At 40.8% G+C, this 123,357-nt stretch overlaps 4 protein-coding genes across 11 annotated transcripts; all 4 read left to right on the forward strand.

Annotated features, from left to right (window-relative positions):
• Window positions 1-3,786: 3,786 nt before the first annotated feature.
• On the forward strand, window positions 3,787-58,880 carry cpt1a2b (carnitine palmitoyltransferase 1A2b). The gene is made up of 19 exons (XM_047572365.1): window positions 3,787-3,923; window positions 8,697-8,839; window positions 10,550-10,689; window positions 16,059-16,236; window positions 18,453-18,554; window positions 18,659-18,796; window positions 23,305-23,382; window positions 23,693-23,800; window positions 25,344-25,431; window positions 25,913-26,108; window positions 28,483-28,671; window positions 29,927-30,032; window positions 31,211-31,327; window positions 48,269-48,433; window positions 50,166-50,294; window positions 50,933-51,088; window positions 52,180-52,293; window positions 53,969-54,061; window positions 55,839-58,880. The coding sequence occupies exons 2-19, from the start codon at window positions 8,699-8,701 to the stop codon at window positions 55,959-55,961; spliced, it is 2,361 nt and encodes a 786-aa protein (XP_047428321.1). The 5' UTR covers window positions 3,787-3,923; window positions 8,697-8,698; the 3' UTR covers window positions 55,962-58,880.
• A 2,196-nt stretch (window positions 58,881-61,076) lies between these two features.
• LOC124998157 (cell wall protein DAN4-like) lies at window positions 61,077-82,184 on the forward strand. Of its 6 annotated transcripts, none has more exons than XM_047572375.1 (13): window positions 61,077-61,133; window positions 64,293-64,344; window positions 64,564-64,641; window positions 65,085-65,135; window positions 65,231-65,311; window positions 65,395-65,506; window positions 65,617-65,637; window positions 65,760-65,813; window positions 69,832-70,365; window positions 70,687-70,737; window positions 71,481-71,587; window positions 72,033-72,077; window positions 73,462-76,075. In XM_047572375.1, the coding sequence occupies exons 2-13, from the start codon at window positions 64,312-64,314 to the stop codon at window positions 73,540-73,542; spliced, it is 1,248 nt and encodes a 415-aa protein (XP_047428331.1). In that variant the 5' UTR covers window positions 61,077-61,133; window positions 64,293-64,311; the 3' UTR covers window positions 73,543-76,075. The 6 variants fall into 6 exon arrangements, with proteins under 6 accessions (XP_047428331.1, XP_047428334.1, XP_047428333.1 ...); XM_047572377.1 differs by lacking the exons at window positions 61,077-61,133; window positions 73,462-76,075 and adding exons at window positions 62,114-62,267; window positions 81,546-82,184; XM_047572373.1 differs by lacking the exon at window positions 61,077-61,133 and adding an exon at window positions 62,115-62,267.
• A 4,224-nt stretch (window positions 82,185-86,408) lies between these two features.
• On the forward strand, window positions 86,409-105,137 carry pih1d1 (PIH1 domain containing 1). 2 transcript variants are annotated; one of them, XM_047572384.1, is made up of 11 exons: window positions 86,409-86,545; window positions 87,788-87,870; window positions 91,082-91,139; window positions 91,259-91,447; window positions 97,107-97,168; window positions 97,265-97,346; window positions 97,441-97,537; window positions 98,454-98,480; window positions 98,574-98,652; window positions 99,448-99,591; window positions 105,020-105,137. In XM_047572384.1, the coding sequence occupies exons 2-11, from the start codon at window positions 87,793-87,795 to the stop codon at window positions 105,053-105,055; spliced, it is 852 nt and encodes a 283-aa protein (XP_047428340.1). In that variant the 5' UTR covers window positions 86,409-86,545; window positions 87,788-87,792; the 3' UTR covers window positions 105,056-105,137. The 2 variants fall into 2 exon arrangements, with proteins under 2 accessions (XP_047428340.1, XP_047428338.1); XM_047572382.1 differs by lacking the exon at window positions 105,020-105,137 and adding an exon at window positions 99,738-99,961 and having other exon boundaries at window positions 86,445-86,544; window positions 87,786-87,870.
• Window positions 105,138-113,175: 8,038 nt separating this feature from the next.
• Window positions 113,176-120,882, forward strand: tnnt1 (troponin T type 1 (skeletal, slow)). Of its 2 annotated transcripts, XM_047572385.1 has the most exons (14): window positions 113,176-113,216; window positions 113,316-113,329; window positions 113,433-113,510; window positions 113,654-113,671; window positions 115,014-115,034; window positions 115,350-115,371; window positions 115,481-115,541; window positions 116,466-116,582; window positions 116,703-116,780; window positions 116,956-117,069; window positions 119,474-119,583; window positions 120,314-120,404; window positions 120,529-120,569; window positions 120,658-120,882. In XM_047572385.1, exons 1-14 carry the CDS (start codon window positions 113,191-113,193, stop codon window positions 120,701-120,703), a joined length of 837 nt encoding a protein of 278 aa, XP_047428341.1. In that variant the 5' UTR covers window positions 113,176-113,190; the 3' UTR covers window positions 120,704-120,882. The 2 variants fall into 2 exon arrangements, with proteins under 2 accessions (XP_047428341.1, XP_047428342.1); XM_047572386.1 differs by lacking the exon at window positions 115,014-115,034 and having other exon boundaries at window positions 113,189-113,216.
• Window positions 120,883-123,357: the final 2,475 nt, after the last annotated feature.

A 123,357-nucleotide genomic window follows, 5' to 3' on the forward strand; every position in this document is an offset into this window, starting at 1 on the left:
AGGAAGTTCATTTACTCTTTCTTTCTTTTTTTATTGACACCTAAGGCAGAAGACAGCAGGATGCTAAGCTACTGGAATGTTACATGACTACTTCAAAGATGTCTGGGTTTGTGTCTTTTACGGTCCTGATAGGTCTCTGCAAATTGATCTTTGTCGGTCGCTTTGCAACTTGTGGTTTTGATGGAAATATGAAACTTTACCGACATGCATGGTCCCCGCTGAATGCACCCTGATGAGTTTTTGATCCTCATGTAGCACCTTCATTTAAATTGTCTTTTATCTCAGTGTTTACCACATGGGTTAGCCTCAAATTCGGTTTGTTCAGGTAGTTAGCTTAAATTTATAGGGAAATGCTAGCACGCTATCATGCTTGAATAAGAAGGGGATCACAGCTAATATTACACCCACAAAACATGAATAATAATAATGTTTTGTGAACATTTTAACATACAAGCTTTAACATTTAGCTTTTTGATTAGCACCACCTACAGGTTAATATGCTCATTTATGTCCGGTACAAAATTCAGTTTCTTTAAGCAATTAGCTGAACTTAAGAGCTAATTAAGAAATGTTAGCATGCTATCATGCAAGAAAGGGAACATTACACCCATAAACCTTAGCCTGTTAGCATTATCCTTTTACCAAGCATGTTAGCAAAGGTCACATTTTGCTCAAAGAGGTTTTTGATTCTCTATTTTCATCGACTATCTGCAGCAGTTGATCATTGCCATTTATTTCAGTGTTTACCAGATGGATTAGCCTCAAGCTAACTTTCCTTAAATGGTTCTTCAAAATGCTCAACCAAGAGAGCACAGCTAACACCCACAATTCGTTAGTGTGTTAGCGTTATCTTTTCGCAAGCATTTTAGCATGGTAAAGTTAACATTAAGCTATTTTAGGTTTTGATCCTCATCTAGCGCCACCGACCTGTGAGGTAACTGGGAAATGCTAGCATGCTATCATCCTTTAGAAGTGGAGCATAGGTAACATTACACCCACAAAACAATTTAGTGTGTTAGCATTATCTTTTAGCGAGCTTGTTAGCATGCTAAAGTTAAGATTTAGCTCGAGGTACAGCATTAACCCAAATGATTTTTTGTTGATGCTCTCTTCTCATCTGTTACCACCAGCAGGTGAAAATGGCCATTTATGTCAGTATTTACCAGATGAATCAGCATCAAACTCACTTTTATGAGCTCGTTGGGAGAACTTTAGCGCTAAGTAGGAGATGTATAGCATGATGTAATGCTATCATGCTATACATATACTATGAATAAGAACATAGGTAACATTACACCTGCAAAACATTAGCGTGTTAGCATGCTAAAGATAATATTTAGGTCAAGGCACTACTGAAAACGCTAACAGCTCCCCTATTTTGTCTTACAAATTGTGTTATTCGTTCTGTTTTGGTTCTTTTGAACATTTTTCCACTCAACTTTTTTGCAGTAGATGAATGTGCGTGTATTATTTCATTAGTTAGAGGCTTTCCTGTCCCATCCCAGTGCTCACAGTCGACACCTGTAGGAGAATCCAGAAGCGAAACGCTCACAAATGAAAGGTCGGGGAGGTTAAACATTACACACCAGAGAAGGGGTTACATCTTTATTTTGTTTTATTTATTTATTTTTTAAACATGAGGTCAAAGCTCCATTCACATTACATCCACTTTTAGAAAGAAAATAAAAACTAGTTAAAGAACAGGACGGCAAAGCTAGGGAGAATCAAAGAGGCTACTACTCATCTCTGAGCGAAGTCTCAGCTGAAACCCGTCCAGACACACAACAGGACGCTCGGCTCGTTCGCGCAAAGCTCTGCTATTGAAAGAAATCTCACCCCTCCCTCCCTCCCTCCCTCCCTCCATTTCACCCTAACGCCCTATCCACCTATTTACGTGACATTTTCTACACCCACTCCCGTTCTTCCTCTTTGTATTTCTCGAATCCTGCTCCACGTCCACCCTTGACCCAAATGCACATACCCCCCCCCCTCCCTCAACTCATATAACCATTTCCCCCCTTGTACACATTTTATACACCGTATACTTCGTCGCAGATGCTGTATACATTTGTATACCCTGTGTCTCCATTGTATGCTGTCCATATCTATGTAGCGTTTACTATGTTTTATCGACACTGTAGTCACCATACAACTCTTCCTCTCATCATTATTGCTCATTCTTCTTCTGCAGTTATTGCGATTGTACGACTATAGCCTCCTGTCTGCCACACACGTCCCCCTCCCACCCCGTCTCCACCACACAACGCCCGACTCCTCATCCTCCCCCATCCACCATCCATCTCGTCCCCGTCCACTCCACTCCACTCGGTAGACAGAGATTTTTTTTTTCCACTCTGGAGAAATTTGTGAAAATCTTAGGAGGAGGAGGAGGAGGAGGAGGAGGAGGAAGAGGAGGAGGTACGAAAGGGTGGGGGAGGGTGGGTCGAGAAAAACTGCTCACACGATTAATGATGATGACAAACGACGAAGAGAAATGTCTGTAGTATAATTACAAAAAAAAGGAAAAGTGCACTATTATGACAATGATTATTATTATTGCCTGTGAGAAATACTGACCAATAAACAACAATGGAAATAAATGCGTCGCTGTGTTCTGTTTCATAGCATTTATTCACCTTTAGCCCGGTGAGAATAAAATCTTGGTTGAATTTATTGGTTAAATGATCAAAATTAAACATGTTTTGAAATCTCAGTTTAAGTTTAGATACTGAAAGTTTTTTTTCTACACATAATTATATTATGTGCACATATATTTAGATGAAGGGCTCCATTTTTGTTTGTTTTATTAGTGGAAATGTGGTGGAAATGGGTTAATATTCAAAGACAGAGAAGACTGCAGCACCATAATGAGAGTGTGATTTAAAATAAACGTGTTGTTATAGGTAAAATTTACATTTTTGTGTGTTCACCAGGTTAGAGTATTATTGGTAAGTATAATTTGTAACCTAAATCAAACAATAATAATGATAATAAATATATAAATACAAATTGTTGGGGGGTGGGTCACTGGTAGCGTCATCGGTGGTTAAAAGAAAGAACAAGAGATCTCACTCTGACACTAATAGCGTGTCTAAATCAAAGACAGCACCAGACAGCCTCGATAAACTACCCTGCTGCACAGTAACGTTTCTGTCTTTAATATTTTGACTTATATTTGTTATATTACACTCTGGTGCTTTATTTTATTAATTATATATCATTATATATTCTCTATTATATAATTTTTGACCCAGATTTAAATTGTTTTGATTTTTAAGCACTTGTGCTTTCATGTATAGTGTAAAGGAAATGCTTTAGATACTTTAAAAAAAAAAAACTACAGCAGTGGCAATGTAGTTTTCAGTCAAAGCACACTAAAACACACGAAACACACTAATGGGGCACCAATTAAAAATAAAAACATATAACTAAAATGAAGAAAATAAGTAGTGGTAGTGATTAATTAAGACATAAAACATTGTTTATTTATAGTTTATTTAAAAAAAAAACAACAGCACTCTGAAAAATATAAATAAATATAATTATATAAATAGAAATATAAAGACATTCTGTACATACAATGTGGAATGGGAATTAAAATGTCAAAAAATTGAAACAATTCTGAATAAAACTCAAATTAAGTTCCAGTGGTTTTATAATCCACATTAGTTAACTTTTAACCGGGTTTATTTATTTCTTTATTCCTATTAGGGCCCCCATAGACTCTAGAAACGCCCCTGCGCCCAAGCCCACAAAGCTGCGCTGCTTTCTTTCAAACGAGCGGCTCATCCGTCGTCAGACACGATCTCTGCAGCCGGACTACTTTCTCAGAAGGAGAAGACTTGTAAAAGGAGGGGCGCATAACCAACAGGCGCTTCTTTATCAACCTTCTCATCGCGAAAGATCCTCCAAAGACGCTCCAGGTAAGTTTCCACCGGCGTTTTGGATCAACTTCCATCGAGCTGCCGCCTCGGCTCAGCTCTTCCTCACTTTTCTTTTTTTTTTTTGTTCACTGTAATTATTTCTGGTTTCTTTCCTTTTCTGTTTCCTTGTGTGTGCAACGCGCGGGGAGTAGGGAGTTGGTCATGAATGGACCACACAGACACTGCAACAAAAATGCAAGCTGCCCAGTGCACGACGTAAATGTAACGATTATGTGTGCGCAGCATTTGCGGTTGTTGTTGAGCGCGTTGTTGTTGTTGTTGTTGTGTAGTTGTGTAGCCACCCACCCAGGGACGTGGTGATGTAAGTCAGTGATGGAGAGAAGCATGGCCGCGGCACAACACTGATGATTTATGATGACCAAAAATAACTAAAGAAAGAAGCCAGCCCAGCTTTTTAGTTTATTAGTTCGTAAGTTAATTTAAATTGTCGATAAAGTCGCAAAGAAGTCGATAAAAGGAAAAAAAAATGTGTGAGTTGTTATTTAACCCGACCATTTATAAATACATTAAATAATTAAATAAATACATTTTGGCGTGCGTAGGAGCCAGCGTGACATCTCCAGTACCCGGAAGTCACCGGACGTAAAAGCTAATAAAAACACTACCTATATAATTAACAATATCACACTCAAACAGTGTATTTAATATAAACATTTTTCCATTTATAGCCAGTAAGAGGAAGCAGCCTTTGGGCGTGTGTGCTTTCTTTGCAAGACTAAACTGCCGCAAACTGCAAAATTTGTCATTAATGAAGTAACGTGCAAGCGTGTCATTTAGCAGGGGCGTGACCCGCTCATACTCTTCCCTAACCGCTCACGTGTATGACCCCCCCCCCCCCCCCCCCCACATAACGTTTTTCCACACCCTCAAGTATAACCAGTTTACTACTGTAGCTTAACTCTTGCGTAGTTTCACTCACATGCCAAAACATTAGGTACGCTAGTTATTATTATTATTTTGATTATAGTATTAACAATATCTAAGATTCAAAGAGTTTTATTGTTGGCTGTCTTTTCTTCAGGACATCATGGAGAATCGAAATGCTATTTTTGTTTTTCTCGGCTTAAAATAAGCAATGCATATGTGAAATAAACTCTCCAGAAAAATAAAATAACACTCGGAAGTATGATGAGGTAGTGGCCTCCTTTACTATATGTTTGAGCTAATACAACAACAGAAGAAAAAAAACAAACGGAGGACATAATCATACAAAATCTGTGAAAATGTTGTTTCAAACACTGAAAAAATAAAAAAATAAAGTAAAATAATAAGTCCTCCTCATCATAAATGCCTCGTATTCTGTGTTGTGGTTTAACTTGAGGTGTTTCACAGCTCAATAGTTCAGTTACTTTGACGATTATACATTTCCACGAGCGACTGAAGTATCGAAAGTATCGATATTTTGATTTGAGAATCGCTTTTAGAGCATAACAACCTGGTATCGGAAGTATCGATATTCCAATATCGATCTGCACATCACTAATAGATATTTCTTTTTTTTTTTTTTAACCAGGAAGTGGAGCAACTGTTGGGTATATTCCTTATCATCGCTTGCTATTTAATACACTAGTTTGACCTTTTGTAATATCTGGTCTGTACAAGTCAGTTTTGTTGGGTTTTGTTAATCAGACACATCCTCTTTGCATATCTAACAAAAAGCATAGTCAGCAGGACTTGTTTGAGTTTCCTTGAAGACATCTCATCTGAGTTGCTTCTTCACTTCTAAATGACCAATGGGGAGTTTATTTGGAAACATCTGTGGGTGTTGATCACCCAAATTAGTGGATGTAGTTCAGATTGACTCATTAAACTCACGAGATTCGATGTGTGCAGAGATTTTGTGAAGAGGCCACTTGGACGAGAGGCGAGACGTTTCTAAGAAACTCAAACCAGTCCTTTTGTTTGAGCTGTGTTTTAGATAAGCCATGTCCGGCATGACTGAGGTCCTTCACAAACTTCCGCCCCGGAGACAAAACACTGGCAGTGTTGAGTAATCAACTGGTAATACACAACAAGGGCATTTGGATTAGCTCCCATTAGTGAGACTCATAGAACGACAAAGCAACCTAAAATCCAACACTTGTCATGATTATATAGAAGTTATTGACGACTCACTGCTGCTCTGATGTCTTCTACCACTGGCTAGCATCAAAAATAATGAAATGAAGTCAGACAGAAAGAAATTAGTAACTACTTTTAGGTGTCTAACCTATTTAAATTATATAAAGGCTTAAAAGTTTACATAATCAAGATCATGTCTGTGTTAAATGATGGGTGGATGCCCTCATACATAATTGTCAGTTCCTCCGCTTCAGCATTTTCTTAATTAGGCAAAAAAATTAGGCAGAAAAATATCAACCAGTAAAATCCTTGGATCATCTTTCTAGATACACACCATTTTCTGCACATGCTTACTGGAAATGTCCCAATCTCCAACGATAGTAATCGAAAATATGACTCTAGAGAGGGCACCGTCAGCATTTTTCCACATACGTATGTTGAAATGCTGTTGCAGTGTAATTTAACTACAAGTCCATGTTGCTAGCAACACGGGCCTCGTGTGGTCACTGTAAATAATTCTCATAAAAAACTCATGAGTTGGTTCAAGTTATTTGTTCCATTTACAATTTCTGTATCTTAAGTAGCCTAAATATAGTTTAACTTTATGGCAATAATATTAGTTAATATTGAGATTTTTCTTTAAAAAAATAAAAAAATAATTCACTCTGCACTCAAAAAATGTAAATATTGAACACACTAGCAATAGACGCCGCGTTGACTGCTGCCAATCACTGGAGCGATGTGCTTACAGGGCGGCCATCTTGGTACAGTGCCGCTCTCTCCTGAGTGACCAACGATGCGTCTACACAATTAAAGTTATAGATATATATATGGCTCAGTTGTCGAGCAGTAGTGGTCAGTGTCAAGTTCTGCTAACATTAGCGGTGCCCTGATCCGATACTGATATCCAATATCGGATTATATCGGCCTGCATCGAAGATCTCCGACACAAGCAGTCCGTTGCAGACTCCGCTCCAACACTTTTATCCAGCAGCACCATGTGATCACAACAACACTGTGTGTGCTAAGGTGCTAACAAAGTAGCAAGGAGTGGGAGTAATGTCAGCAGTGCAGCAGTATGTAGCAGTTTAAGTCCGAAAAAGACGTTGCAGCCGAGTGCATTTTTAGTTTTTATTGGACTTAGAGGTTATATTTCAGGGTCTTCTCACATGTTATGTTTAAGGTTAAAAGCCAAGATGGCGGCGGCCGGAGCAACAACACTGAGCTTCAGAGCAACTGTTTTCCGTGTTGTGGAGGGTTTGTCCTGTTCTGTTTTCAGTCAGTGATCTATATGTAGTTGGCATGTAGTTGGCTCGTAAATGACAAACCTAGAACACAGTTGTTGCTTCACAGGACACAGACATTTTTCCACACCCCTGTGGATCAGCCAGAAGTGCGTCGTTGCAGCTCGACAAGACTGGATTGTTGTGCGACCTCACAAGAATCAAACCACCTCACAAGGCCAAGGGCATCTTGTTATTTCCTTCCACCCCCCTGTTTCAAACCATTGCATTTTCTTTGGCCTGGTGAGAGTTCAGACTTTTTTATTTTTTGTTTTGTTTTTGGTCCAAGGATAGAGATAAAGGCGTCTGTGTGGGCTGTGAGTGAATCGTTAAATGAGGGATTATCATCCTCGCTCGTCGCGCCCAACAACTAATCACTCTCCCTTTTCCTCCCACATTCACACAAGAGTGAATCAGCTGCGGGAAGCGAGAAATATGCAGCAATCAGTCGCTCGGCTGACCAAACAGAAGGAGAAGAGGGGATCGAGGTGATCATGACCTCAACCGGTTTATATGTTAACCCACTTCTCGCCAGCCTTTAACCGCAACCATCCTCATGTCACCGTTTAGCACCAGCAGCTTCGTTTATCATCAGCTGTACGGGACTGCGCGGCCTTCTTTCTCCCACCGTCATCACAGAGTGCTGATTGTCAAAGCTTCTTGGAGGAATTCGGACACAACAAATCTGTTTTTGTCTGACTAGAATGGAGCGGTGCAGCAGTGTCAAACACTCTGGTTCCAACATATCAAATCCTGGTCTCAGATTAAAAGACAAACCATAATTGCAGCTTCCTCCCAAACCAAATAAACCTTTAATTTTTTTTCCCCAACTGATTGAATAACTCGCTGTATAATGATCAACTGTAGTTAGGGCCTGTAAAATTCTAAAATATACCACTTCGCTACCTTTGAGTTAATGTTTAGTGCATCCTGTTTGCTGTTTAATTGCCAGGGGTTGAAGCTCAGCTATGGGTTCATATTGTCAAACAGACTCTGATTGTCGGTCAAAACCTGGTCTGCAAGGGGAAGGGCATAAACTGTGGATGAAATCTGGGCTGGCACCCAGGAAGCTGTTTGCATCAACTTTGCCACTAAGATTTAAGATAAGATAACACTTTACTGATCCCCTTTGGGGAAATCCAAATTAACACCGCTTCAGTAGGCAAATGTGGATGAGTGTCTAAAGTAATAGAACATTTGCTCTGTGTTCCTGGTGCTGCAGCAAGGTTTGTCGAGACAACAACATTCCTTCAACACATTCAATTAAAGTGTCGTCACATGGAGCTGGGAGCATGCTGGCTCAAAAAAAGCGACTGTTGTGGATGCTTATTAAACCAGACAAATCCCATTGAGTCATATTTGGTTGTTTTTTTTATTTATTTTTGTGTGTGTATGTGTGTTTCTACAGCGATGGCGGAGGCCCACCAGGCTGTGGCATTCCAGTTCACCATAACACCGGAAGGTATAGACCTGCAGCTGTCCTATCAGGCCCTGAACCAGATCTACCTGTCCGGAGTACGATCCTGGAAGAAACGAGTCAGCCGCATGCGGGTGAGAATGATTAAAAAAAAAAAAAAAAAAAAATCAGATAATATTGCATTTCTCTTGTGTGTTTCATTTGTGCTTTTAGTGCGTTAAAGTCCACACCTCTCTGTTATCAGAGCAGTCTGGTAACTCAACATTTGGATTTCATTATCGGTGTGGTTTAAACTCGTATAGATAATCTGAGCACGTAACTGGGCAGTCCTACGAAACAGTCAGAGCCATTTTTGTTGTGCATGACTGTGTTGCTTTTACTCCTCTGACTGAGTTACCAGAATCAGTTCTCAACAGACTGACTTAAGACTCTTTACTGTGGAACGTAGACGCAGTAACCTACGTACATACAGTAGATACTTGTGCACTCGTTAGTCTGGCTCGCTCTGTATAACAACACCTCCCAAACACTAGTCGGCGCTGTGTCTTTTTTTGCCAGTCGGGTTCATTTCTGTTTCTAGTTCCTGCTTCTTTCAACAATGGAGACTTTTGCCAAAATTTCACCCAAGATGAGTTGTACAAGTGTTTGTGTCTCCAAACCTCCGTTAACCATAGTTGAATCTTTATCGATCCAAAATAATCATCTGGTGAAATCGCGGAGATGGTGAAGTAGCTGGAAATATTAAAGTGGAAACATATCAGTGATTCTGGGGAAGTCCACGTCAGATGAAATAATGTAATTAGCCATATGTTAATGTAGATGTGGTGGAGAAAAGATAGGGCTGGGCAGCGTATCGGTTCATAGTGGTATTTTTTTCCCGTTTCTAATGTAGCGGCATAGCGGTATATTTGATTACACAATGTCCGGAACCATTCGCCTCGAGACACTGTTTCAGACCAGACCATTTTCAATGTAGCGCTTCTAAACACACATGGTGCAACTGTCACTTTTTTTTTTATCTTCGAGCTGTAAAAAAACTCCCAGATTTCCACATCAGCAGGCAGTACAAACCTGTTTTACTAGTAGTGTGGGATTATTCTATAATAGTTACTCATCATCACAGTAAAATAGTCCATCCTTAGTGCTTTAATTCCTCTCTCCATTTGTAGAAAATGTTGTGCACACGTGATTGTGCATGGAAAAAAAAAATAATATTGTGATATACATTTTTGGTCATACCGCCCAGCCCTAAGTAAAGATACTGAAATTTCCTCAGTAATGATGATTTAAAGATGATGATGCCTGAACATTTTACAACAAACATATATGTTTAATTTTTAATTTAGACCTCTAGATAAGTAGGAGCCAGACGTCCGATTGTCAAGTCGAGACAGAAAAACACAAGTTGGATAATATGACGCTTGTTTTCTTTTAAAAAGCCTTGTAGGAGCCCTTGTTGTTAAGGATAAGAATAGGGACAGACTGTGTCAACAGTACGGTTTGAATGTGTGGAGGAGGAGGAGGAGGTATGTGAGGCTGTGATTTGTATCCAGGTAAGAGTTGAAAACAGACGGCTTTATTACAGGGTTTGAATTCCCACCTGTGTACGTTAGATTTGATGAGTTTTTCCCAACATGTACCGACATGCACGGTTGGCAAGCTGACTGTAACACAGCTGGAAATATGTGCAATCAGCCACTGTGAGTAGTTGTTGTGGTGCGTAATGTTTAACTTCGGAGAAATGTGCGTAAAACGTAGTGTATTTAACCCTCGAGTGGAACTAAAATAAGAGACTTTAAAAGGAATCGGCTGATGAATAATCGTGTCTTCTTCTGTGGTTACAGAACAGCGTGATTAAGGGAGTGTACCCCGCCAGCCCTTCCTCCTGGCTCATCGTTGCCATAGGAATCTTGGCCACAATGTACATGCAATCGGATCCCAGCATGGGGCTCATCGCCAAGATACAGCAGCACCTCCCACTAAGGTATACATGCACAACATGAAGACTGTTTTCTACCTCGTGCAATTTGGATGCCTTTCTTATCTCACCCAATAATAGGAGAGAAAAAGGTTTAAGCTTTAGTGATATAAGACTTTTAAATAACAGTGAACAAAAAGTTCACACAACGCTGAATCATACCCTAGTAAATATGTATGTATTTTGCAGGACACCAGGGTTTTAAAGCTATTGTCTATGGTGATAAGCCCATTCTAGCATTATTGATGCATTACACCAACCAGCAAGGATTTGGGAGGCAAGAAAAGGGATTAATTGTATACATAACATAGGCTACAGCAAGTAAGAAATATGGTAAAGCTCATAAAGGTTACAAATGTAACCTTGGTTCCATGAGTTCACCAAAATAATGTAGCCTTGTGGAGTAAAGGTACCAAATACCCCAAGTATTAATCTTTGTCTTTGTTTAAATTTATTTCCAGACATTTTTAATTTCATCACGGTTGGAGCTATAGCCCGAGCTCTGTTTGGGTTTCTGAAACGGCTAACATCAGGTCGGGGATGGATATATACAAAACTCAGAAATTTCACATTTTATCATTTTTAATTAATACCTATGTTTATTTTATCTGTAGATTTGTAGAAGCTGATGTAAAATTGGCTATAGCCTGTAAAAAATATGGTAGAGCTCATGAAGGTTACAAATGTAACCTGGGTTCTATGAGTTCACCAAAATAATTTAGCCTTGTGGAGTTACGGTACCAAAAATCCAGAGTAATGATCATGGTCTTTATTTGAATTTATTTCCAGATAATTTTAGCTTCATTACGATTAGATTTATAACCCAAACTCGTTTGGGTTTGGATTTGTACAAACTGATGTAAAATAGGCTATAGCCAGTAAAAATATGGTCGAGCTCATGTAGGTTATAAATGTAACGTGAGTTCTATGAGTTCACCGTCTTTCAAAGAGACTCTTTTTTTTATATGAAGTTAGTGACACAATTTTTTACTTTCCTACAGTGGAAGCATTGACCTTCGGTAATGTCTTAACCTCAATTTAGAGTTTAATTTGCCTTTATTTTACTAGGTTAGTCCCATTCAGATCAATTATCTAATTTTCAAGAGAGACCTGAAGAGAGACCAAAACAGCAGCAAAATAAAACGTTACAGACAGGACACAACAAATACATTAAAAGTAATATTAAAGTCCCTACAGACAAAGACAACCACCAACTAATGTATTTGTCACTGAGGTTATGGGAACTTTAAAGTTGGGCTAAGGCTCCCAAGATGCTTTTTGAAGGCTGTTCCGGGTAAGAGGAGCTGAGCACGTAAAGGCTTTTTACCCAATTCAGTCCTCACACTTGGTGCAGACAATAGGACAATACAATGTCAACAATGTTTGTATGTAGAAACTACAGCTTTATACTATACTTTGAGATGAAGATACATATGAAATGTGAATGAAATGAAAGCATAATAGGCAGTAGGTGGGAAAAAAACAAAACTAGTTGAACTAATTTGCACTTTACTACAAGGCCTTGCCCACAACTTTGGTTCCTGGTCATTGTGCTGAGCTGGAGCATGGGTGTAGCCATGTGGTTGGCAGCAGCAATTACAGTATTTTCCATTTTCAAACCATTTACACTCACGCCTACGGCCAATTTAGAATCACCAATTAACCTAACGAGCATGTCTTTGGATGATGGGTGGAGGAAGCTGGATGCCAACATGCAAACTCCACTCAGAAAGGCCCCAGTCGGCCTTAAAAATACATCCATCTGACATGTGCTAACCTTGACAGTGATATTTACTCTTTGAATGTCAGTCCGACATGTACTAACCGCGGTAGACCTGACATTTGACTAATCCAAACAAACGGCAAATCCTCCGCATGCGAAGCGGATGAGTCGACATAAAACAGTGTGGGTGTGTCACCTGCATTTGAACTTTCCCCTACTTCCCTGCCGGTCTGGTTACTCACCGTGGCTTTGGATAAATACCAAACCGCTGATTCACCGTCGACACACAACTGGCATATTCCACCCTGACAGTTTTAATTGTGACACTGAGTGATTTGCAATGTGTGAGCAACGAGGTGTGAGATGCAGTGCAGCCTAAAAGGTTTTTTGCAGCTTAAAAACTCAAAACATCAGCGTGAGTCATCTGTGACTGAAGTTATAGTTCCAATCGATGATGTAATGAGATTCAGGTGTTGTTCAGTGCCAGGTTGTGTTTGTATAAGTGTATGAATCCACGGATAGAGAGTTTTTCCGAGAGCCAAAGGAAAAGACTTGATGTTGCTCATCAGAGTGGAAAAAATGACTAAACCGTCTCCTTGTTCCGTTGGCAGCCGAGGCTAAAGTCGAGTTGTTTGGTTTAAGTGAGAGACATTATGTTTGGAGCCGGGAATACAAAACAAAACACTGAATTCCAGCATCAGAACCACTTCCTGTCTTTGATTCATGTGGGTTTTAATAACTCCTACACTGCGACCTCTTGTGATGCATCCGAGTCAGGACGACTTAAGGAATATTTCTGAGAGTATTTCTGAGAAGTCATTAAATTTACTTTGCTTAGATACAAGCCGAGGGAACCACTAGTCCAAGGGTGGGCAAACTTTTTGACTCCTGGGCCACAGAGGGTCCTACTATTTGACAGAAGGGCCGGACCAGGAGCAGATGGATGGAGTGTTTTGGTAATTCACCTGATAAGAGAAAAAATAACATGGGATATGTAGAAAACGTGCTTTAATTACATCGGAAAATTAACAAAAGCATTACAACAAAATATCTCTTCCAAGTCCCACAGTAGTTCTTACTGAAATGACTTTTAAAACACTGAAAATTCAATGAACAAAATACCAGCCCATCAAAGTCTGGAGTCAGTTTTGTCGTGGCGATTCTCAGGATGGATCTGAGGTGTTGGTCAGTCAGCTTGGATCTGTGTCTGGCTTTGTTGAAGTTCACGACGCTGAACGTCCGTTCGCACACGTAGGTCGAGCTGAACAACGGCAGCATCTTCTGCACCGTCCTCCGGAGTTTTGGAAACACCGCTTCATTAAGTGACGCATAAAAGTCATTCAGTTTAAGAGACTTGAACTTGTACTTCTGGTGCTGTTTCGGGGTCCTGTGACAGGGGACAGGCCACCGACCGAAGTGACTTGTTAATTTTCTCAAAATCAACAAAGCGATGGCAGAATTCATTGTGGAGCGCATCCAGTGACTCGCTGTATTTCTTCACCTTTGCGCCAGCCTCCTCTTTCAGTGTGGCTAGTGTCTGCAAATGAGTGAATGACACATTTAAGATTTGCTTGGAAAATAAAGCCAGCTTGGCTTTGAAGGCTTTCACACTTGTGTACAGGTCGTGCACAAACCGATCCTTCCCCTGTATGTTCACGTTCAGCTCATTCATGTGTGAAAATATATCCACAGCAAACGCAAAGTCACAAAGCCAATTCTCGTTTCTCAGCTCGGGAAATTCGTCGGCCTTCCCCAGCAGCTCCAAAAATGCACCGATCTCCTCTTTGAGGTCCCACGCTCATTGAAACACTTTGCCCAAGCTTAACCAGCGGACGTGGGAGTGATAAAGTAGGTCCTGGTGCGCGGCATCAGTTTCCTCCAAGAACGCGATGGACTGACGGTGCTGAAGTCGCCATGCACGTATAAAGTTGACAAGTTTTACGACAGGATTCACAACATGAGTCGGCTGTGATACAGATTTACATGGAGATTCCTGGTGGATGATGCCGTGAAGGAAAATAACATCCTGGTCAGGGTTTTCTTCTTTCACTTTATCCTGGATTCTCCCCAGCAGGCCAGAGTTTTTCCCTGTTACATTTGGAGATCCATCTGTGGTGACGTTGATGAGGTTACTCCAAGGCAGCTTCATATTTTCAATGACAGCAGACACCCGGTTATACAAGTCCTCCCCCCATGTTTTTCCTTTCAGAGACTCCATTGTTAAAAACTCCTCTGTTATTTCAAAAGTATCGTTAATTCCTCGGATAAAAATGAGGAGCTGAGCAGTTGAATTTACATCGTTGCTTTCATCCAGCGCTGAACGACTCCGCCGTTTTATTTAAGTTAGTTAGATCTTCGTCTATCAGTTCCACGCGGCGAGTGACTGTCTTCGCGTGATAGACGGATTTTCTCAAACTTGTCTTTGGCCTCTGGACACAAGACACCTGCTGTCTCCACCATACATTCCTTTAAAAACTCTTGGATGGCACTTTGACGATGAAAAAAATTTTGTTGAGCTTGTAAATTAGCCACCAACCTCTGAGCAGTAGCTTCCCGGTCTTTCTCTGACTGCTTGCCAGCATAGTTAGCATGTTTTGTGGTAAAGTGACGGCTGATGTTATACTCTTTAAAAAACCGCCACAGTCTCTTTGCATATCAGGCATACAGCAGTAGATCTGTGTTAGGTAAAGAAATATTTAGTTGTCCACTCCTTATTAAACACTCGACATTCTCCGTCCACTTTTCTTTTTTTAGCTCCGCTCATCCTTACAGAAGGGTTGAGCTGTCAAAGAGGGAAAATACGGGCCGTAGTTTGCCCGTCCCTGCGCTAGTCTATGGGATTTACTTCTCCTGTCAGTGGTTCTAATGTTGTGGCTGATCGGTATGTACGTGCAAATGATGAACATAGTTTGAATAAGTTAATGCACAAGTGTAATATTTACGTTTCATTTAGTTGATTGGAATAATCAGTGCAATACTTTTTATTCCTTCCAGGAATTCTTTGAACATCATAATGAACAGGATGGAGATGGTGGCGTCCGTATAGACTAGACGATGGCTAATAATAATAATAATAATAATAATAATAATAATAATAATAATAAAACTGATTCTGAAGGTATCGTACGTGCACTATATAGCATCTCCTTTTATGTTATTTTCTTTCTTCATGAATCTCCATTGAAGTTTCCTCCTTGATCCAGAAGATGTCGCTGTTGCACTTTGGTACGATCTTCTTGCCCTTAACGTGTTGATTCCCTTGAGAGAGTCTGTTCTCTTCTAGCTGCTTTGGCATTTGAAAGACGTTTTGCAGGAAGCCCTTAAGGTTTCCCCTTTGATAGTTCGGTCTAATAGTGATATTTCCTAACCCAAGATGCAGAATCAAGAAATATGTTTAAAAAAACAATCCGCAATTGACAACTACATGTGTAATTGGACAATTTTTTTTTCTCTGTTTAGGTTTCTTTGTTGTTTTTTTTTTTTTTTTTTTGTGGGGGGGCGCCTCTTGTGCACAAGAGCAGCTGAAACTGATTAACAACCTGATCTGATGCCATACTCCAATCCTTCCTCACCACGTTTTTGCTGTACATGTGTTTTCTTTTAAGTTTTTATTCATTTTTTCTATTTTTTTTATTTCTGTCCCTCTACCCAGTCTCCACGTGTCCCTGAGCGCCCAGGGCCAGACCATGGTGTCGGCGCTGGTTTTCAGCACGTTGCTGTGGCTCTCCCTGATCCTCGCTCTCAGATTCTGCCTGAAGCTGCTGCTCTCCTACCACCAGTGGATGTTCGAGCAGCACGGACGGATCTCCAACACGACCAAAGTCTGGGTGGTGAGTCAGCTCTGCTTCTTATCACAGGCCTCCACCCGCCTCCACACTTTGTTTTTACAGCCTCAACAAAGGTTGGATCAAACAGTCAGTAAATGATAAAGCACTAACAGTGTATAACAGTGGATTCCTGTTAGTGATACGGCTCCAGGTGGACATATGCTGAGAGAAAAGGATGCGAAGAACATCGTAGTTAAGTTCACCTTGTGTGAGAAGCCAAAAGATCTGCGCACCTCGCAAAATGGCACAAGTAATTTGAGGAAACGGTTCTCAAACCTGAGCCATAGCTGGGGGGGGGTTTGTAAATTATTTGTAATAAATTCCTAAAATTATGCTGTATCATTAAAAAAAATATATTAATCAAACCAATCACTCCCTCCCACATTAACTGGTATGATTGTGACACGTAACACTCTCTGTACCTGTCGCTTTCCTCCTGCGCTGCTTGGCATTGCTCCAAACCAGTTAACCTGATAAAATATTACGTGTTTGGCCCTGAAGCCCTAAACCCACAACGTAAGGACACGACGGAACGGCGAGGATCGCCGTTCTTCAGTTCCTTGCCAATAAACTGAATAAGGGGCAATAAATTCTGCTAAATCTGGAGCACTTAAGTGTGCTTTGAAACAGCCGAAGTGGTTAATTTTGACTTTGTCATTAATTTTCTTAACAAGCTTCGAGAGTCGAAAGGATGTTGGTTTCTGGGGAACGGGTGGTATTTACTTGAAAAGGTCAGTGGCATCTGAAGTAACCTAAACACTGAATGATTGATTGATTGAAATCAGTGTTACTAACATCTGTCTACATCATTGCCCTATTTAAGTGGGAATAGTTCTGTGTCACCACCTATGTCTGCGTTTAGTTAGAGCACTCACGAGGGGAAAAACAAACGCTACGTTTTACTCCCCAAATCTGTGTTTCTGTTTCTGTTTCATCCACTTCACTCCGCTGTGAGTCCAAGGACAACTTTTTATTTTTTGAGGCTGCCATTGAGCCTTCGCCAGCACTGGGACGTGAATGCGCAGAGGTTCCTGGGTTCAAACATTCAATTTTTATTTTTTTTTTTTTTTTTAAGTTCCAATCCAATATGAAATTACAAGATGAAGAAAATAAAACAGAGCGATCCAGTTTGGTCTCAGTTATGGACTGATGGGAGCACATGCAGAGCACATACTGCTGACCGTGCAGTATTTGGCCTTGTGCTGGCTCAGCAGCGATGGGGGCGGGGATTGACGTCTTGTTTAGTTTATGGAGGATGTCATCTCTGCTTTTTGTGGAATATGAGGGGGGGATTGCCCATAGTAGGTCCGGGAGGGAGGTGTTCAAGTATAGGATCTAGTTCATGAGTGAAGGTAGGATGGGTCTGGAGATCGATAAACAGATAAGTCAAGTCAACTTTATTGTCAATTCTGACATGTGCAACAGTTACCTTCCTCAAATGCCTACGATGCAGCAGCTGAAAAAAAGATGTGAACAAGAATGTACAGATTATATATATATACACACATATATACTGTACACATGTACACAGTCTTTTGAGCCATAGGCATAAATGTCCAGTGAGTTTTGACCAGTAATGTAGTTTCCAGTAGCAGTGTGTGATGTAGTCTGTCGTGGTGAATTTACCGGTCGATCCACATTCCAACCTTCACATTCCAGCCTTCACATTCCAACCTCCACATTCCAACCTTCACCAATGGCCATGAATTTTGGGCAATGAACGAAAGAGCAAGAGGCCGAAATTAGTTCACTTTGGAGGGTGGCCGGGCTCAGCCTTAGGGTGAGGAGCTCAGAGTAGAACATCCATTCAGGAGAAGTCGGGCATCTAATAAGGATTCCTCCGGTCAGAAGTGTGTCAGGCCGGAGGGGGCCTTGGAGTCGGTCCAGGATGCGACTGAGAGATTACGTTTCCTATCTGGCCCAGGAAACGCCTGGGGATTCCCCCCCAGAGGAGCTGGTGATAGTGGCAGGGGAGAGAGTTGTCTGGACCCCCCTACAGAAGCAGAAGATAAGGCTTGCTCCGGTGTCAATGACGCCAACTACTACTTCCCATGGGAACCGCTCCGTGAAGTGGTCCTGTGAGAGTTGTAAAAAAAAAAAAATAAGTAACTAAAGAAATGGTAAACCTAGTCCCCATGCAAACAGGACTGTTGTGTGTGTGTTTGTGTGTGACATTTGCTATATTTAAATAAGATGCCTTGTCTCTTTGTTTCCGTCAGACTCTGGTGAGGTTACTCTCGAGCAGGAAGCCGCTGCTGTACAGCTATCAAACCTCTTTGCCTCACCTGCCTGTCCCCGCCATCAAAGACACGATGAGCAGGGTGAGTGGACACGCATGCACAACCACATAAACACACGCATATATAATATTGACAGGAATAAAATAATCGTAGAGTGACACTGATTTTTTCTCTCTCCCTCTCAGTACTTGGAGTCGGTGCGCCCTCTGCTGACCGATCCCGAGTTCAAACGGATGACCGACCTGGCCAGTCAGTTCGAGTCTAACCTGGGGAACCGGCTCCAGCGCTACCTGAAGCTCAAAGCTCTGTGGGCCACCAACTATGTGAGTGGATTTATTCACACAAGTCACTGTTTGCACTTTGAGCACAACCTTGAACAGTTGGACATCAAACGCCTAATTCTAACTGTTTCAATGCAAAGGTATTTGGGATTAGTAGAACCATCATCTTTGACCTGGAAGTCGTTTTTGAAAATAAATTTAGTGAACACAGGGATTATTTCACTGTATATTACAATTTCAGTCACTGATGTGTAACCAAACTATAAAACTGTTTATTTTTAATGCAAAAGCAGAATTGGAAACGATGAAATCCCAACGTCCTCAAACGTTCACTTGTAAATATGTTAAATTTTCATGTTATATCAAACTTGAAAAGTTAATAAGAATAAATAAACAAGAGTGTTGCCCATTCGCTACCAGTGCATGGCAGACAAAAGTGTCTCCTTATGAGGACAACGGGTCTAAATGAAGCAGAATAAGAAGCTGCAACAAACCTAAAACATAATGTCCACCTATGAGGACGCCAGGTCTCAGGACGTTAAGCTGCAAAATGTCTAGTGGACTTTTTTTGTTGCTTAGTTCAGTTAAAAAAAAAAAGGTCAGAAACGTAAAATAACGTGCAGTTATTTACAATTTACAATTACCATTGTAAATTATGACACCACATGGGCTGTAAAGCGCAGCCACTTTTCAGAGATCATTGGAATTTTTCCGAGTGCAAACTGTGATGCCAGCAACACTTTCATTTCATTATGTAATAGCATAATTAGTGATTCAGTAAGTAAGTTTTTCAGTAATTTTAGCAATAAAACCTGTGGCTATGTTCGAGTACATTATACATTCCTGGATTTTCTAGTAGTTACATGTGACCAAAATGTATGAATCATTTTTGTCAGGTTTGGAATTGGCGGCCTTGTTAATTGCATTGAGAATTTTCTTTATTTTTTATTTAATGTCAATGTCAATTCATCTATATAGCACATTTAAAAAAGAAACAACAAATGTTACTCAAAGTGCTATACAGACAGAGTAGTCAAAGCTTGCATGGATGTATAAAATGTATATAACACACAGTCGAGAACAAACAAACAAACAAAAAAATGCTAGATTAAAAATTGAATAAAAAGTCTCAATAGAAAGTTGTCAAACTGAATTAAATATGAAATAATATTTAAATTAAATATAATTTCAATTAAACACAGACAGTTTAGACAACAGATTAGGCTTTTAATAGACTCCTTCTATTTAAAAACAAAAAACCCAAAGAGGATTGTACAGATGGAGTAAAACACCGGAACGACAGCTGCACTCTGTAAACCACCCAAATCAACCTACATCTCGTCTATATCGCCTCCTGATTTCAGCCTCCAAAGTGTTTGTCTTAGACAAGCACAGTTTGTCCAAACAGTAACAGGGACGATTGATGGTGATCGTTGGGGAACTATTATCTTTTTGGACTCTATTCATGCACTGGGTTTCAGTCAGTGGGTCACTGATAATGTGCTGATTCATGTGGGAGTAACGTGTGGAAAATGATGTGTGCAGCTGCTGACACTTCAAGGAAGGAACAAGACTTTGGCTGCCAGCTGCAGCAAATGTAAAACTTGGCTCATTATCAAGCAGCTGTAACTCGGTGTGCATATTGAGTTAGTTAATGTAGTGTGCATTCCTTCCTTTTCTCTTGCATTCAAATGTCTGGTCTAACAAATGCATTTCATTATTATGTAAGCCTCTAGTGATATTTTTAGACCTTGAAAAAAAACGGGAACATTAAAATCTGGGTTCATTACTTGAGACTGTTGCAGTCCCTCGGTAAAGGGAGTTTAAGGACACGCAACAACCAAGGGAGTTGAAGGAAGTAGAAGGCAACATTAAATGGGATCAAATGGGTTCAATAGGTTGCCACAAACATTGCGTCAGAATAAATGAATCCCTCTAAATGTTCTGATCTTATCTAAGAAAATGCCACGTTAAGTTACATCAACCATATGTGACAACACAACGTTCTACTGGGAAACCTCTGGACCTGGTGTTACATGTAGCATTGAAAGTTTGTGAACCCTTTAGAATTTTCTATATTTCTGCATAAATATGGCCTAAAACACCATCAGATTTTCACACATGTCCTTAAAGTTGATAAAGAGAATCTAGTTAAACAAATGAGACAAAAATATTATACTTGGTCATTTGTTTATTGAGGAAAATTATCCAATATTACATATTGGTGAGTGGCAAAAGTATGTGAACCTCTAGGATTACTAGTTAATTTGATAGTGAAATTAGAGTCATGTGTGTTTTCAATCAATGGGATGAGAATCAGGTGTGAGTGGGCACCTTGTTTCATTCAAAGAACAGGGATCCATCAAAGTCTGCTCTTCACAACACGTTGGCGGAAGTGTATCATGGCACAAACAAAGGAGATTTCTGAAGACCTCTGAAAAAGAGTTGTTGATGCTCATCAGGCTGGAAAATGTTACAAAGAGTTTGAACTCCACCAATACACAGTCAGACAGATGATACACACATGGCGGAAATTAAAGGCCATTATTACCCTTCCCAGGAGTGGTCGACCAACAAAGATCACTCCAAGAGCAAGGCACGTAATACTTAGCGAGGTCCCAAAGGACCCATGGGTAACTTCTAATCAACTAAAGGCATCGCTCACATTGGCTAATGTTAATGTTCACGAGTCCATCTTCAGAAAAACACTGAACGACAATGGTGCGTATGGCGGGGTTGCAAGGAGAAAGCCACTGCTCTCCAAAAAGAACATTGCTGCTCGTCTGCGGTTTGCTAAAGATCATTTGGACAAGCCAGAAGTCTATCGGAAGAATGTTTTATGGATGGATGAGACCAAAATAGAACTTTTTGGTATAACGCATTATGTTTAGAGAAAGAAAAACACTGCATTCCAGCATAAGAACTTTATCACGTCTGTGAAATATGGTGGGGGTAGTGTCATGGTTTAAGCCTGTTTTGCTGCATCTGGGCCAGGACGGCTTGTCATCATTGATGGAACCATGAATTTGGAATTTTATCAGAGAATTCTAAAGTGTTAGTCAGGAAGGAAATGTCAGGAAGTCTGTAAATAAACTGAATCTCAAGAGAAGGTGGGTTATGTAACAAGACAATGACCCTAAGCACACAAGCTATTCTACCAGGGACTGGTTAAAGAAGATGTTTTGGGATGGCCAAGTCAAAGTCCTGACTTTAATCCAATCGAAATGTCCAATCGAAGGGACCTGAAACGAGCAGATAATAAGGGGAAACCTGCCGACATCCCAGAATTTGAGGTGTTCTGTACACAGGAATGGGAAAAAATTCTTCCAAGCCGGTTTGCAGGAATTATCAGCAGTTACTGGAAACGTTAAGTTGCGGTTATTGCTGCAAAGGAGAGTCACACCAAATACTGAAAGCTAAGGTTCACATACTTTTGCCACTTACTAATATGTAATATTGGATTGTTTTCCTCAATAAATAAATGACCAAGTATGGACAAAGTATTTTGTCCCATTTGTTTAACTAGGTTCTCTTTATCCTACTTTTAGGACTTGTGTGAAGATCTGATGATGTTTTGGGCCAAATTTATGCATTTAACACAGAAAATTGGAAAGTTTCACAAACTTTCAAGCACCACTGTTGACCAGATGTAACGTCCACTTGGTAAGACCAGGCGACCGACAATAACACGATGACCAGTAAAACAAACAAGTCTCAGTGGAAGTGAACAAGCCTGATTTATTGTTCCAAGGAAAAATATGCCAGGGTGGGGAAAGATGGGACAAATGGGTTGTGGTGAACAAAATGAAAGTAATATAACTAAGTCAACAAAAAATCCCTGAAACAATACAGCGGTGGCACAACCAATAAACCTGGTGGGATAACAATAATCATCTACGTGAGTGCAAAAATGTAAAGGGTTCCCCATCTTACCTAGTCCCAAAATCCTCCTGAACATCATAATGTTATACCTGATCGATGTAACACTTAAAATGCCATTTGTGCCAGCTAATATCATCAGATTTTCACACCGAAATCAAACAGTTTATACAGAAGTATTACACTTGTGCATTTATTTATTCTTTTTATCCGTGGTGTATTTAGTTATTTATTGGATTTTTACCACTTGACGAGCTCGATGATGGTTTTTCCGGTTGATTATTATGTGGCCGTGGCCTGGTTGGGTGAGTGTGTGGGATGCATGTGGAAAAGCTGCCAATGAATTGCCCTGTTGTCGGAATGATTCATTTAAATGTTCTATGTCAGCTGTGAGGCCGTGAACCCGCGTTTTCGCGGTTGATTAGTTGTCAGCTTATTTACTGTAAAACGTTATCTGAAACAGTTTGAAATGTCGCCCGTCTCTGGCGCGTAATGCCTCAACCCGTCCTTAGGCTTGAAATAAACCATGCTGCACTGGACGTAATCAGAACCCTTTTTGCTGATCCTTATGAGGTCAGCCCATGAGCCCGTGTGGTTGCAACTGAACCTTGTTTAGCTTTCCAGAACTTTCTTCTTCAATCTCAAACTCTCATTTTCTGTCTGGGTTCCAGGTGAGCGACTGGTGGGAGGAGTACATCTATCTGAGAGGCAGAGGTCCCATAATGGTCAACAGCAACTACTATGGCATGGTAACCCGCCGCCTTATCTTTCATCTTCCAAGCATACCTGGTGACTTTAATGTGTTTTACCTCTGCACAGCGAAGGAAATGGTTCGAATGTTGTGCCAAAAAGGATGCAAGCTCTTCTTATTGCGCACTGTTTGTTCATTTTCTCAATTACATCTTTCCTGACCCCATTGGTGTCGTATTGTTTCATATGTTTACAGACAGATGAGCAAATTATGTAACAGTTTGTTCTAAATCCGTTTCAACTTATGTCCTCAAAATCCTCCACATTGTTCATGAATTCATTCGTTATGTGTGTCTGTGTCTCTTCCAGGACTTTCTGTATGTGACGCCAACGCCAGTGCAGGCGGCCAGGGCGGGAAACACAATTACTGCTCTGCTGCTTTACCGACGCAAAGTCAACCGGGAGGAACTTAAACCGGTGAGACCACACTCGCTGCTGGCTTTACACTTCCTTCAGCAGACATTCATTGCGTTCCATTGTTCTCAGTAGTGGTGAGATCCGTCGCTGTCTTCGAGGCGCTGTTCAAGCCTCTAAGTTACGCAGTTCCCTGGCAGGTTCTTAAGCCTGTTTTCATTAATGACTGCGACACCGCATGTCGACAGAATGTCGTCTGCTGACCTCCAATTTTCCGCAACTTATGACTTGTTACGATGATTCACTTTCCCATTAATGCAGATGCAATGCTGCTGTGCTGTACTTTTTTTTTATTTTTATTTTTCCTCATGAAAACAGCAGATCTACAACATCAACACATTTCAACACATTATGAGGCTATTTTTTTACCAATAATTACTAAAATAGCGGGATGATTTTAGACATACCATGTTTCCACACAACAGCAATTACTTGTTCATCTACTGAGGATTATACATTACACCAAGATAAAGTGATAACAGTGGAATCAATGATCATAACTCCAGAACAGAAAAGAACAAAAACAAAGTCTTACTTTGGCAATTGGGACTTTATTTCTGAGAATTAAAGTGAAAATAAACATACACGTGCCCCAAAATAAGAGCAATGGATGAGGAACACATGCTCAACTTGACCTCGTCTACCAGACCAACGTGTCTAAACATGCCGCTAACGTTACATTAGCTACAGAAGGGTGCTGTTCATTTAGACACACGGGGAACAGCGACAGGCCTGAAATGCTACGTTTTACCAAAAAGCCTTGCATGTTCTACACATTACAGTAACGCACACATAATCTAATGAGTGACGTTAGCGCAGCCAAGCTAACTTTGATGTTAGCAGGCCAACTATACAATTTATCACAAGCTGATTGTCGAGTGAACACAAAAACACTTGAGTTGTGCAATCACACGGCTCCACCAGATTTCATCAGTCGTACAACTTCCTGGAGACTGTTAATCTCTGGTGAAGCTGTGTGATTGCACAACTCATGATAGAGCAACAGTGTTGTGCAGAGCATGTGTGGCACGGTGATACAAACCAACTAAATTAGATGCAGCAGCACTGCTGACAATTATTAGCTTTTTATACGCACGTGCCAAGCATTTCGAAAATCCAGCAGACCACTCCAACGAAAACTCGCACACTTCTCGGATCGTCTCGCTATCGTCATGGTAAAAAGAGCCGTCAGTGAAACAGTTTCATTATCGTTGATGAAAACAACACTGTAGTGCTGCTGACACATCATCTTTGGGGTGTCTTCAAGTGCAGACTTTAATTTCACACACTTGAGAGTAAAGCAAGCTCACAGTCCATCTGGGTCATAGTAGGTCTTTGATAACGGTTTGTTCTTTCAAGCCACCAATGAGAACTTTTATTATAAGGATAATCTCATTGATATCTTCTGTGCGTGGACTTTCATCCTTACATGTAACATTTTATTGGGATTTTTATAGTTTATTTTATTGTTTAGACGCTTCAGTACCAATCAGTAGGTTAATGCAATACGAGATAAAAACCAATGACTGCGTTGTTTGTGTTTCAGACTCGTGTTCCAGGCACCGTCATTCCTCTGTGTGCTGCTCAGTGTGAGAGGATGTTCAATACAACACGAACGCCGGGAGAGGAAACTGGTAACGCCGGCCACAATGTCCTCACTGTGCCAAATGTCCTCACAAACCAGTCCTCAGAACGATGGCTGTACACAGACACTTTTATATGACTACCTTTGTGGGGACATTCTTTAATGCAGTGCATTCCTGGACGCCATAAAGAAGACAAAATGTCCTCATTTTAGAGTAAATCTTCTCACCTACTTTTCCCTCGTGTAACTGAATTCGAAATCAAATACACTTCACTTCAACACCCAGTGTTGATGTCATTCCATGTGCTCTGAAAAACGCTGAACTAGTTATGTTCCCAGTTTGTCTGCCAGCTGGCTGGAGCTCATGTTATTTTCCCACTGTTGTTTGTCCTCACGGTGTTATCAAGTCAAATTGCTCATTGCATTTGTAGTAGTTCTGCTACACGCATAACAAGTGAATGATGAAAAACTGTTTTTAAACTGCATTTATTAAAGCAGATATAAGGGAATGGTCTGCCTTTCTTCCACAGATGTGCTCCAGCACTGGCAGGACAGCGAGTTCGTGGCAGTCTACCACAAGGGGCGCTTTTTCCGCCTGTGGGTGTACCAGGCCGGAAGGCTGCTGACTCCCAGGGAGATCGAGTTCCAGATCCAGAAGATCCTCGATGACACTTCGCCTCCATTTCCTGGAGAGGAAAAGCTGGGAGCGCTCACAGCTGGAGACCGGTGGGAACAATACTGCACAGTTGAAGTGTCCAAGAGAGCTTCAGTTCTCTAGATTTGAATTCTCACACAAAATATCTTTACAAATTATCACTGGTAATGATGGTGATGCAGATGATGGAGATATTAGAGGAAGGCATGGACTGTATATAAAGATGGATGAAGCCTGTCTAACATCACCCACAGGATCTTTGAGGAGCAGTTTTTAAAGCTCGGTGTGGTGACTCTGGCCGCCGCCATCTTGGATCTGGAATAGATCAATGGACTTTTTCATAGAGGATATTAAAATTATACAAAAAAGTAAACAAATGATCAAAGAAATAGTACAAGTAAAAAAAGGGGCCTGTGGGCCTTGAACTGTAACCAATGAAGAACTAATTCTCAGCGTTCTTTAGCAGACAGAGGAGAGTGACTGATGAGATTTGTAATGGAAAAACAGTCTATGGGGATTTCACTCGCTTTTAGAGGCAGTCTCAAGTCTGCAGAAGTACTCAGTACTAGTAAATAAAGGATGTAAAAGAAAGAGGAAATGAGTGTGCAATATTAGTGAGGTTAGTGAGTGATGGAAAAACAAAGACGCTGATTCTTTTTTTTTTATGTGCCTCAAGGGCACTTGGAGTGGTGCAACTCTCTGGTCACGTCTCCTTCCCTTTATTGCCGCTCTCATGTGTTAAACAGAAACGGGTTAGACCGATTGGCTTTTGCAGGCGCCTGCTTGCTGCCCTTTTCACCTCGTCCTTATTAGTGATGTGATGACGTAAACGTCGTTTGAACTGTGATTAATACTCAGGACAAAGGTTATTTTTAGTGGTTCAGGGGTGTTGATATTTCATTTTAGGGGCCACAAACTGACTGAATCTGATCTGAAGCAGCCAGACCAGTAACATGACATCCTATGAATATCTCCAAATGCTCTCTTTGTTTTAAGTACAGTAGGGATGACACATGAATTGGCTCAAATTCACTTGACGGGAAATCAAATGCTGCCATTCATCAGACAATGAACTAGTTTGATGTAAACTAATTAAGTAAAAGGGGGTTCAAAATGAGTTCATTGCTAACTTCCCTTTTAAGAATTTCTATATGAGCTTGACAGAAAATGACTTTGTTTTTTCTCTTTGCATCACTGCATTTTCCCATGAACTAGTTTTGTCCTTTCAGCTTGTGAAACATCTGCAGTTTCCTCCGTCAAGAACATACTGTCTTCTTAATACTTCCTGGATGTACATTGTGACCAGTTAACACGCGAGTTTAGTCAAGCGTTTATTTCTGGGGTGTCATTGGGAGGACATCAATGCATCACGTGGGCACTATTAACATGTCCCCACATGATGCATTCAAGTTAGCTTACATTGCACCCACACACGCACAATAACATTACACTGGATTTGTTTTCAACACGGAACGTTTCCTCCCCAAAGTTTACCAGGTCTGTGGCAGACTTCCTGTTTGTCCTGATCCACTTGTCTGGGTCAGGGGTTGCAGTAGAAGTAGCTTCAGCGTGGAGGTCCAAGAGACCTCTCCCCAGCCACTTACGCCTACTCTTCCAGAGGAATCCCCATGCGCTGCCAGGCCAGATGGCCTCTAACGGGAGGAATCTAGGTGGCGTCCTTATTAGATCAGTGAATCACTTCAACTGACTCTGGTTCTACTCTGAGCTCCTTAAGTTCTTTCCCAAAGTTCATGACCATAGGCGAGGGCTGGAATGTAGATCGACCGGTAAATTGAGAGCGACGCCCTCCGTCTTAGCTTGATGGACCGGTTAAGCACCCGCATCACTGCAGACGCCGCCCTCATCCATCTATCGATCTCCCGCTCCCGGAGATACTAAAACTCATCTGCTCAAAGCTCCTGCTTACTGTTTTGTTCACGGTTTATTTTAAGGATCCCCATTCGAAGCATATTAGAAGTGAAGCAGAGCTACTGCAGCGCTGGAGCAGAAACGGACCAAACATGCATAATTAAGTGGCAACGTTCGTATGCAGCAGAAACGCATGTTGCTCTTCTGCCGTACGTGTCAACAGCGTGTGTCTTTACGGGAGAAACTTAACTCTCCTTTATTGATGAACTATAGGAAAGTTTGACAGACGAACCAGGACATTCTCCACTATTAACAAGTCCCCACATGGTGCATTAAAGTTAACTTACATTGCGCCCGCTGTGTGGTTGTGGGTGGTGTTCATGGACACGGCTCATCAAAGTGCAGGTGCTTTCCACCGAGTTTTCAGAGGAAACTGCACATGTGCGCCGTCATCTGAGGGAGCTGCTTCCTCTCCAGCCTGTGAATTATTTCGTGTGATGATTTTAATGATAATACATTACCAAAACAGGTAATTGTTCCCTCATTGTTAAGATGCATGCGTTCTCTCCTTCCTAGGGTTCCTTGGTCTCGGATAAGGAAGCAGTATTTCAGCTCCGGCATCAACAAGCGGTCACTCGATGTCATTGAGAGGGCCGCTTTCTTTGTGACTCTGGATGATGAAGAGCAAGGCATGAGAGGAGACGACCCGGTGGGAAACCTGGACCGCTACGCCAAGTCTCTGCTCCATGGGAAATGCTATGACAGGTACGGAAGTCATGGGGGAAAGCGAGTGCAGAAAGAGTGCTGCCTGTTTGGTGGCATTTCAGATAAACTGTCATTCCAGCGAAGCTAGAATGAGAAAGACAAATAAGAAAAAAAGAGAAAGAAAGAAGAAAGAAAGAAAAAGGAAAAAACACGGATAGTGAAGTCCCACAATGGCAGATGTTTTGAAGTGCCAACGGGATTCCTCCTAAAAATCCAACTGCAGCCAGAACAGTGAGATGGAAAATGTTGGTTTCGTTATGATCCTGTCCTGCTGTTTTTCTAGTTAACCCCTCTCTAACTATATCAGCATGTACGTGATCCTAATCAGCCCTAAAGTCCGACGAACATTTTTTTGCAGTTGACGGAACATGAAATAAACTTATTTCCTCCATCTGCAAAAGATGTGTGAATCGTTTGAACCCTGTAACTTAACGCTGCATGGGTTTCCATCAGGAAGTAACACAGTCCAATTTTTGTCCTGCACACCTTCATTGACAGATGAGTTATCTTTGTTTTCTGCTTCTTGCTTCGCTTTCAACAATGGCGACTCAAACGTGGGTCAAAATTTTGGACAGATTCCTCCAAAATTAGGCCGAACACATGTCCGTTAGCCTTTTCCGATTCTTTATTCGTCCATATTAATTCATTCAAAAATCGCGGAAAATGGGGAAGCAGCCAGAAATACAAAAAAGTGGAAACATGCTACAACCACGGGTGCTGCATTAATGCAAGAGCCTCTGCGATACTTTAGCCCCGAAGCATAAATTGTCCATTAACTTGACCCAAAAGCTGGTTTTGCAACTCAGTGTGGTGGCTCTCACTGTCTCAGTGTCGCCATCTTGGCAGGACCCGACTAACTACTGAGCATATTTCTGTTATTAAGGTGGCAAGGATTATCTACCGACATGCTAGCCAAGATTTCGGCTACCCCCTGACTGAATATAGGATTTGATGAACCCTCCAGTGGTTTTGGCTCCTCCTGCCCCCAGATTAATTCAAAAATGGGCAAAAAGAGATCACACCATTAATTATGCATAACTCTAAGCTTGACTCACTTTAGCCTCAAGTGGCCGTTGGTAGAACTGCAGGTTTTTGGCGCTTTCACATTCGCTTCATCTTCCAGAGGCTTACAGCTACAGGGTTGAATTTCTTCCATAGAACAAACATACAAATCACTCATTTACCTGGCTGTGTTTCAGTTAACACATTTTTGCTCATTTCTAATCTTTCCTGTTTTTGCTTTTTCATTGCTCAGGTGGTTTGATAAATCCTTCTCCATTGTGATTTACAAGAACGGGAAGAGCGGGCTGAATGCAGAGCACTCCTGGGCCGATGCACCAACAGTGGCTCATCTCTGGGAGGTGTGTGTTGCTTCCATTTTTTTATTTTAATTAGACTGACTTGTCACGCAGTCTGTAAGAAATACTACCTTTTCCAAGAAGTGGCTGAGGAGGGCAGCTGCAGCAGTTAAAGGAAAGGGCAGCACAGAACATTTATTGTACTCCACACAGCCCCCACGACACTTGGTGCCACAATCTCTATCGCCTGAATTAATAGTGTGGTACTTTCAAGATTTATGTCTTTACACATGACGATGAGTTTCGTTTCGTTTTGATTATAAAACAATTTGACACAGTGTCAGGAAACCAGTTATGAACCAAAAGTTCCATTCTCTGTGTGAGTTGGTGATGCACTGCAAGTGTTAATGGTTGACCAGGAAATTAAACAATGGAAATGTGCTCATCCTTAGCGACATGGGGCGTTCGTAGATGGTTGTAAGGAGATTAGAAATCTCAAGTAACGTCTTACATACTTTCTATCTCTTGCTCGTCACTTGTCTTTGTTCAATACAGAATAACTACAGACCTGAGAGGTGATAAGACCTATAATGCCTTTATTATTTCTAGGGATGCACAAAAATTTATTTATTTATTTATATTTTTTTTAAACCGATACCAATAACCGATAACTTTCTGCTTTTAAAGGCTGATACCGATAACCGATAACATACCTGGAGACAAGAAAGACTAAGGAACAAACAGTTTTGACTCTTAAAATGAAGATATTTATTTCTTCAGATGAAAAACACAAATGTATGCACGTTGTGATTCATTCATGTGGTGACGGAAATTCCCCTTTCCCAGTTTGTGAGTCATTTCCCCGCCTTTTTATGTTCATATTTCTATGATTCATGCGTAAAATCCAGGGCAACGAGTAAAATACTGTGGATAAGGCGTTGATATCAGTCAGCTCCTACCAAAATTATGACAGACTTGACGAGTTGTTTTCTGGCACGAGGGAATAATGCACTTTTTTCAGTCAGAAGATTGTTTTTCCGATTACACTGCCGCCACTTGAACGCAGCATTCACTGCAGGCCGTGCAGGTCGCATGTAGGAGAGGGAGCGCCTGATTAAAGCGACGACTGACAAAAACATATAAGTCAAAATAAATGGGGCTGTCAAAGCTAACGTCCTTCTGATTTGTGGCTTCTTGAGGTTAATGGGTTTATACTAATTCCCCTTCATTTGTTTTCCCAGTTCACATTGGCCACGGACGCATTTCAGCTGGGCTACAATGAGGACGGCCACTGCAAAGGCACGGTGGACCTCTCTCTACCCTACCCCCAGAGGCTTGCCTGGGATATTTCCTCAGAGGTATGAACATTCTGTCGGATTTGTAATCGAGCCCCCAAACACCTAGTTCAGGGGTCGGCAACCTTCAACACTCAAAGAGCCATTTGGACCCGTTTCCCATAGAAAAGAAAACACTGGGAGCCACAAAACCCCTTTGACATCTAAAATGAAGATAACACTGCATAACGGGGATTTATCCGTGGTTGTCTTACCTGGGGCAGAAAAGTCCAATAAATATCGGGCTGGACCTGCCGGCGGGTGTCGCACGTCCCCAGTTGTGACGTATATTTTGAGCGACAAAAAATTCAATCCATTTTATTTTAATGTTAAAAGATCACCATCAATTCAAAGTTAGAACTATATTTAAAAAAACTAACGCACTAAAATAAAAATACATTTGAATTAAATACTCGATGGCAACTAGTAAAATGTGCTGCAATGCACTGTGGGAGTTCAGTGTTCTTTGGTTGTTTGATGTCACAACCGTGAGTGTGGTGTGGCGTTCAGTGTCATTCAGTTGTTGTGTAGCTCTCGCTTGTTCACTGATGAGTGACTAGTTGCCGCTATTCTGAGGCGTAAAAAAAAGTGAACGGCTTTGATCAGTGCTGTTGCGCCACACCGCTCTCCTCAGAGAGCCGCAACAGAGGAACAAAAGAGTTGCATGCGACTCCGGAGCCGTGGGTTTGCCGACCTAGTTATCGCTACTTAATCAGTACAGGTGTGGCCTCAGCACTGGGAGGTACGAATAAAAAATATTATTTTCACTCCTCAACAGTCCCACAGCCAAGAATAATCCCAGGAGTAATTCTGAGGTAATATCCATAGAATTTCTTCAGTTCTTCTTCAGAACATCGCCGGCTTTCCTGGCAGCGCCGAACTCATTTTATCAGAAAAACGTGAGCTGAGTTTGTTTTTTTTTTAAATAAATATTTATACCACCCAGACCAGATTTGTCCCGGACTACAATGTCTCTATCCCTGCCAGAGAAATGAGACATGAGACGCGTTGGTAGTCCGCCCCGATAAGACACATTCTGAGCCAACGTTAAGTCTCGCTGTTAAACAGTGGCGGTCTGATGGAAAAACCGCTGTGAGTTTCCAGAACAGAGTCTACCATATTGAATTCAGCGATTCAGGTCCAAAATAGAGTGATGATTGAATTTTGGGTAGATATTTGGTGGCATCGCTACTCAGAGACGGGACGAACTGCAGTCGTTATGTTATAAACATTGGAAATGATGTATAAAAGGTATGTATATTTTTTATATATATATGTGTGAAGAAGAACAAGAAGAACAATCTTGTAATTTTAAATATCAGGCAATTCGGGCCTTTCTGGGTGGAGTGAGTGTGTTCTCCCTGCGTCTGCGTGGGTTTCCTCCCACCTCCAGAGACATGCTTGTTAATGTTGATTGGTGACTCTAGGCGTGAGTGTGAGTGCGAATGGTTGTTTGTCTCTGGCGACCTGTCCAGGTTTTACGTCACCCAATGACAGCTGGGATGGGGTCCGGCAGCCCCTGGGGCTCCCAGTGAGGATTAAGAAGTGGTAGGAGATGAGGTTGCCTTATCTTCCTTGTTATTGTTATTGCACAGGATTACACAGGATGATAATTCTTGTTGTTATTATTAAGTCAAATAAATAGGGCTGTCAAAGCTAATGTTCTCTGGAGTTCTCCTTGAGGTCACCTACATTTCCTACAGCTTAAGTTTTCTTGCGCAATATCACATGTCCTCATGTGCAATATTACACTGTCACTTTAACTACCATGTTAATTTTATCCGCGCTTCACTTTATTTATTTGTCATACTTTATTTGCTGTTTGTCATTTTTTTTTTTTACACATTGACCTTTATATTATTTTCCACAATTAATCTCACTCTTCTGTTACTGGCCCACCATTGTACATAATACGCTGTTTTTGTGATTTCATTCTTTTTGTTATTCTGTTTTCTTGCTCTTATTTTTATGTACCGCCTGTCTTCGCCCTCCTACTTGCCCTTCCAGGATAAATACATCTTTCTTCTGATTCTGATTCCACACTGTACATACAAAATACTTCTTAATTCTATTCTGCTATATCATAGGGGTGAACCAAACACAAATTGCCCACTCATCAGTGCGAGATAGTCTGACCTCACGTCTAGGACCTAGTGGCCTCCCTCTAAATTCAATGAACACAAAACAGGAGAGTGTGCATGAGGCATTAAATTAGACTTAGCTGTGTGTATCATGTAAAAGTGTGGGCAGGCTGACAAGGCATTGACACTTGGCCCACACTGCTCAAACACATTCTTGTAGCAGCCGACAAAAGACTGTGTTCCTGGGACTGGGAGCCGTCCAGTCTGTGAGAGCCTGGAAATGCTGTATTGTCTTAACCCAGGTCGACCAAGCGAAGCAGGGAGGGCGGGGCCGACCTCACCACTTTTAGGGAGGATTTGTCTTCAATAAAGCAAGAATAAAATCGTAGAATGAAACACAAACTTCTTTTTTTTTTTTTTTTTTCAAAAAATATAATGGTAATATATCGCGATACTTTTTCGTCCAATACAATATGGATTTTTAATGTCTTCATATCGATTTTAGTATAAAAATAAAAAGTCATGTTTTGGGCCGATCTTGAACAACTTCCACGCCTCCACCGCTTTTTCTGTACAAGTGCAATAAATTGGAAATGGATCATTTGGATTAATATTGTTTTTTGACTAAATTCGTCCAATGAATTATCACTGTCATCATTGTATTTTAAGCTGCACTTCTCAGTGAACTATGTAGAATATCGCAAAAATGTATCGTATTGTCACTCGAATATCGTGATACGTATCGTGAAGTCCTTGCCAATAACCACCCCTACTATATCAGGTTCAAATCTTTTGGTTCAGTGAATTTGAGAAGTTAAAAAAAATTGTCTTTGATTTGGGTCCGAAGCCAGACAAGCTAGTTTGTCGCTAATTGCTGATCAGAGCAGCTGTCTTACCTCAAAAGGCCATCCCTTCCACTTCATATGTAATGGTGCATCTGACATCGCTTTTCTCAAGTGTCCACATTTAAATTTCCATCACCATCTGGGCCCTGATGTAGTGGTAGCACGAGGCTTTTATTGAGTGAGGTGCAGATTAATAAGACAAACTAATCTACTTATTATCCTGTAATTTGTGTCGTTTCTTTATCTTCAGATCATTCAGATTGTGCATGCATGGCACTTTTCGTTGAGGTTACAGGGGCAAGTACGTATTCTACTGTCCTCCTCATATCCCCAGTTCAGCTTTGACTTTTACATGGTGAGAACAGAATTTCCCCACTGTGGGACAAATGATGGCAAATTACTGTCGTCAGTCAGAAGGACCCTCAGGAACTTGGAACCCTCTCCACCTCAGAGTTCTTGATGTTCAGAGGGAAATGCTCCTGAAATCTATCATCATCTCCTTTGTTTTGACAACGTTTAAGGCAAGGTTATGTTCCAAGCACCAGGCTGCCAACTGCTCCACTTCCTTCCCGTACGCCTACTAATCACCAATTATTAAAACAGGCGATGAATACAATGATGATAAAATACAAGTACATCTCAAAAAAAGTAGAATGTCGTGAAAAAGTTCAATGTTTCTTGCGAATCACTTCAAAATGTAAAACTCTTATATTATCTAGATCAGATGTCGGCAACCTTCAACACTCGAAGAGCCATTCGGACCCGTTTAATTCAGAACAACTGAGCCTTTAAGTGGTCTCTCAGTCTGGATCAGTAGGCTACACAGTTTATGGGAAAGACTGCTGACTTGACAGATGACAGTCATAGGGCCTCAATTCTGATATGTAAACCGGCTGTTTACACATGCAGTAATGATTCGTGGCACCATGTTGTCTGCTGGTGCTGGTCCACTGCTTCCAAAGTCCACAGTAGCCACAGCCTCCTGCCAGGAACTTTTAGAGCACACCATGCTTATAGCTTTATAAAGCAGCAGCACCACACGCTGATCTCCTCTACCTCCCACTGATGCAGTAATTCATGCAAAAGGAGGCCCATCCAACTACTGAGAGCATAAAAATTAACATACTTCTCAGAAGCTAAGAACATTGAGTTTTGGGTTGTCAAGAAATCACATCAAGAAATATAGACTTGAAATATTTCCCTCTGTGTAATGGATCCAGATACTTTCACTTTCTGAAGTAACTGACAAAAAATATTGACCTTTTTTCATGATATTCAAATTTTTTGAGATGTACCAGTATGTAAAAGAAGTAGGGAAATGAATTAGTTTAAGATTTTAATATATGATTTGAAATGTTTGAAATGCACAGACTTGCACAGACAAAAACGACCAAACAACTCTTACTTTTAGGGGTTCTGCAGTGGTATGGGTTAAATAAAAGTCAGACTGTCCTATTGTTGGGACAACACATATCATGTTTCCAGACAACACATGACAACAATTATGCTTTGATGCGTCACAACTCTTCTGGAGGCACAAGGGAGACTTAGACAATTCTAGGAAGGTGGTCATAATGTTATGCCTGTTCTAGCTCAGTTTCTAATATTAGAAATGTGATGTTGCATCTCTATCTATGTATCTAAATTACCAACCGTGGTGCCAAGGAAAACGAGGACTAGAGGAGTACGGAGGCATGCCAGGCACCATGAACAAATTTCCAACATTAAACTTTGAGGAAGATCAATTTCACTCACAAACCTAAAGAAATCTTGGAGGTAATTTAAGTTGCAGCTTCAAGTAGCTAGGACCTACTACCAAACTACCAAAATGTCAATTGAATGTTAGCGGAAGTTGGAAACAATTGAAGGATTTGAACCCTGTCCAGCCTTCCTCTTTTGCAGAGGTGTGGTAGGGCTTTGTGAGTGTAGTATCAACAACGTTTTTTGAGTGATGCTGACAAGTAGGTCAGGATTGATCAGTAGTCGTGGTCAGCAGATGCAACATGCCGAGTCATTCTCTGAAGTACAACTGTTGGAGATTTGTTTTTCTTTTCTTTATTCCATTATTGGAAACTCCACCATCCACACAGTGAAACACTGCATGTACTTTATACTAATTGCATCAAAATCCTGCTCTTTGTAATCCTTTCATATCGTTGTCTGTCTTTTATACCACTGCCATTTCCTCTGATCCGTTCATCCAACCATTATCTTTTGTCTTTTGTCATCCTGTGCACACATTCCTTTCATTTGCAGCAGGCAATTCCAAAAAACTTGATCGCCTATAACATGAGCTCACCACCCCCTGACATCCTGAAAGAGAGGAAAGAAAAATATTTTCCTTCCTAAACAACTTTGCCAAGCAGTACAAGCTAAGAACATTTCAGGTTTTAGTCACAGCTTGTTGAGGTGTTTTTAAATCTGATGGTCATCCAATGGTGGATTGTTCATAATATACCACCGAAACCATTTAAACGTAACCCGACCTGGAGTTGTGTCGTGGTTGTCGGCAGGCATGTGTGAAAATCTGCAGACGCACAGACTCATGGAAGAGCAACTTGAGACGAGCTGTTCAGTCTGCCAAGTTTTTTGGGAAGCTCATGCAAAAAATCTGGAAGCATCAGTCTCTGGTGCAGTGCAAGAGCATAGTTATTTCTGAACCACGTTTTCAAATGGCATCAGTAGTCACTGGAAAAGTCTGTCAGATTCTGCAGCGGCTATACGTAGGTCTGTCTACTGTCCTCGTCTGTTCAGTGTAGTATCCCTTTAGCCGGATTTGCCATACACGGCCTACCTCTACACCGCTCCACACCGCCCATTTAAAATCGCTGTTTCCATTGCTAGAAGGTGGATGGAACAGGACCAAAAGGATACTTTTCTGGGTACTTAAAAGTTAGACAGTTAAATAATGACGGCCGATTTTCGGGAAGCCAAGGGGCACAACAATACGAGTGGTGCTGACCGAAAGGTCCCGAAATGCTATGAGGAGATGGATATATATATTTAAATACCACCACAGACCGGTAGGGAAGCTTGGCTCGAATCACCGTTGGCGCTAAGTTTCTGTGTTTTATTACCTTTATTGTGTTCTGCTTGAAAGCTCATAACCGCATAACGGTTGTTTTATTTCATTCACTGGCTGTTGGAACATAACTTTGCTGTGTAACCCGCTGTCGCTAGTAGCAAGAAGCGTGGGTGTGGCTAAAGCCTGCAAAAATCAGAGTACTTGCAGTTGAGTCCTTGCCAATACTGAGTGTGTCCTTTAATAATGCCGTTACACTAATTTGACAGCTCTAAATTGATGTAACTCGTGTGAAGTAAGCACGGTCACATCAGGAATGTGAACAGGCAAATTACTTTCGCTTTTTAAATCCTCGAAGGGAAATGCTCACTGGTGACCAGTCATACTGGCAGGGAGTTCATGCCTGGACGAGAATTTTTCAATTGCTCCCCTCTATGACAGGTTGTAACGTGTAGTACATTGCCGTTCCAGATAGTCTTATCCGGTCGGAGCCTTTTTCGTGGTTGCTGGGAATATTATTCTGTTGGCTGAGCTGCTCATCCGTGTCTTCAGGGTGGAGGAACACGCGCACAGTATCGCATTTTTGGACAGAGACCCTATGCTCATGAAAATAAAATAAATAAAAAGCAGATGTTTTTGGATCAAATCTGACATTTGGATTATGAAGCAATAACAAGTTTTCAGGATGAAGACCTTGCAATAAAATGACCACATCGGGTTACTTTTGACCCACTCTTGCATCTTGGGGTTAAAAAAAAACTTTTAGATTCAAATAGATAAACCTTATGATTTTTGATTTATTTTTTATGTATTTATTTATTATTTAATATATGCTAATTACTGCATCCTCTCGTTAGAAATCTTGCTGCGGTCTTAACACGATTAGTCCTTGAAAGAAGCTACACCCTTGAGAACAAAGTCAGGCTTCGTCTGGATTGGATTAAGAAATGATGACGACGAAGAACAAAGAGAAGAGCTGCACAAAAGCCAAGAAGTATATTGTGAGAATACCACAAATCTTTTGTTTTGTGACGGATGAATTTCACCTCAAGTGCAGAACTGTTTTTCCTTCGGATGACATCAACCACCTTCTAGATTATTTATCTGTACAGTATGACTGTGATGTTTATCGCAACATCAACCTCTTGTACCACACCGGATGGGTTTCACACCAGGAGACTAGCAGACCATTTTCCATGACCTGACATTTAAAATGAAAGTAACTACCTACGCATGGCAACAAATAGCCTAACAATGAAATCCCCCCGCCCACAGGCAACATTTATGTCAACAGTGCATCCGTCCATGAATGGTCCATTTCCGGTTGTACTGTAAATAATCTAACACTCTTACGACAACTGTGTGTCTTCAAGCATTGCACTTTTTTCAGGAAATTTAATAAACAGTGACTCATTGCTACCGTTTTTTATTTTTATGTGTCAACACAGTGGTAAATCTCCTCTTAACTCTCACCCCTAAATCAAAGTTGTCTTCCAAGTCTTGTCTTCAGTCACAGTTTCTACTGATAATACAATGAATAAAAGGGATCTTATATATTTGCAACGAGAACATATATAAACATTTTGAGCATCGATGGAGTTACCGCTTCCTGCCATCAGCGCTCTTTAGTGGAAAATAAAATACCATCTACGACCCAACTATTGGTCATAAGTCATTCAGGACATGCACAGATAACCCGGGTATGTGTTGACACAAGAATAATAATACGAATTAAATCCAGTTACATAGTTACATAATATTTCCAGTAGTAGATTAATCTACTATTAATCTTCTAATCTAATCTGAAATAAATCCCTTTTGACAGTTACCTCCCAGTTTTGTTTGTCTTGTAAGATGGAAAGGGGCTGTTTTCCTCAGGACAAAGAGTAACTTGCTTTGTTACCTTGATACAAAGAGACTGAGTGGCACAATATTCTTAAGTGGTAGTGACGAGTTTCATGTTGAGAGAGTAAATCTTGGCTGTTAGGAATCTGATTTATAGGTGTATTCATTGCGTAAGCAAAATAAATCATTTATCAACTCATCAATTAGTGCTCATTATCTGCTCTGAAGGCCGACATGGGAGTGTATGGGAGTGTTTTTAAATCAGCTGTTAGCTGTGTTTTCCACATGCATGAAAGGAACTATTTCTGGGGGTTGGGAGGATTTTATTGTTTCACCATTACCTTTAGTAATTAAAAATATCCCATTATGTTATGGGAAAAAAATAAACTTTCTCATGCACAGTAACAGTCAGTGTCAGTAGGGCACATCTCCAGCTATCAGCATGGTGGAACATTGCGGAAGACTTTCTGGTGGTAGATTAATGTGGGCACTTAGCTGATGTGGATCAACCATCTGTGGGTTTGATATTGCTGTAAAACTTACATTGTACCGGATGTAGCTATTTCTTGAAAGCAGCTGCTGTTTTGCTAAGGTAAGACTAGAGTCCAATCAGTTTTTATTACTAGTACTTTATTACCAATTGTAAAACCAAGTTTTACCATTGCATGCACAAACGTGCTTGCTGCTTGTTATGATCGCTCTTTTTAATTTATTTGTTTTCACTATTTTTGTAAGGTAATTTATACCGCTTTCACATCGAGAATCCCAGGTCGACCCGCCTTTGGTGCACTTTCACATCGGCAAAAGTCCCGGGTCGGACCTCCCGCTGTAAGAGCTGCGCGCCTGTTTTTTCCTCCCTCATACGTCATCGTGTACATTGCAGATGAAGTTGCAGTTTGTTGATGACCTAAAGAATGGACCGATCAACCCCCCACTCTTTCAAAAGGCTGCTGATATTAGAATAAATCGCTGTGTCCTGCACAGAGCCCGATATCTGCCGCCAAATCTCCTCTTTTCCTTGGATGCAGAGCGCTGCCACGATCGCTAAAAAAGTGTGGGAGATCGCTATACAAGATGTGTATAAACACAGTCACTGTTCACCTATGTGCTTCCATTAACAATTGTGTAACAGCACATTCGATTTGTTTGACTGAAAAAAAGGATAAAAATCTCTGCCCTTCAAAGATCAGTCTTTATGGTAGAAGAATAAAACATGTTTTTGAGCTGAAGCTTCTACAGTGATACAGTCTGTCACGCCCGTAGCGGACAGCAACAGACTGAGCCAACTGATCCTCGAGGCCAGTGACGTTGAGGGAATAAAGCTGGACCCTCTGGCGGTGGTGTCAGACAGGCGAATGCTTCACAAAGTGAAAGCCTTCTTGGACATTGAGTCAAACCCTCTCCATGACGAGTGGTCAGACACAGGAGTTCTTTCAGCACCAGACTGATTTCACCACAGAGCACCACAGGAATCCAACTGCCTGTGGCCATCAAACTGTTATGCAATAACTAATTCTTACCCTATATTTTGTTTTACAGTGATGTGTGTATTCTTACTATAATTTCCTACTTACTCTTACTTAATCTTATTGCCTACATTGCTCTTTGCTCTGAACACTGTTAAACTTTGAGTAGGAGCTGCTGTAACAAAAAGTAATTTCTCCCTGGGATCAGTAAAGCAATACTGACTCTGAATAAGTAATAAAGAAGACTGCATCAATTAAACTGAGTTTTTGTGCCAAGTCATGCAGTCGTATGACCATCCAATAAGGAGGAGAATGGTTGGCTTGTAAAAAAAGAAAACAGTAAAAATAAAGAGAAAAACTTAATATAGTGACAGAGCGCTGCATACATGTAGAGAATAAGAACTTTCTGGACGGATTGAATACCTTCTGAAAGTGATTGCTGAGAGTGAGAGCAAGTTTTGAAAGTGTACGACAGATGAAACAATGAAGTAAATGGAGCGTTGGAAATGAACAGACTCGACAGCTTGAAATGCTCCAATGTTGTTATCGAAATGGTTTCATTCACACAAGAACCTTTTTGTGTTTACTTTACTTACAGCACTTACATCCACTTTGTTTTCAACCCAAGTACAACCCATTTAGTCCAAAACTGTTTTCTGTCATAATGCGGTGACATAATTATGTGTGTCGACACTTTCTTATTGTAAATTGCCGCCCATCTTGGCTTAAGGTCATCTTCTACGTGGGATGAGAAACAGTTTAAGAACAAAGAAGATCTCACCTCCAGATAAGATCTAAATCTGTGTGTGTGGAAACATAGGTGGTCCACTGAGTCAGCGGGGACAAAACATTGTAAAGGTCAAACAATGTGCATAGGTGCATAGATAAAAATGGCTTAGGACCAATTCGTGTGATATCTAGTTCCTCTTTTACCGGGAGAAAATGAATTTGTTTATTGTTGTATTTCCAGTTCAATAGTTTAGCAGCAGGACTTTTTGACTCAACATCTCACGTAGCCTGGTCACACTATGGAAGCAGGAACTGGGTTGTGGTCAGGACAAGTAAGCCAGTCAACTTGTCCACAAAAAATAAAAGACTTTATTGCCAAATTATTGTATACAAGGGATTTGCCTTGAGGTTTATTTTTGTACGGGAGGCACATTCAACCAAGGAAGAGGTTCATGAAGAGACAGAGGCTGTTGGGGGTAATTAAAAGACATACGTCACTGCTAGAGATAGTTGTGTATGTAGAGAAGACTTGCTATGCCCTGGTCACATGTTTGAAAAGTGAAAATGAAATCCTTCAGGGGGGGTGTCCTATTTCTTTCTGGGAACACGGTAGTGTTATTGTACTGGTATTTGGGTCCTAAAGGTTGAGGGGATGGCCCTCTGTGGATTTCTCCACAGTGACACTGGAGACCAAGTCAGCACCTTGTGCTGGTCTTAGGTTGTCCCTAACCGCAGGTTAGCCCGGTCAGGTCTAGGTGATGTCTAAGTAACGTCTGCACGAATGAATGCCAGGTCCAGAATTGTCACAAGATGTTATTTTACTTTTCCTGTCAGTGGTTTTAATGTTATGGCTGATCGGTGTATGTACCACCAACTAAAAAAAAATTATGAAGAACAGCACGAGGTGTTGACCTCGCCCCCAAATTCACTAGATCAGGGCTGGCCAACCAGCGGCTCCCGAGCCGCATGCGGCTCTTTGCCCGGTTCCATGCGGCTCTTACGTTCACATCGAAGTTTCGCTTCGTTTGGCTTGAGTTCAATACGGTATTTTCGTCCAACGCGCATGTGCGTTGGACGAAAATACCTCAAACTTTCCCAGTAGGCGCAAGATCATTTGAGTAAACAATTTGCGTCAAGTTCGCTCTCAAAACTGCAGGGAAAAAATGCGCAGCGAAACGAAAACATGAAGATGGACACAGGACGTTTTTAACAAAGTGGGAGAGTTTATATCTTTTTGTTGAACGTAATGGGAAGCGATTCTGCCTTATGTCAGGCGTCATTAACGCATTTCAAAGCTTCAAATCTTCAGCACCACTCCAGCTCACTAAGTAAGTAGTAAGTGTGTGTGTGTGTCTGTGTCTGTGTAAGTGTAAGGGATGGTTCATTTACAATAAATCTGGATGAGCAAATGTTTGATGTGGCTCAAACCCTCAGAAGGCCCATGTCTACTCCCTGATGAGTCACAACTGATTAAGAGACGGACGCAATACTAGAAAGTTGGTTGCAATGTTGCGCCTGTTGTTACTTCTGACCATTGGCTGCAGGTTCACAACGGTATTTTTAGTGTTGTCGGGACAGATAACACAGTGGCAGTGCCCACGTTAGTGACATTAATATCTACCTATCTTTATTGCAACGTTACTGGTATGATTGCTTCCTTGTTGTCATTCCAACCATGCAAGTCATAGTTCTTACATGGTCTTCCGGCCGACCTGTTCAGGGTTGAGAGCCATAATTCCACACTCATTAGTAGTGAAACAGGTTTGCATGGCCCCACAACTTTAGCAACTTTAGCCCAACAACAGTGTCAGATTATATAAAAAAAAATTCATATCATAACAAAAAAAATTTTAGTGCACTTTCTGACACAAAAACCCCACAGTGACCTTGGCCCCCCAGTGAGATTTGAATTATGCTGATTTGAACGTTGCATAACCATACAGTTGTGTCGAGGAATGAGGCTAAAGTTGGCCAAAATGTAATCAGCGGCAAAAGAGGAAGGAAAAGGGCCATTGACGGAGCAAGGTTACCAACATGGTTGCTTTCGATAGGAAATGAATTCCAGACCATTGTCTGTTGTGCAAGAGGTGGCTGAACTTGTACCGATTCTATTTTTTGTCTATTTTGTTTGTCTTGTCGCCAAGAGAAAATAATTAAGGACAAAAGAGTGTGGGTGATTATCGGGTTGTTTCAGACTGGTCTGATCATTTTGTCCCACTTACATCTGTCCCACTGGTAATTAGTGGACATAGTCAGGTGGGTGTGGATGCAATTGCGAAGAGATTTGCATGAGTTTGATGGAAGTGTGGTGGGCAGACTCCGTCTGAGATGATTGACTACTGGGAAGAAATGTTTAGTTGAGGAATGAAATGAAAGGTACTTTTGCTTGGGACACAATATATTGCTTTTGAATCCAAGCTATGTGCTATATTTAGCTTTTAGATAATTTGTCTTGTGAAACTCCTTATGAGAAATGTGGGGGATAGACGACGGCGTGCATGTTTCCTATTATTTCTGGATGACCGCCCACTTCTTTTGACGACCATGTCCGTACAATCATGGCATTCATTCAGCGTGCACCCACACACAGTGCGATCTCTAGCCAGGAGAGATGAGCAGTTCCATGCGGGACTGCCAATAGAGCTCATAGAGGTGCCGCAAGCTTTTACGCTTTTCCACATAAATTACACGCGCCACCTATTAGTGACTAACCACCGGGTGGTTGTTGGACATGACTCGAGAAAAAAGTTCTGGCCGGGTTGACGTGTCGAGAACGAGCTGCGAGAACAAATGTCTCGTTGGGTATGTAACGTTCACAAGGCACAGATCACAGTGTTCAAAAAAAAAAGTAATTTCATGCACCACTATTAGAGCTGCTCAGGCAACTAAAACTCTTCTGAACGTAACAAAAACTTTCCTTTAAGTGTTGGAACTAACAATTAATCGTATCCCATCTTTTTATATTTTGTCTTTGGACCATCAAATGGATTTAGGAGTGAATGAGTAAAATTTTTTTATGGACTTTTTGCATCAATAATTTATAGGCTCTAGTCTCACCTTCGCATGCCATTAACTTGAAGCTTGCCGTGCAAACACTTACCCACAGCTTGTAAAGTGTTTTTTTTTTTACTTTGGCTCAACGTCTCACTAAGGTCACGCTGTGGAAGCAGGAACTGGGTTGTGGTCAGGACAAGGAAGCCAGTGGACTTGCACACAAGGAATAAGGAATTTACCTTGGTGTTTACTTTTGTGAGGGAGGCACATTCAACCAAGGAAGATTGACATGCCTCCCTGCACAGCTACAGCCAGCTAGTTATTTGTTAAAAGTAGGAGTCTCAAAGGGGTGTGTGGGGGTGTGTGTGTGTTGTGGGGGGGCGGGGGGGGGGGTCCTATTGGTTGAGGGGAGGGGCCTCTGTAGACCGCCATATGTATCATCCCACATCTATCATCCCACAGGGGATGGCTGCTACCATCATGGAAAGCCATTGCTACGTGATGAGGTAACCTAGTGTGATCGAGGTCTAATATTGAGGTGATTTCCTTATGTGTTCGAGAAGTCCCCTTCAATCCCACTGGTGCAGAAAAAAAGATTCAAAGTGCTGAGGAGAGAGACTGTGTTTTCCCCCTTGGCTCTTTCTCTCAGCTGAGTTTTTCTTTCTATGCGCTGACTCTATAAATAACTATGTTGGAGGAAATGCACTCCAGAATGTCTCTGCCCTGTATCCTGTCATAACATAGATACTAAAAGAATAAGGATCGGTATCGTTATATCTCAAATCAACATCACAAATATCCTTAACAAAGGAATGAAAATGTACCCATTAACAAATAGACTCCGTTTAAGTCAGGAAGATTCAGACTAAAGTCATGAAAGGATCTCAAACAAAGAAACTGGTTTTGTGTTGAAGGAGATCGTAGAGTTGCATCAGAAATGTCTGTCTTTTCTTCTGGGAAAATTTCGACTACACATGACGGTTGCTAGTGGTTTAATGTGTCAACAAAAGGCAGAGTTAAGTTAATTTCAGCTTTCATCATTTTTAGCATTATAGCATCAGTAACACTCACAGTTGTTTCCGGGCAATTTTTTTCCCCCATAATCCCATGGGAGTTGCACGTGTCTTGAACGTGGGGGGGTAGTTCCTCTGTACTTTAACCAGTGTGGACAAGGTTCCCATCATAGCAATTTCCACAATGAGAGTCCCAGAGAGCATTGGAGATTTGGCACAAATACCAACACCGGGTGTGTCTGGAATAATGCATCACCTTGCCCCAATAAAATAGATGTTGTGTTATTCTAACACATCCTAGCCTTAAAGGTATCAAGATGTCAAGTTAGACGTCAATGATATAGCACGATGCATAGGGGCACATTTGAAATCAGTAGTGGTATCTTCACAGTTTAATCTCTTGTTAAACAACTGGCTTCCTTCCTCGAGAATTTTCAACAACCCCTCCTTTCCGTGTTTGGAAAACTCCTCACGTGGAGTGGTCGGGCACGTTGGATGCTTTGTTTGAGGGTGTTGATCATATCTTTATTATGTGTTCAATGCTTTCACTTCTTTGCAAATTGCAAAGAAGTGAAAGCATTAGTGGCTGATTCCCTAAACGGCGCTGCCCGTTTCCTTCTGCGGTTTCTTTACTCCACATTCTTCTTTTCGTCACTCTATCCATTGTTTGAATGTCTGCCAGCAGAGGGACATAGTGATGGATATATTATCCAGATGTGGACACAGAAAGTGTCACTGCAACATTTTCTGTTAACTATCGACCGGCTGACCTCCATGTAACAGATTTGCATAGCAGTTGACTAAATATCAGATTGAATTTGTCAGTAAGTTCATTCAGGTGTGAAACATGAGTGATGATCCATTGCTGATCGTCTGCACCTTCGTCCCCTTTTACCAAAGACAATTTACGGCTGGATGAGTCTGACTTCCCCTCTCCTGTCCGTCATGTGTCTTTTCTTTGACTTTTCTTGCCAATTTGAGCTGTATAAGTTTCTTCTTGGAGAAGACTTCATGGCATTTTTAAATGTTCCTCGTAGATAAACACGGACCGACAGTATATCTGGTCACATGATGCTTTCAAACCAATCAGACAGCGTTTTAGACAAAGAGTGATAAGAGACGCTGCAGTAATGGATGGCATGACATGGGTTAAGTGGTACCATCATCACCGCTGCTTAGCCAGCAGCCAGCACCTATTATAAAATTATGAGGAAGGCTTTCAGAAGTGGGTGGAGGGATCTTAAATAGCATTTTAGACAGAGTGAAAACAGGTCCTGCAGAAATGATGGTGTCCAGTAGCTTCAGTACATAGACCCAGGAGGAAATGAGATAAGACAGGAGACGCCCCCAATGAGACTGTCAGGGAGCTGGAAAGCTCCATCACCTCCATCTTCTGACTCAACCAGGTCCACTCCCAGTAGACCCTCAACTACATACATGCAATATCCCATTAATGTGCCATATTCCTCCTAATCACTTGTCCATATACATATATTTTTTTATACCTTTGCACTGTGTGAATACATATACATATTTTTATCTATTTAAGCATACTCATTTACCATAGTTTCTTACTTAGACACTGCCTTGTTTGTAATATATTGCTGAATGTCTCTGCTGCTGTTAACAATGAGAATTTCCCCATTGTGGGATGGATAAGGGTTTATCTCCTCTCGTCTTATCTCATTTCCTCCTGCTCCTGCATGTACTGAAGCTACTGGACACCATCATTTCTGCAGCACCTGTTTTTTAACTCTGTCTAAAATGCTATTTAAGATCAGATCCCTCCACCCACTTCTGAAAGCCTTCCTCATAATTTTATAATAGGTCTGACGAAAAGTTTGTTAACTTAATAAACTGGTGGCTAAGCAGCGGTGATGATGGTACCACTTAACCCATGTCATGCCATCCATTACTGCAGTGTCTCTTATCATTCTTTGTCTAAAACGCTGTCTGTGACCCACAAAATGCTTTAATATTTAGAAAAGACATTATTTCTTTCATACCATCCATTTCTCTAGCGTGTCCTTTCATTCTTTGTCTAAAGAGCTCAGTTTTAGCTCCTGTCTCTTTGAGGCAAAAATGCCATTTTTTTCACGCATTTATCAATTTTGAGATTTGGGAGGCGTTGTCCATGACTGACAACAGCTTAGCCAATATCCTCCTAACAATATTTATTCATCACAGTAAAATATTCTATTCTTAGTCAGTCTACTGCATTAATTCCTCTCTCTACCAGTACAAAGTGTTGTGAACACGTGATTATGCATGGGGAAAAAAAATGCTGTGATATACGTTTTTGGTCTTACCGCCCAGTCCTAGTACCTTCTGCAAACTCAGGCTCAGGTTGAAGCTCCACAATCCCACACAGTTGGCTGGCGCAGGATTTGAGGAGCCCAGAGCTGATTTCACCTGGACTCGTTGCCTTCTTGACCTTGAGCCTGGCTTTCTTGTTGTTTCCTCATGGGTAGACCTTGTAGTTCTCTTTGGTAGTAAATCAAGTCTTTCATTCTGGGTTCCTTGAAGGCATGAGTTTGTGTTTGAGTTGAGCACTAACATCTGCACAGGAAAGATAATGCACTGAATGTTCTCGAAGGTTTTCTCATTACACAACTTGACAGCTGATTTTTCGGAAGTTAGTTACAGGAAAGCATAAGAGCAGTTTACTCTTTGGCTTGAGGAGGTAGATTTCCCATTAGTAGTGACCTAATGAACCCAAACTCTTACTCTTTAGGTGTGAGAACTTATTATGTACGATTACTGTCAACTCAACTCAAGATTGTCGATGCTGTTGTTAACTACAGATAGACAGCGCTGTGACAATGAGACGGTTTGTTATCAAAACTGCCTGTCTTTTAACTGAGCACACTTTATCATCTTATCTTCTAAAAACACTTTGAGATAAATCCAAGCCAAATTTAGCCTTCCTTCTTCCTGTTTATTTAAATGTAATTTTCCTTTGTCTGTCAGGTCCAGACCCAGGCCTGTGCCTCCCTGGCTGTTGCTCAGACGTTGGCAGATGATGTGGACTGCCACGTATTTCCCTTCAGAGAGTTCGGAAAGGGAAGGATCAAGAAGTGTCGCATCAGCCCAGACGCCTTCATACAGATCAGCCTTCAGCTGGCATACTACAGGGTAAAGCCGTCACAGACACACATCAAGCACAAACTGTTGGTGTAATAATTCAGGTCTAAAGCTTGAGGTTTGATGTCTTGGTTTAATATTACATCGACAATTCATACTTGTGGAACTTAAGTTGGAAAATCAATATTGACTCTAAAGTGTTTGCCCGCTTAGTCACATTCCTTCAGACGTATCGTTCCTGTTCATGTCAAAACTCTCTCCATGCTTCTCTTAGGTCATACCTCCTACTTCCAACAATCTAAGGGAACTTATGATTATTAGAGCCAGGTTGGAATTCAGCATGTTAATGCACCATTGCCACGACTGGTTTACTTCAGCGAATATTATATTTTATATTTGTTTATTTGTTACCTCCTAAGGTCTTAGCCAGGGGATGAAGGGAGGAAAACAAAAGTAATAATAAGTAATAATTCTTTATTCAGAAAATCTCACATGGAACCCTGAACTGAAAACACTGAACTGTAAACCAGGCCAGGACAAACAACCACAAACAAACTCCAAGTGAAATTACTGTAGCGACACCACAATGACTGCAAAGTGCAATTATGTACTTTCAGAAATCGTTGGAATCGTTGGAATTGCGAAGCCGTGATGTAATTGCTGTAATCCAAACTGCTCTTCGCCATGACTAAATTACGATATGTTAACTTCTCATTCACCTCTACCCTTTCCGGATACTTTTACTTTTCTAGGTTAAAGTGGTAAAAATGATGTTTGAAATGTTGTTTGGAGGCAAGCACAAACCTCCAGGATCAGGACGAGAGGTCAGGGCTGCGCCCTTCCTGAAGATAAGACCTGAATGGGAAGATGCTCTGGATTAGTACAGATTTGTGTGTGGGCGTAAATGTTGAGTCAACTACCCTGATAAAAAGTTTAATCCCATGTTATGACAAATGTCATGAACTCCTTCCACCTTAAATTGCACCGGGAGATACTTGCTGAAGGTCGAGATGTGGGCCTCTGATCCTTTTGATTGTGTAATTGGAGAACTATCAAATGGCAGACAGATACATTTTTTGGTTTGTTGGCTCCATACTTATGTCAACACTAAATCTCAAGGGCCACAACATATTTCAAATGCATATAAATCATGATTAAAGTTCATGAAAGTGTCTTTTCTGTGGGGTGTGGCAGAATGGCTTCCCACCACTCCTCATGAATGTACGGGAAACACTGCAGTGACCAACATGGGAGCTGCAAATCTTATAGTCCCAAAGAACCCGGTCAGTTTAAGTCAGAATCAGCTTCATGTGAGCGTGTACGAGTAATTTGACTCCGGTCACTTTGCTCAATGGTACAGGAAAAATAAGTAACAATAACACTTGAATAAGTATAAAAATAAAAATGTACTAAAAAAAACAAAAAGAAAAACTGTACAACTAGTTTAAAGTTTACAAGTTTAAAAATTCTACAAATTAATTATTTTAAGTCTATATATAGAAATAACATTTTTACTCAATAACCTTCAGCCCAAGAGTCTCAAAAGTCCCCAAAATCATCTCAAAGTTCATCTGTTTATATGGCTATTTTTTTCCTTCTTTTCCTGTTTATCGTCATATCAGCGTCTCTCATCGTTTGTGTTTCCGATTTGTTTTTCTGATCGCTTGCCTTCAGCACCACGAGCACCATCCCTTTTCATGGCGTACGGATAGCCTTTTTACATTAAAGTGTGAGAAAATCAACCGCATGTTTAAGTAATCTCTACTGCTTTTCCGTCTCACAGGACCGCTGTGGTTTTTGTCTGACGTACGAGGCGTCAATGACCCGACTGTTCAGGGAGGGCCGGACGGAGACTGTGCGGTCCTGCTCCAATGAAAGCTGTGCCTTCATCAAAGCATTTGAAGGCGGAGAGGTGATGATCATACCTCAACATTACGACCACAGCAGCCATCCCCAGCCGGAATGCAGCCACTAAAACGGTTTAGCAACAACTGAAAGCAAACAAACACGAAGACCATTACAAGATGTTGACCTGGCCTCCAAATTCACTAGATCCCGAACTGATTAAGTGTCCCCACAAACAAAAATGTTGCAAGAGACCACCAGTCACTCTCAGAAGGCCCGTGTCCATTTTCTGTTGAGTCGCAAGTTTTTGGAGGCACCAGGTCAGACCTCCATAATATTAGGAAGGTGGTCATAATGTTATGCCTGGTTGGTGTATTTATTAGCTACAGAAAACTTGTGTAAAATTTTGGTTTCATTTTCCACTAAGTAATAAATCTATTAAAATCCATTCCAAGGGTTAGTTACGAGAAATACTCATACTCAGAGTTTACCATTCTAAGTATGAGGTTGGAATGTACTGTACTCAGAGTTTATCCAAGAATTTTATGACATGGATACAGTTAGTCATCACAATCCAACAGACAATCTGTAAGTGCTATTAGCTGAGATCCGTGTAAATCCTTTCAAAAGTGCTATTTTTTTTTCTTGAAGTGTGCAGGTGATTTTAACTTGGGGATTTGATAAAAGTGTGATGTGCTTTGACAGAGCGAAGAACAATGCAGGCGCCTCTTCCGAGTGGCTTCCGAGAAGCACCAGAACCTTTATCGGATGGCAATGACCGGAGCTGGGATCGACAGACACCTCTTCTGCCTCTACGTGGTCTCCAAGTACCTGGGGGTGGAGTCACCCTTCCTTAAAGAGGTACGCTTCCGGTTTTGATCATGGTCGCCGTCCCAGGCTCACATGGGGTTACCACATACTAAACTTTGAGCCAAGCGCTAATGGCAGCCAACACAGTCTTACGGTTTTATGGTAAATGGTCTTGCTTTACTACCTACCCAAAAGTCCTCAAAGCGCTCAAAATTTTGCTCCTAATAAAAGAACAAAGCAGCGGCAGTCATGTAGAACTCAAGACTCCACTTGAATGAGTGGTGGAACAGCTTGGTCCAATTTCTTACAACCAGCGGAAAGTCAATCCATTTGGAGCCGATTATGCTCTGGCAAAGATCTGCCAATCAGAACACTTAGGAGGTTATTTGTCTGAGTACAGTGGAGTTTTATTTATTTACTCAGGTTACATTTACACAAATCCAATGTTTGGGTGAATCCCTTTGACTGTTACTACTGTGAACAAACCCATCGGGACGTCACCTGTTAGATTCTGAAGTCCGAAGTGGGAGGAGCCGGCGGTCGCTGTGTTGGATGAACTTTACTCCACCCACACTCGGATACTTTAAATACGGACATGGGGGTCGTGTTGGGGCGGAGCTAAAGCAGCCTGAACGTTGGGTAAAGGTTGGGCTTTTTAACATAGCGGCCTAATGGGCATTTGCTCCCTTCTGGAGCCTCAAGTGGCCACTCGGTGAACTGCAGCTTCTTTGCACTAGAGGAAGCCACCCGGCGACGACGCTTCCGTCGTGCACGAGTTTTCGGTGACTGGCACCTTTTCGAATCCAGGTCCTAGGATGAAAAAGAAAAAAAAAACAGAGCTTGTGCGGTTTCTGTTTTTTCATTCATGTGGACGACTGAATACTAATACCATAATGTCATCACACCAGCCCTCGGCCCTCTAGCGCCGACATCTTATAACGACAACAACATCATGGTCGACTACCATGTGTGATCATTTCAGACACATGAGGGCTGCAAATGTTTGCAAAGCCCCAAAGAACATCTGTAGATTATTCAACTACTGATGACAGTTTTTTTTTTTTTGTTTGTTTTATAATGTATGATTTTAATTTGAACTTCATCCCAGTTTTCTTGTTTTCTCTCACATGCTGATGTTGCAGGTTTTGTCTGAGCCGTGGCGGCTATCAACCAGCCAGACTCCTGTTCAGCAGATGGAGCTGTTTGACTTGAAGAACTCCCCAGATTTCATATCTCTCGGCGGTGGCTTCGGACCTGTGAGTGACACACAGCGCTTAAAATCTGAAACCACACACACGCTCCACTGTCCTCCATTTATCTTTTTAGCGTTGCTCAATGCCTGCATGGCATCATGCCTGCGTTATCTGATGCCACAACTGATCCGAGATAGGCTAAGATACAGTCACATCCTGCACAACTGGTGTATCTTCTTATAAGTTTCTGTACTGAAAGTAGACCCAGTCAAACCAATGACAGATATATTACGCCTGTGCATGTATTTACGCATTGTCAGTTATGTGTTCTTTGTACACATGTCTCAGTTTCAAAAGTAAGTGAATCCTCGTTGTCAGTATTCGGTGTGGTCCAGCAGCAACAGAGCATTTCTCATAAATACTTAGACTTTATTTATTAAACTGTTTAGTCAACAATTCAACAAGATGTTGGTTGCTTTCCACAACACGTATGACTTCTTTTACACAACATCTATTTGATTAATATCAGCATTTTCACTTTGCCTTTACTAGACGTTCACCCTTGTCCTATTTTAAGCGTTCTGTTGTTGAACCACTTGTGTTCTTGGGTTTGCTGTCGAGCTTCTCTTCACATGGACACATGTCCTGACGTTGTCTTTAGGAAAACCCTGGTGTAGGTCAGGTTTCAGGTGGTGATGGTCTGGTGGCCAGACGTCCCGATACCGATTCATCAAAACGAGTTCAAACCAGGGCATTGTACCCACCCCCACTGATGATGTCCAAACGAGATGCCTCATTTAACAAACTATTCTACTTTGGGAGAATATCTGTCCTTGGCATCACCTTATTTTCTCTGGAAACGCCTGTGACTATAATTTGTGCTCCTGCAGATCGACCGATATATCGGCCGGCCAATATATTGGGCCGATACTTGTGTTTTTTTATTGGTTGACGGTATTGGCCGATACGCACATATATATATATAATTATTATTATTATTATTTATTTATCTCCCAGCAAGATTCACAGACAGGCACATCCATAGGCAGCCCTGTGCTGCTGGAGACACTAAGGACCCTGCAGCCCATACATTGCCCCTCCTCCGCTAGCAGAACGCGTGCAGCGGGAAATTGGAAAATGCTCATATTCCTAATATCAGAGTTTTTTATTCATTTTTTTTGGCAACTTTTACTGTTGTTGTTGTGGTTAAGTTTGGCAAGTTAATACTGCATGTTGTCAATCAACCACTGTCCACAGTTTAGATTGGAGGTATTGTGCTGTTGTTAATCTTTTGGTAGGACTACGTGTTGATGTTAAAGCCAAGGTGCAACACTAATAATGAGTTGAGTTTTTTTGTAACATTTGTTACCAGTGTGTCATTTTTATCATGTAAATGGAGGGAGAATATGTAGTATCGGCTCCAAATATAATTTTAGAAAAATCGTCTGCACGTATCGGCCATTGGCCAGTGCTGATGTAAAAAAAAAAATGGTATCGGCCCTATAACATCCATATCGGTCGATCCTCACTCCTAATCCTAGATGTATGTAATATTGTCTAATTTTCAAGAATAAACAAATACAAGAGTGTGATATTTCTATTTCTAATAGTTTAAGCTTTATGTACATTGTTTTTTTTTTTTGTTTTTTTTTTTATGCAAAAATGTTCTTTTAAGCTTCATTACTTTCCAGAAGAGGGCGTGTGGGGTATTAAAATCTGATCTCCTTTGTCGCGTCAGGTCGCTGATGACGGCTACGGTGTGTCCTACATCATTGTGGGCGAGGACATGATAAACTTCCACGTGTCGTCCAAGTACTCCTGCGGCGAGACTGTAAGTAAAAGCCTTCGGTGCTGCCTCTGTCGTTCAGATCGAATGTAATCATTACATGTTTCACGCCAAGATAACTAACTGACGTCCTGTAACGGGTTCGAATGGTGCTGTTCATTGGTGATAAAAGAGGAGGTGGCTGGTAGTTATATTATCATTCAATACTTAATTACATATTTATTTATTATCCTGCTACTCTTTAAGTTTTATATTAAACTCGGCCTAGTGCCATTTATAAATATACAGTATTATTAGCATTTTGCATTCAATATTAAGCTGTTCTCCACACAGTCAGATTTTATTGGCCATTCACCTCCTGTAAAGATAAACATACCTGGCATGACAGCACTGTTGGCTTCACTTGTGCTAATATGAGACTTCACCTGGGGGCTGAATAGGATCTCAGCCAATTACAGGGAAACCTGACAGAGTCAGCGTGCAATATGTGGCCTTTTGATTGGCTCGGCAGCTATATGGGCAGGGCCTACTGTGTACAAGACGCTTCGATCGACAGGTCTAGTGAGGTCCTATATGGCTGGGCCGGCTATACCGGCTATACCAGCTATAACATACTGGCATACCGGTGTATTCGATTACACAGCGTTGGGAACGTTGCGCTACGAGACACTGTGTCCGACCGCACAATTTTCAGTGTAGCACTTCTAAACACGCATTGTGCGACTGCTTATTTAGCGTGACTTATTTTAGTAAACAGATAAGGGATGGCTTAGTATTAAATGCTAATATTAATGTATATTTTTAAATAGCACTAGTTTAATATAGAACACATATAGTAGGTGGGGGGGGGTCCTACCTCATTTGGGGGGGCCCTACCTAATCTCTTCATCATCCCACATATGGGAAATTACAAGAATATATATACACGCACACACACAAAAATAACACAATATCAAACTCGAAATAGTTTTTAGGCGGGTTTTTTCTTCACTTACCAAACATGGGCCAATTCACGGGTACTGGGGAGGAATGTTGAGCTCAGCAAAAAGAAAAGACAAGGACTTCCAGAGAAGAAGACTCAGGAGATCATTCCATGGTAAAAAGAAAGAAAAAATAATAACTATTACTAATAACCCATTTTGACTGATGAGACTGAAACCCAAGTTTTTTTTAGAAATGAATGAAGGAAGGAGGCATTGCAGCTACATAGGCTAAAAAGATTCTTATTGTGAGACTGTGTGATTAACTGGACAGGGATTCACGCTACAGGTGAACCAAAACAACCAATTATACATTATACAATATTAAAAAAAAAACTCTCAAACTGAATTAAATGCCAAATAGTATTTGAATAAGTTTGAGAATCCATTATTTGAAAGGATTTTAAACAAATAGGGATTCCTTAAAGGCTTTAAATGGAGAAGTAATCACACACCAAAAGGGGAAATATTTTCTTTGGATTTTGCTCGAATAGGTTTTCTTAAACCGCTAAACTGAAGAACGTCATGCATGGTGGTTACTGTCATCGCTCCAAGTAAAAGAGACGTGTTGCATCAACTCAGATTCGTTCTCCGCCCCATGAAACACATGATGAGTTTTCGCTTCCTTTCTGTCTCATCGTTTCCTTTTTTTATTTTTGTTGCGGTGTTCTGTTCTTGGAGTTCAGCTCACATTTACGTATTTTTTTCTCCTTTAAATGACTATTATTGATCTTATGCTGACTTTCCTCTTTCTCTGACATTGCACTTGAGGAAAATTGCTGTTCCTCATCTCAGCACTTTCAGTTATTACTGTTATTAATAGTCTGTTCATCTTCCGTCAGGATTCTCATCGGTTTGGAGCTCAGATAAGCAAAGCTCTGCAGGACATCATGGCTCTCCTCTCGGCCGACACCAAAACCCCCTCATCTTCAAAGAGTCAGCCTCAGTCCAAGAAGCTCCTCTGAACCCGTCATTAACTAGAGCCCACGACATTAAAATTAAAAGCACAACCAACAGGTGCTGAGGCAAAGAAGAACAAAGGACCCATTTGATGCCCAAACATTTGATAATCCAAACAAGCACTTGTGAACGTGACGTTATAAGAAAAGTTCAAAGCTCTCTCTGCATGAATGGCCTCTTACAGCGGACTTACAGCAGTTCGGCCTTAACAATTAGAATAAGAATGCAAAAATGCTTACTGGGACAAACGTGACAGATGGTTTCTTCCAAAGTGGGGGCAAAGCTCAGCACTTTGGAAGGAAGTCTTTAAAAATGAAGCAAGGGGACAGAGGAGCAGACCTCCCGGAAATCCTGAAAAGACATTAAATCTTAATAAAAGCTAAAAGCCCATGCGGTTCAGAGCAATTTGATGGTAGCGGTCGTGGAGGTTGTCGTGGAGTGTCGCAGGTTGGCTAGAAATCAGAAACGGGGGGGAGGGGGAGGAGGGGTGTCTGATCAAATTAGACCCATTTATTTGTCATTGTCAGGGAGTAATGAAAGGCTCTAATCCTACAGGGATATAAAACGTTGTTTTCGTGATGTCCGTCGTTACCCATCACCTGAACTCTGGACCGTGCCTCATCCTGAATCAATAACTGACTTCATCCTTTAATGTCGGAGAGAATATTTCGTCCTAACCGGCGTCTTGTGCTGTTGACCTCAGCATTCGTTTGTTACTGAATTACCTGAAATGCGTCCCAAGAACCTGCAGCTTTAACTAAACTCACCAAATGGGTTGGATCCAGCCGTCGTTCCTCACACGGCTGAATAACATTTTCCCCACCTCGAGTTGTCTCCCCTTTGTCCTTCGCTGGTGCTGGATGAGCCGGTCTTTAACATCCTGCAAGACGATACCTGTAGAAGTGCTGAATGGTTGCGAAAAAATGCCAGCGAAGATGAAAGCAGTCCGCAAAAGTTACATTGTCCAAGTTCATGTTGAAACAGCATCGAAGAACGTTCAAAATATTCGAAAGCACAGTTACACCAGTGTTTATCTGAGTAGCTAACAAATTTCCAGCCTCGAGGCCAAGTAACGCATTAAAAACGTACGCAGGTTTGCAGGATTCAACGTGAACCAGTTCATTAATTCAAGTTCAAACGAAAGACAGAAACTTCGTCGCATTCCACAAACCGTTCTAAAGGTTTTTCGCCCGAACCATTGAACCGGGAGTCTCGTTCTCGGTGAGGTGCGGTGTGCAGTGCCTGGAAAGCAGACCAGCTGGAAGACCGCCAACCCCCTTCTCAAGTTCTCCCATACCGGGCTCAAGAACCAAAAACACAAATTTTCAGTGCTATTCTCCTTAATTTTATTTTATTTTATTTTCCCCAAGCTGTATTTTGACCAGGTGATCACTTTATGTATAGCTGCAGATAAAAAGAAAGGAAAGAAGGGAGGGGAAGAAAAAGAAGTAGATTTTGTATTGATTTATTTCCTTTATTTTTTACAGTGTAATGTCAGCTTTCGCGTAACGGTTAGTAAGATGTTTGTTTTCATGTGCTTCAGTTGTAATCTTAGTGCTGTTTGATAAATGAAATGTGAGACTACGTGATGTATAACTCCATTGGTTGTTTTGTTTTGTTTTGTTTGCGTGTGAGCTCTTTCAGTTTCCAAAATTACTCCACACTTCAAAGACGACTCCCACATTCAGAACAAAACTGACAAATGGTGCAGATATAAATCAGGATAGGGAGCGAGTCAATGGTAGTTGGAGCGGAAAGGAGGACTGAAGAGATGAAAGAAAGTCCTTTTCACTTCCTTGCTTTTAGAGTGCACAGTCACACAGGTCGCTATATTCCCGGGGGAAGTCAGTGAAAGGGTTTCCCTTCTCACTACCTGGATTATAAAAGCCACGGCAGTTTAATTAGAACACGTGTGCCTCAATACAAGTATTCACTCAGTAACGGTTTCAATGCAATTTTTACACAACAATGCAAAAAAAAACACAACTATTTGTATATTTATATATATGATCCTTTACTTTCTTAAACATCTGTGTGTGTGTTTATAAGAATGTACTAGAGTTGTGCCAGGATGTGTTCGCTCATAGAAGATAAATGCATCTAATTTTGTGGCATTAATCTGCTGCTTCACCTCTGTTTGATAAAAAAAAACTTTACATTTAGAGATTGTTGACCTCTGTTAGTGAAAACCTCACACCGCAGTGATATCTACTAGATTACTTCTCGAGATTACACCGTTAGCAGCAGACCCCTTGACTTCTCTCCACTCGTGACTTTTTCTGATAAAGAGAAACTGGGACATTCTTACTCTTGTGTTTTTTCTTTTTTTTTTTTCTTTTTGGTGATAACAAAATAAGAGAGAACAGTCGAGGTCATGAAATAAACGTTTACTGTGAGAACAAAAAATCGCAATCACTCGTGGCCTCTTTTGTCTTCCATATGTGAGAGGAATATAAATAAGCAGGAGCTTATTAATTAGTTAATTAATTGCTTGAAAATCTATTCACTTCATACCACAGCCTGCCTGAAATAAAACATCAAGTCAGTCAAACGACCTTGTGCCTCAGTTACTCTGCAACATACATGATTATGAAATAATGTGCCACGGTATTAGGACTACGAGCCTTTTTAAGAAGAAGCTAACATTTAGCAGCCGTTTGTTTCTTCTGACTTTAAGCATTAGCGTGTTGGTTTTTTTTATTATTATTGTTTTTGTTTTTCCAACTTATTTTTACTGAAATCTATTTTATGAGTCGGTCTTGTGTTTACTTTTCCTGGTGTTTTTCGAGACGACGCTAACGTTGCCACGATTTTTCATGCGTCGTCTTTATCTTAACAGATGTTTCTAAATGTAAATTCTGGACTTCGTGGAAGGCCTTTCCCAGATGTTTATGGCGTTTAAATTAAAGGTTTACCAAAACCTACTACTGTGTCTGCATTTGGTCTGTTCTCACATCACTGAATTTATTTGTTGATTGTGTTGTTGTAGAGCGTATTTCTGCTTAAAATTAAGAAAATATTACCGATAAAGATGTTTAATGATCAATTAATTGGGTTTTGTGTCATTACTACATTGAGGTGTAATATTAAACTTGTAATATTGATCAAAATTAAAACATTTATTTCTCCTCAACTATGAAAAAGAAAAATATTTTTAAAAAAAACTTTTCCTTCAAAGTTTTTAATTGGAGGTGTTCAGTTTTAGTAGACCATTAAAAAATACACATTTCAGCTAAAATAATTTCAGTTTGTTGTTGCTAATAACACAAATGTGTTTCATGCTGTAAGAAGTTAAATAAGTGTTTATATGTACAGCATGGGACCTAATTTAAAGAACAATTTTGTCAAAACATTTGTTATAAATCTCGGAATTATGCAAATAAAATGGACCAGTTGTTCTACACTTAATAATGTACACATGTAATAACTTAATGTTCATGCAATAAAGTGTTGACTGGAGGAAGCATGGTGGTAACAGCATCATGCTTCACCACTATCGACTACAACCAGTCAAAGCCATTTTGTTGGTATCACTGTTCCTCTTAAAGCATATTACTGAGATAATCAGTTCCCAAGGGAAAGACATTTTTTATTTATTCACAGAAGTATGTCAGCTTTTTATATCAACTGTACATCATTGAGTCTTTTTTTTTTTTTTTTTGGTAGATTTTTTTTCCCCCCAGACTTTTATTGGCACAACCGGGCCTCCATACCAGAGGTTGCCCTCAGGTTCACTCATTCTCACCTGCAGTATTAAGGAAATGCGTGTAGCTACATGCGCGAGAAAGACATATTTCAAACACGTAGCCAAATTACTGGAGTAACCAGTCACAAATGGTGGCACTTGAAGCTGCGTGGGAACGTTTTTATCCAGTTTTCAACACTCCAGCTTATAACATGCGTTCCTCATTAGGGATACTTAAGTCAAACCAGATCAGGGGTGTCAAACTCAGACTAAATACACTACAGCCCATACATAAGCATCGTCTACGTGCACACACGAATCCACAATAAAAGCTGCTGACGCTATATCCCCCCGTCGACTATAAGGTCGCCACAACACAGACCACCCCAGTAAAATGTGGTGAGAAGTGAAAAAGAGAAGAAAATCAGATACAATTAGTGATGTCCGATAATATCGGCCAACCGATGCTATCGCCTATTAGCACCGATAATGAAAACGGATGAGATTATTTCTCACCATGTGTAATAATTTTTTTTTTCTCTGTGGAGCAATAACTCAGAACACAGGTTCACTTCACTTATACTTGTACATATCACTATATCTATATTTCCTATATTTTTTTACATTCTCTTACTTATCCTTATTGTCTCTTACTTATTCTGATTGCTCTTTGTTCTGAACACTGGTACACTTTGGGTTGGAGCTGCTGTAAAGAAAAGTAATTTCCCCTTGGGATCAATAAAGTAATTCTGATTCTAATTCTGGTAATGTCCGGGTTGAGGTCAAAAAAAAAAATGTGTTTTTTGACCATTTTTGGGAGAACCGGGAGTATTTCCGAAGCGCCAGCCCACGATTGGTCTCTCTCACTCTCTCTCTCTCTCTTTTTTTTTACAGGCTGTCTTACTTTTCTAAGTCAGAGATGCAGGCCAGGCCAATCAGAGGCCACTCAGGCCAGCAGCATGTGAGGAGGCCAAGACGATTGGTCTGTGTCGATTAAGACTCGCCCCGACACTCCCTATCAACCACGCAGACTACCTGTGGAAAAGGTGTGTGTGAGTGTGTGTGTGTGTGTTGTGTGTGTTGCGTGTGTTGCGTGTCTGGTACCTGCTGCAGAGACAAAGAGAGCTGGAGGAGTTGAAGAAGTTTCGTCAGTTCTGATAAACTGGTGGAAAATCGCTTACATAGCTACATAGCTGGTGTATCAGAGAAACTGAGGAGAATTTTTGGTAAACACCGCATCCCAGTTTATTTCAAACCTGGCTAAGACAGAAACTGGTCCACCCCAAAGATAAGACACCCAGACAAAAACAGAGTAATGTGGTATGCTGTTCGGTGCAGTGAGGAATGTACAGACTTGTGGATTGGGGAAACAAAACAACCCATCCACAAACGCATGGCCCAACCCAGGAGACCCAGCTCATCAGGGAACGACTCAGCAGTCCAACTCCACCTGAAGGACAAAGGACACTCCTTTGAAGATACCAACGTCAAAGTAAGTCCTGGCCAGAGAGGACAGATGGTTTGAGGGAGGAGTAAAGGAAGCCATCTATGTCAAAATGGAAAAACCTTCTTTAAACAGAGGAGGTGGGCTGAGATTTAATTTACCATCTATTTACAATTCGGTTTTGACTTCTGTCCCTAAGAAGTTTTAACAACATTCACACTTCGAGCCTCCAGGCTCCCACTGACTATTATAACTTGCATGTAGAAGATCAGTTGAAGTTGTGTGTTTCAGTCTCACTAAAGTATGTGTGATCTTCACCTGTCTTGTCTACAGTGCTATTTCATTTGATCATCAGTATGTTTGAAGACTGAAAACAGGAATATACTGTGAATAATATACCTTTTTAATATCCATGTGACATGAGGGTGAGTGTTGTAGTAACTATTATGCCTATGTTGAAGTGCATATTTGTTTTGAATCTGCCAAAAACACACTATTTTGTGTGTGTGTGTGGGTGTGGGTGTGGGTGTGGGTGTGTGTGTGGGTGTGTGTGGGTGTGAACATGCTTGTGTGGTGAAGGCCAGGGTGGCCTGGTTACATGACTGACTCCTGGCCTGAAAAAGTCTCCCAGTCCCGTCCTGCCTGCATATATCGGTATACCATATCGGTTGATATCGGAATCGGAAATTAAGAATTTGGACAATATCGGCTATCGGATATCGGCAAAAAGCCAATATCGGACATCCCTAGATATAATAAGTAAATTAACTAATTCTCTGCGCCCGAGGCTCTAACTTGTGGAATTGTTTAAGTCAAGCGGCTCTCTGTAGCTGGAAACGGGTCCAAATGGCTCTTTGAGTGTTGAAGGTTGCCGGCCCCTGCACTAGACACCACTAGACAAGGTTATCATAGAATCCCCTCCAGGAACATTAGGTGAACCCCCTTATCACTGCATCGATGCAAGTGGAAATACCCACTTTCCTGTCCCCAACTTTCCCCTTGTCACACTTTACATACTCTTCCTCCGCACTTATTAGCGCCCAGCCTCTCTTTTGGAAACTCCAGAGGATATTTCGATGGGGAGTGAGAGGAGGAGAGAAAAGGTAGAAAGTGAAAGTAAAAATGTGATAATAGAAGCGGTCCTGCACGCAGTCAGACGCGCACCACCGACAGCAGATCACGGTAGGCAGCAGATTCTCTTCACTTTGTTTTCTTCAGTGCGCATCTTTAAAGATGAGTTTTGTTTTGTTTTGTTTTTTTTTCCACCGATAACGAGTTGTGCCAGTTGGATTAAATTGAAAGACTGAGCTTTTTTTCAAGCGACGCCATTTCAAGTGTCTGTGGAATACGCTGCTGCTTTTGACCAGAGTGAGTTGGTGGAGAAGTCCCTCTGCGGGTCGCAGAAGGAGCTGAGCTGAGCTGAGCTGAGCTGAGCCGAGCTGAGCTGAGTTGAGCTGAGCTGAGCTGAGCCGTCCGTGCGCGCTTGGCTGCGACTCTGCGCTTGGCTCCAGAGTCGCGTATGTTCTGTTTGCTGTACGTGTGGACTCGGAGAACGCAGCTGCGTTGTCAGCATCCAAAGCTTTTCTTTCAGTTTGTGCAAGACCTTCTTCCATTTATTTATTTATTATCTGATCTCATTTCCTTCCATCAACGCCCGTCCTATGAACAAGATATAGATACTGGTGCGTTTTTGACTCAAACTAAACCTGCGCCACCTGTATTTGTATGTATGTGCAGAGTAATGGGGAAAACGTCATTTTATTTAACGACATCAGATTTGTGTGTAGCTTTTTAATATGTTGCAATTTTATGATGAATTTAACTTTGCAAAGCTGCTTGTTTCTGTTTTTAATGGGTGCAAAAATGAAAGAACACTTATGTTCCTGGAAGCGGGAGACAGATTTAAAATCCAATCAGGTCGACAGTTTGATCATGGATGTGGGGGTTAACTACTTCTAATATGGTATTAAGAAATCAAATAATGATACCAATGAAAAATGGTAAAATTAATTTGTGAAAACACTTTTCCTCCCTCTCACCTTCCATATTCCTAGAGGTAGATTTTTTGTTGCAAACACTACAGCAGACACTAGAGGGTATGGCAGCTCTTCTTCTTGTGGCAATTAAGTGACTAGGACTAGTTTATTTTCCTTGTGGACAATTAAAGTCTGTCCAAGTCCATAATAACATCAGACCTGTTCAAGAGCAACACACACACACACACACACATACATACATCACTTAGCAAATCATTTACTCTCCCCTGGGCTGAAAAGGAAAGTCATTGTTGAAGTGCCGCTAATGACAGTATATTCCCAGGCTGCCATTTATGAGATCATTAGTGGAAACCACAATTATGCAAAAAAACACCAAATTTCCGACTTAAAACCAACCAACTTTCAATCTTTTTTTTCATCTCTGTTTTATATAAACTACTTACATAGAGTTAGTCATTGTAGGAGTCATATTAAGAGAGGAATGTTTCCCTCTTGTTGATGTTTAATAGATCAAATTAATAATAATTAACTATGAGCCAATAAAAATCTTGTAGTGCAGTTATTATAGAAAGACCCCATCACATTGGTGTAGAGCACGAAAATGAAATTCTTGATGCAGTGGAGAGTGAAAAGAAGAAGTTTGCCGTGCTAATTAGTTGTGTACATCAGACATACACTTACTTGCCAACTATTAGGTACACATTAGGTACACTAGTGAATGCACATAACAGCCAGTGGTGATTCAACTATGATCCTTGTGGAAGATGTAGTATCTGGTTTGGATTTAATCCCAAAAGGGTTTCTGTTTTTTTTACCACGACAGCTCAACAGTTGTCTATTTTGAACAAATGGCAAACACCACAACTTTTCCTTTCTTTCTAATAAACTAGTGAGTGCACGTCTGCAGTCTGTTCCGGTGTTGATGAGATACAAAAATGAGCCGCCTGCCTGGCCTGTCTAGTCAGCTGCTTAAACAAACAACACGGAAAAGAGCTGCAATGCACTCGTAACTCAGAACCAAAAATTTAGGCCACCTTCCTCCGTGGCAAGTGTTTACCCCTGCACCCTTACCCTATTTGCACTCAGTGAGTGTGGCGTTTGTGGCATTGAAGACACATCCTGAGGTTGAATTTTGTTCTTGACCTGCAGTGCATTTGGGTGTTTTTTTCTAACTTTGGTTCTCTCATATGTTTTTCTCGCACCACCACAGCTTCGATCCCAGAGGCAGCATGGCATCCTGGCAGAGCTACGTGTTTCTATTCGTAAGTTTCGTGCCTGCTGCACAGAGTGTTTTAAGATAGTTTTCATTAGGGATGCACTCAATGTTTGCCATTTAACAAGAGCCTTTCTGATTGATTCAGTTTAATTACATTTAAGTTCACAAAGCCTCGGAGGCATGGATGGATGGATGGATTTATGGATGGATGGATGGATGGATGGACAAGCCGGTAAATGATGTTGTTGTTTTTTTTGTCTGCTAGGCATTCGTGTGTATGATCGATTTCACAAACGGTGACTGCACCGACACATTAGGAAAAATTTTTACCACCGCCCCATTGGTAAGTATTGATCTTTTTTTATATTCACCCAGGTCAGTCACAACATTACGACCAGCATTCATTTGTGTGGATGTTAATTAGACATGTACCATCCACCCCCACCCTATAGCAATGACAATCAGGATGCAGCCTGACACAGAGTTATATAATATGAGGAGTTGGTCATAATGTTGTGCCTGATCATTGTATAAATCTGAACATTGTTTTCAAGAGGTCGTGGGTTTTTGATCGTTATTTCAATCATGGATAGCAGATGCACGAATGAATAGCCCTTATTTTTGTGAATGCTGTCTTCATTTGTCTTTGAAACAAATGGCAATAGACTCCTAATCCCAGCCACTTAGGACCCTTCAACGACCTCTGGAAGACTGTGTTCTTGTAAAAATTACAGTTATGATTTGGAGTTTCAACTTTACTTATTTTTTGTGTCCTTCCCTTTTAAGAGCCCCAATCTTAAAGAAAGAATTCCCATCATAGGCACTGAGAACACCAAGGTAACTTAATGAACCACTTCTGTGCATAATGGTGAATGAAAGTGAACTCTGACTTGCATTTCGCTAAATATGCCTATGTCTGATTTTTATTGCAGAACATGCTGGCATGTTCTTTACATCTGTCCTGTGAGGATAAACATAACACATGTTGCCAACTTCTGCATTACTGCCTAAAGGTAAGTCAGCATTTTCTGAAAATGTCAGATTTTACTCAAAGTAACTGGTGACTGCATCTGAACGACTTATTCTTTGTTAACAGGTTCCAGATGATGTTTCAGAAATGTGTAAGGAAACACAAGAAACTCGTAAAGAAGTCTCCTTGCTCTACATTGCGTGTGTGATCAACGAAATTGTCAACGAAACAACAAATGGTATTAATCACATATTGCACATATTATTGGAAAATTGTGCAAAATGTCTTTATGTTTTTTTTAAAAAAAATTCACATGTGATTTAATTTTCTGTCCTTCTTCCATTATAGTTTCAGTCTGCGACAACTACGGTGAGTTTATACTCTGGTATACTTACAGCACCAAAACACACATTGACCTTTTTTTCTCCTGTGTTTAAAGGTGCTATCTCTGCTTACATTCATCACCTTCCTTGTTGTGATATTTTTTCTAGATGCCATTAGAGAGATCCACTTGAAATTGCTCGAATCACCGAGTTTCTATGATAGTAAGTAGAACCTTTTATTTTGAATTGTTTAAAAAGTGCATTTGCTTGCAAAACCTGCATACCAGTTTACAAACTGAGTATAAAAATGTCTGTGCTACCCCTAAAAAACGTGTGCTTTATCGTTTTAGAAAAAAAAAAGATAAAAATAAAACATTTAGAACCACTGCAGACCCCAACGCTGTAGCCTGACGTGCACCTCCTCAGAAACGCTGTGATTGGTCCGCTTGGTAGTCGCGTTTCTGGCTGCTTCTCCATTTCAGCAATTTCTGAATTGATAGTTTATGATCAATAAAGACTGAGCACATCCAGAAAAGTTTAAGCTGACAAGGTTTGGAGAAACAAATGTGTGTCTTTAGCAAAAGTTTCAGTCGCCTTTAAAGTGAAGTGAAAAGTGACGCAGAAAGTAGAAACAAAAATGAATCTAACTGGCAAAAAAAGCACAGTGGCGTCTTTGGGTGGTGTTTTTACAAAGAGAGTCACACTGACGAGTGCACAAGTGTAAATGGCTGCAGCAGCATAGGCTACGTTGTCTATGTCCTTCAGTACTCTATAAAAGACCCAGTGTTTCATCCCCAGGACTTAAGGCTCTTTTAAAGCACTGCAAGACATAGACGTAGGTACATGCGTAGCTCATGTACGTACCTTGCGTACGTACGTAAACTTACGTATGTAGCTTATGTACATAGATAGGTATGCACTCTAAAAGGCCCAGTGTTTCATCCCCAAGACTTGAGGCTCTTTTAAAGTACTGCAGGACACAGATACTGTAGGTACTTACGTAGCTTACGTACGTAGCTTACGTATGTAGCTTATGTCTATAGACAGGTATGTACTCTAAAACACCCAGTGTTTCACCCCCAGGACTTAAATGACACATAGATGCCGTAACCTACGTACGTAGTTTACATACATAGGTATGTACGTAGGCTACATACGGAGCTTACGTACACAGTTACGTCCTCTAAAAGACCCAGTGTTTCATCCCCAGGAGTTTTAGAGTACTGCAGAACATAGATGCTGTAACCTACATACGTAGCTTACGTAGCCTATGCCAGGTCGAGCCATTTATGCTTGTGCACTCTTCAGTCCAGCTCGCTCTGTAAAAACACCAAACCCCCAAACACTAGTCAGCATATCTTTCCTGCCAGTAGGGTTACATTTTTGTTTCTACTTCCTGCTTAATTTTCAATATGGCAACTGAAGCTTTCGCTGACATTTCGTGTTTCTTTCTCCGAACCTGGTCAGCCTAAACTTTCCTCGATTTGTTCCATCTTTACTGATCAAAAACTGTCAATTCGATTGATTGATTTGAATTTGTGGAAGTGGAGCAGCGCACGGAAATGCTAAAGCAGTAATACGTATCAACCAAGTGGACCAATCGCTGCTCTTGTGGTCATAACTCCTTTCACCATGACACGGAGTTACGTTTTTGGGGAGGTGCACTTCAGCTACCGTGTTAGAGTCTGCCTTGCGTTAACGTCTGTCTGATCACAGGTGACCATCAACATTTAGATTTTTAGAGGTGGTCTGTAGAAGCTGTTGCTTTTGTAAAGCTATTTTTCCATGTTTGCTTAAGGCATGCAGATATTATCGATTCTGTCTTGTGTATTTTGTGTGTTTTATCAGTGATTGTGGGCACAGCTTTTTAACAGAAATATTACATTAAAGGTGCAGGAAACATCATTTAGAACTGCACATCCTCTGTATGGATATGGATGAGAGGCAGTATGTCAGAAATGTAAAATTAAAGGATGTTCTACAAAATCGTTGCAAAACTGCAGAAGAAAAAAACTGCATATCGTGGGTTGTAATCGAGCAACTCAATTGAATAAATTATCAAGACGAATTAACAAAAAAGGTTCAATAAATCAGATTAAATGAAAACAGGAATCACGCTTGGAATATCTTAACTCACCTGTTGCATGGCGCATCGTCTTCTTCTTTTTCTTTACAGCCACAACATTATGACCACTGGCAGGAGAAGCAAATAACACTGACCATCTTGTGACAATGTTGGGAGACCTTTGAATCTGGCTTCCCCCTCCCCCGCCCCACCCCACCCCCCATCCCCCACTAACACCACTGGACACCCTCAGAAGGCCCATGTCCATTCTCTGATGATCCACAACTTAGGAAGGTGGTCATAATGTTGTGTCTGCTGCATGTATGTGAAGAAATTATCCCACACTTTTCCAATACCTCAGTATTCTCTCCACTATAATTAATGGCTGCCAGGCTGTCATTAAAGGAAACATCCAGGTGTGTTTGTCACAAACCTGAGAAAAACTCAGACATAAAAAGAGATTTATACGCATGCTATATTTTTCCTTTCATTTTGTTCGGAGCCTGAAGGATCCTCGTGCTCACTCACTCACATATTTATTTGATGTCAGGATGTTTTCCCTCAGGATAAATATATGATCTAATCTAATTTGATCTAACCTAATCTAATCTTATCTAACTAAAAATCACTTATATGGACACTGATATACCACTGATAATTAGGATAATACTTCATATAACCACCTCAATAAATGAAAGAGACTAACTCGATCAAGCTGGACAATTATGGAAAAAATAATAATCACAATTATTTTGATTAATATTGAAATCACTATTAATAAACAATTATTCACTGACTTTAGTTAGTCTAAACCACCATCGCTGAAATTATGTGAATATATCGGATTAATTTCGCCTGCATCAAAAATATGTGTCAAATAATGAACGCTTCATATTTTCTGCATGCGTTCTGCTTTACGTAGATGGGACTGTGAATAAAGATCAACCGTTATTTTATTATTATTATTATTTTAATCTTTTAGAGGGCTAACTTTTGAGTTAGCCCTCTATTTTATTCAGAGTCCCTGGTTTGATTTGTGTTTTCATTTCCAGTTTTAGCTGACGTCAGCTAAATACGGCCATTCTGACATAACAGCATTCTGACATTAGGCCTTAATTGTCAGAATGGCAACACATAACCCTTTACGTCCCATCATTCTGAAAAATTTTGCCTCCTATGGTCGGAATGGTGGTATGTTATCCGTTTTTCAAAGTGTTGCCATTCCAACAAATCTTTTGTGCGCCTTTACGCCTTCATCATATGCAACATTAATTATTACAATTAACATACAGAGACTGACAATTGTGATGCCCGCAAGATTACGATCACCACCACTGAAGAGCGATCTCCTCCCTGTCATTTTCTACAACTGTTAGGTTATGATCAGACATTAATGACAGACAGACAGTCGTAGATGTCGGAACCCCCTCCCATCTGCCCCCTGCACTTCATGAGCCTCCCTACCCACAGCACAAAGAAGACTGACTGTATTACATCTGTACACATGTCTTAAAACATGAAAAAAAGAACACACACGCACACACACACTCGAAAGTATGCACATTTCCCTATGGAAACTAAAATCGTGTCGGAATGCTGGGACGAAACTGTCGAAATGGCGGGACGTCCGTATGTCGGAATAGTGACATGTCGGAATGGCAGCATGTCGGAATGGCAGTATGTCAGAATGGCAGCATGTAACCTCTAAATACATATCTGATTGGAGCACTCATTAATAATTCAAGGTGGCTAAATAATAAATGAGGCGCCAACAACGGGCTTCAGTGTGGCTCCAATGCTTTCAACTGTCGTATCTTAAAAATAAATGGTGGGCATTAATTCCTTAATATCTCCCAACAGATTTGAGCCTCTGTTCATTTTTCACGTCATTCAGGTTGCCGTGTTGAATTTAAAACCGTTTAAAACCGCTTTCTTCATTCCCCTTCACAATGTCCTTCGTTCAGAGGGAAAAAAAGACAAAGTGGATAGAACTGGATGACAGAGTAGAAAGTATATTAGCATAATTTAGCACAAAAAACAGACGTAAAAAAGAAAAAAAGTTTCCTGTACCTTTAAATTCTGTAATTTCACATATGCTGTGTCTATACTTACATATTATCCTCTGATGCTGTATTGTAAGATGTTATTGCTGACTGAGTTGTCTGCAATTTCTAGCAACAACACCATCAACAACGACACTAGCAGCAACGGCAACAGCAACAAATACTTCATCATCAGCAACAACACACGTAACGACAGCAACAAATACTTCACCATCAACACACGCAGCAAAAGCAACAAATATTTTACTATCAACACACGCAGCGACAGCAACAGCAACAAATACTTCACCATCAACACACACAGCGACAGCAACAAATACTTCACCATCAACACACGCAGCAACAGCAACAAATACTTCACCATCAACACACGCAGCAACAGCAACAAATATTTCACCATCAACACACACAGCGACAGCAACAAATACTTCACCATCAACACACACAGCGACAGCAACAAATACTTCACCATCAATAACGACACACACAGCGACAACAAAAACTCCACCACCAACACCGACACACGCAGATACACCAAGATCAACTGCGACACTCACAGATACAACAACTGAAATGCCAAGGTCAACAACGACAACAAAAGTGCAAAGAACTACAACAGCTCATGAAACCCAGGACTCTGTAAATGGTAAGCTATATGTACAGTATGGCAATTTATTTGAGTTTAAAATTTAAACTGTTTATATGGTGTCCATGAAAAAAAAAAAAAAAGAAGAAGGGTTTTGTCGGCACGTAGTTCAATTTCAAGAGTTCAAACAGTATTGGGAAACACTGAATTAAATACTGAATTTTTAATTGTAGCTAACAATTTCACACTCCTGGATGTTTTCGTTGGAGAATCATGAGGAAATGAATTAGGCAAATACAAGTGGTTATAAAGGAGATAAAAGACTGAGGTGAAGCATAAATTGTGCTGCTGGTTTGAAGATGATGTTCTTTTCCCTTTCAGGACAGAGCTCTCCAGAAATCTCCAGATTCAGCGACCCCAACACCAAATACAGTAAGAGCTTTGCTTTACATGACAAAAAAAAGCTTAAGAGCATGAATTAAAGCGCAGCTTAGCAAACACCTGCATTCCTGCCTGATTAGTTTTTACGAAGAGGAGTGCATCATCTGCGTAGAAGCTGATGTCCAGTTGTATGGAGTTACGGGACTGGCATAAAATAAAAATGCCACTAAAGATATCAAAAGAATCGGTGTCTATTTATTTCCATTTATTTATCAGTTTGCATCTCAGCTAGACTTGTCAAATGAAAGGCCTTCTTTTCAACATTTGCTGATATTTAGAGTAGAACTCTTTTATATTTATTTGCTGAGTATCATATTTCGGTATTTTGTCTAGGTGTCAGATAATAAATGGTAAATGCCATGCCCCCAGATGAATATTTTCCAGATGAATAAGAACTGAAACTTTGAATCGTTTAACATGAATTTCTCAATTTAAACTTAAATGTATAATTCTTCCATTGTGGTCACTGAATTATTGTCAGCTGAATTTACTCAAAGTGGTTAATTTCTGACTGTAAGAGCTACTTCACATTATTTTCTATATGTCAAAGTGAAAAGACTGCCAGGAAAAATTCATAATCTTTTGAACTTTCCAGGCAGTTAATCACTCTTACTACTACCACTACTCTGCTATTCCAGCTCTGAGCTCTGATCATACCTTGTTTAATGTTTTGTTTGTTTAATGGCATTAATATATATACATATATATATATATCTGTTTCTCTCTTTAAACAGATATTTTGACGACTGCTCTAATAACTTCCTTGTTTTCGAATGCTGTCATGCTGCTGGCTCTTTTCTGGTGCAGGAAAAAACACAGCATATTGCAAGCAACACAGGCGGTGAGCTTGAGTCAAAATCTGTTTTTTGTTTGTTTGTTTGTTTGTCTGTTTTTGTTTTTTGTTAATCCTTTAAGACCTAAACATCCACCCACGGATGAAAAAAGAAGATTGCAGTATTTGAATTGCCGTAACTCACCAATGGACAAAATGCAAAGTGTGATTTCTGGGATAAAAAGCTGCCATTACAGTAATGATGATGCACGGCAGCCACACTTTGAATTTTGTCAGTAGCGCAAACCATTGTGAGTCAATGGTAATTCAAAAAACGCAAGCTTTAATGTGTCACCGACGATACGTTCGGGTTGTAAAGGGTTTTACTTGTGATGGTTTATTTGGGCAACCGCTCTATCTACTAATTTAAACTTTATATTTCTTAGAGGACCATAGTATATGATACAGCCCATTGTGATGGTAAAATATAGTTTCTGTGTCATTTCTGTTTCAGGATCGCTTCAGCCAGGAGAATGAACACGCATTGGAATATGTGTCGGTGAGATATTCTCAGGCTTCAGTAACTATTTTCTTTGTATGCTTCTTTTTAACTCACTTGGTGTTAAGAGTCGTGCATTTCATACAAATTGGTCCTGCCAGAATTAAGTTAAAAGAATGTGAAGTTGCTGTGGAAGTAATTACTACAAGATGGCGAAGGATGTAGTCTCAGCACCTGTTTTTACACGAAATATCTGAGCTTCAGCTTGTGGCAGAACTGCACTTATGCAAGGCGTATGTTTGAATCAAGCCATTGTGCAAATGACGTCTTGGTTTGGTGTGTTTGGCCAGTGAACAACCTCCACTCTGTTGGAAAAACATCATAAAGATGTTGCCTTAGTCAGGTCAAGTTTTACTTGGGCGCGTTGTGATGCAAACAGATCCACTTGGTATGCTCTGCAAATTTGAGCTCAATGGTGTCTGTGGTCATCACAATAGTTCCCTTATTCACATCTTTTCCTCTTCACATAACCTTGACGACACAGGGATTAATACGTCCCAGATAAGTGACACAGCTATTAGGAATATATGCACCGTCTGCTGCTTCTTTTTCCAAGTTAAACTGTAATGTGTCAGAGGTCTTTGTGAGTGATTCCAACACCTCTCTCTTTCTATTTTAGAAATTTACAGATGGTAACAAAGGAGAGAATTCATTATGATTTTCAGTGTGCAGCATATAATAAACTGTAAAATGATGTTGATGATGATGCAGTGCCCTTTCCAAAAAGCCCTTTAAGTGAGCTTAATGTCCTCACAACATGGACCAGAAAGGGAGAGAAAGAAAAACAAGGCATTAAAAATCAGTCGCAGACATCAGATTTATCCTTCCCACAGCTCTAGTGCAGATGTCTGGGGCAGATAAAATTTTGGGTTCCTAATAACATGACCTGGATGGATTGGTCCCAAATTTGCTGCAAAGTTTGTGCAACTACATGATGATTCAATAAGTTTTGATTTGATATTGAGGACCTAAAGACTTTTTAGCTGTTCACTGAGGAAGTGGTAATACACTAAGCTGGTGAAAGGGGTTACATGCCACACATCAGCTGCCTTGCATTACACATATAATGTTTTTTTTGCAAGAGTTTCCATTTTACCTCCATTCATTTTGGGTAAAAAAAAAAAAGTCTTATTGGGCTAAATATGTCCAGATTTACTGGATGGATTGGTGCAATATTTGGTGTAAATATTGATTTATTGTCAGAGAATGTCACAAAGTCCATCACGAGTTTTGATGTCGTACACCCAGCTGCTCGTAAATGTTACGATGCTGACACGCAACGCTTCCACGCCGCACATCGCCATGCTAACAATATCAGTAATGACATGATGGTTAGCCTCGCAGAGCTGCTTCTGTTAATGCACGGTCTTTCTTTGTCACGCAGACCGCAGATTGCCCCATCGTCCAAAATTCGGCTACGAGGGAATGTCCTCCAACAAACATCATCCACAATCAAGTCTACTAACAAGCCTACATATATATATGTATAAATATATATAACCTGAACACATCACATCCGTGGGATGGACATTAGAACTGAGATGGCTTGTTGATGCCTCGGGCCCCTGATTCGCTTCTGGTGCGAAGTGAAGTGAGATTGAACGAGCCTCGGCATGACAACTCAACGCCACCTCTGATCGAGGCAGTGTAGGTTATTACTCCAGTACAAAGGAAATGAAGTGCAACGAGAACCACATCAGTCAAGTCAACTGAGTTCCTCGTTTAGACCAAATTTTGAGTATTTTAAACAGCCTGAAGTTTTTCAAAAGCATTTTTAAATTAGCTGAGCCCGTTCCAATATGGTTGTTATAAGAACAGAAAAAGTTGGCAGACCTCTCACCGGTGTGGTTACTGCACTTTGTTTGCGCCAGCCTTGGCATCACTTAGTCTGGTCTAATACTACTGGAGTAACTGAATGTGTTTTGTTGGCAACACTGGCATGTGAGATTATGGACAAAGAAAAAAGGAAAGTCCTCCGTTTTCATTAACCATGAAAGTATACATTTGTATATTAGTAGCTCAGGTTTTGATTTATTTGTGTTGCCTGTGTTGAGTTTTCTGTGATGTAGGTGTAGTTGAGAAGCCAGTAGCGCAAAGATGTTTTAGTGACTGTGTGTTTAAATGTATCTTTATAATGCCAACCAGAACACCATACTTTTTACTGAATTAGACTTGGGGGTCAGCTAGCTAGCTTCCCTGTTTTTTCCAGGACCTAAATGTGACATCTGTGAATTGTTGGTCTAAGAAGCACCGTGAAAAGAGTTCCCTCAGTGTTTAATTATTGCAAAGAAAAAGATCTGCTAAGAACATTAACAGTATGTTACAAACAGCCTTCAAACATATAAAGCATAACCTAAAATATTAAATAATGACTTTTTACTCTACACTTTAAGCTTATCAGCCTGTTCTCAAGCTAGAATGACAGTTATCATACAAATAGCATGTATATTACAGCGCAGCAGATATGTCTCATTGGTGCGTTTTTTTTTTTTCGTTTTTTTTTTTTTTTTTTTTTTTTTTTACCGCGTTTGCATTTTAAAGCTGTTTTTATGTAAAACCATGTAATAAGTTTTGTCTTTTATCTGTTTTATTTATTGTGTTTTATAAGACTGTATGTGTGTCTGTGTGTGTGTGTGTGTGTGTGTGTGTGTGTGCTGCTGATCAAGTTGGCCTGGAACCCACAACTTGGTTTTAATGCAAATGTTACAGTTGCATTAGGGTTACAGCTAAGGTTGGGGGAAGGGTTAGGACTGGGGTGAGGGTTAGTTTCTTATTTGAATAGAAAGTCCTTTCAGAGATAGGAATGTGAGTGGTTGGGATAGTGTACGAGTATGTATGGATTCAGACAGGTTGTTGCTATTGATGTATTTGTGGCATAGTAACACACAGACTGAGATTCAAGCGTTTCTTAAGTGGAAAGTGTCCACTTTTGCAAACCTTTTCAGTTGCTTTCTTTCCAAAAACTTGCCAAAAACAACCAAAAACAACCAAAAATAAGGCGATTCATCAAAACATAATGACGTCTCTTGTTGGTGTGTGAATGCCAAAGTTTTGTTTCTGGTTTTGTGACAGGCAGTTAACCTTTTAAAAGGCTTGTTTTTCCCTCAAACCTATCCTAATTTAAAACTGTGCAAAGTAATAAGCTATGAAAAGGGTCATGCAGCTCAGTAATCTGTGCGGAAGTCCTGCGTTGGTCCTGGACTAAACTGCTGTGATTATGGATTTCTTCTAAACGGTTTGTCACAGCAACATATTGTAGCTTGTTCACTGTCAACCACCTCCCCATTAGTTGCCGTCCAATTAATGTTTCTCCTGCACTTTGTTGCGATGCTTGGGATTACAAATCTTTTTTTTTTCCCTCCTTTTTATTGCTTCATGTCTTAAGAGTGAGATTTATGGTAGTCACCATATTATTTCGATTAAGCTGTTTACATGGCTCAAGGAACCTCATGCTAATGACGGTCTCCTCGCTGTCCTTTCTCCAACTGCCATTTGGACGAGGTCCATGTTTTGGTCTTTGCGAAACCTCAGCTGATATTTATATTCCATGTGCATTCTGAGTACCAGCAGCTAGAAAAGTGCTATATAACTGCGTAACTGTTTACCAGATCTCTCCAAGAATTAAAACCAAACTAAAAACTGTGTTTGAAGTAGTATTTATTGTGGAGTATTAGTGTGCATGTAAATGTCCTAACTGACATAACAAATTAAGTCTTTGAGGGACTGTCATCTTTACGTCAACTCCAACCTCTGGCATCAATGACGCATGTAATGAATGTTTCCCCAATCATCCATATGTGTGTAACGAGTAGTTGAACATGTGTACCTAATACAATGGCCAGTGAGAGTATTGTCACTCTATACAAGCATACATTTGGAGGTGTTCTTTCTTCTATTATATCTTGTCTGGTCATTCAAATGCTCTTTCCTATGTCCTTTGAGTGATATGCTGCTTCCCCATTGACCCCGTTGCAACATTAATAAATGATTGCCCTATCTCTTATTGCCTTGTCTGCCCTTTCTGTGCTACGGTGGTTGCATTGAAGTTTTATAAAATGGAAAGAGGTAGTAAGGTTTTCCAGCAGACCTGTCTATGTTTTATTTTTATTTACTTTATTTACTTAACAGGACTGGATTACGAAATTGAAAATCCAACATTATTTATTTATTTATTTTTTTAATTGGACAATACAGTACAGACAATACAGATATGAACAACAAAGATATGAACAATGTGTATTTGTGTGTGTGTGTGTGTGTGTGTGTGTGTGTGTGTGTGTGTGTGTGTGTGTGTGTGTGTGTGTGTGTGTGTGTGTGTGTGTGTGTGTGTGCGCGCGCGTGTGGATGTGCGTGTGAGACCTATCATGGTGTTACACCTAATAATTTGTATGTTCACCAGTAAATAGTACATACAATAATAAAGGAATAATAATAATTATTAGATTGTTATTTATATTATAGTAAGGATATATAATGAACATATTAAGTAAAATAATACTTCCATTAATAAGTATTTAAAAGAAAGTAATAATGACAATAAATAAAACCAACAAGACCAACAGACATATACAAAATGTAAAAAAGTAATAATTATAGTGATAATAATTACTATAGTGAAGGATAGTGGGAGATAGTGGAGGGGGAGGAGGAAGCATAGGCAAGATAAATCTTCTAAGACACTGATTTATTTATTCATTCTATTTTTATGCATTTTAATGTGGTGTCTCGGGACTCTGCTGACCCACTGGGAACAAGCCTGAGGTATGGAAAGGGTTGTGTCAGATTGTAAAAAGATTTGATATATTCTTGAACTCAGGACTTTCTTTTTTGTATGAATGTTAATCAGGTTCAAAATTGGTGGGGATAAATCTAAGTTAATGATTTTGATATTGTATTTTGCTTGAATTGATGATTTGAATTGAAGGTATTCCAGAAACTGGTTGCTCCTGATGCTGTACTCCTGGACCAAGTGAGTAAACGGGACCAGTGTGTTGTTATGGATTATGTGTTTTAAGTGTGTTATGCCTTTTTGTGACCATGTGGGAAGGTGGAGTGTTTTTTTATTACTGAGAAAGTCAGGATTGTTCCAGAGTGGTGTGAATTGAAGGTGCCAATGATGAGTTTGTGATTTTGTGGAATTTCGGAATTTCATTGATGTTGTTTGATCGTCTGACTGAGGAATGGGAGATCTGAGATAGTGATGTTTTCGCAAGTTGCCCGTTCTATGTCTAACCAAGTGCTGTCTGACTGATGAAGGTTGGTCCATTTTAGGATGTATTGTAGTTGGTTTGCCAGGTAGTAATTATAAAAGTTTGGTGCTGAAAGTCCACCGTGTGTCTTTGGTTTCTGTAAAGTTGTGAGTTTGATTTTTGGTGTTTTATTTTTCTAGTAGAATTTTGTTATAATCGAATCTAGTGATTTAAACCATGATGTGCTGTGTTGAGATCATTGTGAATACATAGGTTATTTTGGGAAGTATTGTCATTTTAATCAGTGCTATATGAAAGTGGTAAGTTCATCCAGCGGAGGAGACTGTCTCATACTGATTTCAGTAATGATGTGCAATTTAGACTAAGCAACTCTGACAGCCTGGGGGAAATGTTGATACCCAGATACGTGATGTGATTCGTGCATATAGGAATGGGAAGTGTATGGGTTGCCATACCCCCGCTGTTACTGTATAGTGGGAGAACTGAGGATTTTTGCCAGTTAATGGAGTATTCAGAGATGTTGGAAAATGATTCAATGGTTTTATTCTATCTCTTGAAGGGATTGTGGGGTTTTTGCAGAAAAAGTCAGATATCATCTGCATAAAAGCTGATTTTTTGGTGTATGTTCTGTGATTGAATTCCCTTGATGTTGGAATTTTGGCGTATGGCTGCTGGCTAGGGGTTCAATTAATATTGTAAACAGGAAGGGAGAGAGTGGGCATAATTGCCTAGTCCCCCTGTGAAGTGTGAAAGGTTGTGAAGTTAGTCCATTGGTGATAACAGTGGCTGAAGGTGCTGTATATAGAATTTTTGTCCAGTTAATAAATGATTCCCCAAAGCCAAATTTATACATAGTTGATATGAGAAATGACCAGTTAACCCTGTCAAATGCCTTTTCTGCATCTAGTGTGGTAATGATGGTTTGTACATGTTGCTTGTAGGAGTAGTCAATTATGTTGTCCATCTGCGTGTTGTTGGAGGAGTGTCTGCCTTTACTGAAACCGGTCTGGTCTGGATGGATTATGGATGGCATTACTTTTTCCAGTCTGTATGCAAGTGCTCTGTTGAGAATTTTGATTTCATGAGAGAAATTGGACGGTAGATTGTAAATTGTAAAGAGTGGGACAAGAATGGGCCAGAAGTGCCTATAGAACTCAGCAGGGAAGCCATCGGGTCCATAATTCTTCTTTAGTCAATGGATCTTCAAGTATGGCAGATTGATCAGGAGAAAGTTGTGGCATAGGGATATCATTTAAAAAGGAGTTGATCTGGTCATATTTCAGATGAATATAGTTTTGTATAAAAGTCTATAAAAGATTTTATTGATTTCCAGTGGTGCTTGTGTTGGCTTCCCTGCTGAGTCCTTGATGACGGGGATGGATGTTTTTTCTTTGTTTGCTTTGATTAAGTTTGCTGTATATCTTCTGCTGGATTATTCATAATAATATTTTCAAGGTGTGTGATTTTTTTGTTCCAGTTTAGTTTCGTCTTCTTGTTCTTTCTTTTGTTTCTTTGTTGTGAGCGGAAAATGAAATGATGATACCTCTTAAAACTGCTTTGCTGCTTTAAAACTTGTTTCCCATAGAAGTAATGGAGATGACTTTGAGGAATCATTTATTTCTAGGAGGATGCCCACTCCTTTTTAATGAGCTTGTCAATATTAAATTATAAGTAACTGGCCAGAAGCCGATTGTATGTTTGTTGCCAGACATTTGTTCTCTCTGGGTAGTTTTAATCACCATGCACATGCCATGCAAAGTCAGAATGACTTATACGTCTTGGGAGCCTGGGAGTTCCCTTAATAAGATACTTATTCCAGTCATCCTGAGATCTGATATGAAGACAGACTGATGATGTCCTCGCCTCATTATTTCTCATCATGGTTTTTAATATGGTCGTTGTTGGCTGGGTCATTCGCACGGTAGAGCTGTTTCTGGAACATGCATTGGCCCAAGTCCAATTCACTAACATGGAGGAGGTGGAGCTGGTGACCTAATTCACTTTTAAGGAGCAGTTTCGTCATCCATGTTTTTACTGTCTATGGCTGAACAGTAATGTGAGGAAAGCAAATGAACAACTAAGTTCAAGGTCTAGAGCAGTGGTTTCCAAACTTTCACAGCCAGGTACCCCTTCAGATATCTAACGTCCAGCCATGTACCCCCTACTCCCGTGCACACAAAAAAACCTGTCTGTAATTCCCCCCCACCACCATCACCACACACACAACATATAACACATCACAAATCACTTAAATAATTTCTATATTATTTTATTTTTCACCAAATTGATCAATTTCTACCAATATTTTCAGTGAGCAACACGAGTTCACTTTTGAAAAAGGAATCTAACAAATATTTTTACATTTCTTGAACTCACCACAGCTTTAAAGTGAAGGGTGTGGCTGACAGGATGCACATAAGTTTGCAATACTGACCTGAATTTCAGAAAGCCTGAGTCTTAAATCATTCTCCACACAAAGTCTCGCTCTCCATTTTGTTTTCATACCTGTTAGGGCTGAGAATCCACTCTCACACAAGTACGTGGTGGCAAAGGGCATCAAAGTCTTGACAGCACGTTTGGCCAGCACTGTTCTGTGCGCAGTCCGATCCAGTAATCTGGCAGTGGCTTCTGATTAAATTCTGTTTTCAGGGAACCAACTGTTGTGATCTCAGTAAAACTCTCCTGTTCAGTTGCCGATAAGGAAGTAGGCACAGCTGTAAAAGGATATCGTATCAAACTGTCTGAGCTGTCAGATTCGGGGAAATAATTGCGCAGCTGTGCCGCCAGCTCCCTGAGGTGCGCAGGTATCTCCTGTTTCATCTTGTCTGTCAGACAGAGTTTATTTGTGCACAAAAAGTCATACAACGTAGGAAAGACCTCTGTTTTGTTGTTCTCCATGCAGTTTAACCAGAGGTTCAGCTGTTTTTTTTATCATGGCTTCAGCTTTATCTCACTCGTTGAATATTTTTTGCGGAAACCCCTTGTAATCCAAGATTAAGTTCCTTCAGGCGAGAAAAGATATTAACCAGATAACCCACGCTTGTAAGAAACTCTTTATCGTGAAGATGTTGAGACAAATGAAAGTTATGGTCACTGAAGAAAATCTTAAGTTCATCTTTGAGTTCAGAGAAACGTGTTTAATACTTTGCCTCTTGATAACCAGCACACCCCTGTATAAAGTAGTAACGCCTCATGATCGCTGCCCATTTCACTGCATAATGCAGAAAATACGCGAGAGTTCGGGGCCTGGCTTTCACAAAGTTCACCATTTTCACTGTTGTGTTTGGCACTGTGAACAGGTACTTTTAACATGACTGTAGCCTGTAACAAACGCTAATTAACTTGCACGGCTGCAGACCAGCTCGCGGATCTCACGGTCTTGCCAGTGCACAACCACGCATGCGCAGTTCAAATCAAGATTCCTCGGTGCGATTTCCCGAACATGACGTAGCACTAATTCACCTATCCGCTTCCACTAACTATCGTGTAACAACACATTTGATGAGTTTAATGAGAAAATGGACAAAAAAATCTCTGCAATCTCAGAGATCAAAACTTTGCTCTGTTTTTGAGCTGCTCGCAGCCCTGGAGCTTCTACAACGACACAGTCTGACAGGTTGTTCAGTGGCAAAATCAGAGTGTGACAGGCAGGTACATCAATGTCATCATATAAATTAACAGGGCGATGTGGCATTCCTGTTCACATCAAAGCTGAGCCGTTAAAATCCCAATCGAATGACCTGACCTACAAGACCTTTTGATTTACATATAAACACATTCCCCTTCCTTCTTCACAGCAGCAACTTCACAACCCCACCCCTTTCTTTTCATATGTCTGTAAACATGTGGTAGTCTACATTTCCAATGTTCTGGGTCGGCTTGCCTTCCCAGACTTATCGGAGTAGTCACTGTATACCAGTATACCAATAAACGCTCCACTAGAGGACATCGTGCCCTGCTTTATCCCTTAAGTCCAGATTATATGGCTAGCGTGAGCGCTAGTGTACCGTGCCTGGGTGCGTAACCGCTTCCCAGACATGGCACAATTGGAAGAAGTGGACTTAGGCACGGATCGACTGGTCACGCACAAGCGACGATGTATGTGTTAGATGTGGGGGAAAAGGGGACAGTGGGCATCATTTGTGCCTCGGCACAGCGTGAGTGTGCCAAAACGTAACTGAAAAGAATTCTTTGTTAAAGTGCGTTGGGACTGTTGCAACTGCCTCTCGTAGTATTAAAATGTCTCTTTGTGTTACAGTCTTTGTAGAGTACCAAGCCTTGGGCAACACGTTGACATGCCATGATGGCTGCAAGCAGAGAACATCCTGGATTCAATAGCTCTTCAACAAAGTCAGCCATGTAACATTTACTGCTGAATGGAGAGGGCTATTACTTTTTTGGCTGTCAAGAAGATTTTAACAGTGTACTATTAGTCTTTGCTGTGGTATGAACATTATTTCACAACTCTGAATACTGGGGTTGCAGAGTCAGAGATGCAAAAGGGGAACCTACTCGAAATGTATAAGAAGACAGGAAGTAATGGAAGGGGAAGGGTGATTTTTAATTTAATTTAATTTAATTTAATTTAATTTAATACTGCTATTGTACATAGTTGTGTCTCTTTGCATCTGCACTTTAAATGGTTTTATCTTTCATGTACTGTACTGATTACTTCATTCAGTCAGTACACTCAGAACAATATGTAACTGGCTCAAATTAAGGGCTGTATTACTTATTTTTCTCGCTTTAAACTGATATTGTACAGCATGTGTGAATAACTCTAATCTGAGACTAAAATGATCAATAAAACTGTAGATGTGGTCCTCTTTGCAGTATATGTTACAGTTTAACATCATGTATGTGATGATATAAAATACTAAAATGTATTTATAAAGCACTTTTCTTCACAACATTTTTTCTTGACGAGTGTTTTACAAAAGGAAATATAAACAGACGAAGCAGAGTGGCAAATGAGTAAGTCAATCAATATCATCGAAGAAACAGGAATAAAAAGTGTCAATAAGAATATATCCTAAGGATTTCACAAAGACACATTGTTTAAGAAGGGATTTATGAGAAGAAAGAGCCTTGGTGTGTTTCTAAACAGGGAGTGTTTGCGTGTGCTGGCACTGATGTAGCAAAAGCATGACATCCCTGTGACATGGGAATAACTAGATTAGATCTGAGCTTTCAATAACAAAATTATAGATGTATTTTGGATCCCAGCCACAACATAAAATCTAATTAGAAGTCAGCATGATGAAGAAGCCAAGCACAGGGAAGATGCAATTATGCTTCTTTCTCACAAGAGACAGCAGTATTTGTACCAATCTAGAGACAGTGGAAGGAGACCTAATTGATTTCAGTGAAAATTCATCGCAATAATGAGGTCGAGAAAAGCTAGCATGATGTAAAATTCAGCAATGCCAGCAATGATGCCAATGTCCCAATGTACCAGCCAGTTACATGTCAGTCAGGTGCATTAAGTGTTCCCATCAGTCATCACCTCAGTGATGAAGTGATGACTGATGGGTGTTGTTGCCTCAAAGTTGAGATTAGTTCAAGAGACGTGTCTGTACTCAGAACACACATGCAGACAAAAAAAAAAAACATTACTTCTTAATCCCACCAAGGTGTGTGAGCCTTTCACAAAAGGAATCAATTTATGCAAGTGGTTCTTGAATAAGTGCCAAAATCTATGATTGTGTAAAGAGCAAGTCTGAACAAGGGGAATAACTGTGTCATTCAAAAACCCTTTAGACGATGAGAATTCTTATGTATCGGCTGACTAAGAGAAAACAAGGAATGAGGATGGAGACACCCATACTGCTGCATTCCACATGATCAGGCAAGCTCTGTAGATCATCTGAGGTCAACAAGTGTTTGCTACTATACATCGAAACAACTACTGAAAACATGGGATGCACTGTTATTCTATAGAGGGTCTTTCTCCACATCAGATCATGGCAAGACTGGATGTTTCTAAGCTGGCAGAACATGGAAACACTGCAGAAACTGGATAGAGACTGGATTAGGAGTGAGGGCGTATTCACACCAGGCTTGTTTGGCCCACTTGAAATGGACCTTTTCTCTGGTCCGGACTTTTTGGGTAGGTGTGAATACAAATCAGCGGACTCTGGTGCGGACCAAACAAGTGAACCGAGACCACCTCTGCAGCTGGGACTCGGTTCACTTGTTTGTTCCGCACCAGAGAGCATAACGAACCCTGGTCGGCTTTCTTTGTCCTGTGAATGCAATACGAACCCTTTCTGAACCAAATGCAACATCTGAGGGCCTTTTTGGATTAAACAGGTTTCCGTTTGTAACAATTCACCATACACACAAGGGGGATCTTTTCAGGACAACAGTGCCCTTTAATGTAATTAGCATTACGCCTTTGAAATCACCAATACAACACACAAAAGCCCGACATGAGTGTAGGGCATCCCACATTTATATTAATTTTTTACATTATGTTAATTCAGAATAATTCCAAATCTAAAGAAAATAATTAAAGTTGCCCCATGCAACCCACTCTAAAATGTTTAAATTATATTAAGTTCGTTTAAAGAACTTAATATAATCCGTTCGCCCAGGTGTCCAAAGGAAAAATAAGGAACAGTTTCGTCCGCAAAAACAAGAAAAAAACAAAAATGTGAGATCGATTGCTAACTGGTATACCAGGAACAAAAAGGTTACAAAAAATGTTGTGATCGGTCATTGGTCATTTCATTCATTCATTCATTCATTCATTCATTCGTTTCTATTTTATACCAAGAATGAGCCTTGGGTCAACGTGGGGCACAGAAGAGAGCACTGGCTCCTTGCTATATGGTCAGAGGAGAGCATATATCAGCTGCTTGACGCACAAAAACGCCGACGTCTACGGCTAAAACGCCGAAAGAATGTGTGAGCCAGGCTTTGCCCGGACTCCGACACAGTGCCGGCTTAAAGTCAAAAACCTTCGCCCAAGATCCCGCCAACAATTTTGACTGACTGAGCAGCTATGGAACACAACTGGGTGTTGTTTATAAGGTTGGTCCACTTCTCAAAAAAGTGATTGACTTGATGACTATCGGACTTTTCTGGTGTGAATAAGTCCTAAGACATGACAACAACTGACAAAGGTTGGTTCATTGAAACCCTGGCTGGAGTTGAGGGACACACAACATAAAGTCCTATGGGAGCGGTAAGCAGGAAGTTGGTTCAAGAACAGGATCAGTCATGGAGGTATCAAAGGCAAGCAACAAGATCGGATGGGGGGTTTGCACACCACATGCTATATGTAGAATTCAAAGTTCGCCTCAAAGAAAAATGAGGTCTGCTTGGTTCAGTTTGAGTCACATTTGCAAACAGCTCAGGAAGCGGCAACTTCAGGAAAGACCCAGATGAGTAACAGCCTCAATTTAAGTTGAAAACCATACGCAGAATTGCAGACAGTGAATCTGAGGAGTGGGCAATATGGCAAAAACAGGTTACATCAGTGTAAGTGGTTACAAAATAATATATTAGAGGAATTTGTACAGTACAATGAGCCCAAACACAGCTCAAAACGTTGCATGAACCATCTGAAGTCCAAGGAAGAACAAGGACCTCCTGACCTGAACCCGAATCGACATTAATCGCACCATTAGATCAATGACGAGCATTTTGCACAAATACACAGAAATTCTGGCATTTATTTTTCATACACTTTGTAATTTGTCCTGTCCAACACAGAAGCTGCTGTTTTAGTGTGAATATGTAACCGTGTACGCAACATGATCAAAGTTTCAGTCGTTTCAATGAGTTGACTTCCGTTTCCGCATATCAAAATGCATTGATGAGGCCTGCAGCGATGGCATGACAGACACATCAACCAAATACAAAGACACATACTGTATATAAAACTTTTGGCAAGATCCTGGATGTCACTGGGGCAGGGGATGTTGTAAACTTAGGGGACTCCATTGGGTTCACAAGAGGACATTAATACTGAAGAATAGATTATTCTGTCAAACAAGGCACAAAGGTTCTTTTTTTTTTATCACTTTTGCGGTAGGAACGCGGAGCTAATTACATACATCATAATGTGCTACTGGCATTTTGTATGGGGTGATATTAGAGCAATGGAGTCAAGTGCCTCAAGCAAGCAGAGGCTTCTTTCATATGCAAAATGGGCAAAAAATAGTGATGGTGGGCACAGAAAGGGCATATTCGGGAGAATAACAACAAATTGGACAAGTGGTGTGAGACAAGCTGGGACAAATCTTAAAAGAACCGTCTGTGTGCAACTCCAGTTATGCAAATACCGTCGCTGCTTAACGTCGGCTGACATTTCCTGACGGACCACACGCAAACCATAGACAATCGAAAACTTCAGCTACTACACTTTTTTTTTTTCCAACCTAAACATGCAGAATGACACGACATTATGCACACACACGAGAACCACAGTCTCTGTTGCTCTCCACGAAAAAAAAAATAACATATTAACATTAAGGTATGACTCAGTCTCACAGACAGTCTCAGGAATGGACAAGGCAAAGTCAGACATTTTACTCGTCTCAATCACAGGGAGGAAGTTGGCCAGCATCAGTAGGTTTCTGGGAACTACCTTCTCTCGTCCAGACACAGCGTCACGGATCCTGTATGTGTGTGTCTCTGAGTTCGCATCCACCACAATGTACATATTTGATTCCCATCGGTGGGCAAGTTTCTTTTTGCCCCTCTCTGTCTTGTTAACCATCGCTGCAAAGCAGTGACCTCATCAGGTGCAAACACCAACAAATCATGTAAATAACACAACAAAAGGCGGTAAAGGCGGAATACTTTCTGTCATCTTTATGTGGTGGCATCTTATAAAAACCCGAATGGCCTATGAACGGCCCGCTGACCGTAGTCTGGACCCCCCTGGACTAGAGGCTCTTTAATTTGCCTTTCCCCTTTGCAATTTGTTTTTCTGCTTGTTGTAGTTTTACAGACATAAAAGAGCTACATAGATACTGGATATAAGTTTCCTGGCAGACAGTTAATAGAATCACTCTGCTTTCAGACCGTGCAGATGTTCCCATGATCTAAATCTCGGTGCATCTAACTACTGCTGACTATATTAAAACAGGAGCAACCCCCTTTTTTTTTTTTTTTTTTGTGGAAAGGGAACATATCAGTTTGCGATGCTTTTATTCTGAAGGGCTCTCGTCGGAAGTTGTTGTTGCTACGCTGAAGACCGGTGTCACTTCTCGGAGCCGGTTACGGATTTAAAACAAACCAAAAAAGGTAAAGACACATTTATTTATTTGTGTCGGGAATGTGGGCGCATATATTAGCAGCATGGGGCGGAATTATGCCAAACAGGGAAGCGCTTTGGTTAATTTGGCTTCTATGCTAGTAAGCTAAAGCTAACAACAACATGGACATAAAAATTATGAGACAAATAACAAAGAGGGTGTTTTTTATTGCAGGTATAAATGCGCTTTGGTGGCAACGAAAGAGTTTTATTTAAATTAACCCAACATTAGGATGGAGGTATAGTTATATATCTATATCTTGGGCGCAAGTGTCAGTTTGAAGTTTCTGCGCATGCGTCGTGTAGAGAACGTGTATAAATGAAAGTAAACTGATGTCGAGCAAGTTGTTGATATTCGGACACAACATAGAGATGGTTGCTTAAACTGTGCAGCAGCGTTTTTTTTTTTCCATGACTAAAAATAAGTATAATAAAAATAATCTGTCTGACCTCGTTCTTTATTGCATTCAGACTGTGCAATGTTAAAGTGCAATTTCACTACAGATCAATAATTGACACTGGTACTGTTGATTATATGCCCATAAAAAAATACCTCACTTACATATGCAGTGTATTAATATACAATAATCAGCCACGACATTATGACCACTGACAATAGACGGGAGTTAACACTGACCACGTTGTGACAGTTTGGTGTTCTGCTGGGAAACTTTTTTGGTCATGATTTTCATTTGTGTGGATGTTACTTGAATGATCCACAAAGACCCAAAGGTCTCCCCTCTAACAACATTGTGCTACCAGACACCAGGACACCCTCACAACAGTTTTGGAGACACAAGGGAGAACTAGACAATATTGGGAGGCATCTGGTGTGTGTTTATGTTCAACTTGTTTATCACTTAGTCGATGCTTCTGTTGACCCTTGTCACCAGTGGGCCCTCTGTTGTCAATTTGGTATCCTTGCATATAAAACTTAGTTTCTTGTTCAACAACAAGTCTATACTCTGGTGAAGCCTTTGGGTTGTAAAAGATGCAGTTTGATGTTATTGGAATCACCTTTTTCAGATTCTAAGTTCTGCATTCTTGTTTAGTTTAATCACTCTAACGATCCAGCTGGACTGTGATTCTGGTATATTCCAGTAAGCAAAGTTTAACCTTTTCCCCTTATTTTGTATTATGCACTGATGCTTTAATTGTCCCGAAGCGTAATGTTTCGGTTTGATGAGTGCGTTTGACTTCTCTGACTGTGTGTTTTCTTTTCCCCTTTACAGTCGCAATGACAGACTCCTCACTTCTCAACTCCGAGCTGGAATTACAGCAACAAGAGGAACTGTATCAACAGCTGCTCCTTCAGGTCAGTTTGTTTTTATGTTGAACCTTCGTGCCTCATGGAGCCACAGCAGCGACAGTTAATAGACGTGTTTCACGGCAGACACCTCGGAAATAAAAATGATTTCTTTGTTCTTTAAAACCTTCAAAATTAAGTGTCTAAATGTTCTGGCTGGAGTATTAAAAGGAAAATCTCAGTGTAATAGGGTGGATACTTTCTATAACACACCATTATTACAGTGACCAGAATCCGCCTTTACCTCCAGAACAATTTATGAGTTAATTCGATGCAGTTTTAGTTCATAAATCAAATAGATTGGAGGTTTTAAATTGAGATTTATGCATGTGCACATGCTATAGTTACTCGCCAGTTCTTGAGGTAAGCTAGTGAAAACGAACAACAGCCCTGCTCCAAATGGAGCAAAGGTTTTGGTAGATAACTGAGAGAGCTTTAAAAACCTTTATTCCGGAGGCTGTGGTTTGTAGTACTGTAGAAGTGTGTTTCTGTTATTTTTACGGCCCTGTTCCCAGTTTAACCACGGAGTACACTACACAAATCTCTCTAAACCTCTTAAATAATCATGCAGTTGAATTAACCACACGGAAAATTCTCTGGCCAAACTGTGGTGTTATTGAGGTTTTTTTATTTGGTTATGGGAATTTTAAACCTGTGAGTTTGTGTTTTTACCGTTTTTTTCCCGTACTTTAACATTATGGAATGTGTAAAAGTTAATTGAACGCTTCAAGAGAGCGAGTGAACATGTTTGTAAATCAACAAACTCTTTGTTTGTTTGAGAGGAAAAAGCACTTAAAACTGATCTTGTGCAGTGTGAAACATGCCTCTGTATAAAGACACACACCCGGTCTGAGCTATTACCAGCAGATAACTTGGACCAAGACAGTTTGAGATGCAGCCAAAATATTTCTTGCATTGCTTGTAGGTCGTCTGCAGGATCTTCAGAGGAAGCCATAACATCCACAGTAGATTCAGTGGATTGTTACTCAGGGTATCTACACAAGTATGGAAAATGCAAACTAGTAGATGGAGAAATATTATTTCCATGACCACCGTTCAGTTTTCTAAAACATAAAAATTATGATAATTAAAAAAAAATAAACAGGGCAATCTGTTTCCTCTAAGGCGTTTGGCCGCACAGCTGAAACGTTTGTGTGAGATCACACAGTAGGCAACACATCTAAAAAACTTTTGGGCAGATTGACAAGTGCCCAGCACTCTGCTGGTGTGGTTCAGCTTCACTGCTGCTTCGACAGACCGCTGACGACCACACACAGTTCGAACCCCGTGAGCAGGCAGTTCTAAAGGCCTTTTATTCGTTTAATTTAGGATTCATTCATTTCTTTTGCATTTGACTTAATTTAGTTACTTGTATTTGAATACTTATTTGATGTTTAAGGTAGTTCAGCTGTTCGTGTGCAACTTAAAAAAAAAAATGTATCTTTAACTTTACCCCAAATATATTCAAAATAATGAAATAGCCTGAGAATGTAATCTGATTTAGAAATTACCTACGTGTGTGTTTGGTGTAACTCACCTTTTTACACCTTTTACATTTTTTGCCAGATTTAGAAATAAAAAATAAATTGACTGTTATGTGATGAAAGTCACAGACTAGTCTCTGATGATGTCACCAATTAAAAACGAAATTAAAAAGGAATGTAATCTATAGATAATATAATAGAAATTTACTACTTACCTTTATAATCTCATATATCCATTGTATTCTCTCTAAGGTAAGTGGAGTTTAAGTAGATAGGAGGACTTGATTAACACCTATTGACCATCTCAAGTGAAAAATTAACAAGTATACAGGTATTGACAATAATAATATATATCTAATAATATATGATAATATCGTGTGAATGATCCAGCGCCACTTGAACGCAGTGTGTGTTTTACATCCGTCTTCTCCCCCTCTATTGTTATTATGAGTGTAATAATATTAGAATTAGAAATGGAATCAGAAATGTCCCACAGTGGGGAAATTGCAGTTGGTAACAGCACACATTGGGCAGAAACATAACAAGAATAAAGAGTTGGACTGTGTGAAAGATAAATAACATGCAGCAAAAGGTTCTGAATCGCAAACAGATATTGCGCAGGGTTGTGGAAAGTACAGAGTAAGGAGTGAATGGTGAGAGCGTTGAACCCTGAGGAGTAATAATATTGCGCATTACGAGTGTTCAGACATTTTTTCTCATGAAACACACCTCCATATTTGCCCTTCCTCTGTTTAGATGAACCTGTAAATATTTCTCATTGTCTGTAAAAGTCAGAGACACAACAGGCTCTGAGTCTCTCACCATCTCTCTGTACTGAAGGACTCCGTGATATATAAATGGATAAATATTTATTATTTATCATTACATAGAAACAGATATACCTATACACAGTAGTGGCAGTTGTTTCCTCACAGGGAGGTGTTGTAGAGTCTTATGTCCTGAGGGACTCCAGCTGTCCCCCTACTACAGAGCTTCCCTTCTGTATCAGTATCAATGTGGTATTATCCCGCTGAAAAGACATGTATCGCCACCTAGTGTGGAGGAGGAGAACAGTTATTTCTGCATGTAAACTGGGACAAGGACTGCAGTGAGAAAGTCGAACTTTGAGCACAGCTTGATTAAGCTCTGCATGTAAACACAATGTAGACGTTTACACTGGCGGCGGTAGTCCACTTAGCACCAGTATCCAGCAGCTTCCAGCAGATGTTAAACCTCCTAGAAACAACTCTGACTTTTGTTGGATGCTGAGTCCAGCCGTAGACACATCTGCTTTAATTTAGTTTATTTTCTTGGGAAACTGTAACAGTCAATCTGTGTCAGCTGGGAAAGAAGCCTTTACAAGCATGAACAGATTCCCACACTACCGTAGAGGATGCATATTACACGCAGGCTAGACATAAAGAGCTACATTTGATTCCAAAAAGAAAAAGAGCAGTGAAAACAAAGTTATTTAGACCAAAATAATGGTAGATATGTTTCCCGATGCTTTTTAAAAGCAGTACAAGAAAGAAATAGATGTCTGCGGTGGGTCTAATTGATTCCACAGATTAGGACCTCTGAAGATAATATTAAACCGGTGTTTTGATTAAGAGTAAACTGTAACTCAGCACCATCTGTACCATTAATAGTACTCCACAGTTTACTGGAAAATTGGATAGTGTAGCTGCTTATGAAAGCCATTAAACATCTGTAACAAACTGTTCGTTTCTATTTAGACCATTGGAACAATGCAGACGGAAAATCCAGACTCCAAAGTGATCCGACCACATCCTGGTAAGCTGCTCAACATCAATGAATCAATGAATCAATGAAACTATTACTTGTGAGTATTGTTGCAAGTATTACTATAATTTCTTGTTTCTCTTTCCCCTCTGGGTCTTTCCTCTCCAAAGGCATGTGTGTGAAGACTCTCTCCGAGCCAGACAAGCAGAAGGTCTTCATCAACATCTGTCAGTCCAACTCGGTCCCGTGTCCTCCTGACCTGTCCAGAGAGGAGCTGGTGGAGCTGCTCCAGTCGGAGGATCCCAGTGGTTACAGAGTTCCCATGAGCCTCGGCGAGCCGCACACAGAAGTAGACAACCGTAAGTGATTAAAGAGACTGGAAAGCTTTGCCTTATAAGGTAGGTCCTTGTTACAACCTGGCTCAGTGGTTGCAACAAAAGACAGAGAGGGACAAGAGCGAGTTTACCAGTAATTTATTTACCGTAGAGTCAGTGCAACTTTCAGATACACAAATACAATACATATACTAAATACACTATAGAGAATGACATAATAATTATTTTGCAGCTGTCAACATGTGACGGTGTCAACAATCCAATAATGTAACCTGACGTGCTTGTCACCCTCCGCAAACGTCCTCGGGCAACTCCGGTACCTGAGAAGCAGTTTAAGAGTAAGGCTGAAGAGGAGACAGCGCAAGAGCAGAGTACAAATATTACATGAACACACAGTTGCACAAGACCCACTCCAACCTCGCCCTCTAAGGCAGAGGCGCCCTGGACCCCCCCCCACACACACACACACACACATATAAACCTCATAATGCTGTAAGGCCAAAATGAGTGCCAAAACTTCCTTTTCTATTGCCGAATAGCTGGCCTGGTGTCAGTTGAATTTTCGAGAGAAGAAGCACACTGGTTTTAACACGCCCTCGCCCCCTCCCTGGAGTAGGATGGCACCAGCCTGTTGGGCGGGCGTCAACCTGCAACACAAACTGTTAGTCAAGTTGTGGGGCTGCCAACATCACAACCACTTACGGTGCAAGACCCCATCCTGAACGAAGTTGCCCCGGGCTACCTCGCCAACCTGGTGAGACGGCACAACCTGCTCCCACAGGGAAGACAGCGATTCATCAGACTTTTTTGCCTCAATCCGCTCATCTCTGGACACAAGTGGAGGCAATGCAGGCATCGTAACGCACGGCAAAGGTAACTCGGGACGCACACCCACCGAAAACAGTCTGTGTATCCAAAGAAAAAGGGAGTACTGACTGCACAATGAAAAAACCGCCGCGCGTAAAACTGTTGTCACCTCCACGCTCGCGCACCTCATCAAAACCGTGTTAGCAAAAAAAACATCGGCCAATTTGGCTGCTCTGAGCGCAGGAGCTGGTCCTCTTTCTTTTAAGTGGCCGGCTACGTGCTGAGGAGCGATGTTTTGAAACTTTTTCTGCGGAACACTAACGGTGAAAATGAGTGGTTAATTCGTCAGTTTATTAGTCTTCACCTTGTGGGGCTGCCAACCAACACATGCGAGGAACACAGTAAAGACTTGACAGACTTGACATTAACAAAGTCGCTCAGGTTTCGAGGCGCCTCGGCTGGAACCAACCCACCTTTCAGCGCTGCCAACGGCCCGGGCCCCGAGTGCCCCACAAAAACAACTCGTTTGGACTGGAATTTGTGCTCTCCTGCACGGCTTACCGCGTCGCCAACACCAACCGGGGGAGACCCTCCTCCCAGTCCCGATCCAACTCTGTACAGTAAGCGTGCAGCAGGGATTTCAGCGTCTGATGGAATCGTTCTAACACACCCTGACTTTGCGCATGATATGGAGTGGACTGATTGTGGCTCACCCCCAGCGTTTTCAACACTTTAGCAAACATATGAGAGGTAAAATTGGACCCCCGATCACTCTGTATGACCTTGGGTATTCCAAACAGTGTAATAAACTGTGCTAGCGCTTTAACTACCGCTTTGGTGGTGATGGAACGAGCGAGTACACTGACACATTATGGTCAACAGATACTTAGAACCCGACTTGGCACTAGGCAAATGCCCCACACAGTCTATAATCAGGTATTCCAACGGTTCACTCACCACAGAGATGGGCTGCAACGGTGCCGGCTTTACGCACTGGTTGGGTTTCCCCGTCAGCTGGCGCACATGACACGTCTTAATTCACGCAGCCACATCTTTCTTGGTCCGCGGCCAGAAAAAAATGTTTGAGCACCGACAGATACGTTTTACGCACGCCAAAGTGACCACTTTGATCATGTGCAATTCTCAAAACTTGGGAACGAAAATCCTATGGCACCAACACTTGAAACACGGATGCTCCCACAACATCACAACCACTTACGGTGCAAGACCCCACCCTGAACAAAGTAGCCCCGGGCTACCTCGCCAACCTGGTGACACGGCACAACCTGCTCCCACAGGGAAGACAGCGATTCATCAGACTTTTGTGCCTCAACCCACTCATCTCTGGACACAAGTGGAGGCAATGCAGGCATCGTAACGCACGGCAAAGGTAACTCGGGACGCACACCCACCGAAAACAGTCTGTGTATCCAAAGAAAAAGGGAGTACTGACTGCACAATGAAAGAATGTCGGGCCCCCGTGTCACGCAACACTCTGACACAAACACACTCGGCACTGCCCACCAAACCTGTGCGTCTGCGATGAAAGGCTCAAACCCAGAACTGTTACTCACCTCTACCGCCATATTCTCTCGTGCATTCGCGCACACCATGGCAGGAGCTGGGGGAAGCCCAACGCTTTTGTGTTAGCAAAAAAACATCGGCCAATTTGGCCGCTCTGAGCGCAGTAGCTGGTCCTCTTTCTTTTAAGTGGCCGGCTACGTGCTGTGGAGCGATGTTTCTAAACTGCTCCATAATAATTAGTTCACACAGACCGTCAAATGAATTTACTTTTTCTGCGGAACACTAACGGTGAAAAATGAGTGGTTAAGTCATGCACAAATTCCACATTCGTCTGTTTATTAGTCTTCACCCAATGTCTAAACCTCTGGCGATGCCAGATATGCCTTGAGGACAACTGTTTTCACTCTTTTTTTAATAAGTCAGATTGTCCTGTGCCATCAAAGCTGAGTACGCCAGCAGAAGGAGAATCCTATCTACATCAGGCCACTGCCTGGCCTCTGAAGGTGTCGGGATTTCCTTCATTAATCTTGACCTGACATTCCAGACACTGTATCGCAGTCCAAACCCCCCCAGCTTAGCCCGCACCACTTCCAATTGCAGCCGCAACAACTCTCTTTGCTGTTCAAATGTGAGCACACTAACCTGACCTGCAGACACCAACGCTGACTCAGTAACAAGCTGTTCTCAAACCCACCTCTCTTAGCCAACGTCAACAACACCAGCATTTTAAACTCATCCTGAAACCACCGCTCTTGCACCACAATCCCATACCTTCTCACATGAGTCCAAAAACACAGCACAAGGCGCTTCGTAAAAAGCTGACAAACTGTCCATGTTCACCTTAGAGCCGGATCCACACAACTGGATGCACAAATGAGTAAACAATGCCCTCCAGAGCAGAGAAACACAGGTATTGAGACACACCCAGCATCATGTTCACTATTCAGACGCCCACGACAGGGGTCGTCACAGTCCTCAACAGGGGTCTGCAGAGGGACGTGCTGTTCTCTTGGATTGAGCAAAATCTCATAGTATTATCTATGAGATTCCTTTTTAAATCAAATGACACCAGATGTAGTTACTTTTCAAAGTTTTCACATACATACATACAACTATAATGCAGACTGCATGAAATTGCCTCGGAGATCTGTGCAGGCTTGGCAAGTTCAAATAAGTAAAAAGACTCACTTGGAACACAGTGAGTTTCCTGGGTCAGAAAACTGTTGATACTGTTTGCCCCTCATTACCGTCTGCAGCACATTTTACTGCTGCCACCTAGCTAAAAAAATAAAATTTAGATAAGGCCGCATTGAACCCAGCGATAAATCATCATAAATTTACTGTCAGCATTTAATAAAAGATGATTTGATCATTTACAAGGTGAAAAAGCCTCGCGTTATTCCAGGCCTATGACTGTGCATTATTTACTGAATTCCAGCACTGAACCACTGGCACAGATCTCTCAGCAACAGAAGCACTGAAACAAAGTCATTTGCAGTCACCGTTATCTCTGTAGCTGCAGGAACGTACTTCAGCTTTTATCTTTTTCTCTTTTCCGTCCAACGTTGTTTTTGTTTATACACGTGTTTCCAGCTTAAGAAACGTGCCAAGAAATTCAGACTTCTTGTTCTTCTTCCCTTTTCCTTTCTTTTTTTTTTTTTTAAACTCCTACACATTTTAATTGTTTAAAAAAAATAACAAAGGAATCATTCAACATGTGTCCACAAAACAGCCTTTTAAGCCAGTGTTTATTTTATTTTTGAGAGGAAGACGTTTTGGCGCTGTAGGTACGTGGTTTTGGTTCATGCAAGACGTACAACGAATAACAACAAAAGATCAGGTTTGGCTGAAATTCAATCCGATACACTGCGTATATCTAAGCTAGACTTACTTAAAATACACCTTGCCGATGCAGCTCTGTTATTAATCAGAATCCGAATACTTCAAGGTGATACAGTCAAATATAACAAAAATATGAAAAACGATGCAAAAGATGCAAAATGCATAAAAAAACAAGTATTGCACAATATACAGGAGGTAAGTGGTTACAAATGCGTTAAAAATGGTCTGAAGAGTTAAGAGTGACCAACACTCGGTGGGAGGAGTTATAAAGTTTGATGGCCGCGGATAGGAATGACCCCCCCTGTGATGCTCTGTGGTGCATTTAGGTGGAATGAGGTCCTCCTTAGACTGCCCACTGTGTTGTGGAGTTGGAAGGAGGAGTTATCCAGGATTGTCTGCGCGGTCTGTTCAGAGGAATATTTACAAAACTTAGAGAGTCGGTCGCTCATGTTGCCGCCTGCGCACATATTATATCATGCAGGTTTAGATGCCATCGTAGGTGATGCATCCATCTCTGGTAGACAGGACAGTTTAATCGTGTCTGGATCTCATCTCGTCTGTATCTGAGAGGCAAAGACACTTGTAATGTTATTTAAAGAATAAGTTAGTATTGGCCACATGGAGAGAATTTGACTGTGATCATTGCAAAGTAGACCACACTGAGATGAATGTGGTCAGGACAGACCCCAGGACACTGAATTAATCCATTGTGAGAAGGGACTGTTCTGTTGTGGGTTGTTAGATAAGTGCAGCTCCGGGTGGATCTGGTCCCCAGATGTGCAGTCATTGGTGTAAACTGAGAAGAGCAGTGTGGAGAGAACGAAGCACCGGAGCGTCCAAATCACATGACAAGTTTAAGACGACATAGCAGCAAGATGCAGTGTCACTGAATCCACGTTTCAACTTCTGTTTGAAAGTGCTGCCTTCAAATTATACACCAGTTTTTAAATTGTGTTGATAGGCCAGGTAAAACTAGACTCATTAGAAATAATTTACAGCAAACTTTTTCTTAACATTGCCATCACGTTGGCGCACGTCTGGTGGACGGAGAAACGGTGTCAACAGTCTTTAAAGATAAAATCAAAAGTGGTCAAAAACGGCCGATTACACACAAGGTTTCCAGATGATTTAGATGAAAGTGTTTGCAGTCATGGGAAACGGGAATTTTTAATTCTCTAGGACTAAATGTGGTTAAAATATGGTGGCGTTTTAGGTTCCCAGACTTCCACCTAAAAGCTGGAAGTCTGCAATCTTTATTTATATGGCACGTTGTTCTCACACAAGAAATTCCAAAGTCTACAAGTTCGACTTGGGTTTTTCACTTGTGACCAAGCTGCTTTTTAAAGTAGTTTTTTTTTTTTAAGTTTTTCTTTCTTTAATGAAAGTGATAGTGTCAACGGACAGGAAATGGGGATGCAGACAGAGGGGGAACGACAACCCAACTGCTTTTTTCCTCATATTTCTGGTTTGAACATGTGTTTGATCGACTGAATTTAAAACTCTGTTTCAGACTCTCAGGGCTGCACAGCGTACGACGTTGTCATCAGCCAGGAGTTCTTTCAGAAGTGTCAGGTGTGTGTGTTTGCTTTCATTTTAACTAATTCAATGGCCAAATGAAAAAAAAAAAAAAAATTTAATTTATTCTCACGTTGCATTTGTGTCTTGCAGAAGGATCCGTTATTCCAGCAGTTTGTTATTCTGGTTTGTGTTGAGGGTTTAGAAAACAAATACAATCTGGAGCTGAGCAGAGGTACGTCTTGGCGTGTGTCTTTGAGTGCATGTTTGTAGTCTTTCTTTTGCAGGGCAGATGCATATTTCATTTGTTTGTTTGTTGTTTAATGCAGACTGGAAAATTCTGAAGAACAGAAAGTTTTTGGGGTCGGTTAGCGAGCAGAACATCAGGACGAAGAGCAGGCCCGTGATTCAAGAGCTGCAGCCCCAGTATGTCGCCCCCCTGGTCCTAAACCCACTCTGGCTAATATGCACCGATCAGGCATAACATTATGACCACCTTCCTCATATTGTGTAGGTCTCCCTGGTTGCCTACAAAACAGTTCGGACTCATCATAGAATGGACAGAAGATGTTCTTCCAAACTTGATCAGTTTGGGAATTTGAAGGCCAGGTCAACACCTTGTGCTATTTTTTTTGAATTTGTGCATCCTGGTGGGGATGGCCACTGCCCTCAAGGAGTGTCATTACTATGGGATGGGGGTGTCTGGTCTGGTCTGGTCTGGTCTAGGTGGGTGCTACATGTCTAAGTAACATCCACATGAATGAATGCCAGGTCCTACAAGAACACTGAATTGTCACAAGATGGTCAACGTTACTCACTTCAAATGTCAGTGGTCATAATGTTATGGTTGGTTGGTGTAATTGTTGTGGTTGTATGTTTTTGAACGTCACCATTCAGCCAGGTTGTGGTTTATCAGGAAAAAACGAAAAAGAGCACCTGGACATGTTGAGTTTCTTGAAGATGTTCCATCCAAGTCTTTGGTTTTAAGAGACTGGTAGAGAGTTGGGCTCTAAACTTTCTGATTATCACGTTCCAGAGGTTCCTGTTTAAGCCCCTAATTCTCCAGAAGCCCTTAAAAGCCAAAGACTTGGATGAAACTTCAACTCCAGCTGCTTGTTTTCGTTTGACTTGTACTTAGGATTATTATTATTACATTAGGATTACATTAGATGAGAACATGTATTCATCACAGCTGTTTTTTTAGTCCTCTGTTTTTCCAGACTTAACTAACAAAGATTATGATTATGATTAAGATTAATTAAAAGAGAGTTAAAGATTTGTGTGTTCATGATGGGTGTCATATACTAAAATCTTTCCCCCCACTCTTTCCATTTTACCAAAGGGAGAAACCCACTGCAACTCCAAAAAGGTGAGACCTTCGTTGCTTTCTTTCTTTCTTTTTTTTTTTTGGTAGATTTAATTTCAACTTTTTCTAAGAAACTTCCATTCGTTTGTTTTCCAGACCGGAGTTCTCTCTGCTCGTAGAGCCTCCTGCTGGGGACCCCGAGTATCTCATAGCAGAAATAAAGCTTCCCGGAGTGGTGAGGCATACGATTCAAATTTGTACCAATCCTCACAGTTATTTTACAAGTCACACTGGCCTATATTAAAGTTTAATAATAAATAGATCATCTAAAAACTATTTTTTTAACTTCTTCTGTTTGGTTTAATCAGTATAGGCAACGTTCAAAATACTTTGTTTCCCATATTTGCCAAGTTTTCTTTACCCACATTCAGTCCAAAGTGCCTCCATTGTGTTGTGAAATTGCTTCCAGAAACAACAAACGTTGCCTCCCTCCAACACCAATAACCGTCCTTGGAATGAACAGAGAAATAATAATGAATAAATAAATAAAAATAATTAATTAAATGAAGTTAACAACGAAAAACATAAAATGAAATCAAAACACTTGTAAAACTTGCTTACAAGCATGTGCAACACAATATAAATATGGGCCTTTTTGTTATCTCATCTATAATCTAATCTTAGTGTATAAATTGGAAAATCAAGTCATTTCCACTGATTTATGGATAGTGTGGTGATTGCAGTCGAAGCGCTTTACTTGTTCATGTTCTGTTCAGTAATGGGAGCCATAAACTCTCTCAGCCCTAATACCGATACCGACTACCACGATATTGATTCCTGGTTTCTCTAGACCTGCAGCTGAGTGTAATGTGTGAAAAGTGCCTAAAAAGCCAGTCAACGCACATGTTGGGTTAATCATTATCCACGGCAGCTAGTTGCTTCGTCACAGGATGGTAATGCGCCACTGAGAGACTGTTGAGAGCTGTGTGCAGTGGAGTCTCAGCTAGTTAAAACGTTCTCTCCGGTGCAGATGTCGTCTCGCTCTCTGGTCCTGGACGTTGGAGAGGACCGGCTGGTGTTGACAGCTCGGCCCTCGCTCTTCCACCTGGACGTCTTCCACCCCTTCCTGGTGGACCAGGAGAACAGTGTGGCTCAGTACAACAGCAGCACACAGGTACACAAACCACACACTGGTGCCATTATACAGCTAAGGTTTAGATACTCGTGTGAGCTTCCCAGACTGGAGTCTGTGCCCAGTCTGGTTCCCTCAGTGACCTCCTTGTGCAGCATAAACAAGCAATAAAATGTTTTCTCTAACAGGACAGAACCTCTTCCGGCGTTTCAGGTTTAAATAGGATCATTGTGGATGTAAAAACCTCTGAACCTCTAAGCCTTAATTGCAGGTGCGTATCCAGTAAATGCCGATTTGTGGAACCAGTTCCTGCTTCTTAAAGAAATGAGTCATGCAAGTTTCTGATGTTTAAACCTCAAACTTCTCACCTTAGAAATGAAAAAGCTACTCGGATGAGCAGCTAAATGTCTTCTCAAAACTCTATAAGTCCAGTTGCCTTTTTTTTTTTTGAAAACACTTTTTCAATTCAATTCAGTTTTATTTATATCGCGCCAATAACAATACAAATCGTCTCATGACGCTTCACAAAAACCAGCCTGCAACCCAGCCTGCTTAAGGAAAGTCTTAACGGTCTAGACACAGTCTAAACGTAGAGACTGTGTCTGCCTCCCGAACCCAAACTGGGAGCTGGTTCCATAGGAGAGGAGCCTGATAGCTGAAGCCTCTACCTCCCATTCTACTTTTAGAAACTCTAGGAACCACAAGCAGACCTGCACTTAGAGATCGTAGAGATCTGTTGGGACAGTATGGTACTATGAGGTCTTTCATGTATGATGGAGCTAGGCCTTTCGGGGCCTTGTACGTAAGGAGGAGGATTTTAAATTCAATTCTAGATTTTAAAGGGAGCCAATGAAGAGAAGCTAATACTGGAGTAATATGATCTCTCTTGCTAATTCCTGTCAGTGCTCTTGCTGCAGCATTTTGAATCAGTTGGAGGCTTTTTAAAGAGTATTTGGAGCCAGACAGTAACGAGTTACAATAATCCAGCGTGGAAGACACAAATGCATGAACTAGTTTTTCCGCATCACTCTGAGAAAGGATGTTCCTAATTTTGATGATATTACGAAGGTGAAAGAAAGCAGTCCTGGTCACCTGCTTTATGTGAGAATTTAAGGACAAAACCCGGTTAAAATATAACACCAAGGTTTTTCAAAGTAGTACTGGAAGCCAAGGTAATGCCATCCAACAAAACCAGGTGATTAGAAAAATGACTCTCTGACTCTTTTGTCTGAGTTTAAAAGTAGGAAATTACATTTCATCCGAGCCATTATGTCTTAAAGGCATGCTTGGAGTTTACAAGCGGATTAGTTTAAAAGATCTGGGAGCAGACAGCACATCTATGGAGTTAGGAGTTGAGACAGTACTAGAGAAGCGGCAGAGAGGCGTGTAAGACTGCAACTCGCGGGCTGAAAGAGAAAGAGTTTCAACTATCAACATAGGCCACGTCATTGGCTGATAACCAGCGGTGGAATGACGACATGTGACTATACATATGGTCACTGGTCAGATTGGGCAGGGGACCAGAGAAAACTACAGAGTCCGACATAGTTTTAGCAAACTTACACACCGCTTCAACATTAAGTTTAGTGACCTCCGATTGGCGTAACCATTGGTCATTACTGCCGACGTGAATCGTACCATACTTAGCCTTAGCCTTAGCCTTAGCCTTAGCCTTAGCCAGCAGTTTGGGATAAGGTTTGGTGTCGCCCGCTCTGGCCCCTGGACTCTGATTCTCTTTACTCTTGTCTCAACTCGTTGTTAGGGTCCAAGACAGCTATAGGTTGATGGGTGAGGTCTCCCACACATGAGCTACTGCAAAACTCTCACAAGCTAAGTGGTTAGCCTTCCATTTTCTGACCACTAAAGAAGGGATGTAAAAACATAGTGGGAGTGCTGGACCGAGAAAGGAAACAGAAACGTATTGAAGTGTATTGTGCCATAAGGGTTTATGCAATTTTGGAAGGGTGTGACCACCCCTGGTTTAACTAAGGCCATATCAGAACTGGTTTGTTTTTTGCGTTGCCAAAAGTGTCTGGTTTGCATCCGGTGTTAAATCCCAAGTAACGTCCTGGTTCTTCATTTGAATGGATAAGCAAAGCACAGTCCCCCTCAGTTAGACTTATCTACCTCAGATTGTGCCAAAGGTTGATTTGTTGTTCCTTAAGGTTCCTGCTAGATGTTCGATACCACCCATTTCCTGTCCGATCCGATACTGAGTAAACTTCAGGGTGGTATTGGCGATACCAATCCGATACTGATACACTGTGTAAATACATCCTAATCTGTCTGGTAATATATATATATTTTTTTTTTTCTTTTAAAAAGTAGTGTATTTCAAATCATAGCTTCATAATTTATTTATTTATTTATTTTATACTGAAGTATCGAACGTATCGATATTTTGATTTGAGTATCGAATTAAGAGCGTGAAGACCTGGTATCGCAAGTATCAGCCTTTCGATACCGATCATCACTAGTTCCTGCCGTCTCCCTGATGGAGTTGTTCTTACAGAAAGAAAACCCCTTTTTACCTCTTATTGTTAAATTTTCCTTTAGTCGCCCGGACATTTCACTTAAAGCCTCTGTTAACGCCCGGCTGCACCTGCACTTAACTTGGGTGAAAATGTCTTAATTGTCCCAATCCGACACGTCTGGGTTGGTGAAGATATAAATGGCGCCACTGGAAAAGTCTCAGGAGACGGTGCTCTGCAGAGCTCTGTTTATTTTGAACAAACCTTGTTATTTTATGTAATTCCATTAGCTCTACGCTAATCTCCATGCATACCCTCTGTTTATTGAACTATCAATGATGACAAGACCTTCTGGTTCAGATCAAGATCATTATCATTATGTGAGCACGTAGCGTAGTTTACGTAATTTTTTCCATATTCAATAACAGCCTGACCTTTGACTTCTGTGCCTCCTTCTGCTGTGTTTACACTGACATAGTTTCCCACCGATCACAGGCCATTTTACGGAGTGTTGCTGTCTTGGGTGTTCCTATTGGTTCCTATTGGTTCCTCTATTCCTCGTCCCAATGCTGGTCAGTAACTATGCTGACGTAGCGTACGTTTGTTCATAAATTCAATATGTTCTCAATATTAAGGTAAAGCACTGTGTAACTGAATAACTGAATAATTGCTGAAATAAAAATGTATGTACTATGTATAGACATTTTTATTTAGTAAGCTAGCAGCAAACCTTTTAAACATACAATGCAAACATTGCGTTGACTTGTAAAGAGGTCGTGGTGGGGGTTGGGGTGTCAGGGGATGATTGATTTTATTTTATTCCTATTTTTTTTCCTTTATTGGTGAGAAAAGTAGAAAAAGTGAGATAAGAGAGAGTCAAAAGATAAACATTTAGACACGAACATGGGACAAGGAATGATGATGTGATGAATAATTACAGAACAAATAGTTTGGATATATGATGGGATTTTACAGCTCTGGGGGAAAAACCCGTCTCTCAGTCTGTGCTGGTTCCGATGTTTGTCTACATTTCCAAGTTACAAACACTTCGTGGGGATCCGTCCGACCCTCTGTGCAGCAGAACAGACCCAAACAAGGACATGATTACAGACTTCATGAGGTCCAGATGCTGGCGCTGAACGCTCTGATGTTTAGTCTCCAAACACTAGTCTCCAATTTAAACCAGACAATTCTTCTGTGGTCTTATCTGGTCACCAAGCTTTTTTCACAGTAGTTTGCTGGGTTAGACTTCATTTAGATTTAGATATCATAATGGCTCTGAGACCAGCAGGAATAGTAAACAGAAACAGTCTGCAGACGCACGAGTTCAAAACTTTGTATAAAGAAATAAAAAATCTAAATGTAGGATAAAAATGAAAACTATTTACATTACGTGTTTGTCCATTTAATGATCAAACAGTCGTCTTAAATGTCACAAAGCTCCTTTGCCTGGGTCTCATTACGCTCTGGAACAAACACATAAACACATCTGAATAACACATTCAAAGTTGACCTCACACTTACTTTTGTTTTCTACTTACTTACTTTTCGTTCAATGATGTGTCATATTACAAAAAACATGTTCTCGGACATGTTTCTGTGGCTGAGGCGACCAGAGCTTGCATGGTTTGTAATGAAGAATTTTTTTTTTTTTTCCCAGACATTTTTTTTATTACTTTCTTCAAATCCAGAAGTTTACAAGATTAGATACAGGGAAAGCCCAGATGATGAAGTCATGAAACACACTGTTTCTTTGTGTAACGTCATGGGGAAATCAGAAGGAAATCAGCCAAGTTTTCAGAAAGAGAATCGTTGTTTGACACAGGTCTGGTTCAGCTTTGGGTGCAATTTACACATGCCACTTCAATTACGCACAAGTGTAAACAGCATGGGAATGACTAGCCATCCAAACATCTGGCTTAAGGATAATAAAGTCAGTGTTTTGAAGTGGCCATCACAAAGCCCTGATCTCAGTCCTATTGAAGATTCATTGGCAGAACTGAAAAGGCACGTGCGAGCAAGGCGGCCTACAAGCACCGGTTTTGTCGGGCGGAATGTCCCAAAACTCCTAAGCATATCCAAAAGGTTTGACCCCAGTCATACAGTTAAAAGGCAATGCCACCAAATACTAATGAAATGTATGTAAACTTCTAACTCTTCTGACAAGGAAGTAATAAAAAAAATTCTTTAAAAAATGATCTCACTCATTATTCTGGCATTTAGCAAATAGAAATAATTTTGGTAATCCTGATTGACCAAAAACAGGAAAATTTTAATCTGATTTAATGTTAGACGGTGGGAAGAAAAAAAAAAGGTTATGTGCCTTTTTATATAGTGTATGTAAACTTCTGGTTTCAACTGTTTGAGCTTAAAAAGGCTCTAAGAACAGATGGAACTACTCAGTAGTGACCTCAGTAAGTAACACATCCTCTAAGAATTAAATGAATCAGGGGTGGGGAAAAAACATCGATATGGCGATATATCACGATACTTTTTCTTCCGATACAATATCAATTTTGAATGTCTCAATATATAAAGTCATGTTTTGGGCCGATCACGAACGACGTCCACACCTCCAACACCACTTTTTATGTGTAAGTGCAATAAATTGGAAATGCATCATTTGGATTAACATTGTTTCTTTTTTTTTTTTTTGACTCAATTTGTCCAATAAATTATCACTGATGTCATCTGATGAACATATGTACATATGTACTGCATTTAAAATTTCTCAGTGAACTGTGTAGAATATTGCAATATATCACAGTATCATAATATCGCGATTAATGTGTGGTGACTCGAATATCGATATACGTATCGTGAACTCGTTGCTAATATCCATCCCTAACATGAACTATCAAATAGATCCTCCCATACTAAAGTGCTTGTGCTTCTTCAGCAACCAGCTGGGATTAATTAGACAAACTAGGGCGGCTGCACACGGCACAGAATGAACTCAAATTGACACCGTCTGTTTTCTTTCTGTTTCTCTTTCCCAGATCCTCACTATCACTATGCCTGTGGTGTCATCATGAAACCGCACAAGGACCATCCAGTAATTTATTCATCTTTTCTTCACGGCTTGTGTTATTATAATAAAAGTGTTTTCCTTTTTTACCATCTCGTATTTTGTGCTTTTTTTTGTTGTTTTTTTGTAACTCATGACTCAGAATGACACATCCTTCACGTAGATTTTATTAAAGATAGATTACAGTTGTGTTTTCATCCACAAAACAAGCTCAGACCGACCCTCCAGTCCTCTCCTTTCTGCCTGATGTCGTCATGGATCTGGCTTTAGTTCAAAGAGAGTTTTGAGTTTTTAGGTGTAAAAAAAATCTATTTATATTTGGTAAAATGCTCAGAACAATTCAGAATTAGACATCAGAAATGGAACCAAATACGAATTTTGGTGGAAAAAGCGACAATTGAGCTTTTAGTGTTTCAATATCCACTTTGTTTTTAGTTAATTGTGAATATTTTAAAAAATATATATTTTCAAATTCATAGTAAAAACATCAGACCATTCTTTGCATGTCTGCCATACTAACAAGTGAGAAATATAAAACCTAAAAAGAACTAATATACACTCACTCGCCAGTACATTAGGTACACCTGTTCAATTGTTTGTTGACACAAATGATCAGCCAATCACATGGCTGCAGTTCAATGCATTTCGGCATGTGGAGGTGGTCAAGACAACTCGCTGAAGTTCAGACTGAGCATCAGAGTGGGGAAGAAAGTGGATTTAAATGACCTTTAACGTGGTGTGGTTGTTGGTGCCAGACGGGCTGGTCTGAGTATTTCACAAACTGCTGATCTATTCGGATTTTCACACACAACTATCCTTAGGGATAAAGAGAGCGTTATGAAAACGAGAAAACGTTCAGTCAACAGCGGTTGTGTGGAGGAAAATACCTTGTTGAAGTTGGAGGTCAGAGGAGAATGGTCAAGGCGGTTGGAGATAATAGAAAGGCAGCAGTAACTCATATAAACCACGGGTTACAGCCAAGGATTATAGAATACCATCTCTGAGCACATGTCGGACGTTGAAGATGATGGGCTACAGCAGCAGACAACCACACCGGAGGCCACTCCTGCCAGCCAAGAACAGGAAACTGAGGCTACAGTTCACACAGGCTCAACAACACTGGAAAATAGAAGACTGGAAAAACGTTGCCTGGTCTGACGAGTCTCATTTTCAGCTTCGAGATTTGGGTGGTGGTTGGAAGCATGGATCCATGTATGGAATTCATTCGTGTGGATGTTTCTTAGACATGTAGAACCCACCTAGACCAGACCAGACCGGACACCCCCACCCCATAGCAATGACACTCCTTGATGGCAGCAGCCATCCCCAGCAGGACGCAACCTCAAAAACTCTTAAGGAACATGAAGAACAGGAAAAGGTGTTGACCTGGCCTCCAAATTCACCAGATCCCAAACTGATCACGTATCTGTAGAGGGGACACTGAGCCTTCCTCCTCTCAACCCATAGGACCCAATGTCAATGTCAATTCTCTGATGAGTCACAACTGTTTTGGAGGCACAAGAGAGACCTACGTAACAACACGACGGTGGTCATAATGATATGCCTGATCGGTGTACGTGTAAGCTAATTCTTGGAATTCGAAGTGGACGAAGTTTGGAAAAGTTTGATACTTTAATGGAATGATTTGCCACGAATAAAAACCTCGCCGCGAGTTTGTTTTTCACAGCTCATGTTCCCAAAGCGGCGGTGGGACGTTTTGGCCTTCACTGGCGTTGGACCGCTGCCTGCTGAGCAGCTCTACAGAAGCCCTGTTTAATCCCAGCGATACAGTAGCTGTTGAGGGAGGACAGAGTTTTGTCTTTGCTGTTCCAAACCAAAGCTTGTTTTTCTTCCTTTTCATTTGAGATTTCCGGTCTCCAGGTAACAGGTTTCTTCTCTGTCTCAGAATCACCACTAAGCGTTTTGTGTGTTTAATTCATGTCCTCTTCGATTAAATCTAGCTGGTAAAGGCGGACATACTTCTTTTTTTTAGAATATACACATTCATGCTTGCCAGAAGTTCTTGAGCTTGTTGATTTTATTTTACTCCCTGAGGCTGAGAGACGTAACAGCGAGTTCTTTCTCAGTGAGCGGAGAACTAACCCTTTCTTGGAAAAAGCCGAACGAACCAAGAGGTCACTTCTCTATTTCTGGACCGTCCGTCCGTCCGTCCGTCTGTCCGTCCGTCACTGCCCTCCGTCTCCACCCTTTTCTAGTTTTTTCTCTTGTCTCTACTGCTGTTTGAGAATCCGTCCACATCTGTTCTGGGGTTGTGAAAAAGAAAGGAGCACATTGAACAAACTTAAACTAAAAATCGGAAAAAAAAAAAGAAGGAAAGTCAAGAGTGAGGAAACACTGATTCTCTATACTCTTGTCTCGACTTGTTGTTAGGGTCCAAGACAGTTATAGGTTGACGGCTGAGGTCTCCCACACATAACTACTGCAAAACTCTCACGAGCTAAGTGGTTAGCCTTCAATTTTCTGACCACTAATGAAGGGATGTAAAAACATAGTGGGAGTGTTGGACCGAGAAAGAAAACAGAAATGTATTGAAGTGTATTTTGCCAAAAGAGTTTATGCAGATTTGGAAGAGTGTGATGGGTTTTGCGTTGCCAAAAGTGTCTGGTTTGCATCTGGTGTTAAATCCCAAGTAACGTCCTGGTTCTTCATTTGAATGGATAAGCAAAGCACAGTCCCCCTCAGTTAGACTTATCTACCTCAGATTGTGCCAAAGGTTGATTTGTTGTTCCTTAACGTTCCTGCTTAACCTTGTTATCCTGTGTAATTCCTTTAACTCTACTTCACATTTTACGTTAATGAAGAAAAAAAACATATTCTTCATATTATGTTTCTCCACATTTGCCTCCACTTAAAGAGGGAAAGTCACACCATTCTGACCTGTCCAACTTCAGATGGTGCATTAACCAGGCTCTGGCGTCCTGGCGTGTGGCCTCAACACTGGAAAGGCAGTGAAGTGGAATTCCACTGCGCAGTTCGGCCGTCCAAAGGCAGCACTGGTCTGCTCCTGCTCTCATCTGGCACGTGGCTGCCATCCATCAAGAGTTAAACCTCGACCGCACTTTCCACTCATCTGGCCCCGGACTCATGAGCAAGCTTTACTATTTAAAACCAGTCATCTAATATACTCTTCACACACTTGCCAGTTTGTTATCTACGCCAGTGAAAACCTTCACTTTAACAGTCCTTTGTCATTGTTAGCACTGTGATGGTTATGATATTGAGTGTTTGGCTTTTTTTGAGCGAGAGATTGTGTTTTCATTTCAGAGGCTTTGTTGAAGTATATGTTTTTCTGGAACCTAATATTCTGACAACCCTCAATGGGTGAAACTAATCCTGTAATATTTTTATTTGGCCTTTAGGAAACCATTATTATGAGTTCTCAGCTACTCTTCTTTTTCTCCTTCCTGTTCCTCCTCGCCCTCTTCTTCCTCTTGCTCTTCTTCTTCTTGTTCTTTTCCTTCTTCACCCTCTTCTTCTGCTTCTTCTTCACTTCCTCTACATCTTCTTCTTCTTCTTCTTCTGGTGTTTTTCACAGTTCTGACTGTAGCAAACAGTAGAAGAAGGAGACCTTTTGAAGTGTCCAGGGGCCAGGTTCTGGTTGATGCCCAAAACAAGCACCACAAACTCCATCCTCCAGCTGAATTTCCAAATTTTTCTTTTTACCCACCTCCTCAAAAATAAACTCCATCCATCACACTTAACTTTGTCATCCCCCTCCCCTCCTCACCCTCCCCAACACCTGCCCTGTTCCACCCAACATTTGTCCAGTGAGGTCATCCCTCTGTTCTCCCTAATCCTGCGAAGTGCTCGTCTTTCGGCCTCCTCTTAATCCCCCCCCTCCCACCCACCACCGGCATCACACACCACACACAAACACACACATCTGCACACAGACTTGCAGTTATTCCTGTATGCTCGCACACTAATTCTCACAGCATGCGAGCACACACAGTCATTCAGATGACACATGCACACACTTAATGCCTCTCTTGTATAAAACTCCCCATGTCGCTGTACAATAGTCACTCTGTCTGTCCCCGTCTGTCTGTCTCTTGCGTGGCTCTAAGTGGCACCACACTTTCATACAGGTACGTCTTCCTCTCTTATCGTCTGCTTTTGCCTTGTTTTGTTTTGTTTTTTCTCTTGTGGGACGTCAGTAATAATGAAATATAATCTAAACTGAATTAATAGAAAAGCATTCTTGGAGATTTTGGTGGTTTCTATTGATGTAGTGTCAACCGTGGACACGCAGTGGACAGTTTAATCTTATCTTTTCTTATCTCGTCCTGTCCTGTCTTGTCTTATCTTGTCGTATCTTGTCTTATCATATCGTCTTTGTCATCACTTCACTTCACCTTGTTTTAGCAAGGTCCTTGAATGAATGGAAGTTAATAGTTACCTTGGACATAGTCACAAACAAACATCGAGCCGATGCAACAATCGTTTAATGTTAAAAATTAAACTCCTGTTCTTACACCAAGAAAATGGAGGTAAATGGAATTTAATGTGAGCTAAGAGACACAAAGTCTCAGCTACTCTTAAATGGAGTAATTTTGCCCCGTTTACCTCCACCGAAAAATCTCAGAGATGAATACCTCTGAAACCTCTTGAAATATAATATTTGAGTTGTAGCTAAGCTAAAAACACACCGCACATCTTCATCTACACTTGAATATCAACCCTTTAATTAGCTTTAACAAAAAAGGTGACGGTAGCACGTTTGCTGCACTTTGGACTACGATAATTAGATCACAGTTTGAGCTGTAGGAATAATTCCAACAGTTTCCTAGAAAGAAGAGACGTCTTACTTTACATCCACTATGGTATCATTACGATAATTTAACTTGCGCCTCTCTAGGAAGGTTATTACACTCTTAAAACATGCAGTGAATTTTAAAGAACTGTTATATATTAAAACTTGGGCAAAAGGCCAAAACGGATGGACCTTTTGAGGCTCAGGTGTTGAAGGGTTAATGTGACGTCCCCACTTGGCTAAACCGTGCTCCTAGTCCTAAAGACCGTCATAAAAGCCTTCAACAAACAATCAAAATCATCAACACCACAGCCGTGTTAGCTAGCTTGCATTTCCTTCTTTAGAGGTTGCTGTCCAACGTCCGACAGCTAATTGGAGTCTTGTGAGGATTTGTGTGTGTGTGCGCGAGCTTTTAAATGCCAGTCTTCACATTGTTCCTTTGTGATCACTGCCAGCCACATACACAGATGCTAACAGTCTGAGGTCAGACTAGCTAACTTTAGCACTCAGAGAAAAGTAGAGGCTACCAAACAGGTGTGTGTGTGTGTGTGTGTGTGTGTGTGTGGGGGTGTGTGTGTGTGTCAATAAAGTACATTTACAATCTCTACTTAAGATACCTCAAAGATAGTTAAGATCTTTGTCTAGTCCCTGGGTAGTAAAACTTTGTCAATCATTCAGAGTATTTGTTTCCAGAATATTATGGCGAGCAACAAAAGACATTAAAACAACTTTACAGACTGACAGTTCATTCACATTTCAGTAATTTCAGTGAATTCAGTAATTCAATGGTCACAAGGCCGCGATAAATTCTTACTGATGACAGGTTGATAGCATGGAGTAGAAGCTGGGAGGATGGGACTGTCTGTAGAGGCAGATGATGGATTTCCTGTTGTATAATGTGAAATTTGATCTGAAAATGTCTCTTACCGGCAATATTTTTGCTGTTTACTTTTATTGAAAAATTGCAGTTAACTCAGCATGGTGTCATCGCACACCCATTGTGAATGTTTGTGTGTGCTTTAATGTCAGCCTGTGGTCTCATCAGGATGATTCACTCAGGCAATATCTTTGACACTCCTGTTTTAGTTCATCTAAGTACATTCTGAAAATATTTACATTTAATGAACAAATTATTTTTTATTTTTTTATGCACCCACTGTACGGCAGGTTTTGGGTGCACAGGCCATTTCTTTGACACCCCAGTTTTAGTTCAACTAAGTAAAAGTATATTTAGAAATTATTTCATCAACAACCTGAAATTTCATGACAGAAATAAGTATTGCTGCATTTAGTTCTGGGTCTCAGTATCGTGCTATGACTGGTCTTACTAAAACAGTGCTACCCCCATTGAACAAATAAGGAATAGCAGTTACTTCTATTGAGAATTTGCTGTTAATGTCTTACATGTCATTTTCACACTTCCGGGGGGTCTACACTGGAACCTCCGGGGAGCCAGTTTTTTGACCGACAGGGCGTTTGACACTCCTGCCCTAGATGACAAAGGTGGACAGTAAAATAGACAGGGGACGCTACAAAGTGGGAGAAACCATATCTCTCCTGGTCTTCATGTCTTTCAACCCGGCCACATTCTCACCTGTTGACACTTCATCAATCTCCCTGACGTCCGCTGCCAGGATGGTGTCATCACACACCCGCCGCGGGATGTTTGTGTGTGGTTTAATGTCAGGACAATAGCAACTCAGGCCAGATGAACAATTTATAGACAAAAACATCTTGGCGAGCATTGTGTGTTTCTTTTATCACCAAAGCAATTAATCGCAGGAGAACAGACAGTATGGCCACCTGTGATCTCATCAGGATGACTCACTCGTACCTAGAGAGACACTGGAGATGAATGACTGAATGTCTCTTGCATGGTGAGAACAGGACTCTCCATCGTTGTTGAAGTTAATCATGAGGGGAACATGAGTAATTGGAGCGGATTTTATTTCAACTACTGCAACTCAAGTGCCCTCATAAGCTCCAACCGGTCCAAGATTCTGCTGCGTGAATCATCACCAGAGCCTCTGCTTCGCCACCGTATCACTTCCATCCTACAGAGAACAAAGAACTCAATTCAAAAATCCACCACTCTTAACTCCAGTACCGCCCAATATCCGAAAGAAGTTCAGTTCACATGCTCCATGTGCATCCATAACATGGCATATTGCCATTTCTTGGCCCAGAGGAGCAATCGTAGTGTGTGAAGACTGTCTTAAGGGGTTAAGTAGGGCCTTCAGCCTGTGTATAACACTGGGAAAAATCAGGAAGAATATTACTTCCATTATCTCACCATATAAGGAGTTGTTTTCCCCTTTGCTGCAGTTTATGCATAGACTACAGTACATCACACCCCAATATTTCACCTGCTGGAAACCAGATAAAGGCAATAGGCTACACACGGAAATTCAATGACACATGCGAGGCAGCGCTCCTCCCTTCTGTATGGGTGGAGCCTAGGTAGAACAAGGTCACTGTGTCTGCTTGGATGAGGGCTTTGGTTTTTTCTACCCTTAAGGTGGATACTCTGAAGTCTCAGCACTGAATTAATACCTATTGTCTGTATACCAGATAAATAACCTAAACATCAGAAATTGTCGCGTGATTTATGCATAAATGTACTATCCTTTCAAAAAGATCCTGGGCTGAAGGAGACGAAATTATCCTCCTTCGACAAGATAATGTTCAATATACTAGTGAGCGAGAAATTACTTTCAGGACAAAAAAGACCACAGGAAAAATGAACAAAGGGACCAAATGTCCAAAATCTGAAAAAACATCATGACATGAGACGCACAAAAATGAAACTTAAAAAAACTTAACTCATAGTAGTCTAATTGAACAAAGTTGATGTAATCTACAAAAGTAGAGTACACTGCCACGACTAAAGCAGAGTACTGAATATGACTCATTCTACAATACATTACGTCGACTACTGCACAGATACAATGTTTAGAATGTTTTTTTGCTTGAATTGAGTCTACGTCTGGCTAGACCCAAGCAGAGTTACAATCATCTGTATATGGGGTTCGTGTTTATAAGCCTTTATTTATAAGCCTGTCGATTTAATGAGCCTCTGTTTGGATTTCGTGTGTGTGTTTGAGTGTGGACAGCTCCTTGTTGCAACATGTTATAGCTGCTGTCTAGGCAACTGTTGAGCTTCCAATATGTTTCTCCTCGACTCAGTTCAGTCCTTTATATTCACATTAAAAAAAAAAAAAAGTTCTGAGAACGCCTTATATGACTTCCGTATAAATGGGGTTGGAGGTGGGCTTTTCAAATTTTTGAGTCTTAAAAATGGGCTGATGATGATTACATCGCATTAATCGTACTGACATGACTGACATTTGTGTCTCTTTGTTTCAGCCATGTCAGATGTAGAAGAAGAATACGAGTGAGTGGAACCCAATGATCCTTTAACAGCACTTTATTTCACTATTAACCCATCAACTGTTGTGGTTAAATGATGTTTTCCTTTATTTATTCTCTCTAGGGAACAGACGGAGGGTAAGCGCACCCGAGCATCCATATTTTACACTCAAAGTTTCACCGAGGAGGCATTACCTGCCCCAGGTGTCCTTGTATGTGACTTTGTTTCTTCTTCTCCCAGAGGCTGAGGAGGAACAGGAAGCTGAGCCCGAGGAGGAGGCGGAGGCGAACGAGCAGGTGGAGGTGGAGGAAGATGGAGGTCAGCTGGGGATGACCGCACCACATATCACACAAGATTGTTGTCTTGTCTAGAGACACAGTTAACTGGCACTAACTCACATATCAACTTCCTCTCTATCCTACTCTCCCACTGGCTGACGTTGTGCTGATCCGGCCAATCAGAGCTTCAAGAGTACCAAGGTAGGGACACATACATCTCCACCAGTGTCACTTTAACACCACATTCACTGCTAATAATAATCTGTTTTGGCGGAAATGTTTTACCTTTAAGATGTGCAGATTTTGAAATAATGTCCGCCTGTGCATAGGTTGAATACACGTTTGCATGCAAACATCAGATGTGTTTTACTCCTGCAAGACATTCTCTGTGGGTTTAAACCTAGGTGGCCAAGAACCAGAGTTCATATTCATGCTCTGTCAAGAATTAGGTGAAAATAATAATAATAATTATAATAATAACAATAACAGTTTGTATTTCAGTGTCGAACTTTGCTGGTTAGCTTGTGGGTCTTTAGCCCCGCCCACTTTTTGCAAAAAAAAAAAAAAAGGTCATACCCAAAGTAGATTGAAAGCTGTTCATGAACATTTTGGAGCTCATGCATGATCTTGGTCTCTTTTAAAAGCCAAGACACTGAAGTTTCTATCACAAAAGTCAGAATCGCTCGAAGTGGTTTTGTTCTTGAGTAATCAAACTTGGCACACAGTTAAAAAATAAGAAGTTGTTGGGCTCGCCTGAATATTTTTTGTTTTGCTATGTGATGTCGGCTGTGTTGGTTGAAATCTATGATGTCTCTAATTGGTTCAAAAAGCTACTGCTGTCCTATATACGATCCAGTGGAATGTTTAATGTAACCTAATAAATTAATTTCCCCTCTGAGAATGTTTAATGTAGGAGTAAAAAGTCTGATAGACATGAGCACAAACGTTGTATAGGGGAAAAAAAAAATGTGCACAGAAATGTTCAACGAAACTACATTTCCCTGCAGCCACAGTAGGTGGCGCATACTTGCATGATGGGAAATTGTAGTTCTGTTCGGAAATAGCTCGATATTTTGGAACGTATCTTGCTTTGTTTCTGGTAAAGGCAGCATCCAGCTGCTGGTTAGCTTAGTTTACCACAAAACAGCTGGACGTAGCTAATAGCTAGCAGCAACTAGTTTTTATGCTAAGCTAAGCTAGCTGACTTCTGGGTGTAGAGTGCATTCCAAAATGTCAAACTATTTCTGTTTGAACGATAGTAACTTGGGGCTTCTTACAATCATTTCATTGTTCTCTCACCTTTTTTCTCTCTATCCTATTATTTCCCTACCCATTTATGCCTCTCTATATTCATGTGAGTTACTTTCCTTCCCTTTCCTCTTTAATTCCCCCCCTGCTCTCCCTCCTCTCCTTTTTTCCCTTGGTTTTCACCTCGTTTGCATTTCATTTCAACCACAACTGATAACTCTTTTGTCATCCCCACGTCTGATTTTGCTGCCACACCTCCATCTTTCATTCTGTCTGTATGTGCCTGCTCCGTCAGATCATGACGCCCAGGAGGAAGGTGAGAAACGGTACCTAACATATTAAAATTAGATTTACATTTGCAAATCTTACTGAGCTCCTTTAACAAAAAATATTTACAGCAATGCTTATTAGTACTCAAATCTTCTAAATTATTACTGTAGAGACACTTTATTTATTTCAGATTTAATGTAAGTGACAGATGTCCAGGATTAATAAAGAAGGTGTTTTAGTTTTGTCACAACTAATAATTGCGTTTTCTTTTCCCAGTCCTGTGCTTTCAGTCATACTAATTATTACATTTCACATTTTAACTTTTCACCATTTAAATTTCTTTTGTCTCTTTTCCGTGCAGAGGAGGAGCGCCCCAAGCCCAAGTATGTTCATTCATCTTCTCTTCTGAGATTTATAGTAGTAGAAGAAGTCTTTCTGTCCAAATAATGTTGTGTAACTTGCAGATGTGTACTTCTTCCTTCCTTGTTTCAGGCCAATGGTTCCTCAACTTGCTCCTCCAAAGATTCCTGAGGGGGAGAGAGTGGACTTTGATGTGAGTGGGAAGATATTTGATTTTGCAGCTGCATCAAAAAAAATGTTCCCATGAACAGTCGGCAAAAAGGCAGAAAATTTCAATGTTCAATGAACTTTCACAGGAGTTCCTCATTGGTTGGTACTTGGACCATTTTCATATCCGTCCCAACAAGCTCTGTAACAACTCCAACCAAACTCTAGACGCAGCTGTGTCTTTGTTTTTGCTAGTCAGGTAGGGTCATACAGAATCATACAAATATTTGTATCGCCAAACCTCCTCCGTTGACCTTTCTTCGATGAGTTCCATCTTTATTTATCCAAAATAATCAATTCCAAATTTTTGGAGATGGAGAAGCAGCCAGAAATACTGAAGCAGTTACACGGTACTAACAATGGACCAATCACAGCTCTTGCGCTCTTGGTGCATAGTTACATTTCTGGGGCAGGTGCACGTCAGGCTAGCAGCCTAAACCGCCAATCTATAACAGCTAATCAACATATTTTATGAGCTAGAAAACTACACCTGAGGTCCATGTTTGGCCCAAGCGGCGACCTCCGGGTCCGAGCGATGAAGCCCATGTGGAAGTGCAAAAACTTGCAGTTCATCGAGTGGCCGCTTGAGGCTCCCCCCATGTTAAAAAACCCAACATTACAGCATTATTAAACATGTTTACAACCTGGTACAAAAAAAAAAACGATTTTATTCTCAACAGTTCATTTCACTATTCATGACAACTGTATAATTGAGGGTGTTCCAGCTTGGAGTGCACTTTGGGCTTCAGCTTCGAGCCAATGATTTGGACATGTAACAATTCACCTACCTTTGAATTCCCAAAAGATAATATGTCAAGACCAATGGTTATTAATACATCATATGTCACTGTTATCTTCTCGGGACCCAGAAGGCGGTACCGATATCTGTCTCTGACATTGTTCCAACCAGGACATTCACAGAAAGCGTATGGAGAAGGACTTACTGGAGCTGCACACTCTGATCGACGCACACTTCGAGCAGAGGAAGAAGGACGAGGAAGAACTCATTGGTCTCATGGAGAGAATTGCAAGTTTACTTTCATACTTAATACTTAGAAGATGTTCAGAATAAGCACTGAAATATAAACTGGATTTTCTTCCTTAAATCTACTTCTTAAATCTTCTTTTTTACTTTAATTTCCCTCAGGAGCGTCGTCGGTCAGAGAGAGCAGAGATCCAGAGGGTCAGAGCAGAGAAGGAGAAGGACAGACAGAACAGGATTGCGGTAACAAAATCTCATGAAACACATCTCTAATCTCCAACATGTAACAACATGTCCATTAGGAGGATAAACACTGTGTTCCGTTATATGTACAGTTTTTCCTTTGAATATTTGAAGACAAATAACTTAACGAGCTGCGTTGCTTGAAATATTTTTCCTTTCTGTGTCCATCTGGCAGGAAGAGCGTCACAGAAAAGAAGAAGAGGAGGCCAAGAAGAAGGCCGACGACGATGCCAAGAAGAAGAAAGTGTTAACTGGCATGGGAGCAAACTTTGGAGGCTTCCTGGCCAAGGTCAGACATCCAGCTGTTTGTGCAGCTGTGGAGGCTTAATTAGGGGCTACGGGGCCTGCGGCCTCAGGCAAAGGGACTCCATTCAATTCAGTTTTATTTATATAGCGCCAATAACAATACAAATTGTCTCAAGATGCTTTACAAAAACCAGCCTGCAACCTCCAGAGCAAGCCTCTTTTAACAGGAAGAAACCTTGAGCAGAACCCAGCTCACATGGAGGGACCCATCTGCCGAAGGCCAGTCGGGTAGAAACAGAGAAGATAGAGAGAAAAGAAGAGCAGGAGAAACAAGATAAACAAACTTCTGTCATAGATACATACATCAACCTGAAGGAAACATGCAGGGTCTAGTTATATAACACATAGCTGATGATCTGTGACAGTTTGTGAGTATAACAGGAATCATGGGCAGGTTGGTGAATTGTTCATCTAGGTAGGAGTGGACAACTGGAGGAGGCCATGATGACTGGAGCAGATGTAGTTTATGGAGCTCCACAGGTCTGATATTCAGCACTCCAGACCAGAGACCCTCACAAGAAGATGGAGAGGGAGGGGAGAGAGTGAGACACAGTGGTTAGTAATAGAAAATAAATTATAAGAGATAGAAAATAAATGATAAGATATTAGAGGACAGGAGCCAGAGAAGAGAGAGGAGAGGACATGTCCTCAGTGCATCGTCCCCCTGCAGCCTAGGCCTATAGCAGCATAACTAAGGGATGGTTAAGTCCAGCCCTAGCTATAAGCTTTGTCAAAAAGGAAAGTCTTAAGCCTGACCTTAAACGTAGAGACTGTGTCTGCCTCCTGAACCCAAACTGGGAGCTGGTTCCACAGGAGAGGAGCCTGATAGCTGAAGGCTCTACCTCCCATTCTACTTTTAGAAACTCTAGGAACCACAAGCAGACCTGCACTTAGAGATCGTAGTGATCTGTTGGGACAGTATGGTACTATGAGGTCTTTCATGTATGATGGAGCTAGGCCTTTCGGGGCCTTGTATGTAAGGAGGAGGATTTTAAATTCAATTCTAGATTTTAAAGGGAGCCAATGAAGAGAAGCTAATACTGGAGTAATATGATCTCTCTTGCTAATTCCTGTCAGTGCTCTTGCTGCAGCGTTTTGAATCAATTGGAGGCTTTTTAAAGAGTATTTGGAGCCAGACAGTAACGAGTTATAATAATCCAGCCTGAAAGACACAAATGCATGAACTAGTTATTCCGCATCACTCTGAGAAAGGATGTTCCTAATGTTGATGATATTACGAAGGTGAAAGAAAGCAGTCCTGGTCACCTGCTTTATTGAGAATTTAAGGACAAATCCTGGTCAAATATAACACCAAGGTTTTTCACAGTAGTACTGGAGGCCAAGGTAACACCATACAACAAAAGCAGGTGATTAGATAATGAATCTCTGACGTGTTTAGAGCCAAATATGATAACTTCGGTTTTGGCTGAGTTTAAAAGTAGAAAATTACAGGTCATCCAAGTCTTTATGTCTTAAAGGCACTTGGAGTTTAACCAGCGGATTAGTTTCGTCTGGTTTCATGGATAAATACAGCTGTGTATCATCTGCGTAGCAATGGAAGTTTATGCCGTGCTTTCTAATAATATTGCCTAAGGGAAGCATGTATGATCTGAATAATATTGGTCCTAGCACTGAACCCTGAGGTACTCCAATGCAAAGATTTTCTGAGAAAAGGATAAGGATCTTTGTTTTTAACTTGCAAGTGGATCCAAAATATTAACTCTCCAAGGACAAAAAAACATATCAAAGTCTTCAGGAAGGTTTTACGACGCCCACAGGCTGCTTGTTTTTCTGATAGGAGCTACTGTTTTGTCACAGTGAGCCCGAATGTGAGACCAGTGAAAAGGTTGTTGCCACTGCAACAGCAGCTCTGGGCCGCAGCTGAGACCAGTTCATTCATCAGATGTCTCCGCTGTTAATACAGCTGATCCCTGTGTCCCACACATTTATGTTACAACAACAGACACCAACACACACACCTCCCCACCCAGGCAACTTTGTAATTACAAACACACACACATACACACACAAAGTTTCATTTGTTTGGCTCTCCGTTAGCTTTAGCTAAGGCCATAGCTATTCTTCTTGCTAGTCCACACTCAACACAATTTACTCTTACTCTGCAGTACACAATCACCCAAAACTAAAAAAAAAAAATTTATAAATGCTCAGATGGCCAATTATATATCTACATACATTATAAGTGATTCCATTACCATAATTTGGATCTCATGAATCCATTCAAATTTACATTGTACACAGTAGCCTAAACTAAACATTAGCACACACAAAGCTGTTTTGCTAATAAATGCTCTTTCAGTAATTCTTCAAAACAGTATTTGTTATTGATTGAAGATGATGGTGACCGTGTGTGTGCTCTGTCTCAGGCCGAGTCGAGGAAGGGTAAACGCCTCACGGGCCGAGAGATCAAGAAGAAGACTCTGGCTGATCGACGACAGCCGCTGGGCATCGACAATATGAGGGAGGACGGGCTCAAGTGAGTCCCTTCCTATATTAGACGGCTAAGCAACAACAGCATAATATTAGAACATACACCGATCAGCCACTACATCATGAACAATGACGGCAGGAGTGAATAACATCAATCATCTTGTGACAATTCAATGTTCTGCTTATGACTGATTGTATCGAAGCCTTGGGCTATGATCTGTTCATGTATTGTTAATTTCCTCTGTTTCCTCAAGATCTTGAGTTATCTATCTCATTATCTCAGAAAAACACACTCAAACAGAGGAAATAAACTTGTTATCACAGGAAAGTGGATAAAATAATATTTTGTGTGACTGCATGGCGGCTTAGGGCTTCCATTAAACACACCCAGTAAACCAAATTATTATGACAAACGATAAGATGTTACAATCCCTCATGCCAAGATCCAAGGCAAAACCCATTTAGAAGCCCAGTCCAACTAGAAAACAACAGACCAGGAGGCTAGCAGTCAGCTACCAGCTAACAACCAGCAAGGAGACACCAGGTAATTAGCTTAGCCAACAGCTGTAGGCACATCACTGGGGTTGCCTTCACTGACATTACGTTAAGTTCGGCTAATTTAGCTAATTTCGTTTCTACTCCGCTGTGAGTCAAGGTGTGTGTGGCGACTAGCTGTGGCGGCCCTGTCTTCTTCTTCTTCTTCTTCTTCTTCTTCTTCTTCTTCCTCTTCCTCTTCCTCTTCCTCTTCCTCTAACTTCCTGTTTTTTGTTTCCAAGGAAACGGGCTCAAGAAATGTGGAACTGGATCTACCAGCTGGAATCTGAGAAGTTTGACCATATGGAGCACATGAAACACCAGAGATATGAGGTGATCCTGGGGCTGCATTCATTTTATTCATCACCCAAAAAGCATCTTTGGTTCCAACCAGACTGGTGGGAGTTTTAGGTTTGTACATCAGATTTCATCAGATTTCTTTCTATGTGTCCTGTAGATCACTGTGCTGCTTAACCGAATCCAACATGCTCAAAAATTGTGAGTAGATAAATGTTATTTTTCATCTTCACAACTTCGCCCATATTTTCATTTCACTCAATCCTCTACTCTCCCTCCCACCACACAGCAAAAAGGTCCACGGCAAAGGAAAGGTGGGAGGACGCTGGAAATAAAGTGGACATGAAACAGAAATGAAACGATCTGTGAAGTGGTAAAGAAAACAAAAAGGAATCACAAGAGGAATCAGACATTTATTCTCCACAGTCCTCTAGAGACAGATCCTTTTATGAGGACAATTGGATATTGTTGCTTGATATGAAACATTATTGATAATAAAACTACATCCACTAAATGTTGACTTTCTGTGATGTGTGTTGTCCTTGGGATATTGAATTAAGCCCTGTTCACATGTCAATTAGTTCACTTTGAAGCCAAGTTTGCTGCATTCTGTTGCAATTACACATGGACTTTAGTGATCCACAAGGGAAGCTGTTTGTTTACAGTAGCTTAGTTGCACATAAACAAACAGCACCAGAACCACAAGTAAAAAGAAAACGGGTGGATAGTAAAAATAAATAAGTAAAAATTGAATATTGAATATATATATATATATATATATATATATATATATATATATATATATATATATAATATATCTAGGAAAGAAAATTTTTAAATAATAAAAAATAAAAATAGTAAAAGAATAAAAATAAATTTTGCATATGAGCAAATGTACATTAAGTAAATATATATATTATATACATTGGAAAGAACATTTTAAATAATAATGAAAATAATTGTAAATGGAAAAATCTTGTAAAATAAAATTAAAAAAAACAGTACAGTAAAAATGTACAAAAGTTTACAAAATAAAATGACAAAATAAAAATAATAAAAGTAAATATTTTGCAAAATAAAATAAAATAGTATAAGCAAAAAAGACATTTTGCATACAAATGCACAAGAAATAGAGACAGAAGTAAATACATATTATATACATAGGAAGGATTAATGTGCATTAATAACATGGAGTTATCAGAAGAAGATGAGTTGTTGTAGAGCTGGACTGACAATGATTTGGGGTTCCTGAATTTAGTTACAAGAGGAGTTGACATGTCATTCGCAAAACAGCAGCTTCGGGTGACCTGAGGATAAAAGACATATGAGTCATCCTCCTGTTTGAGGATCACAGATTTCTGTCTCTATCTTCATCACAACATACTCACTGGCTTTTACTCATCGCATATCAAACATGTTGATCTACACGTATTTCATGTCACGTTGTCGGCCGACACCATAACTCAAGTAACGTTGCTGCATTACTCAAGGAGACATAACTTTTGTTTTTCCTTATCTCTGCAAAACAAACCTCCATCTGATTCCGTGGAAAACACAGATGCGGGTCCAGATCTGAGAAACATGTACCTAAATATAAATACATATCACAAAGACGGAGGGTGGTTTAGATTAGTGATATGACCGGCACATTGAAATATAACAGTATTCATTAGTGACCGGACCCTTTGAGCTAAACTCACGTCAACACAGGACAAATGTACCCTTAAACACAGTCTAATCTATTCAATAGCACAGTTTTGTTGCAACATTGTACATTGAATGTACACCTGCTCTGAGCAATGTGAGGGATTTAATGCTCCGCTGGTAATGTTGACGCACAGACAGTCGACCGTGCACCACCTGATATATCACCAAGACCCCGTCACAAACATGCATGTCTCATCCCTCAGTGGTGCCGGAGATCAGTTTAATCAGAGCTCCTCATCGCCCCCGCTGCAAGTAGAGGGGGGGGTCTCATGCGGGATATGGGAAATAACTGAAGCTATGTGAAGGGGGGAGGGAAGGAAGGGAAGGAGTTAAGATCAAGAATGTTATGCAATATGAAGCTTTTTTAGACTTGCAAACTAGTTTTGACCTCAAGATGAAGGAATGTTATAAGAGTAAAGGAAGTGCTCCTTCAGGTGGCCTAATACTGCCACTGCACTCTGATGCATCCAGTCAGTGATTTACAAGGATTTTCAGTGCATGTATTTTATAACTTGTTTCCATTACATATCTTATATTATATTATGAATTTCTGGCATTTCTACAAAAAAAAAAAAAAAGAGTCAGACAAAGAGAATCTGAGCAAACAAATGCAAGCACAAATATTCTACTTGCACATTTACTTTCAAAAAATAGACAGAGCAACTAAATGTTTCCAGTAACTAACGTCTACAGGGAATTTAGAGGAATTTTAGCCCAGAACCACTTCAGTTCTGACATGTCTTCCTGCTCAGGACACAACGTATTGGCCTCTTGTGTATCGTTCAGCTCCAAATTAATACAAATAACATCAACAATGCCATACAAACTGAAGACGGTGGCAGATGTTGGAAGTGGACTGCGACTTTGAATTTGTACGTTTGAAGGAAAGTGACACTGGACCATTAAAGTGAACCTTGTAAAATAATGTGGCTACATATATATTTAGGGTTCTGTTATTGACTAGAAAGTATAATTAAAGTATTTAAAAATGTCAACTAGTTATAGAGAAATATAGAAATTCATCATCACTAAATATACAACGATTGAGCGATTGGTCGGTTCATTGCTTGATTGCTCGGTTGGTCGGTCGTCGGTTGGTTGGTTAATTGGTTGATCGCTTGATTAGTTTCTTGCTTGCTTAGTTGATTGCTTGATTGCTTGGTTGGCTGGTCAGTTGGTTGATTGCTTACTTGCTTAGTTGATTGCTTGATTGCTTGGTTGGTTGGTCGGTTGGTTGATCGGTTGGTGGATTGGTTGGTTAGTTGGTTGATCGCTTGGTTAG

This window comes from Mugil cephalus, chromosome 20 (assembly GCF_022458985.1).
Source record: "Mugil cephalus isolate CIBA_MC_2020 chromosome 20, CIBA_Mcephalus_1.1, whole genome shotgun sequence".
Classification (NCBI taxonomy): Eukaryota; Metazoa; Chordata; class Actinopteri; order Mugiliformes; family Mugilidae; genus Mugil; species Mugil cephalus.

What these genes read in the sequence shown, in the direction of transcription:
- cpt1a2b (XM_047572365.1), top strand. Translation starts at nt 8,699, where the DNA reads ATGGCGGAGGCCCACCAGGCTGTGGCATTCCAGTTCACCATAACACCG. An exon ending in ACACGACCAAAGTCTGGGTG is followed by an intron (nt 16,237 to 18,452) that starts GTGAGTCAGCTC and finishes TGTTTCCGTCAG; the next exon opens with ACTCTGGTGAGGTTACTCTC. An exon ending in CCTGGGATATTTCCTCAGAG is followed by an intron (nt 31,328 to 48,268) that starts GTATGAACATTC and finishes TTTGTCTGTCAG; the next exon opens with GTCCAGACCCAGGCCTGTGC.
- LOC124998157 (XM_047572375.1), top strand. Translation starts at nt 64,312, where the DNA reads ATGGCATCCTGGCAGAGCTACGTGTTTCTATTC. An exon ending in TTTTTACCACCGCCCCATTG is followed by an intron (nt 64,642 to 65,084) that starts GTAAGTATTGAT and finishes TTCCCTTTTAAG; the next exon opens with AGCCCCAATCTTAAAGAAAG. An exon ending in AACCCAGGACTCTGTAAATG is followed by an intron (nt 70,366 to 70,686) that starts GTAAGCTATATG and finishes TTTCCCTTTCAG; the next exon opens with GACAGAGCTCTCCAGAAATC.
- pih1d1 (XM_047572382.1), top strand. Translation starts at nt 87,793, where the DNA reads ATGACAGACTCCTCACTTCTCAACTCCGAGCTGGAATTACAGCAACAA. An exon ending in AGTTCTTTCAGAAGTGTCAG is followed by an intron (nt 97,169 to 97,264) that starts GTGTGTGTGTTT and finishes TGTGTCTTGCAG; the next exon opens with AAGGATCCGTTATTCCAGCA. An exon ending in AGTACAACAGCAGCACACAG is followed by an intron (nt 99,592 to 99,737) that starts GTACACAAACCA and finishes TTTCTCTAACAG; the next exon opens with GACAGAACCTCTTCCGGCGT.
- tnnt1 (XM_047572385.1), top strand. Translation starts at nt 113,191, where the DNA reads ATGTCAGATGTAGAAGAAGAATACGA. An exon ending in GAGGAGCGCCCCAAGCCCAA is followed by an intron (nt 115,372 to 115,480) that starts GTATGTTCATTC and finishes TCCTTGTTTCAG; the next exon opens with GCCAATGGTTCCTCAACTTG. An exon ending in TTGGTCTCATGGAGAGAATT is followed by an intron (nt 116,583 to 116,702) that starts GCAAGTTTACTT and finishes AATTTCCCTCAG; the next exon opens with GAGCGTCGTCGGTCAGAGAG.